The sequence below is a fragment of the Marmota monax genome, unplaced genomic scaffold (assembly GCF_021218885.2).
Source record: "Marmota monax isolate L192 unplaced genomic scaffold, Marmota_monax_Labrador192_F-V1.1 WCK01_AAM20220418_F8-fsc00125, whole genome shotgun sequence".
NCBI lineage: Eukaryota > Metazoa > Chordata > Mammalia > Rodentia > Sciuridae > Marmota > Marmota monax.
Genome location: NW_026695235.1, coordinates 4,414,260 through 4,540,976, shown reverse-complemented (window position 1 = coordinate 4,540,976; position 126,717 = coordinate 4,414,260). Strand labels below are relative to the sequence as shown.

General features: G+C 46.4%; 1 protein-coding gene and 1 long non-coding RNA gene across 3 annotated transcripts; one reads left to right on the top strand and one right to left on the bottom strand.

Moving 5' to 3' along the window:
* Positions 1–30,962: 30,962 nt before the first annotated feature.
* LOC124088988 (uncharacterized) lies at positions 30,963–32,397 on the bottom strand. Its single transcript, XR_006850553.2, has 3 exons — positions 31,860–32,397; positions 31,607–31,771; positions 30,963–31,089 (listed from the first exon to the last, which is right to left on the bottom strand). It is a non-coding gene; the product is annotated as an uncharacterized LOC124088988 (long non-coding RNA).
* A 419-nt stretch (positions 32,398–32,816) lies between these two features.
* Positions 32,817–116,202, top strand: Rcan1 (regulator of calcineurin 1). 2 transcript variants are annotated; one of them, XM_046439131.1, is made up of 4 exons: positions 32,817–33,074; positions 110,835–111,008; positions 111,646–111,805; positions 114,458–116,202. In XM_046439131.1, exons 1-4 carry the CDS (start codon positions 32,832–32,834, stop codon positions 114,628–114,630), a joined length of 750 nt encoding a protein of 249 aa, XP_046295087.1. In that variant the 5' UTR covers positions 32,817–32,831; the 3' UTR covers positions 114,631–116,202. The 2 variants fall into 2 exon arrangements, with proteins under 2 accessions (XP_046295087.1, XP_046295088.1); XM_046439132.2 differs by lacking the exon at positions 32,817–33,074 and adding an exon at positions 108,140–108,390.
* Positions 116,203–126,717: the final 10,515 nt, after the last annotated feature.

Genomic DNA, 126,717 nt, shown 5'->3' with positions numbered 1-126,717 from the left:
GTGGGAGAAAATGTAATGAAGGCATATTGTGACCATATGGATTTTTATAGTGAGGATGTGACTAAGGCACCTATAAGATCCAAATGCAATTGAAGTATGCGGTAGGAAATGGGAAGGTTGTAGATTTTTTTGGAGGAGTGAGAAAATTGGTGAAGACATAAACTTTAAAAGAACCGTATTTGGTGACAATCTGGGTATTTGGGACATATTTATTTCTCCTTGTAAATGTAAGTGGTTTTTAAGGGATTGTTGCTCTGCATGATCTCCGGTGCACTTATATTCATTATAGCTGAAAAGAATCCTGTTGGGTGAGTCCAGAAACATTTGATATAGGTAAAGCTCGAAAGCTGTTGTGTAAGCCTGTCTTCAAACCAGGAAGCTGAATTTTCCCAGAATCAAATGGGATCACGTTTCAATAGAAACTCGGGGCTCACAAAATCACAGTTGTGTTTTTCTACCCTCAGTGAAACTCTTCTTGCTTTTCGCCTTTTTCATTTTTGCTTTCAGCGCATGTACACGGCTGTGAACTCAGAGAGCAAGTCTCCGTAGGATGAAGTTAAATGTTTCACCCGCTTGAGAACTTTGGGGGCTTTGTTCAAATTCTCTTTCATCAGATTCAAAGGCATAATTGTTAGACTGTTTTAAGCTGAGCAGTCAACAAAGGCACAGAAATAACTAGGGATTATGTACCTCCTTCAAACAGGTCGGTCATGCACAGACGTGAGTCAACAGAAAAGGGCCCAGGTTCCATCCCTGGGGTACACACAGAAATTAGCAGAAAGGAGTCACAATCCCTTTTTAAGGTTGCAGCAACAAAATGAGCTGGATCTCTAAATCTTACAAGGCGTCACAACCCAAATCCCCAAGACACATAGGTAGAATGCTTCTTCCCCAGGTAACAGGGAAAAAAAAAACATGCTTTTATATTCATGAATCTCAAACTAAAATTTAGCATCTCCTTCCATTATGAATATAGAGAATAGATGATAACATCATAATTGTACCTGTAACTCAATAAAAATCATTGATATTTTTATATCTCATTACACATGGAAGCATCTCAAATGTTATTTACACTCATCACTTGGAAATTTCAGTAGTTACTAAACTTACCTCCTGATTTTGTTTAACAAGACCACAAAGAAACAAATATATATTACCGAATCACACATTTCTTTTTAATATCTGATAACTATATTTCAATCTCATTGGCTTGCTTTGACATTCTATGCAGTAAAAACATTATCAGAGTAGCAAAGACCCATAGCTGAAAAAAACCCTAACATTCCTTGAACTTGAATCTGTTTCTTAGTAATATTTTAAATGTGTTTTTTGAGAGGGGTGTGGGTACACAGATATGTTGATTTATCCAAACAATGCAATTAATGAAAACAACCTAAATGTTCAAATGCAATTAATGAAAACAACCTAAATGTTCAAAGACTAGGGAATGGATAAACAAACTGTGGAGTACCCATGACACCATTCTTGGGAGTCCCATTCCCCCAACCTGGGAAATGATGAGGCAGGTGCAGAAAAGAAGTTTTATTTAAAGGATAGAACAGAGACCGAGTTCTCCCCAGGGAGGAGGGGGCCCAGAGCAGTGTCTGCGGGAGGTCCTCTTAGAGTTTCCAGGTTTCTTTCTTCTCAAACCCCACCCCCATGCAGCCAAAAGGTGGGAAGGGAGCGTTCAGGGATACTTCTCCCTATTTTCCATTGTCTGCCCAAAAAGGCAGGGAGGGAGCCACCCAGGGGGGACGCACTGACCACTCTGGGCTGAGGAACAATTCCCTGCAGGCAGGTAACTTGGCCACAGGTGAGGAGGAGCGGAAGTGTCCTTGAGGTATTAGCGTTCCTTTTCTTTTGAATCAGCTTCCATTTCCTGCCCCATGCCTGTGACAAGAGCTGCCTGTCCTTTGTTCTCACTTCATCCACATAAAGGAACATTTCTCAACAACAACAGCAACATGGAAATGATAAATAAGCTGCAATATGTTCAATAACATGGATAAATCTAAAGTCATTATGAAAAATTGGAAGAAGCCAGATGAAAAAGTTTCCGTGTGTATGGCATTGCTATAGTTTGACTATGGAATATTCCCCCAAAGACCGGTGTATTAAAATCTGGTCCCCAATTTGGCACTATTAGAAGGTGGCAGCCATTTTAAGAGGTGGGGCCTAGTGGGAGGTCTTCAGGTCATTGAAGGTGTGGTCTCAGAGGGGACTCTGGGACCTCGGTCTCTTCCACTCTCTCTTCACTTCCTGGTCTGAAGGGAACAACTCCCCTTTGGTTCCAACATGCACTTCGGCCCAGACATGATGGTCACTGCAGGCCCAAGGCAGCAGGGCCAATCAATCATGGTCTGGAACCTCCCAAAGTGTGAACTAAAGCGTGTCTTTTCTCCTTATAAGTTTATCTATCAAGGGCATTTGTTTTAGTAACAGAAAGCGGATTAACACAGGTCAAAACCAGCATTGGTTGGTTGAGGGGAGGGAGTAGGGGACAAGATTGTTGACAGAGGCACAGGGGATAGGGGCAATGGATGGAATTTTTGGATTTTAATAGCTATCAATTTTACCTAAAAATGCTACAAATATAATCCATATGCTGATTGCTTGAATATTCCCCATCTTCCAGCTCTCCCTAACCATGTGATCCAGGTTGCAAGTCCTGTGCTGAGAGCAGAGGGCAGCCCAGCATCTCTCCCATGGCCTCTGCTCTGACCACCTAGGTCTGCCCCACTCGAGCCCCATCCTTGCTGCTACTCTCTTCTGCCCTCCTCATCTCAGCCTGTTATGCTCGAATTTGGGACCCCCAAAAGACCACCAGAGACCAAGATCGATGTAAGCAGCAAAGAGGTGTTTATTGCGAGCTAGCTCGGTCCTCCGCGCACACACACAGCAACTGGTGACGCTGAGAGGCCCCGAGCCCAGGGTTTGCAGCAGTTTTATACATTCTTTGGGGAAGGCAGGGACTTCACATACATCATAGCATCTCTTAGCAAATCATCACATACCACACTGCAGGAAAATCATAAAACAACTCTAAAACATGATGAGCACATTCACTGGCGGGAACAAGTTGGATAAGGGTGATTGGTTAGTACAAGAGGGGGATTAGTTTGAACTGATTGGTTTAAGCCAAGAGGGGAGTACATGCTGAACTACAAGGTTTCCCAACACGTTATCAACCACCACAAACTACTGGGAGGGTCATCTGGCATCCCAGGTGTTTCCCTGTCTCATGCTGATTGTTGGTTGCTAGGGGGTTGCTATGGATCCTCACCTAGCCTGACTGAGTCAGGGACACCTGGCGCAGCAGATCTCTCCTGTTATTTGTAGACAAACAACTCAGCAGGGTGGGAATGTGTCTAGGAGTGCTCTGTGGGTCTTTCCAAGGACAAGGGTCACGCCCCCTTTCTTGGACAGGCTTTGCTCTGAGGTAGAGGCTGGTTTCTCAAGCCCAAGTGAACTCAGCCTCATCTCCATGGTTTTTCAAGCATAACCACGTTGCACCAGGCAGTTGGGCATAGTTAGGACATAAACTATAGCCAGACCCAGACATTAGGCTGGGGCTACAGGTGTAAACCAGATGGCCCAGGCCAGCTAGGACATGGCCACACAGCAAGGGAGGTGTGTAGGGCTAATGAGGGGCAGTGGGTTCCATCATGGGACCCATCAGAGCCATGAAGGCTGGGGATGCCTTCAAGTTGAATATTAGACCTATTGATTCTTAAGGGCTTCTGGCCATTCCTGCCCCAAGGAATTTTTACCGATTATACCTCTGCTTGGGAGAGGCCTCCTGTCCTCCCTCTCCACCTCGTCCAGAATCCTCCCACTTGGCTTGCTCACACTCAACCCCCAAATCCCTATTTCTTTATTAGGCAAAGCAACTCAGCACCCCTGTCTCCCTGACAGTCATCAACCCATCTGACTATTATTCCAAAACCAAAATGTCCATCCAGGACTTTGGCTAACGGATTCTTTTCTCTGGTATGATGCTGCCATCTGCTCATGAACTCCAAAACAGACAGCAATAGCTAACACATAGTGAGTATTGACTAGTCAGAGCTCTATGTGTGGTTTATTTTATCCCAGCCTTTCAGACTTTATGGAATAACTAAAGTCGCTCTCCCTGCTGGATAGATGAAAAGACTGAGGTTCAGGGCTACCAAATAACTCTGGAAAGTGTCAGAGCCAGGAGTCCAACGCAGGTGTCCTGGACAACAGGTGACTTACAGAACCTCACATCAGGCCAATATTGCCCTTGCCTCGTCTGGGACACCGAAGTACAAGTGTCAGCGGGTGTTTGCCGTCGCCTGTCTACCAGCCAGCATGACTGAATTGTTTAAACAACCAAATGAACACAATGGCTGCCAAGTGACCGGACGGCTTCCCTTGCATTTGTACCTGTGTGGGCTCAAACCATCAGGGATGAGATATCGGCCAGAGGCTGGAGAACCGGGAGAACGTTCCTCTTCTGGGTTTCTCCTTCACCCAAGATAAACTTGTTCAGAAGTATGAAGTCATTTCCCCTCTAAATGAAAGCCCTGACCTGAGGCCACAGCAGGTGATCCCACTTTGGCTCTGTGAGTGCAAACCAGAAATGTCGATAATGGAGTCGGTTCTCATCTGATGGGCCTCTGTTGCATGTGGAGAGTTAGAAATGCTTTCGGCAGAGTTAGAGTTCCATTTCATCTGAACACCTAAAAATGAAATGAAATCACCCTGTTGTATAAAACAGTCAGACCTCACCTTTCTAAAGGATTTTGTCACCAAATTCAAGGGTTGAACTAGAAGCATACAATCAGGTGAGATGGTAAATAAATGCTCAGGACATTCACTCCTGAGAGTCCTGGGTAGGTAGAGAGGGCCACAGAGGAAAGGAAGGTTAAGAGGGTTTCATTCTCCTTCCTTAGATCCCCAATTAATAATCTACCAAAACTCTATAAAATGGGTGAGTCTCTGGAATAGTCAGGCTGAGGCCTCCTCTCTAAGGGCTGATGTTATCCCAGGCTTTCTCTTATCTTGCAAGAACACTCTCTTCCTTCTCTGTCTGCCTCTCCTCCACCATCCCAGTGGCCTACCATCCCTCCCCGAATCAAAACTCTTGTCCTTTCACTGAGGGTAAGTTCTATTCAGCGTTTGAAAGGATACTGGCAAGCTCTTATGGAGGGCTAACTATGAGTCGGGCACTGGATCAGGCCTGTAACGTATATCAACTCATCATTTCTATACTAATCCTTGATGTGAATACTGTTAGCACCACCCCAACAGTAAAGAGAAGGTGGTGGGCTAGAAAGGGTGAGCACCACCAGCTGGAAAGCTGCAGAGCCCAGCAGCGTCCCCAGACAGCCTGGCTCCCGAGACTGTGACCTTCACCCTGTGAGCGGAACCCTTCTTGACCCTTGGGGAACATGTCCTTCTTGCAGGCACTGTGTTGTGTGTGCATATATTTAGCAGATAAGAACAGAAACCTGCTGGTCACTAGGCTGGGACGAGGGACACAGGCGGGACAAAGCCCTATAGCTTATGTCCTCGTGAAGCCCCATTCCTGGGGGCTTCAGACAATTAGACAAGCAATTACCACACAGAGGAAGTAAATGATCTGCGTACCTAGGACCCAGCAGTGACCTGGAGCAGGTGTGTGGGGAGAAGCTTGCTCAGTCCCAGGTACACTGAAGGATGAAGAGAAGGTTACCTGAGCAGAGAGGTAGAGGTTACTGTTCTGGGCAGAAGAAAGAGCTTGGGGAAAATCCAGATCAGGAAGTGCACTAGGCAAAGAAAAGTCAGGGAGCAGAGTGGGGTGTCTGAGGCACAGCTAGGTAGGCCGGAAGCACGGGAGAGACCAGCAAGGACTGGACTCTGAAGGGGCCCATGGGGCCCAGCAGCAGGTTTGAGCAATGAGGCAACCAAAGGGTTGTCTGCTGTGGGGCTGTACCACACAGAGGAGTTGGGAGGAGACAGCCCTGGTCCCTCGTCACCTGCCACTCTCCGCAAATCTAATGCAACTGCTTCCTGAAAACTAGAGGGCTCCGGCTTGGAAATCTAGGGCCCCAGTGGCTGCGCAGGCCTCTTATCCCAGCGACTTCGGAGGCTGAGGCAGGAGGATGCATGTTCACAGCCAGCCTCAGCAACTTAGATAGGTCCCAAGCAATTTAGTGAGACCTGGCCTCAAAATCAAAAATAAAAGGGGTTGGGGATGTGGCCCAGTGGTTAAGTGCCCCTGGGTTCACTCACCAGTACCAAAACCAAACAATATATAATGGGAGGGCAGTGTCTGGGCTGGGACCACCCAACAGTCCGAGGCTTTGATTTCCCACCATTATTTCTCAACCAGGGGCAATTTTTCAATGTGGAGAGAGATTTGCGTTATGACTGGCTGGGGCAGTGCTACCAGTACCTAGTGGTAGAAGCTAGGGATGCTGCCCAACATCCTGCAACACACCAAAACGGCCCAGCCCCAACCACCAAGAATGTGCATGCTGAGAACCTCTGCCCTCAGCAGATGCCCTAAAGAAAGCAACTTGTAAGCAATACTGAGCAAACTTCCTATGAACAAAGGAAGAGGAATGTGGCCCTCAGAAGTCACCAAACTCAACAAGTAAAACACGACTTAAAAAAAAAAAATCCCAAACAGAAAAAATAAACAAAATAAAACAGCATGCCACTGGGCTGGTCTCCAGGCCCCGCTGCTAGCTCCCAGACTCACCAGAGCAAGTCAGCAATGAGGGTCATACCCGGCTCCAGCCCCGGGGTCTTCATGAAAGGTCACCCACGTTAGAGACTCACAATAAGTGAGATGATGCTCTAGTGCAGAATACCATGCTCGGACAATAGGTCTGACCCACTGTGAATGCCCCTTCCCTCTCCTAGAAGGCTACCTGAAAAGAAAAGGATCCCAGGCCACCAAGAAGCCCACCTCCAGGATCAAGGGGGCCTGTGAGGGGATGGGTGCCCATTCCTCAGAGGGAGAGAACATGCAAGTAAACCTGAGCTCATATTGAGCCATCTTTGCTGTAGACCTCTCTGTCTCAATACACATTTGTGTTTTATAGGGTCCCTGCTCTAAGAGTATGGTAACATTCTCTACTAATATATAAAACACGAAAAATATACACATTTATATATGAAAATGTGTGAAGATCTATTAATATATTTACAATATATTGGGATATTGGGGGTAGATGCTAACATTTTTACCTCTATCAGAGATGCTACATAAAAGCTATTGGTTCTGGGGGTGTTGCTCACTGACAGAGCACATGCTTAGCTTGCACGAGACCCTGGGTTTGGATAGGAAAACAAGGAAGTTGGTTCTGGAATGCGGTGGCTTGGGGAGGACTGGATCGGAGGATGTTATTCTACTTATTTTATTCCAGTGCTTTAAAAAATGTTTAGACCAAAGGATTCTACCATCAGACTTGGAAACAAAGTCTTCCCTCCTTTCCTTAAAGAACTGCTTTTGCCCAGGCACAGTGGCGCAAGCCTGTAATCTCAGCAGCTCGGGAGGCTGAGGCAGGAGGATTACGAGTTCAAAGCCAGCCTCAGCAACGTAGCCAGGCTCTAAGCAACTCAGTGAGACCCTGTCTCTAAATAAAATTTTAAAAAGGGCTGGGGATGTGCCCCAGTGATTAAGCGCCTCTGGGTTCAATCCCCAGTACCAAAAGAAAAGAAAAGAAAAAAACCTGCTTTGGGCTTCTGTTGAAGGGAAGGTAGAAGAAGCCTTGCAGGTGATTAGATCCTCAGCAATCCCCGGGTGATTCTAGCACACAGCATCTGCCTTCTGCCCCTCGAAGGGGAAGCTCCTACCACTTTGAGGGCCACATCCGCCTGAAGATGGCCCGCAGCCTGCGGACTCTGGCCAAGGCTTGGCTCCACAAACCTTTGTCTTCTTTTCTTTCCCACGTTCCCAGGAAACCTGCGGGCCCTGCTTGCCAGGCCCGGCTGGCATTCAACGCGGAAAACAAGAATGAAGAATTGCTTATACTTACCTAAAGAACCACTTGAAGAAAACAAGATATTAACTAAGATGGTAAGTCGGGGAGGGCGTGGGGTCCTCTGGGGGTGCCCTTCTAGCATGGTTTCGACTCTTGGATCTTGTATGCTTACCAGCAATAAAAATAATATTCAAGTTTTTTAGAAAGAGGTTAGTAATTCAGACTTTGGAACTTGTATAACCTCTGAACCTTATTTGTCAACTCTGGGTTTTTCTAATGGCCACTCTTCTAGATGAATGTGTGACATCTTTATCAAAACCTCACACTGGCTGTTTTAGACTGCTTGTATTTCATATTAGTCTTGCGGATTTCCTGTAAAATTCACATAACTGATGTGCACCCCATTTATTTGAAAGGGTCCAATCTCCCCTTAAACTTTCCTGCACCCAGCAGTGGCCTGGTTTCAGTGAACACTTTTCTGTTCCAGAGCTTACCTGCGAGAGCATTTATTCCCCACCCCACCCCAGCCCCAGGCTTCTCAAGGAATCAGTCACCTGATCCCTCGCTGGTGTCCAGAGGCTCTGGCAAGTTCCTGTTTTCTGCCACTGCCAGGTCCCTTCAGGAGCCTCCTGTGCTGGGCTGGCTTCTTAGAGTGAGGATCAGATATCCAAGGTGTGTAAAGCCCCCCTTTCAGGAGAGTTCACCTGGGAAGGGGTTTTTGGCAGGTGATTGGCCTGTAGGAATTTGAAGCCTGGACTTGCTACCAAAAGCCCTAGATCATGGGGCCCAAACTCCCCCATGGGAGGGGGGGATTAGCCTTTGGAATTTATGACGCACCTAACTGTATCAGGCAGTTTCCACTGACATGCTTCTGCTATGCCCAGATAACTACCATCAAAACCCTCCTTGAGCTTGCAAGGGTTGGCCTTGTGCCATCTCTTTGGAGGTGATGTGAGGCATACAGGAGCCCAAGTCTTGGCAGTGACCAAAGAGGAGAGACTTCATGCAAAAGGAAATTCAACGTCCTGTGGAGGAGAGAGTTTTCCTTTCCTCTAGGATTTGAGGAACATGCTATGCTAATCCAAGACACTTTGGCTCCAGGATTTATCACCACCACCACCAGGACAGCATGATTTTTTTTTTTAAACTGAAATAATTTCAGAATCCAATAGTCTCAATGATGCTGAAATGACCAGCCATGAACACTGGAAATATGGTGTTAAGGCACATTATAATTTAGTAACCAAATAGGCCATTTTTCGTGCACTGGTAAACACTTCATTCCACAGACACATTGAATAAAACCTGTAAAGTGAACTGATATCATCCAACTCTCAACACAAATTTCTCGTGAATGGGACCTCTGCTAATAAGTTAAATACAAAACCTCCAGTTAAACAGTGTTAAAAAAAAAAGACAAACAAAGCTATGAAACAACTAGGATAATATCTCAGGGGGATTTGACATGGTCCAGCAAAATAACTTAAGGATTTTCCATTTGACCCAGCAACCCTTTCCTAGGGATCTATTTCAAAGATTAAGGGCAAGAATGCAAAGGGGACATAGGCACAAAGCTACTCTCAGGACACTGCTTGTTTTAACAACAAAAGGCAGGAAACAGCCCAGATGTCCCTCAGTAGGGAATCCTTGAGTAAGTTAAAATGTGGCTGGATAACTCGGGGCTCACGTGCACAATGGGTTAGTGAGGAACAGCGCCCCCTGCCCCTGTGAATGGTTTCTAGGAGGCAGAGTTAGTGAAAGGGCAAGAGCAAGGTCAGGGTGGAGGGGAGGGGAGCATTGCCTACATGCACAGGTTGTGGTGGGACACACAAAACCAAGATTCATAAACAAGACTAGAGTAAAGGAAAGTGCAATTGGGGTGCAGAACGGGCTGAGTTAGAGCCAGGCAAGTGCTCCATTGAGGTCCAGCAGGACGGAGCTTTCCAGAATCAAAGGAGCTTTCTTTGGGGGGGGGGGTGAGAAGCAGGATAGAGGTGAACTAATTCAGATGAGGGTGGTTGTACCTTTTGTAAGTCTCTGGGAATGTTCAGGTCAGGAGGCAAACTGGCCAACCTTGTATTTCTCGAACATTGGAATGTATTATTGGATTCCAGGAAACAGTCAATCAATTCTTTAAATGAAGTGTGAGTGGCAACTTACCCTGCCAGAAAAATCTCTAAGGCTTAGGCAAGGTTTTTTTTTTTTTCTTTTTTCCATTCTGCAGCCATTTGAGTTTTTATGTTATCAAAAGGAATGATTGGAACCCCATAGCTCCAGTCACCAAAGGTCCAGGGTAAGCAGCAGGGTCCCTGAGCAGAATCCAGAGTTCCTGTTCTTCCTTTCCTGTGCTAGTCCTAAACCCTGAGTTCTTCAGTGGTGGTCTTCTCTGTCCTCTGTAGGTTTTGACTCCTAAGACCACCATGGTGGTTTATAGCATGGTGGCCGGAATCTTTCTTTCCAGAGTCATTAGACCACCCTGAGCTATTCACCAGGCTTGTTTGCTGGGGCCATTTTATGAGGTCCTAAATGATAACGGGAAATCAGGACTTGCTGAGTGAAATAAATGAAAACAGGGACAATTATTTTGTTATAACTTTTGCAATCTCAAATTAAGCTGCACCCTGTAATTTGCATCTGGAGAGAAAGTCCAACGCTCTCACCGACATCTCAGTTCATCCACAGAGGTGACAGCCACTCCTATGGTCTTTGTGGTTCTTGCACAGCACTCCCTGTGATGAAGACTGGCCTCTGCTCTCAGGTGCAGTGCTGTCCATCTAAGCTGCTCATGGTGACCCTGTGCTTTCTCCACCCCTCAGGGCTGTATTGGAGAAGTCAATCCCGAGTCAATCAGCAGGTGGCGCTCTTTCGGTCAAAGATTAGTTTATGGGAGATGGAGCTGGAGTCCCTGTTGGATTTAGTCAACTCTGAAGCCTGACCCACGTGTAGATGTATAGTTGTGAGTCAATAAATAAGCCGCCTGGAGCCTGTCCAAGTTGGGATTTCTGTTCCATATGGCCAGAAGCATCTTGATCCAGGGATCTCTGCTTTGTACTCTCTACCCTTGAAGTCTTAGATATGTTCAGTCTTACCATGGATGACCCTTCTTGGGTGACACCCGCAGGAGGCATGGGACATACCACCAACATATTTTACCCTGATCAAGTGAGTGTGCCCCGAAAGCTTGGCCAGTGCAGCCATTTTGAAATTCCAGCTACAAAAAACGTCTGAAAGGAAGGTCCTCACTTTTTTTTCTGGGAAGTCATCTACTGCCACCATGTTGCCCAGCCACCCTTCCCTTCTCTGTGTGATCAGAACAGTGGTCACCGAGGATGTGGTGACTGTGCAGACAGGTGGCTGAGGAGCTAGGGCCTCCTTAGGGAGCTCTGTTGACTGTGCACAGGGACCAGGGTTTGCTGCAAGCCCTGCGCCTGCTCTCAACCCTGCAGAGTGCCTTTTACCTCTAATAATCACCTCAGCTGTGGGCTTTTGACAGATCCTGGGGCCTTCTGGGCTACCCTCCAAGACGCTGCTTGTCTGCCATCCAGGAACTTGGGAAGCTGATTAGTAGTCAGCAGGTTGCTTGGTGAACATGAACTCAGCTCAGAGACTCATTTATCCTGGATGGGGAGAGAGGTCTGAAGACATGGCGTCTGCCTCGACAGCCCTGGCGCAGAGACTCTCCCGTCTGCTCACCTTCTCCCTGTTTCTCTGGACTCTGTGCTAGTCACATTACCTTTCTTCAGCCGTTTTACACGTAACCAGTTAAGCCAGAACCTTCTCTTACGTTCAGTGGGTCACCTGAGAATGCCTCAGAAGCCCAGAGTTTACGCTGCTGCGGAGAAGGAAGCCACAGACTCCCCATAGAGACCTCTAGGTAGCACACCTCCTCTTCTATGTGGTGACGTTATTCGCGTGGGCTTCCCGGATGCATTATCACCTCCAGCCTCGGGTTACCTGCAGGAATTAGTGTGCTCAGAGGGAGTGAATGAGGAGGAAAACTATTTTCAAGGAAGAATTGGCAAAGCAGAGGGATTGGTTGGCTGTGAAGGTCAGGAAGAAGGACGAATTGAAAGCGATGGAGAAGGTGAGTTGCTACACCCCTGAAGGTTGGTGATCTCCATTCACAGACACCGTGAGAGACTGATCTTGTTCTGAACTGAGGGAAATTTACTGGAATGGGAAAAGGGTCAGGGACGCCAATTATTTACTGATAACTGAAAACCCAAAAGTTTCTCCAGTGAACTCAGAGACAGGAAGACGAATGTGAATGTGGCAGGTTCAGCTGCTGCCGCCATCTCACATGGAGCCAAGCAAGACAGGCAAGTGGAGACAGAGATGAGCGATGAGAGAGCAGGTGCCTCAGCAGCTTTAGGTGAGCCCCTGAAGTAATTGCTTCATCTCAAAGTTCTTTGTTTCATGAACCCTCTTTTTGCTTCAAAAAGGAAAAGAGAATTTAAAACGGTGCTACTACTATTGAGAACAGTTTGGTGGTTCCTTAAAAAATAAGCACTGAATTATGTTATGACCCAGCAATTATTTTTTTTAGTGTAGATCCCAAAGAATTGAAATCAATGACTCAAACAAATATTTTTTTCACCAGTTTTCACTGCAACGTTATTCACAATAGTGAAAAGGTGAAAGCAGCTCAAGACTCCACTGATAGTTGAATGAATTAATAAAATGCAGTATGTAATATATAATAGAATGTTATTTAGCCAGCTAGAGGAACAAAGTTCTGATATCTGCCACAATGCAGGTGGACCGTGAAAACATCGTTACATGAAATAAGTCAAACACAGAAGGGTGAATATTGCATGATTCCTCTTTATATGAGGCAACTAGAATAGTGAAATTCATAGAGGCTGAAAGTAGGAGAGTGGCCACTAGAGCTAGGAGGAGGTGAAGAGAAAGAGTTATAGGTTTATGGCCACAGTCTAGGTTGAGGATATTGAAAAGGTTTTGCGTATAGATAATAATGATGACTATGCAATATTGCAAATGCATTTAATACCATTGGATCGTAGTGCACAAATATTTAAAATGATACCCTATTACATATATTTTACCACAAATTTAAATGACAGAAATTTATTTTTCCATAGTTCCAGAAGCTAGAAGTCCAAATTGAAAGTGTTGGGAGAAAATAGAAAAGAGTGTTGTGGAGGTCACCTTCACCAGTCACTGGGAGAGCAATCACTGTACTCTGATAAACCAAAGACCTTAAATCCCACGGGAACACAAATACAAAAGGGCTGGGGTGTGGCTCAGTGGTAGAGCGCTTGCCTAGCATGTGTGAGGCCCGGGGTTCCATCCCCAGCACCCCCCCCCACACACACACACACGGAAGAACAATATATACCTATTATATGGATGTAGTTACTCCAAGATCCCTGGTAGCGGAAGATGTGCTATTCGTTGTTCCTTCAAGCTGTGGACAGATGTGTGGCTGTAAGAACTGCGCCTCTGCCCCACCCAGCAGGCCCCCTGGAGACTCTGGAGGGGACATCAGTCAGCCTGTTCCTTTCTTTGCTCCCTCCTCCTCCAACAGGCACCACAAATACAGCAGGTCAGTTCCATCTCTGCTCCCTCCCCAGAGACCACCTCGATTATTGCCCAGGTCCCACACAAAGGATGGAATCGGGGTCCCTCTGCCTGCTTTGGGCTGACGGGGAGAAAACCTCACAGACATGGAAGTGATTTTTTCACAAAGGTGGGGGGACAGCTCTGTGACCTCATGGGTCCTCTTCCATGCTAGAAGGCAAGAGAGCTAGTTCACCCAGAATCGCTTCATTTATAGGGAAGAGACCACCGAGGACTTTCAGTAGAATATTCCACACCACATGAGGCAGGGGATAAGGTTTCAAAGGGGTTTGCCCGGTCCTGCTGGGTCACACTCAAGTCCAGGGCTGAAGCAAACATCTTTGCCTAGCCAAGGTGAAGGCCACTTTGCTTCGCTCAGTGCATGGTGTGCGATGCCAGTCCGACACCCCCTTTACTCGAGGCTGAGAGGGGATGCTTAGCTCACGGTCAGGGCGGCCTCCCACACTCGAAGACGCTTTGAGGCATGAAGAACATCTCGGGACCATATTAAGAGATCTGGCATCAGGTGATTCCGATGACGGGAAGGTCTAAGTCGAGCGACTTCAGGTCTCAGTGTGCCACTTCTGTAAGTGCATATTTCTGGGTGCCATGCCTAGAAATTTCAGGTTGGTGAATCTAGGAACCTGGGTTCAGGAGTCTGAATGTTGAACAGGTGTCTCCATAATCACAGGTACATGGTCACTGTATCCAATTCAGTAAATCCTGCCTGGAGGGAAGCAACCTTTGTCAAAAGCTCTTGCTTCAGTATTTCAAGGCTGTATCCAGACAGGTTGGTCAGATGGACACTATGATCCCTGTTGTGCTGTGACTCTCAGGGTGGCCTCAGTGACCCTGGCTAATGGCCCTCACAGTGTTGTCGAGGTCACCTTCACCAGTCACTGGTACACCGTAACCATGCCCTCCCTCTTCCTTCCTCTACTCAGGACATCTGAGCCCTGTTGCAAATACCACCCATGTTTGTACTATCTGGCCTGGGATCATCGGAGGGTGACAAAACTCCTGGTCTTCGTCAGAGGAGCAATGAAGTCCACTACCTCTGGGTGGACTACAACAGCTCTGGGTTGGTGCTGATGGGCTTTGAATTTTCCACTTCAGAGTCCATTCTCTATGTCCTTGACCCTGCATGCAGAGCAGGTGAATTCTGAGTCTGGGGAGGGATGGGTGCTATAGGCCTCTGGGAACTTCCAGTGCCGCTGTCACCTCTGGTGCCTTGAGTAATGGTTCACCTTCTCAAGGGCACATTGTATAATGGATTTGATAGTTCTCTCTGTTTCAGACAACTCCCCTTGCCATTACAGGAACCGGCCTATTTTAAGCAGAAGTGGATTTAATAGAGGAGTTATGTACTTATATTCAGAAGATGAAGAGAAACAGACTACAGAAGAGGCCTCCAGGAAAGACTCCTAAAATAACACCCCATGTCTCAGTCCATCTTCTGTTGCTACAACAGAATACCTGAGGCTGGAAAACTTATAAAGAACAAAGACTTGTTTTGGCTCCTGGTTCAGGAGGTTTGGAGGTCCAAGAGCATGGAATCAGCATCTGCTTGGCTTCTGGTAAGGGTCTTATGGCAGAAAAACAAATGGGCAAGCAGGTGCATGGGAGATAGACAAAACCCAAGGTGTGGGCTCACTTTATAACAAACCACCCTCACCGTAACTAGTCTGCTAGAAATGGCTCGCTTGCCCAGGAGAGAGGCACCAGTGCCTCTTAAGGATCTAAGCACCTCGGTGGGCCCCACCTCCCACCGCCACCTCAGTGGCCCCCACCTCCCACCGCCACCTCAGTGGCCATCCTGTCAACACAAACTTCAGAGGAGCCAGCCATGTTCAAGCCATAGCAGCCCAGAAGTAACCCACCAGGGAAGCTGCTTGTTCTAACTCAAGCAGAAATTTCCAGAATCGGGTAGTAGCACAGCCCTGGAACCTCCGAATTGAAGTAACACCTCGACTGTGATGGGGGTCGGGGGCTGCCAGGCAGCACTTGCCCCCTCCACACTGGCTAGATCTGCACAAGCAATGGCCGACACCGCCTGTCCCGCCTCCCTTCACGCTTAGTTCAGTTCCAGCTCAGCGGTCCCCTGGCTGCGGTGCCCTGTTTCAAAGGCAGCCTGGGAGATGCTGCTTTGGTGTCTAAACTAGAGGGAAAAGGCACGAACGGGTGGGTGAGCTCCGTCCTGCTTGCTGTGAGGGTTGCAGCCAGACTCCTCCTCCCCCTCTCCCCCCTGCCCCTGGTCTCCACTCAGTACTGCCACTTACTGCACCGGGAGTTCAGTGATGTGGCACGGTCCCCTTCCCCCTTAGGGGGTTTCTGGACTGCTCACTGGACTGAATTGTCGCCCCCCCTCATCCAAATTTGTACAGAAAAGTCCTAAACCTCACTGCAACTGGATTTAGAGATGTGGGTTTTAGGAGGTTATTTAAGTTAAATGAGGTCATAGGGCAGGATCCTAAAGTGATAGGACTGGTGACCTTATCAGAAGAAAAACAGACACCAGAGCTCTCAGTCTCTGCACAGGCACAGGGGAAAGACCCTGTGAGATGCCTCAAGAAGGCAGCCATCCGCATGCTAAGACGAAGGTGCTCACCAGGCACCAAATGAAGCTCGATTTTGGTCTCCAGCCTCTGGAACTAAGCCGGAATCCATTTCTGCTGTTTAAACCTCCCTGACCGTGGTGCTTTGTTATGACAGACTCGGTCCACCAGGGGTCAGGCAAGAGCACAGGCAGCTCTAACAGGGCCACGGGGGCAAGCCTGGTGGGCTTTGAGAGCCCAAGAGGGGGACAGCTTCATAAGTGTGGGGGCCAAAGAAGGCGTCTCAGGACCTGAGGGAACAATACTTTCCAAGATCTAGAGGGGAAAGAGACCTTGGCATGTTCTGATCACAGCAAGCAAGTCAACAAGACTAGAGATATCCTATTTCTAGGGCATTTGCAGAGGGAGAGGTGAGTGGTTGGCTAGAGCAATGACCCTTTATGGGACTGAATTATTGGAAGTACTCTTAGGCTCTCCACAGGAGTCCTCACACAGGGCTTTAATGAACACAGGATTCAGCCCCGCAGGAAAAAGGAATTGGAGGCCAGCTTCTGGATGGGAAACTCCCAGACACAGACCCTGCTGTCCTTTCTCATTTGCATGCAGGGCACCTGGTCTTCAGATTGCGCAACCCTCAAGGTGTGTGTGCATGATCTGGATTGTGAGGGAGCCCTGGCAAGGTGTCAGCTGGGTTTCTCATAGCCAGAGCAGGCTGCGTAACTATTTAAAGCAGATGGATCTACGCATGCCTCAAACTAGCCCCTGAAGCCCGGGAGAGGGGCCAACTTTAGGTAGCACCTAATAAACCACTCACTAGCTCATCTCATTTTTGTCCTGTTAAAGAGTTGGCTCCAGATGGGGTGGCCAACCCTCCCAGATTTCCCAGGCTTGGGAGGCATTTTCCAGACGCCAGAACTTTCCATGTAAATCCAGGAAAGCTGCAGAAACGGTTTTATCTGTCACACTACTTTAGTGTATTTGGATCTACTGGGCACTGGGAGCTGCAGGTAGAGGTTCTGTAGCTGCACTCTCAGGCCATGGAGGTCTCTCTGCAAGCACCTTTCACTAGCCCCAGCATGGGGACAGGCTGCAGGTGCTGCACAATGGTCCTCATGGGGAGTCAGAGGGTGTGCACCCTGAGTCCTCACCCTTTGTGTGTGTGTGTGTGTTTCATGCATCTTCAGTCTCCCACGGGGCTCTCTTGCTCCTGGATGCATCCTGCACTGGCTGCTTCCCCACCTCCTCATCCCTCCCCTCCCAACATTTCCAGAAACACTTTCCTGCACTAACTTCAGGACTGTTGTGGGGGAACCCAGGCAAAGCCATGGTGCTGAGGATGCTGGACTCTATATGACGTCAGTGAAGGAAAATAAGTTGGGAAGTGACATCGTATGTTTGAATTTTATTGAGCAAATAATAAAGCTTGCGTTTTAGGTAGGATGGCATGGTGGGCAGTGTCGCGACCCCTCGCCGGCAAGGGAAAACACGACACAGGATTCTTCTTTCAGCAGTTTATTCAGGCCTTGATTCAAGTATCATCTTCTAGCGACCCCCCCGCCGAGCGCCCAAGCACAGCCTAATAAAGCCTCCCACATACCAATCCCAAGCTGCCACGTGGATCTCTCTCATAGGGTGGTAAGGGATTGCTCGCCAACTCTCCAAAAAAGGAGTTGTTTATCACAGGCCACAGTGGAAGCAGGCGCCATCTTCTAATGGCGGCCACGGTCTATAAGAATGGCTTACCACAGGGCAGGATAATGGTCCCCCAACACGTTCACATCCTAATTCCTAGAATATGGGAATACACACAAGAGCAAGGGGAATTCAGGTTGTTCGTAAAACTACAGGTGCCCATCATCTGACTGTAAAATGAGGAGACTTATCCTGAACCACCCAGACAGGGTCAGTGTATGCATAAGTGCCCTTAAAAGATGAGAGAAGGAGGCAGAAGAGTTTTCAGTGGGAGAAAGAGACAAAAACAGATGTTGGAGTGATGTGGCTGCAGGCTTTGAAGCTGTCAGGGAAGCCAGCCAGAGAACATGGCTGGGTTCCCTCCTCGGCTGGAAAATGGATTCTGCTTCTGGGAAGACCCTGCAGGTACCTTGATTTTAGTGAGACCCAGTTTATTCACCCATTTTCTGTTGCTGTTAACACAATCCCAGGGACAAAGTTTTAAAGAAAAGAGGTTTATTTGAACTCAATCTGGCTACAGCTTCAGGGATGATATAACTGATCTTGTCGCAATCTTTGCAGCTTTTCTTTCTGGAACGTCCTGTAGTTGGAATTGTATGTAGCCTTGTCAGATTGGCGTCTTTTATTGGGTTCCCTTCATGGTAGGATTTCTCCTGTTGGGGCAAAGTGACCTGGAAGCAGCCCCTCCCCACCAGCTACCGTCCACCTGAGGCTGATGAGTCTGTTGTCCTGCAGGCCTGAGGCCAAGTCAAGGCACAGTTAGCTGCTGTTTTCACCACTTTCTGCTTTCGCCCTGTGTACCTCTTGTTCCCTTGATGGTGATGTCCCTTAAACATTCCTCTTAGCCAGGAGCCCTGGGTCCCCTCCCCTAGCTCCACAGTTGCCTTCCACATTTTTCCCCTTTAATATCTTTCAGGACCCAAGGACACACCTCACACTCAGGAAGGAGAGCTGGGAGACTGCAGGTATCTACAGATGCCACAGGCAGGCTTCCAGAGGTAGACATCACCCTGAGTGCCTCAGGACAGCCTGGCCCAGAATGTTCCCTCACTAGAGACCCGCTGAATGAGCATGTCTGCATTTCTACCAGTTGCATACTTTGGGCCTTCACAACACACCATGCAGAACGTATAGGCAAAACTAGGAGGCAGAGGTGTTTCTGTGCAAGCATCAGAACTCACTAGAGCTCCCATCAGTCACCTGATGGAACTTGTCAGGGACCAGATTACTTGGGCAGCCAAGCCCTTTTCTACTTACCACTTATCTCTCTTTCCTTCCCTCATCCTCGGCTTCCCAGATTTTAAAAAGGATGTGGGGAGGTACCCAGTGTTAAAGATAAGTACTTGTGCAAAGCAGTAAGCCATGTTTTTGCAATTCTGTCTTCTACCGCTAGGTGGGAGTGTTTCCACAGCTTGCTCTCCTTCAATTTGCTATGTGCAGGGTGAGGCCCCAAAGGGGAAATGAATTTTACTCTCCAACTATGTAAGCAGAGAAGTGTGCACACACACAATTAGCTACTCTAAAATTAAAATTATTATTCTAGCAGTTTTACTTTATTGTATTGCTTTAAATCAGGCGTATACAGTGGGTATATTTTTAGACAACCTTTTTTAAGTTAATAGGCTATGTTTTAGAGCAGATTTAGATGTACAGAAAATTTGAATAGAAAACACAGTGATTTTTCCAAATACCCCATTCCCCCACTCCCCTCCACCATTTCCCCTGATCTTAACATTTTTGCATTCATGGATTATATTTGTTATAATCCACAAACCAATATTTATACACTATTATTAACTAAAGTTTTATTTACATTAGGGTTCACTCTTTGTGTTCTCCAACCTATGAGCTTTGACAAATGTATGATGACATTGTCCACCATTATACTATCATACAGCATAGTTCCACTGCCCTAAAAATTACCCCTGCCCACTAGTCATCCCTTCCACTCTCTCCCTATCCCCTTGATCAGAGGTCACTGATCTTGTTACTACCTTTGAAATTCAGCCTTTTCCAGACTGTCATATATGTGAAAGTATACAGTATGTTGTCTTTTCAGATTGACTTCTTTTATGATAGACATTTAATATTTCTCTTTAAAAAAAAGATTCCTCCTTGTCTTTTTATGACTGGAGACAGCTCTTTTTTAAAAAATCACCAAACAGTATTGCATTGCATTGTATAGATGTAACACTTTGCTTATCCATTCACCTACTGGAGGATACTTGGGTTGCTTCCAATTTTTGATAATTTTGAGTAATCTTCTGGAAACATTTTCCAACTCATTTGGGTAAATGCCAGGGAATGCACTTGCTAGATCCAGGGTAAGACTATGTTTTATTGGACGATTTTTAGCACAAGGCTTGGCTAATGGACAGGAGTACTTAAAACAGTCTCATCACAACACTGGCTGCAACATTGGGGCTCTAGCTATTTTCTAGGAAAATGTGAACTGTTTCTGAAATAGAAGTGAGGTGCCATCGGAGCCCTGGGAAGGGACCTTCCGATGTAGCAGAGGAGGACTGCCGCTCTGCTCCCATGATTGACAAGGGACTGGGTCTGCCTTCTGCAAGCTACATGAAGAGTAGAAAATAACCTTCAACTCTGTTGACCAAAGCTGATAAGAACTCAGTTGCTTTGTTTAGTAGAAAGAGAAACTTTTCTGTTTATAAAATAACAGCAGAGGTGCTTCCACACTCACAGAGGGTGGCCTTGGTCTCACAGGTGACTCAGAGCACCCAGACAAGCCCTGGGAGAATTTGTGTGGAGAGGCAGGAAGTCCTCTGCATAGCCTGCATGAGGATTCAACTGAGTCCCACCCAACTTACTGAAGACCAGAAACCCAAACAGCTATGCAGCTGGTGAAGGCCCCAGGGTCAGAATTAGCAGAGACTTAGGGTAGAAATGCAGACTGCTTGAAATCTGTAGAGAGAACAGCCTATTCAGGTGTCCCAGTTAATGCACATGTGTTTGTACGTGTACACACATACACATAAATACATAGGTAAACACAGGCACTGGTGCAGGTGCATACACATATTCACACAGAGACTTATGTTCATGCATATGCACATGCTATAATATAAACATATATTACATGCATGCATACCTACTTGTGTGTACCTATGTACACACGCCACATACATACAAACATATGCACTATACATGTACACATATACATATGGCATGTGCATACAGCACACTGAATGCAGCTATACCCTGATGGCTTTTCCAATAAGTGGAGAAAACCCTGTGGAGGAAGGTAAGACTATGCTAAGTACTGCTGGCATAAATCAAAGCCCTTTCCCTTCCATCATTTTGGGGTCCAAAGTCTGAGATCTGGCGCTCTTCCTGTAACACTGCAGCCAACGGTGACTTCACTCGGCACCCCCTGCCTCCTGGCAGAAAGCTCCCACTCACTGTGGGGAAACTGCCTCACTTAACTGCAGAGGAAGCTCGAGGTGGCTGCGAGTCCTCCCTTCTGAGGGAAATCCAGACGCAGCTGCCTTAGGGGAAAAGTGCGCTGCAGAGGAAGCCCATCAGACCCCAAGACAGCCTAAATCAATTAAAACCCGAGAGAGAGCTAAGATGGTGAGGAAGGAGAGATCTGTGGGAAGGAGAGAGAGGATGCGGAAGCTCCTAAGGATTAAATACAGACTTGCTGGACTCAGGATGGTGCCGGGAAGCTGAGCGGTGGCAGCCTGGGGAGGGAAGAGCAGGGGGGCTTTTGGGGGATGGATATGTCCTGTCTCGATTATGGTGAGGGTCTCACCACGTCAGAGCTTACCAGGTTGTACCATTCAAATATATTTAATTCAGTGAATGTCAGTTACACATCAACAAAGTGTTTTTTTGTTTTTTAATATTCTTGTTCCACAGAAAGCCATGTAAGCACTGGAAAATAAGCAAATTTGGGGAAAATGGTTAGAAAATAAAGCAGAGATTTCATTCTCTTTTATTGCTGAGTAATATTCCATTGTGTATATATGCCACATTTTTTTTATCTGTTCTCCTATTGAATTGCAGGTAAATAGATGGAGTTAGAGAAGATAATACTAAGTGAAGTTAGCCAATCCCAAATAACCAAATACTGAATGTTTTCTTTGATATCAGGAGGCTGATTCACAGTGGGGTAGGAAGAGGGAGCATGGGAGGAATAGAGGAACTCTAGATAGGGCAGAGGAGTTGGAGGTGAAGGGAGGGGGCAGGGGTTATAAATGATGGTGGAATGTGATGGTCATTATTATCCAAAGTAATGTATGAAGACACTAATTGGTGTAAATATACTTTGTATACAACCAGAGATATGAAAAATTGTACTCTATATGTGTAATAAAAATTGTAATGCATTATGCTGTCATATGTAAATAAAAACACACACAAAAAAGAAAAGAAAGTGGAGAGTGTGACTTTAAAGTCTCTAGTTATCCCCTGAGGAGGAGGAGAGGTGGACATCTCATTGGCAAACTCAACACTCAGGAAAGGTTGCCTAAAATACATAACAGTGCAACTGTTCTTATAAACTAGTTTATTCTACAGGATACACAAATTTATTCCTGAATCAGGCCAGATCGGGACCTGCGTTGCCTGCCTCCCTGTAGAATGGTGTTAGAGCAATGAACGGTACTTGGGTTAACGTCCCCTGGCTTGTACGGGTGGAAATGGAAACAGAGATGCAGCTTTGTAAAATTAGCTCCTCTGTTCATTGAAGGATGTTGTCAATCATCCATTTATTTCTTCATTCATCCATCTTTCCTTTAGCATCACTTATCAAGTCCTGGAGGCTGAGGATGCACATAGTCATGTGCTGCATGGTGACAGTTCTGCTGATGACAGACTGCATGAATGAGGATGGTCCCAGAAGATTATAACAGGGCTGAAGAAGTCCTCTAGCCCAGTGACGTCATAGCTGTCATAACATCATAGCACAATGCATGGCTCACATGTTCATGGGGTTGGCAGACATATAAAACACACACAATTCTCTACAGTGCGTGATGTTTACGATAACGAACAACCAGGTTGCTGACTAGTACCCTGGCACAGCCTTGGTATCTCACATTACTGCATCTTTTGATTAGATCAAGAGTCCACATCATGCGACTGACCTACACCTTCTAGGTTTATGTAAGGGCACCCTGAAGTTCACACAATGACAAGATCGCATAATGACACGCTCTCAGAACACGTCCCTGTCATTAAGTGGTGCACGACTGTGTAATTACAGGAGAGTGCCTGCGCTCAGGTGATGCGCAGACCCAAATATCAGATGCCAGCTGAGAGCCTGATCACTCTGGGTGCAGGAGAGCCCACAGCCCCTGTTCCCAGGAGGCCCACAGACAATGAAGTGTGAGCATCAGGTCTGGTGAGAGTCATAAAGAGGGCGCCACAGAGTGGACCACAGACTTTATTAGGGAGTTTGGTGATCCCCATGTGACACCTGGTCCTTGGAAACGTTCTGGTGATTCTTGGGTAGGGTTGAAGCAGCTGTAATCCTGAGCTCCGCTCCCCAGGAGCTTCCTGGGAGAGACCCCTGGAGGGACTGAGGCACACGGTCTTATTATGTAGAGAGGCAGGGTCCAGGGGAGAGCTGGAGCAAGGACTCAGCCGTGAAGCAGGACAGGTGGTCCCCATGAGAAATGATGTGATCCTGAGCTAGGGGACAGGGAGGGAAGGGACAGTAGGCACGAAGACTCACCAGGTAAGTGGTAGGAACTGGCAACCCTCAGTCCAGAATGGGCGGATCCCGGGTTTCCTCCCTAGTTTCTGAGTAGGCAGCAGGGACATTTTAAAGCAGAACAGGTTTGGTGGGAAACATGATGGCCTTCCTTTGGCCTTTGAATTTGGAGTGTTTGGGGGAATAAGCCCCAGTTTCTGACTTGTAAAACCCAGGAACTCCCCACTGCCAGGAGCCGCAGTCTGGGATCAGAGGGAGACAGTTTGGGTGGAAACAGCTGTCTTTGGAACAGTCTTACCTGTTTATTTGCCCTATTGTCAAGGTCCCCATGAGAGGCTATGACATCACTCACAGGGATGAGTGACAAACATTACACCTTCTATTGACCTTGGGCTTTGTCTTTTAAAGAAAGAAGTTGTGTTCTGCTGCTGTGTCATGTGAGCTGAGCCTGGCGCCCACTCTTGCTTCAGGAGCCAGACAGACAGGTGTCATGGAGGGTGCAGAAAGCCCCCTGAGGGGACATCTGGAGCTCCAGGTGGCATGGGCTGACACAGCTCCACACACCTGCTCTGCTTCCGGAATTCTTCTGTTCTTGCAGATTCCAAATTCCCATGAAAAGGGTTTGTGGATTATTCCATCTAGTTTTGAACCAAGCCCATTCTTACAGAAATGGGCAAGAGCTTTATCGATGCCTGCTGAGATGCCGTATGAAGTCGTTTCTAACAAAGCAAGCAGGGACAGGTGACAGGGACAGGTGACAGAGAGACGGAGCCAGCACCTCTTCACTGTGAGGATGAGCATCTGCCTGCCAGGTTGGGAGCATTGGGACTTGGTGATAGCTTAAAACAAATAAGTGAACTTAACCTGCCCCTCAAGGTCAAGGTGACATTTAGCAATGAGTGAGGAAGTAACAACTTTCTGCCAGGAAACTGTACTACATGGTAAGAACATTTCAAAAACAGAAGTTTGGAAAGGTTTCTGTCATTAAGCGATTTTATTGCCAAAAAAACAATGTGTGACATCTATAAAAGCTCTTATATCTTGCACTTCAGAACTTGGAAACACAATTTTCTAAGCTGTTAAAAAGCTTCCAAGGGGTTCTATGGGTTTTAAAACCTACTTGTGAAACTTATAAAAAGGAATAACTTGCAATTCATCTGCTAGAACAGTGCGTCCACACCCAGAAGTGTGAAATTCACCAACGGCTCAACAATAGCAATGATAACCCTCGGCATGCTTGGTGGGTGGGACTAAAAAATCATTATTGTGATTTAGGAAGTATAGCATGTCACAGTTTTCCAAAAGGACAAAGTGTGTTTAACCCCAGCACATACTTACACATCACCAAGAAGTAACTGAAAGAGACTCAAGGCTTTCGAGAAAATGAATCAGTTTGGTTCTTGATACATAAAGCATATTTTTCATTAGTTCATTTAATACATATTTTTGAGGTCCTCCTGATGCCCAGAACATTGTAGGCTGGGCAGAGAGCGGCCAGGATAAAGATCCTGCCTTTGTGGAGCTTCCATTCTAGAGAAGAAGGGGAAAAAAACACAAGAAACATTTCAGTTTGTGTTGATTTCCCTTCTCTTCTGACTTTAAAATTCTTAAGTCAGTGCATGTGTTATAATAGGCATTGCATTTATTATTAATAGAGTGGAGAGACAGTAATTCATAATACAGATGGTTTCAATTATATATCATTTAATGTATGCAATTCAGTGATGTTATCACATGTTATAAATTTTAAGAGTATGCTACTATGTTGTATTGTTATATTACACACATTAAATACTTGTTTGTGTTACCAATGCATCCATACACTTAACTGTGTGCATGCGGTCAGGTCACCTACCATATGCATATCTTTACATGTTAGGCATATATACTTACATGTCATATACTCCTACCACACGGGTGTGCCTGGAGAGACCTGGCCTTCCTTCTCCCTCCTGAGTCCTGCTTCTTCCTCCTGTTGTCCAGTATCTGCTCCTCTCTGTAGCACAACCTAGAAGAGGTGCTTAAATTCATTTTTTCTGATTCTCTTTCTCCCAGTTGAGCTTTATTATTATTTTTTTAATGTTCTATTTCTTTCTTTTTAATACGTTGTTAGTTGTTGATGGACCTTTATTTATTTATATGTGGTGCTGAGGATCAAACCCAGTGCCTCACACATGCCAGGCAAGCGCTCTGCCACTGAGCCACACCCCAGACCCCCCGAGTGGGGCTTTTACCCCCAATTATTTCTCCAGCATCTCCCTTGTCAAGGTCAATCATGATTTCCAAACCTGGAAGCCCAAACTCAGTTCCCACCTCCTCAAAGCTGGCTCTGCAGCCGGGGGCATGGAGGAGCGTCTTTCTCCTGGAAACCCGTTGTGGCCTTGGCTCCCAGGACCCCCAGTCAGCCTGGAGGTGGGGGGTGACCAATGGCACTGACTGCTGACTGCTGGCTGTTCCCCACCCCAGGCGTGGCTCTTGTCCTCCATAGCCACACTCACTCCCAAGGGCACCTCTCTGGCCCCAAGCTGAACCCCTGGAATGCCCAACTCCAGCTTCTGCCTGAACTTCAGACGCCAGGCGCCCGGCTCCTGGTCGACTTCACTTTCAGGCCTAAGGGCTTCTCAAGACTAAAATGCCCCAAAGTGGGCTCCGGATATCAGCTGCTGCCCCGGCCCCCACACAACCCGCCCCCTTGCAGCCACCTTGTCCAGGTGAGGCCATTCCTTCCCCGAAGCTGCTCAGGCCAAAGCCCTGGACTACACAGACCTCGTGGACCCAGACCGTGTGGGTTTCGTTTCTCTTCTCCTCCTCCCCAGGCAGCAAAGAAGGTGACATTTCTTATCTTCCAACCAGATCAATCACGCTAATAATATCAGCTTATTTTGTAACTCTTTTTTGAGGGCTATTGGAGATTGAACTCAGGGCCCCCATCCACTGAGCCACATCCCCAGCCCTATTCTGTATTTTATTTAGAGATAGGGGCTCACTGAGTTGCTCAGTGCCTTGCTTTTGCTGAGGCTGGCTTTGAACTCGAGATCCTTCTGCCTCAGCCTCCAGAGCCACTGGGATTATAGGCATGTGCCACCGTACCCAGCTGTAACTCTTAATTAATGGGTGTACACACACACACACACAGGTGCTAGTACTGCAGATTCTTAGAACTGAGGCTCAGTGAGTCAAATGACCCTCCCTCAGCAAACAGGCAGCAAAAGGCACAGGCTCTCGTTCCCACCCACAATGCCTCTACTCTTTAGTTCTACAGCAAAGAGAAAAGTAGGAAGGAGCCGGAGAAACACCGCAAAAGGTAGAGAAGAGGGACAATAAAGTGGTGGGGGAATGTCTGCTCAAACCCTTCACTGGTTTCCTGTTTCAATGAGGATGAAACCCACAGTCCTCCTGTGCCCTACAGAGCCTAGCTGCTCTGCTCTGTCACCTCCCTGACTTTGACAGTGCACACCCCCTGACCACTTGCCTCAGCCCCAGGAGGAATCCACTGCAGCCTTTGTACTCTGCCTTTAATAGATTGTGTCACTGCTGCCTCAGGGCCTTTGCACTCGCTCCTCTGTCTGGAATGTTCCTTTCCAGAAGTAGACATGGCACTTTCTCCCTTTCTTGTCATCTTCTCTGGTTTTATCAGTTGAAATCACCCCCACCCCCTGCCCCAATTTCCAAGCCCTCTTCCTTGCTTTATTGTTTGCTCCTTGGCACTTATAACCACATGCAACATCTATCTGCATGTTATATTTACTTTTTAAAATTTATTGTCCATTTCTCCCCACTTCTGCCATCACCAGTAGAAAGTACACTTCATGAAGGCAGGGATTTTTGCCTCTTTTGTGTATGTTATACAGGATGACCTAGAACAATGCCCTGCACGTCTGATGAGCCTCCGTCAAGTCAGGGTGGCTTAGTGTTGTGCATGTATGAGCATGAGGTCATCATCAACACACCAGGCATTGTTAGGTGTAATCACAACTCAGACTTCTTCCCTAGTGGGCAGAGTTAAAGAAGGAACCCATCCCCACAGTGATCCTGAGGAAAGGGACCAGGAGGGGCACCAAAGGCACCCTGGTTTCCTTAAAAAGACATCCCTCCCTCCTGTTGGAATAGTGACATTGATGCTGGCTAGACCTCAGGACACGAGCGCCTAACATACACAGTGGCTTCCAAGGGCAGGCAGTCAATAGGCTGGGCGTGGAGTGGGGCGGATCACTCTTGGACCATCCGACTCACTGTAGAGGAAGAACTCAGAGCAAGCCAAAGGCTAATTGGTCCGGACCCAGACCTGCCTTGCTACTGACTCCCTAGAAGCTGGATGAAGGCAAAGGTCTATTTATCATGTTGTTGAAAGACAGTGGGAGAGAAGGGAGCCTCCAAACGGAAGGTGAGAATTCTAACCCTGCCATTCTGAGGTCCTTCTCTGCGCCAGGCACTGGCCAGACACCATGGTGAGCCTCTATGATACCTCTGCTGGGAGGCCACACATGTCATCTCCTCATACCAGAGACACCGAGAGCTCACGTGACTCCCCAGAGCTGCAGAGAGAGTAAGGGACAGAACTGGAGGACAGGCCAGTGCAGGTCTGGCCTGGCTTCTGGAGGCACCCGGGAGATGTATGGCGCTGCTGCAGGAGGAGAGGAGGGCACTTGGGACAAGGAGGGCTCGTGGAAATGCCTGCTGCCCACTTCAGCCGACCCCATGTGCCCAGCAGCCCATCTCTTACTTCTGGTGGTCTCAAACAGCCCCCAGAGATGGCTTGGCTCTGAACAGCACCGAGGTCCAGCTTCTAGACCATTGGAAGCCTGGCCACGCTCCGGCACTTGGTCTCCATAAGATGCCCTACATCCTTGATTTAAATTCCTTCCTGTTTAAACTGGCTTCAGAGGTTCTTACTCTCACAGCCAAAGAATCCTAACTCACATAAAAATCAGGAGTGTCAACACATTTAAAAGAGAATTTAGAGAAATGTAAAAGTCAGTGAATTTCCTTTCCAAACTTGGAAAGGCAAAATAACCAAATTCTAGTACTTTTCCCAAACATGAATTTATAATAGGTTTTTCGAATTAAAAGAAAAAAAAGCATCAGGAGACCATCAAATGTAACAAGGTATTTTGTTTTTGTTTTTTTAAAGAGCAGGTTTTAAGAATGAATTTTGAGTTGGGCACAGTGGTACGCACCTATAATCCCAGCGGTTTGGGAGGCTGAGACGGGAGGATTGCAAGTTCAAAACCGGCCTCAGCAATTTAGTGAGGCCCTAAGCAATTAAATGAGAGCCTGTCTCAAAAAAAAGAAAAGAAAAAGGAGGAGGAGGGCTGTGGATATGGCTTAGTGGTTAAGCAACCTTGGGTTCAATCCCTGATACCAAAAAAAAAAAAAAAAAGAATGTTTTGAGGAGGAGAAAGAAGTTCCTTTCTCTAAAATAAAACAAATCAAAACAAGAACAACAGGCAAATAGCATGATACTTTATTCATTTTCTAGATAGTAACAGAAGAGAAACTTCTGATTGAGTTAGTTAAAGGGTCTATTTGTTTGAAAAGTCTTTGGAACAGTTCATTCCAAAGTAAAAGCAGACACTCAAAGTCAGTAATTTAACTTCTACTTTAAATAAAAATTTGAAATGCCTATAATTTCTTGGAATGTGCAGAAATGCCTTTGGTTCATTTAATAGGCATTCAGCAAATGCCTACTGCACATGGCTCCCTTCAATTTCCAGAACAAATAGGAAGCAATTGAAAGTAGAGCAAAACTTTCCCACCTGGCCAATGAATAGGCTGGTTTGTCCCTCCTAGGCACGATTGCATAACTGGGCTGTAATAGATGTAAGAGGCAGGTGCTAAGCACAAAAATAACCAAACAGGGCTTTCTGAGTGACTCCTCTCCTTTCTATTCGGTAATTGCAATGGCTGACATGAAGGAAGTATAAGGAGAGGAAATGAATGGCGGGGATAGGATGATGCATTAATTAAAATTTGTGTGCCTCCCCCATTTAAAAAAAATGAGAGCCATTCATTACCGCTTTGGGCTCCTTTCTTTTTTGGGTATCTAAAGATCTACACTAAATCTGCTGCTTTAAGCCAATGTCCAGTTAGATGGTGAAGCAGGGATATAGCTTAGCTTCCATGGCTGCAGCTGGTGCCTGAGGAATTTGCACGTGGTTTATGGAGGCACAGCCTTTTAAAAGATCACCCCAGGTTCCATGGATCTCACCTTTAGAAACCTCTGTGATTGTATTAAGGAGCAAGTTTTGCTTGGATTCCACCCTTGCAGGTGAGAGAGAGCCAGATTCTCTATGGTCTCCTCCACTGATTGTTGGAGTTAATGGTTACTGTCAGTGAAACCACAGGTACAGTCTTTCTTGCTGAAGACAATTATTATACAATTTTATTTTCTATGTGGAAAGAGAAATAGGAGATTTGATTTCTAAAACACCCACTTCCACAGGGTACTCAGATGTGGAAGGCATGATGGTAACTCTGTTGATGGAGAGCTTTCTATTACTTGGCCCTGATATTTTGAGAGTTCTCTATTTACCAAGTGTCACGCTAGCACGGCCCTGTATCTCAGGGTGTTCCCCGCAGGGCAGCCCATGCTGGGGGAGGCTCAGTTCTTCTGCCTTAGGATCATCAGCCCTGGTCCCCACTTTGAATGTCAAACATCTCTTACCTTCTGCTCTCAATCCCCCTACCTCTCTTTCCTCTGCCTCTTCTCTACTTTTTGCCAAGTTTCTCTGGCTCCTTCTTACTTTTCTCTTTGCTGTAGAACTAAAGGGGAGAGGCATCGTGGGAACGAGAGCCTTTGCCTTTTGCTGCCTGTTTGCTAGGGGAAGGTCATTCGATCTCACTGAGCCTCAGTTCTGAGAATCTGCAGTATTAGCACCTGCGTGTGTGTATGTGGGTGGGGGGGTGGCCGTGTGGGTGGGCATGTGCCATCTGAGCTAGGTTATGTGTACACCCATTAATTAAGAACTACAAAAGAAGCTGGCATTATTATTGGATAATAATATATAGATATATTAATATGGGTCTAGTTGGAGAGATAGAAATGTCACACCCTTTGCTGCCTGGGGAGGATGAAAGGAGAGAAATGGAAACCCACTTGGTCTGTATGCCAGCAATGACCTGCTGCATTCCAAAGTCAATTACATATGTGCAGTCTGTGCCACTTGCCTGAGGTAGTAGTTGCTGGCTCTGTCTCCATGCACTGGAGAGCCATCTGTGATGGTTTGCTTGGCTACCTTTGGCTTTCTGCTTTGCTGGGGCTTTCCTTCCCCTCACACGCTTGGCCCACTGTGTGCCCTAAGAGGCTTACAGTAAGCCAGCAAGGAGAAAGTGTACTGTCCTGAGGACAAAAACAACACAGACCCACCCAGCAACCGCTTGGCTGGGCCGAGTTTTTCCAAAACTGGCGCCTCATCCCCTTTGTTACCCTTTCAGAATGTCTGGCTAGAGTTTACAGAGAGTTTTCAACTCTGCAATGTCATCCACCCTAATCCCGTGTGGCATTTATCACATTCCCTTAAAAAAAAAATAACAGCTTTATTGAGAAATAATTCACTTGGCATAAAAATACAATTCAGTGATTTTTCGTATATCCAAGGAGTTGTGCAAACGTCACTACAGTCGATTTTGGAAGATTTTCAACATTCTGAAAAAAAAAAAAAAACGCCATTTGCAGACATTCTCTTTCCCTCCCTCCAGCCCCTGGTGACTGCTAATCTACATTTGTCTTAGTATTTGCTTATCCTGGATTCTGCATATAAATAGAGTAGCATGTGACCTTTTGTGACTGGTTTCTTTCCCTTAGCATGTTTCCAAAGCCCATTCATGTGATGACAAGCATGGGTACTTCACCCCTTTATATGGCTGAATAATATTTCATTGTAGGACTATAGTCCTGGTGGATCTCTTCATCAGCGGAAGAACACTTGGGCTGTTAGGAATAATGATGCTATAACTTCTGTGCACAGGTTTTTGAATGGATATATGGTTTTACTCCTTAGTATATACCTAGAACAGGAAGTACTGGGTCATGTGGTCTCCACATTTAACTTTTTTTGGGATCTGCCAAATTGTTTACCAAAGTGGCTGCATAGTTTTACATTCTCACCAGCAATATACAATGGTTCCAATTTCTCCATATCCTCACATCTCACTCTACTTACCAGTTCTCTCTGCATGAGTCCAACTACTCCTCTTAGACTTAAGTTCCAAGATATCACACTGGCAGATACAGAACTTCAACCATGATGCGTTCTGAGTAAGTCTCTGCTGTTAGTTGGGTGCACTTTTAATTATAACCAGTTGAACTTCCTAACTAGAGGATATACCTACATCAGGAGAAAATACAGATCTAATATTACATCCTCCAAAAGAACCTACCACACAAATACAGCTGCCATTCATTTGAGCACTTACTGGATTCTTCTTACATATGGCCTCATTTTTTTTTTTTTTCCTGAGCAAGTGAACTGATTGTCCAAGTAATCAACAGCATAGCTGAAATTCACACCCAAGTTTTCTTTGAATCACATTGTCCTTTAATGTGAAGGAATTCTCTTGAGCTTCTCCGTTTTCACTTTATAAAAATCACCAAAAGCAAGGATCAATGTTGAGCATAGTACATAAAAGTAATTAAAAATAGAATTCCTTCTAATTATATTAATTTTGGAGACTGATAAAATGACTAACAAATCGAAATATAAAAGTAAGGTTGGTTTCACGGTCTAGCCCCTTATTTGCAACTGCATCTGGTAATACAAGGTTAAGCATGTGTAACTGCTTAAGATTTTCCTGAATTCCCTCAAATGTTGGCCCTTGTGTTTCCAAACACCACCGCACGGCAACCTGAGCGCTGCCAGCTCAGCCATCAGCCTAAGGGCCCAAGGGCCTAAGGGCTAAGACCCTGCCTGGCATCCTCCAGTAAGCACCAATAGCCTCCAGAAAAGAACCAGCTACAGGCCTTTGCCCCTGACAAATATGGTCGCGGTTAGGCTTCAGGCTAGGGGCGGTGAATGAGGATCACCTGATGAGAATCCCGTTCTTTTATTGGTCTTCTCTCCGGGAAGGGCCGGACACGGTAACCCAGCTGGGGCCGGCTTAAAGGGACCGCCGCAGAACCCGCTGGAGCTCCGCCTTCTGGGCTGGGCAGGCGGGGCGCCGCGCGGGCTTTCTGCCCCTCCCGCGCTGGACGGAGGCGGGCGGGGCGGGCGCTTGGAGGCCGCGTCTCCGGGAACCGTGGTGACAGCCGGCGGCCGGCAGCCCCGCGATCCCGAGGGGGTTAACCGGGAGCCAGCGGCCGCGGCGCGGAGGAGAGAGCGCTAGGCTCCGGCGCGCGAGCCCGGCGCAGCCGGCGGGGGCGCACAGGGGCGCGCGGGCGCGAGCGCGGGGATGGAGGACGGCGTGGCCGGGCCCCGGCTTGGGGCGGCAGCGGAGGCGGCCGAGGCGCGGGCGCGGCCCGGGGTGACGCTGCGGCCCTTCGCGCCCTTCTCCGGGGCGGCCGAGGCCGACGAGGGCGGCGGCGACTGGAGCTTCATCGACTGCGAGATGGAGGAGGTGGACCTGCAGGACCTGCCCAGCGCCACTATCGCCTGCCACCTAGACCCGCGCGTGTTCGTGGACGGCCTGTGCCGGGTGAGGGCTGGGCCGGGCGGGCCGTCGGGGCGGAGGGCGGACACTTGTTGCCCCTAGGAAGCGGGTCGCAGCGCCGAGGTACGCCGCGGATGGCAACCCCGGGACGCCCGGACGCGGGCCCTTGCCCCCGGGGTGGCGCTCCGCGGGTCCCCAGTCCCCGAGCGCCTGCCGGCCGCGCGCAGCTCTGGAAGCGGGTCTTCAGCGGCTCCGCTCCGCTCGGCCGGGGCTTGCCATTGCTTCCCAGCGACGCCTCTGCGCCCGGTGGGTTTTCGGGTGGGGACGAATTAGGACCCGAGCGGCCGCCCAGCTCCTGTCGCCCCCCTGGGGCGTTAGCCACAGCCCTGCATTTACTCGACAGGGGAGGGGGGTCACCTCATTCATAGGGAGGAGGAAACAGACGTTGAGCGGCGACGTGACTCACTGTTCATAAATACGACGACGTCTCTGCATTCTCAATCTGCACTATTGGAAGAAAAGCCAGTGTTTGGGTGAGGATCCGTGGTTGCTCATTATCCTGCGGTTCGTTGGCCAGTTTTGGTCGAATGGTGTTAGGGGGAAGGGGACCATTTTCAAAACCTTTCGGATATTTAGCCAGGAAGCTAGCTCCCTTGAAGGAGTGACATGCCACCACCAGGGACACTCAGTACCTTGGGAATTGATCCCCCTCCCCCAAATCCGCACATTTTTAGACACTTTGGAGGGTGAGAGAGCAAGTATGAGTAATCAATGATGGCGGTGGGGAGGAGGAATTTATTCCAATCTTCAGTTATTGTGGAGGAATAAAATTTGGACAGTGTAGGCGTTGCAGAATGAAACCTGCCTTTGATAGCTGCCCCGTTAAGAGAGCAGCTGTCAAAAAAGCAATGCTTTCAGGCTTGGCTCTGGGTCCACAGGCACTGTCAATGAACTGTAGTTGAAGCTGCTGCCAAGAGGAACACTAGTGTGGAAAGGGAACGGTGTGCCTTGGTCTCATTTATTTATAACTTATTTGCCCATTTACTTTCAGAAAGGTTTTTATAATGGCCACATCAACTTCTGGGCATGCTTTCTAGAGCAATAACTGTCACCAACACAGGGTCTTCCTCATCTTACTCCCAAACCTGTTCTTCTCAGGCAGCAGTGGCTAATGCTTGGCTTCTCCTCCCAGCCACTGGGGAACCCATGTCAGGAGAATTGCAAGTTCAAAGCCAGCCTCAGCAACTTAGAGAGACCCTGTCTCCAAATTATATTTTTATTATTTATTTATTTATTTACTTATTGAATAAAATAAAATAAAATAAAAAATAAAGGACTGGGGATTTAGTTCAGTGGTAAAGTGCCCTGGATTCAATCCCCAGTACCAAATAATAGATAGATAAATAAAACAAAAAATAAAGCTGCTTCTTCTCTGGGTAGGATAAGCACCTTTCTTAGGGGGTCCTAGGCTATTCCCTGGAGTAAGATCAAGTCATGTAAAACTGCATTGGGTGTCCAGTGCAGTTGCTGGATGAATTTCTGGGTGTCAGGTGAGTTGCTGGGTGTCCAGCAATTCATAGTTTTCATTTTCTTCCCAGTGTCAGGAACAGGCCCCAGACTGCTTCATTTAAAGATTGGCCCACTTTGCCAACTCTTCATTTTAATCTTTATTGGGATTCTGCTGTAGGCCAGGAACTGTTCTAGGAGCCGAGGCTACATCACTGACTACATTAGCATTTTCGTTTTGAGAACTGACATCTTTGTTGGAGGAAGCAGATAATAAACAAATGTCAAATATATCAGAAGATGACGGTGCCATAGGGAAAAACAGACTTGGGGCTGGACGTTTGGGAGGGATGGAGGTGGTGGCTTTCCATCAGCTGATTGGGGAAGGCCTCACCCATGGGCAGTGCTTTGAGTGGACACACTGGGCTAGCTTGTGTCCCATTTGTGCATTCTCTGTGTTGACTGGTGCCCTGTTCCAGGCATGGTTTTGGCCTGAGGACAGTGGTGAACTTGCCAGGCTCCCCGCTTTTATGAGCTTGGGCTCTAGTGACTGGGGAAGAGGTGGACCCTAAAAAAGCAAGTAAACAAGGCACTTGTAGATACAGTTAGTTGTCTCTTGGTATACATGGCGATTTTTGGTTCTAGGAAACCCCTTAGTACTAAAAGTCCATGTTATGTGCTTAAGTCATGGCATTTGCTATAACCTAAGTACATCTTATACTTTAAATTATCTCTAGTTACTTTTTTTCTTTTTCTTTCATTTTTTTGTGGGGGGTACCAGGGATTGAACTGAGGGGCACTCGACCACTGAGCCACATCCCTAGCCCTATATTATTTAGAGACAGGGTCTCACTGAGTTGTTTAGCGCCTCACTTTTGCTGAGGGTGACTTCAGACTCACAATCCTCTTGCCTCGGCCTCCTGAGCCACTGGGATTACAGGTGTGCACCATCATGCCTAGCATCTCTAGTTACTTTTTTTAAAAAAAATATTTTTTGATGTTGATGGACCTTTATTTTATTCATTTATTTATATTCAATGCTGAGAATTGAACCCGGTGCCTCACATATGCTAGGCAAGTACTCTGTCACTGAACCACAATCCCAGCCCCTCTAGTTACTTTTAATACCTAACACAACTTGATCTGTAAATAGTTGGTATGCATACTTTTTTCAGGAGTAATGATAAGGAAGAAAGTCTTTACCTATTCAGTGCTGATAAATTAATTTTGATTCATGACTGGTAGACTCTGCAGATGTGGTGCCTGAGCGGATGAAGGGCTGATGGTAGTGACAGACACAGCGGCAAACATGGCTGTTAATGAAAGTGGGCTAGAGAGTGACAGGGTGGGGGGCTGGGTCCTAGTGGTCAGGTCCTAGCAGACAAGAGGTCTTACTGAAGAACTGGTTTGCTGGGGTGACCCTGAGGGAATCCCTAAGAGATGTCAGGAAGCAGTGTGGCTGGAACCTAGGGGAGGAGCTACCTGGCAGGAGCCCTAGACTTAAAAGTTGCCCATTTGAGGTGTTGAGGCCCAGTCGGGAAGGGAAGCACCCATGTCTCCAACCTCAGTAGCCCTGAGTGAGCAGCCAGGAGACCAGAGAGCCCAAGCTGTAGAGTCCATAGATAGAGTCAGCCTTCCAGAGCCCAGAGAAGGGCAGAGAGTGGCTCTGGGGACCGTGTGGGTAGAAGGACACACAGAAGCCTCAGTCTGGAGCCTCTTTAGATTGAGTGGCCCAAGAAGGCCTCTGTGCAGCTCGAACTGGGTTGATAGGGTGATTTTTGTGTGGCTGGCTCCAGGCAGAGGGAATAGCAAATGCTGGAGTTCAGTGCAGGGATGAACTACGGGTAAGGCGAGAAGGAGTCCCAGGTGTGTTGAATTGGAGGTGGGGAGGTGGTGGCTGAGGTCAGGGGGCAGCCAGGGAAGGTTCCTTGGAGGGCGATGGGGTTATGGTACAGTTCAGATGTCATCTTAACTGCAAGGCCAGGTGGGGAAGAAAGATGAGTGGGCAGGAGAGAAGTGGAGAGGCAGGCTGGGGGCTGCTGCCATGGCTGGGGAGCTTGGAGGGTGATTGCTGTAGGTTCCGTGTAGGTAATGGGAAGTGGAGAGAGCCTCCATTCAGGCCCCCTTCTTCTTCTGAAGCTTGTGAGGAGCTTCCTGCCCTGGTTGCCCCTTTGCAAAGTCCTGTAAAATTTACAACAGTAGGGGAAGACAAGAACCCACTGGGCTAAGGGGTCTCAGTCCCCCAGAGGCAAATAGCTTTGGGCAGTAAGGCAATCCAGGAGCCAGAGCCACATCTTGGGATGTCATTGGTAAGCCTTCTAGAGAGTGGGTCCTTTCTCGTTTAGCTAAAACCAGCCCTCTGGGAAGATGTGGCTTCTGAACTTCAACCTGAAGCTTCCTTCAGAGTAGCGTGTCACCGTTGGGTGGTATAAGGGACATGTGGGTGTGCTTTAGAGTAGTAGTGTTCACCTTGGGTAGACAGATGATGAACTGCAAATGCCTGTGGGCTGGCATCCCCTGTCCACAGCCAGTCTGCTGGGGGCAACTGTGGAGAGAAATAGCCTGCAGAAAAAGACTCTCTCAAGCTTGTTTGCGTATAGCTTCCTATGATTCTGTAATCTGAGTCTCAAAAGCAAACAGAAATTGCCCTGACCTACTGATTCCTTTGAGAGTTTACAGAAGCTGTTCTGTAATTATTAATGTCTGGTCTGAATAGTGAGATCATCTTTATTAGCTGGATCATCATCAATAATGTAAATAATTTATAATGACTCAGTTTTTACCTAACAATAATTGGAACTATATTATTAGATTAATATCATTGTAAATTAATGAAAACTTTTATAAATGTAAGATTATTTTCTTTGTCTGTAACTACTACTTTTGTGAACCATTGTTCTGCTTCAGAAAGAAAAGCAGTGCTTTGAACCAGTAACTGCATATGCATATGCTTTGCACTGTGGGCAGTGGCTAGTTATTGGTTCTCTAGGGTAAGAGTTTACTCCACCATCATCAAGGTGACCAGGAATTTCAGAGTTCTCAAATAGTATTCTATTAGAAGCAGTGAGTAGAGTTCCACATAGCAGTGGAAACACATACCATTTTTTGGTTGTCTGAAACATGAATATTTATTTGACTGATAGAGTGTTGCTTGAAGGCTAAGTTAGAAAAATCACAAAAATCTATTCTAGTGAATATACTTTTACATACTTTAAAAAAATGCTTACCAAAGATTTGTGGTAGCTACTTCCCTTGATTCTTCTAATAAAATAATGTTCTGATTGGTAAAGAGGGAGTTTCAATGATATCCTTGAATTCTTCCATCAGGAGGCCTGCGCAGGTTGGTTCTATCACTCTAAGTGTACCTTAGAGTCTCCAGGACCTTGTGACATTCCCATTCCCTTGGCAGGCTCTGGGTGATTTTGTCGGTCACAGTCGAGGAAGGGTCACTACCCCAGCTAGAAGGGTCTGGCCTGACCCTAGGCATGACTGTATCTTGAAGGTAACCGAATACTTGATGACCAGGTTCCTCCTCTAGCCAGATGACAGCCCGTCTGTACCTTGATTTCTTTGAGTCTCTGATGGGAGCCCGGCTCTTGGACTGGAGGATGCCTTCTCCTGGAGTGCTGTTTGACCTTGAAGCCTGAAAGCAGGATTACTGGTGGTCAGCAGGAGGGCTTAAGCCCATTTTACCCAGGGATGGGCTACCTCCCTTAAGCCTTTATATGCTGCACCCTAGCGCAAATCACAGACTCCGCCTCCCAAAGCTGACTTTGGTAATAAGACATCCTTTAGTGGCACTCTGCTGACTGAGGTGTTTTGAGGATGGAAGGTGGCACAGCTGTGGGCACAGCCTCTGCCTGAGGTTGTCTTTCTGCCCATTCCTGTCAGTCAGTGAGCGCAGCACATGGTAAAATGTGACATCCTAGCAGGAGAGTGACAGTGGGAAATCAGGCAGTTTTAGGCATTTTCACTTTTTGTCCTAGTAGGAGGGTGAGACGTGTGGTTTCTCAGACTTAAATTATGGATAAAGTCTTTCCTTAAGTGATCTGATATCCAATATGGTCTGGTTCAGTTTATTTGGTTGTGTTTTTAAAAGTTCACACATTACATAGATGCAAGGTATGTTTTAGAACTTACCCACGATTTCCCTAATTTTAGAATTTCTGACTCTTAATAAATCAGTGCCTGCTACACCCACAGGTATTTTCTTAATTCCTCCCCTCCACCTCTCCACTAACAAGAGTGTGGTCCACACCCTCCCTTGCTCAGAGCCTTTTTACTTCAGTAGCAATGGCTTTAAATGTTACAGTCTGCAACTACAGACTGACTTTTCAAGGCTTGGGACAATTACATAAGGGAAGGAAAAATAGGCTTTGTGATAGAGTAGAATAGAGAGAGCCGGCTGCTGGTTCCTGTGCTTATAGTTCAGGCTCTTGCCTTTGTCTCTTTGTTATTCTTTCCTTTTAAAAAACGCCATCAGATGACACAATCACCGTTTCCCCTCATGCCACCGAGGGCCTGGTGGTGTGCAGGTCTGTGAGTGCGTGAAGCGTGGGTAGCCTGGTGGTGGTGGGCACGCACTGTGCACAGTCATGAGGGTTCGCCTCAAGGGCTGTGGGAGCCGGCCAGTCACTTGAAATGCAGTTCAGTTGTGAGAGAGCGTCCCCTTTGTAGATACTGACCTCCCTCAGGACTGCGAGTGCATCAGTCTCCCAATTTTGATGGTGGGAAAGGGGGCTTTGTGTTGTCTACAGCTCACTCATCATAGAAATCCTGGGTGAAGGTCACCCATGAGGAGACCTGCAGTGTCCTGGTTGACAGCAGGGGTCTTCTTGCCACTTAGGCAGGGTGACTCTGGGAATTGTTACCCTGACCTGGGCCTTAGTTTCTCTGCCTATGAAACGGGGATGCTAGTGGTACTCACGTCTTTTGCTGGGTGTAAAATGCTTGTCATGGAGACTGGGACATTGGGCCCTTGCACATTGGGTCATTGTATCTGTTGTCTACTGCCATGTCACTAACCAACCCAGCACTGAGTGGCTTACACCAATAAATGAGTGTTACCTCTCAGCGTTTGTGGTCAGGGACCTGGGGATGGCTAAGCTTGAGCTACTGCCTTAGGCTCTCACCAGGCTGCACTAAAGCCTCAGTGCCGGTGTCTCCCTGAGGCCGGCAGCATGGTGTTCCTTGGAGACTCTTGGCTGGAGGTCCCCTCAGTTCCTTGCCCCTTGGGCCTCTCCAGGGCAGCTCATGGCATGGCAGCGGGTTCCCTCAGAGCGAGTGGGAGAGGGCATGCTGGATGGAGTGGGACCCGTTGCAGGTCATTTGAAGCGAGAATGACATGGGCATGAACACCAGGAGGTGGCTCACAGGGCCAGCCCCCCCACCTCCCCACTGCAGTGAGATGCTGGTCCATTCATTTTTTTCTTTATAAACTTTCCGATGTGTGTGGAGCAGTTAATGTCGTTCAGAAATGAGACTGAGAGCTTGGGGATGTAACTCAGTATAGGGCACTTGCCCAGGACGCATGAGACCCCGGTTCAACCCCAGCAGGGGGGAAAAATTTATTAAGGTTTCTTCTAATCTGATTTTTTCTTTTTAGATTCAACAGTGTAAAAGAATACACTTCTAGCCTCCACAACTTAATATACAATACCTGATTGGTGGGGTGATAGCTAGATTTTTAAGTTCCTGATTCACCAAAAGCTGTTATCTACCTTATTTCTTTTTTTTTTTTTTAATATTTATTTATTTTAGTTCTCGGCGGACACAACATCTTTGTTTGTATGTGGTGCTGAGGATCGAACCCGGGCCTCACACATGCCAGGCGAGCGCGCTACTGCTTGAGCCACATCCCCAGCCCCTACCTTATTTCTGAACCCTTGGTTTAGATAAGCTGGAAGGTCCAGTACTTTTCCTCTTGTTGCTAATTTTGGTGGATGCCGTATGAAATTCCCACGAGCAATCGTAATTAGCACCGTAGAGAGAGGTATTTGAGGTTGGCCTGAATTTAGAATTAGAAGACAAAAATGTTATTTAATTCAGAGAGCTAATTTTGGATTTTTCCTCCCGAATATAACAATAGATTGTCTTATTTTATTACCGTATTAGTTGGCTTGGGCTGCCATCACAAAACACCAAAGATTAGGGGGCTTAAACAATGACATTCACTTTCTCCTAGTTCTGAAGGTCAGAAGCCTGAGGTCAGGGTGCCAGCACGGCTGGGTTCTGGGTCTGCTCTTTCCCTTCTCACTGTGTCCTCACATAGTCTTTCCTCTGTGTGCGCCGAGACAGAAAACCCTGTTGCCTCTTCTTGTAAGGACACTAATCCTGTTGGAGCTTTAACACATGAATTTGGAGTTGAGATACAAATGTTGTCTATAATAATTGTCCTTGTATTTTTTATGTTAATCTTTGTGGGTTTTTTTTTTAAGACAATAAAGGTTTCCATTCATTAGTATGAAGTGCTTTATTTTGTACCATCAGTATGTAAGTATACATGTGGCCAGGCATCGGCCAAGAGACCCGTTCCAGGTCACACGGCTGGGAGGTATGGGTCCTGTGGCTCACACCTAGCTTTAGCTAACTCTGGAGCTGTGCCCCTTGTTGTCTCAGTGAGACGGTAATGCACATGGGTTTTCGTATGCCTCTTATGGGTTTTTCGTTTGCATCTTCTTTAAGTCTTAGGACAGCTCTATGAAGAATGTATTTTTATCCACAGGAAACAGGTTCATGCAGTTACACCTCCATTATTCCTTTGGCCCTGTGTTTTTACTTAGTGGCTATCTCGAGTGCTCATTGTGCACCAGGCACAGTGGCAGCCTTGAACATGTTGTGTTCAAGCAGAAGCAAAGCTGGGCTGCTAGAGCCGGGCAAAGCTGCGTCCCCACTCATTCTGATCATTCACTCAACAAATACGCCTTAAGTACCAGCAGTATGCTGGCTGATGACCCAGCTGCAGGACCCCAGGCAAACCAGCTGACCCCCGAGGCCCCAGCCTCCTGTGTTGCCCCGCAGACTAGGAGGTCAGCATGAGGAGGGCACGGCTGCAGACAGACACGTTTCTCCCTTCCTGGAATTCACAGGCTAGCAGGAAGACCAAACTTAATTCTGTTGATATCATGCATGTCATGTAAATCTAACTAAAAGCTTTATAGATCACTGTTGCCCTTGGGCACCTTATTTGGCCTCCCCAGGCCTCCGGTGTTTCATCTGTCAGTCAAGCAGCTGAATTAGATAATCCCTGAGGTCCTTTCTGGCTCCTCAGACTGAATGGCTCAGCTCTCTTCTACCCTGGGACACTGTCCGTGGGCCCCAGGGGCCACACCCGCTCTGCTTCAGTCAGGCCTTTCCAAGTAGGAATTTGCTCAAAAAGAGAGTTCATTCATTGTGGTTCTAGTTCTTTTCCTTTCAGCGTCTCCATTCTCCCACCCACACCCCTGCTGTGCTTGCCTCGAACTCGCAGTCCTCCTGCCTCAGCCTCCTGAGCACTGTCTGCTGGTTTGTGGCTAAAGAGAAAGTACATTTCAGTCATTCCAGCTTCGTGTGTTTAGATCTTGGGGATTCGTGTAAGACTGATCCATAATGCCCCCGTGTCAGAGGGTTCAAATGAGCCAGCAGCAATTCTGTTGAGTTACCATTTGAAGGTTTGCCAGAGATGACTTTCAGTGCCAGAACATTGAAGTGAAATGCTTTTAAAAACATTTAAAAATCTGACAATTACTGGAGACTTTTCCAAATGTCACGGTAGCTTTACCTTATTAATAGAATGATAATATGTCAGGGTTTGGCTATCTTGGTTTCTGCCTGTTGTCCTGGAATGAATTTATTTATTTATCTATTTATTTACTTATTGAGATGGGGTTTTGCTATGTTACCCAGGCTGTCTTTGAACTCCCGGGCTCAAGTGATCCTCTTGCCTTGTCCTCCTAAGTAGCTGAGACTGTGAGTTTGTGCCACTGTGCTTAGCGGGGAAATTCTTGGTAGCACCTATTTCTACTCTTACGTGTAGAAATTATATAATTAGCAGTTATATAATTAATTATAAATACTGTACTTAACATTTACTAATTGTGCTAAATATCTTTTGTACATTGTCTCATTTAATACTTCATACAACTTCCTTTTGGGGGAAGTGGGTTACTGGGGATTGAACCCAGAGGTGCTTTATCACTGAGCTACATCCCCAGCCCTTTTTAAATTTTTTATTTAGAGGCCCTCACTGAGTTGCTTAGGGCCTCGACAAGTTACTTAGGCTGGCCTTGAACTTGGCATTCGTCCTGCCTCAGCCTCCTGAGTTGCTGGGATCACAGGTAGGCACCCCACACTCAGTAATCCTTCCTAAAATTTCTAAAATTGATGCTATTATTTACTTTTTTTTAAATATATAGGTAAAGGAGACTACTTCTCCCTTTACAAAGTAATAAGCATCATAGAGTTCCATGGTTCCTAGTCTCCTGACTCTGGGGTTCTGAGTCCCATGGCAGGAAGGGCCTTCTATTTCTCCCATGAGTGGCTCAGGCTCAGAGGGGCAATGACATGGCCTCAGGAGTGCTCAGTGGAATGGGCAGAACCAGAACTGAAGCTGGGTCTCCTTTCCACTGGTTTTAAACAGCTCACTTAATTCTGTGTCAAACAATGTCTTCCCTTTCCCACCCAACACAAAGGAACTTGGAGCCCACAAATTACAGACAATGTCTAGAGTCCAAGCCAGCCAGAAATTGGATAACTGGCAACACGTGGGAAAGGCCTGTCCCCAGGACACAACTAGGGGGCTGTCAAAGGGCAGGGTGTCCCTGCACATGGAGGGAACATTATCGCTTTGTACTGATGGTGTTCAAAAGACCAGTGGTCACCAGCAGGGGGAAGCAACTTCCTGTGTGTTCTGCCCTGGGTCCTGCTGTTGGCTTAGACTATTTCAGGCATCAGAGACAGAAAGTGTTTTCAGAAGGAAAGGAGAAGTCATTTCTTATGGCACAAAGAAGTAAGTTGTCATTTAAACTTAAAAAAGGAGAGCTCCCATCTCCCATTTAGAAAACCACACAAGCGAGAAGCCATTTCCTGATGGTGGCTTTTCCCTACTGCGGGTGAAGATGTCTCTCTGGGGGGAATCTGAAGTCAGGGAGCTGTGTTCACCTAAAGGGGAGATGTTTTAAAGGAATGATTCCCACCCACCAGCTCATGTACTCTGATTTGGTGCAGCTTGTTTGAAACACCACTCAAAATGATCAGCCTGAGCAAATGCAGAGAGGGTCGCCGGTGCAGCTCAGTGGTACAGCACTTGCCTGGCATGCGCCAGGCACTGGGTTCCCTCCCAGCACCATGCAAAAAGAGAAAGAAAAAGGGGAAAAAATGCAAAGAAAGAACTGACTCCTGAAAACGCACGATTTCAGAGATACTGGGGATTTGTGAGCAGACTTCCAGTATTAGGTTCCAATTAAATTACTTTGAAAGGAGAAGCTCTTGCTGGGAGGTAGATCACCAGACGGATGTGGTGGGAGTTGCTCTCTTGAATGGGATGATTCCAGAATGACCCCTGCTCAGGCCATGTAGTGATGGGAGCCTGGACTGGAGCTGAGAGTCCAGGGAATTGGATCGATCTCAACTCCACTTTTGCATCCTCGCCCGAGGATCTCAGGTGGTCTGGCTCGACTACCTGTAAAACTGCTTTGCAGGCCTGGAAAACAGGCCACCCATCAGAAAGATTCACTGGGCTGCCATACACCAATGGGCCTGCAGATACTCGCACAGGTTGGAAAGTGACTCAGGACTCATTCAGTATCTCTAGAAAGCTGAATCCAAGATGGAGCTTTTCCAACCGAGGTGAGGTTGGCTGGGGATAACAGGCTGTGTGTTGAGTCGACGACTTCCTGCAGTTATACAGAGGAGTGCAGGGCACATTGTGTCCTGTGTTCAAGGCTTGACATGGAGGAGCCACCTAGAGGGCTGTGCTTGGGACTTCGAGCAGCTTCACCTTCATAAAGTTGAAATGCTTGGAACTTTGTGTTTCAGATTTGGAGGTTTTTGGATTTGGGGATATTTGCATAGTCTTTTGGACTTTGGATTTTTGGATCAGGGATGCTTGACCCACAGTGTACAGAGAGGTCTAGATGGTGCCTCTGCCACTAGGATGCTGTGGCAGTGTTCATGATGGCATCTGAAGACAGAAGATGCTCAGAAAATAGTCTTTAATGTCAGTGAGTATATGGTTCAGGGTCTTATATTAGGTCCCCACTTAATTCTTGTTTGCTTGTTCAGTTGTTACATCCTTCATTCTCTCTCTGTGAGCACAGGGGTTGCATGGCAGGGCCACCCACTTGCAGCTTTTCATGCCGCTAGTTTTAGTCTTACTAGATTTCAGGCTCTGCTAAGAGTGGAGGCGTGGGTGAGGTGTGTGCACACACACCCTGCATGCCCACCTTCCTAATGGACCACTACCGCCCTCAGTTCAGAGTTGTCCCCGTTAGGAGGCTATGCCATTATGGAAATTAGGAGGCTGTGCCCAAGAGCCCAGTCAGCCTGGATTCAGATCCCAGCTCCGCCAGCCACTGGCTCTTTCTTCTTGGGCAAGTAACTTCTCTGCTGTTTGTGGAGCACTGAAAGTGAAATAACCATAAAAATGAAAATATTGTTACTGTTAGTATGCTAACCAGGAAGACTTATTTTCCCAGGAGTAACTTAATCACCTTTAGAAGTTGCATCAATTATTTCAGACCAAGTGTTTGAGGCTTTAAATCATTACAGTGGTGTGTGTGTGTGTGTGTGTGTGTGTGTGAAATAAACAAACTTAGGTGTTTTCAAATATTGAGAATACTATAGTAAAATATACAATACCATCAGATTAGCATGACTCATTATCACTTGTAAATGCTTAGAATAAACTGTAATTTCACCATAATATATTGGGACCTTATTAAAAGATTGCTTAATGTGAAATGAGCTTTCCTACAGAGTTGAAAATATTTGAAGAACTTAAATACTTTAAAAAAATCAATATCAAATTAATTGAATTTTCAGAAACTATAAAGTAAAAATCATTATTGTAGGTGAGAGGAAATCCTAGACTTCCTAGCCCAATTTAACAAAATCCTATAATTGAAAAATAAACGTCCATGTGCGGTGGTGAGGGTCTCCCTCTCTCCTTCCCTCCCCTTTTTCTCGTTGTGCTTTGAATGTCCTCTAGGGCACAGACAGGCCTTTTCAGAAGTACATTATCATCTGCGACATCTGCACCTCCTGCACCAGCCAGCCGCTAGCACCTGATGACAGGTGTCTGGGTCCTGTCCATATCGGGTCCTAAGCGGGCCAGATCACCTTGCTGTCCTTCTTACCTCTGAGTGCTGTCCTGGTTTCCATCAGACTGTGCCAGGGAAGATGACTTCCCATGGCAAAAGGCAGGCTGTCTGCTGGCGGCCCAGCGCCCCACTGTGCTTTTAATTAAACCAACTAGTCTTCAAAACGAGATTCTTACCCCTGCAGTGGCATGTCACCCAACAGTCAGTCTGTCCCCAGTCAGTACTGCTAGATAATGGTGTCATAGAGAGGTGTGGGGTTGGGGTAAGGGGCTGAAGATTGAAAGGAGGGGCTTTGGCATAGTGTGATCCTGGAGCCAGTTCAGAATGACCCACATCTTGTCCACCCTCGTTGCCGGCTGCACAGCCATTCCAGGCTGACTTCAGCAAGCAGTTAGCACCAGTCGAATTAGGTCTGCCTGTGTTGCCATAAGGCTCTTGAGGGACACCGGGTAGTGACTAGTGCCAACTCATAAGTACGATTTGCTGAGCACCAACTATAAGTTATTATACTTGCTTACATTGCTCTGTGATTTTAAAAAATAGTTCACTATAAAAGCAATGGTTGGCCACAAGAAATAAGAAGACAAGCATTTCCTGAAGTCCTCCATTGTCTTCTTTCAGCCTGTTCCTCAGAGGTCACCTCTGTGGAGTTTTACATAGAAACATGTATGGTGTATATAGAGATAAACACATTTGAATAAGTGCCAAGTGTATGTGTTTACAGTATTACATAGTACTGTGTTGAATATTATTATTTTGCTACCTGCCTTTTTACCATATTGTGGTTGTCTTTCCAATGAGCTCTGCATTTCCTTTGACTGATGGATGTTTCGTTATAAGAACATAACCCAGTTAAACTAGTTTTTTCTATTGATGAACATTTAGGTCATTTCAGTTTTTTTTTTTTTTTCCCTATTATAAACCATGTTCCAAGCAGCATTCTTGCATATACATCTTATTTTGCTTATGTGAGTATATTATGAGATGCATTTCTCCAGTGGAATTTCTCAGTCAGAGGATATGGTTATTTTACATTTTTATAGATATTGTCAGTTTGCTTTCCAGAATGTTTATATTGATTTGTATCATCACCAGCATAGCATAAGAAATCCTCTTTCCCCACATTCTTGCCAGAATTGTAAGTCAGTTCGAATCACTGCCAGGATCTTTGATACATGCAAAATAGTATCTCCTTGTTTTAATTTGCTTTTAATTACCTTATTAGGTACAGGGTTAACCATTTATTATGCTCATTGGTCATTTGTTGCTTTTTTTTTCTCTGTAAATTGATTGCTTATAATTTACTACCTTTTGAGTGAATTTTTCCTGTACTTAAGAATCTTAATTCATTTTTTTTGTTTATTAAGGAAATCAGTTCTTTATCACACATATTACAGATATTTTCTCCAGGTGACCACTTGATTTTGTGATATTTTTAACCCACAGAAATTTTATTTTTTTATTTGTGGTTTAAGTGCAAGAAATGTCACTTCCTGACTTCTGAGTTTGTCACATATCTAGGCCCAAATGTATAGGAGTATGTTTTCTTCCAGTATTTTTACATTTTTGTATTTGTTGTTTGCCTTTAATTCATTGCTATTGTGGCATAAGAAGAGTGTTCAGGCTTCTGGTTTTCTTCTTTATAGTTACCTGTTTGGTTTATAGAGTTAATTGACATATTTACATATTATATTCCTATAATGTTCTACCTACTTAAGCCACCTTTCAGTATAGGTTTGAAGTTTTCTCTGTATAGATCCTATTGGTTTTAGTTTGTATTTATGTTTTAGATCCTCCAGTGTAAATATTTTTATGTAAACTTAAGAAATGTATTAAAATGAGATCTTTTTTCCCTTACCTTTGTGGTGTTTTCACATAAAGGAAATGAAATGTGTTTCTAAGTATTAGCTTTGTAACCAGCTGCACCCCACACTTAGCCTTTTTTGCTGTTTCTAATACAGGTTGCATGTCTCTTAGCACCGGCCCAGAGGAGTCTGGATTTTAGAATATTTGTTCATATTTGGTGAGATTTCTTGGGGATAGGATCCAATATTAAATGCAGAATTCATTTATGCTTCATGTTCATATGTTGTATGTAATACATAGAAGAACCCAAGGGCAGTTTTATATGTTTAGTGCTTCTGTGTTTTGACTACAATGCATCTTGTGAAATTTGCTGAGGTGTCATGTTGGCACTCAAAAAGTTTTGGATTTTGGACCTGATTTGAATTTTTGATTAGTTCCGTACAACTTATTGTTCAATCTTTTGCATTATCCAAGTATATAATTAAATAATGATGATCTTGCCATCCATCATCTTTACAAACTTACATGTGTATTGTTTTCTTGTACAAATGATACTTCAGCATTGAATCATGGAAGCAGCAGATGAACACTCTGTCTTAGGGAAACGCTGGTGCTTCACCTTTGGTTGTAACCTTGGGAGGGCGTGCGCTAGTTAACTCACCTTCATGCATCTTTGATGAGTATTTTCCCGTTTTAGACTGGTTATATACAAGAACAAACCTGGCTGTCTTTGTTACTTTTATATAGGTTCTAACCTAGCACACAATTCTTTAAAGTGGCTGCAAGAATGTTCCACACATCTCCATCTGCAGGCCAGAGTCTGCCCAGTGGAACTCTGAACCCAGATGGAAATATTCCATGTGGCAACCACTAGCTACATGTGGCCACTGAGCATTGAAGTGTGGCATATGTGACTGTGGAATCTAACTTATAATTTTATTATATTTTAATTAATTTTAATTGCCACATGCTACTGAGCACTTAAAATATAGCTAGTTCTACTGAGGAACTGAATTTTTAATTTGATGTCTAGCCAATTTTAATGGAAATAGCCACATACGGCTGGTAGCTGCTGATGGGGAGCATGTTCCTCATTTATACCATGGGAGTGTGTGCTGTTGGTGCTAGAAGGACCTGGTGGCCACTCAGTGTGCCCAGAGAGGTTGAGGCCCCTTATTTTGTTTCTGACTCCAGCTCTGCTCCTCACACTCCACTTCTCCTCTGTACATAAAAGCCAGGGTCCCGGCGTGTGCAGACCAGTAACAGCAGCAGCACACGTGCCCGAGCTGCACCGACTCCCTCCAAGCCCGGCTGGCCTGAGCGCGTTCAGTGACCATGTCTGGCTGAGTCACTTCCCTCAGCACTGCAGAGGCTCTCCCGAGGTAGGGACTGGGAGGGGGAGGCCCTGGCTGTGTGTCAGGTCTTGTGTCTGCCTCTCTGGAGGGGAACTGAGAGCACCCCAAGGTGCAGGCCTTGGGCTCCAGCATCCTCAGGGGGCCCTAGTGCCCTTGAGGTTCCTGTGTGGAAGCAGTTTCCCTCTGTCCCTGTGCCTGCCTCACAAGAACGTGGGTCTTTGTGAGCCGGAGAATTAGAGAGGAGAAGGAAGAATGGACCTTCTGGGAGGACCCCACGAGGCTGCTCAGGGACTTAGGATCCTCAGGAACTGGGAAGCCTTGGCCTTGCCTGTGAGGACCTTGGAGTTCTTCTATTCAGCCAACGCTTTCTCGTTCCCAGGGAGTCCCGTGCCAGTCAGCTGGAACCCTGCTCTCTTGGCTGGCCTTCCAGTCAGCCCTGGGAGGAGGCAGGAGTGAGCTCTCCTAGGAGGGAGCCTTGGCCTTCTGGTGGGGGGAAGGCCTGGCCTCTTCTCTGCAGATCAGGGCTGAGAGGCCTGAGCGCTGCCTCCTGGGCCTCATCGAAGCTCAGCTGCTCCCTGGCAGTAGGGCTGTGGGGCCTCTGCTGGCCACCGCAGGTAAGGGTCACGACAGTAGCACCTTATGGGGCTTAGTGAGGTCACTTGACCCACAGGTGGACCATGCTCAGAGAGGACTTGGTTTACCAGCACCTCCACAGATGTCAGCCCTGACACATACTGAGGTGGTGCTGCTGTCCGTGCCTGGAGGGTGTCCCTGTCTTGGAGGTCTCTAGGCTGGGTCTTCTCTGTCTCTAGTGAGAACCCTGATGCAGGTATATTGGGGGGGACATTGTGTGCAGACGGACTGTGCTGGGGTCACTGAGAGAGAGCTCCTTTCATGCTAGAGCACAGTGTGTCCTGACTGTACAGTGGTGGCAGGTTCCTTGGCCACTGCAGGTCCTGGGCTCCTTGGCAGAGCCTTGAGTACTGGGGCCTCCACTGGAGCCCTTCCGACAGTGGTTTGTGGGTGCTGGGGAGCAGTGTCGCTCCTCCCTGCAGTCAGCCAAGGCCACGTACATACCCGGATCTGTTTGCCAGTTAAGAAGTCAGCCTCTGGTGGGTCAAGGACCCTGCCTCCTGGGGGCCTGAGCAAACCCCTCATTTTTTTCTCTCAGCCCAGATTAGATTAGATAACAGCAACCACCTGCAGTGCCCAGGCTCCCACGCCGAGATTGGTGGCAAATAGATGGGCTGTGTGTACTCTTAGCCGAGTTTGTGATTTGCTGAAAGGTCACCCACAGCTGGAGCCAGACACAAAAGCACCAGGCCTCTATTCTCCTGGCGGGTGCTGTTCCATTTTGTTTCCATGGTCAGGGAAAAGCCTTGAGGCATTTTTTTAGAACTTAAAAATTAGGTAATTTCTCCTCCCTCTCTGCTGGCCCTCGGTTCCTGCCTCCAGTGCACCTCAAAAGGGAAATGGCGACAGTGGATTTATTTAGGACCTGCTAGGTGCCAGCCAGGGTAGAAGGGGCTTCTGAGTTCATCGCCATTCTTTGGGTGGAGAAGCTGAGGACTGTGGAGGTCAAGTCACTTGCTCCGCATTGCCCAGCCTAGTGGGGGAGGGCGGGAGATGAACCATGGCGGTCTTGGTCCAGTCCCTGTCCTCAGCCCTGACCCCTTGCTGCCTGTCCTCCTGGTCCCTCACTGTCCACAATGCCCAGGATCCCTGCGTGGTGTGTTCTTGTTATGACTTGTGTTTTATAGGGAGGACACCCAGACCTGGGGAGTTTGTCCCCAGGCCAGTGCCTGCTAGACAAACACCTGTGGTCTGACTGTAAGCCCTGTTCTTCCCCCAGCACCACCTGCCCTTCTCTCACTGTCCTGCCAAGCACCTGGCCTGTCTCATCCCATGCTTCCCACATTACTCCAGGCTTCCAGAGAGGGGCGCCCCACTCCTCTTCCACCGGACAGTCTCACTTTTTTCAGTCTCTGACTCAGGATCGCTCTCTTTTCCCACGTGCTCACTAGCTGGTTCCGTTTCCTCTGTGGACTGGGGGTTCACATCCTCTGCTCGTTCAGCCGTTGGACTGTTTCTTTTACGAGGTCCACATTTTGATGTAAGGGTCAGGAAAGACACTCTTCTGATACCATCTATCAGTTGTGAACATCTGCGTTCCCTGTTTTGCAAAACTGTAAAATAATCACTTGCCCACGATGAGAAGGGTAGGAACGTAGTCGCGCCCCCAGCCCTCCTGCCCCAGAATGAAAGGAGAAGTGGAGCTGTTTCTCCCTGATGGTCACGGAGTTCTAGGTCCTCCTGGGACAGTGGCTGCCCTGGGGCGCTTCTCTAGACTGGGCACTCGTTCCTCGAGGGCAGAGGTGGTCTGGTTCAGCCTTCCAGACAGTTTCCAGTTGCGTATTTACTAAGCTGATTTCCTGGAAGTGGTGGGTATCCTCCCTCCACACAGCACTGGGCTCAGCGGCAGAGCCCCTGGCCCATCCGTGTGGAAGCCTGCCCCCTCGGTGGCAGGCCATCTGTCCTCTGCAGGCAGGACTCTTGTTCAGTCCACGCTGCCCCTGCCCGCTCTGGGGAAAGGCAGCAGATGTGTAGACCTTGCTTGGCAGGAAGCTGTGACCTGGGTGGCACCTCAGCCCGTAGCACACCCACGTCTTGTTCACGAAGATTCCATTTCTTGATGATTGTGACAGCGTATTGAGAGGGCTGGACGAGGGTGATTCGTACCTGGGGAGAACAGTCACAGGTGTCCTGGCAGTGCCAGTCACCCTAAGCATGTGGCGGTTGGGTGAGGGCTGGTTAGTGTCATGTCAAAACACATGAAATTGCCAATATTTGAGCATTTTTGACCCCAAACTGTATGCTTCACTGCTATGCCTCCATCTGACCAGTTTTCTCATGAGATCATCTCACAATGATGTCTTCCTAACTAGCAAGTTTGAGGACATCATCTGATGTCCTAGTTTGTATAAACTAGGTGTCAAGTTTCATTAGAAGACGGAGCTCCTTTCAGAGTGAAGGCGGGAAGTTCTCCCTGGAGCCCTGCAGCTGATGTGCAGGACTGCGCTCTGAGGCTCCAGTGCTCCGAGCCTCAGGTACCCGACCCCGTTCCCATCCCAGGCCTCCCTCCCGTATCCACGAAGGGCCAGCACCACAGTGCTTTCCCACGTCCTCTGGCACTCCAATTCAGTCAAGCCATTGAGGTTTTCCGGTAATTGTAGATTGATGTCTCCAAATTGATCACTAGAAAGCAGACGTTGCATAGGAAAATCTGGTCAGGAACGAGACGGCCTCGGCCAAGAAAAGGTTTTTCCTTGGAATCAGAAGACACAAGTCACAGATGGCTGGGTTCTGTTGACTTCTGAAGGCAACGTCAATCAATGTGGGTTTGTCAGTAAGCGATTCTCTTGCAGACCTGGAGTCCTGGTGTGGAGTAGCGGTGAGCCCTGGGCCCAGGAAGGTGGCTCTGGTGAGGAGGGAGCCCAGGGCTTGTGCGGCTCGCGATGCTGCAGATGGTCCCACTTCAGGACTGCCTTGCATCTCATCCTGGTGCTGGGAAGGTGGGGCTTTGTCCCCTCAGCGTGGACCTGGGTCCCCTTCTGACCAGGGTTTATATTCAGAACTGTAGCCCTACTGATCCTGGGGTTTATCAGACCTTTTTTTAGCCGAGTCACTCAGAGGACAGGGCCACAGGAGTGTGGGTGTGTGGCTGGGCACCATCACCAGGAGCTAATGTGGGAACGTGCCAGGCCTGGCGGGAGGGCTGTGTGCCCTGCTGCCCAAGTGCCTGGCAAGGCTGGGAGCCACGCTCCCCCACCTGTAAACTAAACTTCTCCCCAGAAAGGAAGTTGAGACCTGGGCAAATTGGGGTGGTGTCCTCAGGTTTGCTCACCACTCATCTTTTTTCTTTCATCTATTTAAACTCAGTGGAGGGTTTGCTGAAGATAGATCTGAGATTCTGGCAGGGTGTGGGGGGCACTTCTTCAATACACTGGACGGCACCCCTCCAGCCGAGTTGTGATTGACTGCTTAGATCATGTAATTCAAGGTGCATGTTCTGTGGTTTGGCACACGTGGACACTGAGCACCGTGGTGGAGCTGGCGAACACTCGGCTAGTTTTGCAGCCTGAATGCTGTCGTACTGTGGCTTGCTGTTACTCCCGCCCCTTGTGATTCAGGTGGGGAGAGGATGAGTGACATTGGGTGGTATTTAAGTTCAGTGGACCTGGATAAAATAGTGGTCTTTTGGGTGTTAACACAACCGCAGCAGGATCCACCGCATGAGGGTCCCAAAGCCCCTCTTCTCCATAGATGGATGGATGAGACTTAGAATTCAGTGGCAGTTTAAAGGACTTGAGGCGTTGACTCTTAAAAGTCATGCTTGAAGCTCAGCTGAAACTTCCCTCCACTTTGCTCTGACCCGCCGTGGTTCTCCACGTCCTGCGTGCTGGGCAGTGTCTGTGCTCACGGGGTAGCTGCTGGGTCCCGCACCATTGCCTCCATGTTGTTCTCTGAGTACACTGTGTCCCATGTCCTGTGCTGGCTCTTCCCTCCTTGCGGGTAGTCCCCACCCTCCCAACCTCCTTCAGGTCCTGTCACCTTTGCAGGGAGCCCTCTCAGCCAGCCGGTTTCATTTGTACCCTCTCTGCACCCTCTGTCCCTGCCCTACTTTCTTTTTCCCTGTGCTACCTTTTACTCTTTGCTGTTCATCTCTTTCCACTAGGGTGTGAACAGCTTGCAGACACGAGTTTCATTCCATTTCGCTCTCTGCTCCTTCCCGCTCCTAGACTGGCCTGGTACAAGTAGGTGCTTAAGTATGTATTGAGCATCACTGGGTAATACTCAGGAATTGAGGACTGGCTCTGGGTCTGTCTTGATTCCCTGCTTTTCCTAAGGAAAACCGCTTTGTATGTCCTGGTGAGTTTCTCCTGACGCCGGGTGGGCATCACCGCACGCAGGTCCCTGAGGGTTTTTAGTCAACAAACAAACCCTGATCCCGACCTCCCAGATCAAGTCATGAAATATTACCATGGCCAGAAGTTTCTAGGCTATCAAATCCAGTCATTCTTATGACTCTAGTATACAACCGGCTAGCTACGCTTTATGTTTATGATGTATTTTACCTGCCCACAAAAACCCACGCTTCTCAGGTAAGTGGAGCCTCTGTGTTTGGGAGTTCTGCACCCCTGGGTCCCAACAACCACAGATGGAAAGTATTCTGGGAAAAAGAATCCCATCTGTAATGAACACGTACAGACTTTGTACCTGTCATCATTTCTAAGCAGTGCAGTGTGACTGCTATGCCCAGGGCACTGGCTCTGTGTCATGTCCTGCAGGTCCTCTGGAGCTGGCTTAAAGCAACAAGAGGATATGCATAGGTTCTATGCAAACAAGCTGCCGTTTTATGTAGGGGCGTGAGTACTTGGGGATTTGGGTATCCTGGGGAGACCTGGAACCATCCTTGGAAATGCACCTTCTAGTCTTGTGACTTTCCTTCAGTTATCTACACTCAGGGACCATCAAGACGTGGCCGATCATCTCCTTGCACATGCTCCAGGAGGAGGAAGTGCTGGCTACAAGCTCAGCACCCCAGCCTGTGGGAGCCCAGGAAGGGGACTGGTGCTCAGTGCTGGGATGGGAATAGGTTGTCAACCGAAAATATGTGTGTGAGGATAATGTGGAAAAAACTGTCACTTAAAGAGATGCACTTGGAAAGGGAGCTCAGCACCGTTATTCCCTCTGGATCAGGGCGCTGGGAAGCTTTTTCACGATTCGTCATTCATTTATTTGTTCATTCAAATAAGCATTTTTTGACTTATTCTGGCAGTGTACCGAGACCTAGGGGAAAGCAGCCATGCCTTTGCCCTGGTGGAGTGTACATTTTCATGGGAGACGGATATTATTTTAAAATACATTAGTTATACATTGTGGTTACTGCTACAAATGAGCTGTGGTGGCAGTAACAGGAGGCCCTCGGGGCCCTGGAAGGTCTCTGCAGAGGGGACTTTTAAACAGGTCTGAAGGATATAAAGAGCTAGGTGAGGTCCAAGCAGAGGGAGCACAGGGCACAACGGCCTCTGGTGGATAGGGCACAGTGTGTGGGGGTGTCACGGTGCAAGCCAGGTGAGCAGCGGGCAGTTGGGTTCTCCAGAAAACCAGGCCCGTGGGATAGATGGAGTGCAGAGATCCAGAGAGATGCTCTGTGAGGGCCCGGAAGCCCACAGTCTGCCAGCCAAGAGCCGGAGTCCCTGGAGCCGTGGCGTCGAAGGCCTGAGAGCCCGGGGTGGGGGTGTCGTGCTGACAGTCCCAGTTCAAGGGCAGGAGAAGGCGAGATGAGAAGCCCAGCACCAGCAGTGAGGCAGGGAGGAGGGGCAGCTGCCCTCCTCTGTCTTCTGTCCTGTCCGGGCCCTTGGCAGACTGGGTGGTGCCCTCCCTCCCTGGGGAGGGCAGTCTGCTTTACCAGGTCCTTACCAGGTCCGCGGGTTAAAGTGCCGGTCTTGTCCTGGGACACTCTCACAGACACCCCCAGAAATGATGTTTAGGTGGGTACCCCGTGTGGTCCAGTCACGTTGGTGTGGACAGTGGACTATCACGTCTTCTGTACTGGGCTGTCACTTCTGATTTTCTGATGATCTTATCCTTTCCAGGAAAACTAGTATCATCTACATAATGCTGCCCCTTAAAACTTTAGTTATCAATCCCGTGAAGATCGCAGACAAGGTGAAAGAGCCTTCCAGTCTGAGTACTTTACCTTCTACAAAGCCCTTTTCATGACCAGGCCCTCATAAAGTGTCGTGAGGCACCCCAATTAACTCCCACAAGTAAGTGTGTCCCTCTCTGTGTTCTCCAAAGCATCTATCTTTATTCTGCTTTTTCCTTAATAAGCTTTTAAATCAGAGTAAAATTCACATAACTGAGAATTTACTGTCTTAGCCATTTTTAGGTCGCAGTTCAAAAGTGTGTGTTTACGTTGTTGTGCAGCCAGTTCCAGAAGACTTTGCATATTGCAGAACTGAAACTCTGTACCCACAAATATCAGCTTCTCATTGTCCCTCCTCCTGCCCCTGATAATTATCAGAATTCTACCTTCTATCTCTGTGAGTTTGACTACTCTAGGTACCTTATGTAAGTGGAATAATAAAGTGTTGACTTTAGTGGGCTATTTCACGTAGCATAGTCTCCTCAAGTTTCTGCATTGTGGCATTTGCCAGAATTTGCTTCCTTTTTAAGGCTATAAAGTATTCCATTGTGTGACTATTCCACATTTTGTTGATCCATATTTCTGTGGACAGACACTTGGGTGGTCGCCATCTTGGCTGTTGGAAATGCTGCAGTGAACCTGGTGTACAGATACCTGGTTCAGGACATTGCTTTCAGTTCTTTTGGTGTGTACCCAAAAGGGTATGGACTGTATGGTAATTCTATTTGTGACTTTTTGAGTGACCACCACACTGGTTTCCACAGTGGTCAAACCATTTTACATTCCTGTCAATAGTGTGGGGTTCTCGTTTCTCCACATTCCTGCCCACATTTGTTCTATTTGTGAGTTCTCCTTCCTCCCCGTTCTTTCCCTTCCTCTCCACCCCTTTCCCCTGCCTGCCTTTAGGTGTGCTGTTCACTTTCCCTGGCTGCGGGAGTGCGCTCTTACACTCTGGTTCATTTTGCTGTCCTTTTTTGTACGTTTGTCCTACCAGCTGAGCTACATCCCCAGCGCTTGCTGCCGTTTTCAATTGGGGGGTGGGGGGTTATCTTCATGTCCATGAGAGACACAGGCCAACGGGTTTTCTTTCTTGTAATACTCTTGCCAGGTTCTGGGATCAAGGTTGTGCTAAAATAGAGCAAGTGGGAAGGGGCCCCTTTTTGTGTTTTCAACTGGAAGAGTTTGTGTAAGATTGATATTATTTCTTAAATGTTTAGAAGATTTCATTAATGAAAATATCTGGGTCTGGATTTTTTTTTCCAAGAAGGTTTGAAATTAGAGATTCTGGAATTTTCTTATAAGTATAAAACCAACTGATTTTTTTCTCTTCTGTCATTTTTGTAAATTACATTTTTCTTGGAATGTGATGATTTTATTTAAAATTTAAAATATATTGGCATAATATTTTTATAGGCTTTTTAAAAACTACAGGGCCTACAGTTTCGTCCCCCCCTTTGAATCCTGATTTTGGTAATTATTTTTTTCTTCATCAATCCTGTCAGAGTTTTATTAAATTTTTCATTATTATTTTAGAAGAGCCATCACATGTTTATTTTATCTATCAATATTTGCTCTTTTTCTCTTTCTAATTTCTTTGAGTTTAATTGCTGTTCTGTTTTTTTCCTTTTGCAGTCAATATGTAAAATGTTGATTTTCATCTTGTTTTCAACATATTCATATAAGGCTATGAATCTCCTTCTATATGTGGCTTTTGCTGCATCTTACAAGTGTTAATATGTCATGTCCTCATGATATTTCACTTTAAGATTTTTTTTTTAAGTTTTACTATGATTTTTTTCTTTGATCTCTGGATTATGTAGAAGCATGTTGCCTACATTACCAACATTTGGGGATAGTTCTAATTATGTCGTATATTACCAACTGGCACAGCTCAACTATGATCAAGAACCACTCTGCTTTAGTCCTTTGACTTTTTTTCAGACTTGCTTTATAGCTCAACATTAAGTCAATTTGTTGTTTCATGTGCACTTGAAAAGAAGGTACAACTGTAGTTAGGTGCAGTCGCTTAATAGATATTAAATAGGGTCAAACTTGTTATCATTATTGTTCATATTACTGAAGTTTGTTCTGTCAGTTGCTGAGAGAAGCATGCTAAAATTTCCTGTTGTGATTTGAATTTGCTTATGTTCTTTTTTGCTAACTTTTGCTTTTGAAGATATATTATTAAGTACATAAAAATTTAGAATAGTTGTATTTCCCTGATGAATTGACCCACTCTTCATTTAAATGATTCTCTGGTAGTCAGCTTTCTATTACTATAACAAATACCAGAGGTAACCAACTTACAAAGCAAAATATTTATTTTCTTTCCTGGTTTTAGAAGTTCTAGTTCTTTCATTTTTTTTTTGGGGGGGGGGAGGTGCTGGTGTTTGAACCCAGGGCCCTGTCTGTGCATGCAAGGCAACACTCTTCCAACTGAGCTATATCCCCAGCCTAGAAGTTCCTGTTCTTGACCAGCTGGACCCATTACTTTCAGTCCTGTGGTGGGAGTGCTGAATGGCAGTGGCAGGAGGCATGTGGAAGAGCCAGAGCACCCAGCTGATAGCAGAAAACAATGGAGAGGAAGAGAAAGGGGCCAGGGCCCCCAAGTCCCCTCTTTCTAAAGGTTCCACCATCTCCCAGTAGTCTCATCTGACTAGTCATTTTCTATGTGTTCTATGTATTCTGTAGCCCATTATTTACTTTCCTGCTTTCTTTTGAATTAAGTATTTAAAAAACTTATTCCATTGTCCCTTACACTAACTTGGCTGTTAGACATTGCTCTCCTTTTAGTGGTTATTATAGAGATTACAGTATGTATTCTTGACTTATTAAAGTCTAGTATAAATTAAATGGGTGCTACTTAATGGGTGCTACTTCTGTAACTAATGCATTGCTCTGGGAATACCTGTACATTGGCTTCTTTCTTGTGTATCAGTGGAATCCCCAAAGATCTCTTAGAAGTGCTATTACAAATAATCATCAAAGTGAGTTGAAAGGTTGAAACTTAGATATCTTTACAAATCATTCAACTTCTAAAAAATTCTATAACTAATTTTCCTAGGAAAAAAAAATTTTGCTGGGTGTGGTGGCGCATGCCTGTAATCCCAGGCTTGGGAGGCTGAAACAGGACGATTGCAAGTTCAATGCCAGCCTCAGCAAAAGTGAGGCTCTAAGCAACTCAGTGAGACCCGGTCTCTAAATAAAATACAAATTAGGCCTGGGAAGTGACTCAGTGATCAAGTGCCCTGAGTTCAATCCCTGGTAACCATCCCCCACCCCCCACCCCCCCAAAAAAATAAAAATAATGTATAATCTATTTTAAAAAGAAAGTGTACAGTTTGTATAAAGTTACTGCTTTGGCCTTTCAGCACACAGAGGTGGTGTGTGCCAGATGCATTTCAAAACACGATCCTCAGATAATTCTTGATTTTGGTTCCTGAGGCCACACATCGACACGCAGCTGTTGGGAACTAGTGGTTGGTGTGTATTTAATTTTGTTATTTGGCTTCAGGATGCTCCAACTAATCTCTGGTGAGAGTCAGACTGAGACTGGAAAGCATGTGGGTGCAGGGCTCTTTTCACCAGGGCTGTCACCGTCACCAGGCAGGCAGGTACCTGCTTCTGTACTGGCTTGAAAAAACCTGACCTGTGAGCTCTTTTTTAATTTGTAGCACATGACCCCAAATTACAAGGACTTGAAGGTCTGACCGTGTTTGACGCCTTTGGACGGATGTCCCCCACATCCCTTCTCATTTCCCCAGCTCTCCCTAATTGCACCTTCTCACCCAGCAATTTGATGAGAACCTTAACAGGCCTCAATATCAACAGGATCAGACTCCAGAGTGGAATGCACTTTTCCATTGCGGTCAGCAGAGGCAGAAGAGTGATTCGGCAGGAGGAGACCTTTTGCAGGAAGGATGTGTTTGAGGCATTACTCACGAGATCACTATAATTATGAAGTATTATTTTACAAGGCACATTTTTTTTGACCATGATAATGTCTGTCTTCTTGGATTAGGTAGAAACATTCAGAAAGAAATGTTCTGGTGCGAGGAGGTTTATTTCTCATCATCATTGTGCTTTAAAGTTGTTTGGTAAGTTCATTCTGAATGAGTTGTTTTGGATATTTCTAGCATAACGGAGTTTCTAGTCCCTTTGGATTCTTAACTTCTTCTGGGGGCCAGGAAGGGATATTAACAGAGATTACTGGAAGTAAGGTGTGAGATTTTTATGCCTCTAGAATATGGGCAAAAGGTTTAAAGTCAACAAATGGTTGCATGGTGACAGTGACAGTCACAAGCCTGGGGCTGTCCAGATGGCTCTTACAAGCTGCCTTTGGCCAGCCTTGGCCTCAGGATCTAGACAGTAGCCATGGCCTTTAATAGGAGGGCCTCCAGAAAGTTGTCCCAAGGTAACTGGGAGTAAATATTGCTAACTTTGTTGTTATGATCATTATGAACCATCAACCCTGTGCGTGTGTGTGAAGTGAGAGGGAATAGTTTGGTGTTTTCATGGTCAACCTTCAGGTCTCTTCAGCGGCTACTCTGGTCATGTAGTCTCTGTGAATCATGGTCAAATTTATCAACCTATATAGATTTAAAGCGAAATAGGCTGTTTGTGTTACCCATAGAGACTAGGTGTCTCCAGCAGTGAAAGTTTCATTTTCTCACAATCCTGGAGGCTGGAAGTCTGAGCTAAAGGTACCAGCAGGAGGGTTTCCCCTTCTTCTTGGCCTTCAGATGGCCGCCTTCTCCCTGTGTCCTTACTGGTCGTCCCTCTCTGCATGCCCATGTCTGGTGTCCTTTGTGTGCCCCAGGTTTGTCCTCTGATGGAGACACCAGTCAGTGTGAATTAGGACTCAGTCACCTCCTTACAGACTGTCTGCCTGTATGGTCACTTCTGCAGTCCTGGAAGGTAGGGAGGCCTCAACACATGGATGTGAAGGGCAAGGGAACATCAACACAGTCTAGAGCGCTGTTAGAGTGGTCTGAGTTCTCCATTCTAGTGGGAGTATCTGCAGGAATTTATGAGCAAGTGCTGATTCTGAAACCTAGTGGGTAGATCTCTCTGATCCCCTTGGAAATGGCTCTGGGCTGCCCACAGCCATCATCAGTGCTCTTCCCCAGGCCTCACGTCCAGCCCCACAAGTCCTGGAACTCGTCAGAAGAGTTCCAAGTCCAGCTGCTTCTCAGCTCACCTCTTGTCCCGGTCCAAGCCAGTGCCCTCCACTGCCTAGGCCCCTGTGGTGGACTTCTGATTGTCACCTCCCTCCCGCCATTCTAGAACTCTGACTCCACAGCAGCTGGTGGTGTTTTTAAAATACGAATCAGAACAGGCTGCTCTCAGAATTCTCCAGCAGCATCCTGCCACCTTTAAGGGGGGCTCTGAGTGCCTACCTGGGCCCATAAAGCCATCTGTGAACTGCCCCCCCCCACCCCACCCCTGCAGACTCCCGGCATGGCAAGAGCTACTCCAGCCTTGTGCTGTGTCCCAGCATAAAAAGTGTGATCCTTCTTCCAAGGCCTGGAATTTCTGGAATATTCTGCCCCCCCCCCCCCCGAGCTTCACCACTTCTGGGTCTGTGCCACTTTCTTGGAGAGTTCTTCTCAAGGCCCCAGCTAAGCCAGCACTGTCCTCCCCCTTGCTGTCTCTTCTCTTAGCTGTCTTTGTGGCAGTGGTCGCTTCTTGGCAGTAGGGAACTTAATTACTTATTATCTTTTCTTTGCTAGAATGTCAGCTTTATAAAGGCAGCTGCCTCGTTAGCCACCAAGTACCCAGCACCTAGGACAGCACCTTCCATGCATATGTGTCGCACTGGTGCATGACCTTGTGGCTTGAATGGGCATGTGGTGTCCAAGGCTATGGTGGGCACGCTGCCTTTGTAAGGAGCACAGACCCCCTGGAGCACAGCAGTTCTGGGGAGAAACCTGCACCATTTCCTACCTGGTACCCAGAATCGCCTTACCTGGGAGGATGTGTCGAGGATGGCTGTGGGGGACATGGAGGCTGGCTTGACAGAGATCAGCCCTGATGGAGTCTCTATACAGACTCAGAGCTGGAAAGTCACTGACGAGACTGGTCTCTGACTCTTCAACCTAAACGGAAAGGCTCTTGCTTTGTAAAAGTAAAATACCCCGCCGGAGGTTCCCTTCCCACTGCCTCTCATCTCCATTTGGGCCACTTCCTGATCTAATTTAATTAATTAATTTTAGATCCTTCCCATTAATCCTGTGTGAAATGCAAGCTATCCTGATGTCTTTAACATTCTGGGGGCCTTATGCAATAGAGACTTTTCCTTTTGTGTTTTTTAAAAAATTTAATGGCATTAACCTCTGGGAATGACTGCTATCTTTCTTTGGGGCTTGCTAGACTTCCTGCCAGGGTTTGGCAGATAGAGAGGAAAGAGTGGGGTTTGGGGATATGAATATCATCTTCCGTCATCATCTGCTCCTCCTCACCCTCGTCCTCATCCTGTTCTCCTTCCCCGTATTGCTCTTCTTCAATTTGAAAAAACCTTTCAAGTGCAAAGAAAGAGGGAGTATGAATAATTCTTTCTCAGGTGGAAAAAATGGTTCAGGGTAATACCAAGTCATTTTTCAAATCCCCGAGGTCTCATTTTTGTTTTGTTTTGGTTCGGTTTTGAGTAAACTTGGCTTTTAGTTTTCCTGTTCTCCCAGTCCTGGAACTCCCATCTTGACTTACTTGGGATTTTGGAACGGGTGTCCTTAGGAAAGGCAGCAGAACACATCAGACACTAGTATGGCAATATGTAAAACAGTGGATGTGTAACCGATGTGATTCTGCAATCTGTATACGGGGTAAAAATGGGAGTTTATAACCCACTTGAATCAAATGTATGAAATATGATATGTCAAGTACTATGTAATGTGTTGAACAACCAATAATAAAAATTAAAAAAAAAAAAAGATGCTTTAGAAACACCAAACAGTTGCAAGAGAGGCTCACACAGGGACTCCTTCCCAGGGAGACAAAGGCATCCCTGGGGCCATACTGGGTCCACTGGGAAGGGCCTGGGACTCTAACCTGCTCCTCAGTGCTGTATTTTCCCCCCAGTGGTCTTTTGCCTGGTGCTTGTCTAAAGGACATTTCAAAGTTTGGGCCTAAAATTCTTCTCTTCTTCCTCTTACCCATCGCTTTTCACAGATCGCTCTATGACGCCTACCTGTCTGTGCTTTTCTGGGTTTCTGGTGTGAGTGTGCACAGGTGAGACAGGCGGTGCGGTGGAAGTTTGCAGGTCTCCAGGTGTTAAGACTTGCAGGCCCTGGGATTTTCCTGCTTTGTGCAACCTCAAGCCAGTCATTTGATCCCCCAGGGCTGATTCCCTCCCCTGCAGAGAGGAGCAAAGACCACACCCTCTTAAGATGGAGGGGAGCTGTGCAACAAGGTGAGAAGCCAAGGGAAAATAGGAAAAGCATACTTCATCTGCCTCGGGGCACCTTGAGGTGTTCCCGCAGGGGACGCCACACCCAACTCTGCCCACTGCAGTTCCTGGAGCCCATCCCATGCTTGTGTTTGCACACAGCTGCATCATTCCTGTAGCCTGGAGGAGGAGGGACTGGACCGGGTAACAGCCGGTCAAGTGAGTGGCAGTGATATTTCAGCACAGGCCCTGATCTGATTATTCCTCAGTAGTCCTAGGCAAGAGTGGCCTCATACTTTCCATCACGGCCTGCGCCAGCCGGTTTCCATATCAGCCAGGCCTCAGGAAGGTGGAAGGACACATTGTCATTCTTTCCATTCTCGCTGACCCTGCTTGCTGTCAGTCCCAAACACCAGCCAGTCTGGCTACAGGAAGTTGCAGCTGCTGATCAGGCTGTGCAGAGCTGCGTCTTCCAGCACATGTGCGCAAAGCCTGACTTGCCTTTCTCTTGAGAGCAGAACACACAGCCCACCTCCTTGGGAGTCCTTGGTCAGGTTCTATCTTATTTTGAGCTGTTGAGGTAATTATGGTACAGACACTCTGTCTGATTCTGACAGTGATGCGGCATGACTCTTACCGCTCTGGACCCTGACATCTGGTGTTAGCAGGAGACAGAGTGATAGCCAATTTCATGTGAATTCTTAGCAGCCCTAGGAGGCAGGTTGGTGGTGGCTATTTCTGTTTGGCAGAGTGGAAGGACAATCTGAAAGAAGAAGCTGAAAAATTCTTTTTCTTGGGGTCATAGTGGTAAACCAGGGGCCCCAGTGGAAGTAGCGCTCATGGCCCTGGACCTGCCAACAGGTTGCCTCTTCTTCTGAGCTCAGGGATGTGGTTGACACGTTTTAGTTTTTGAAAATTCACTGCAGGGAAATGAAGACAGAGGGTCTATTTTAGGACCCCTGACTAATTCGTTTTCTTCTGTGTTTTGTCAAGTAAGAGTTATTAACAGCAAGCACAAGTAATGTCTGAGTAACTACACTATGTTAGGTTCCAGGGTGTGGCTACTGACTTGGTCATGAGCATTTGTTAAATATATGCAGAGAGTCACAGCTCAAGGGAGCTTTAGTAATCATTTAATCCAGTGGTCCCTAATCTGCTTGTTTATCAGACTCACTTCCAGCCTTATTCAAGATTCAGATGCCTGCTCCTACCCCAGATTCAAGGTTAAAGGTCTGGACTCTGTATCTTGGTTTTATTTTTTGTTTTTCTGAGTAGGGTACTGGGGATTGAACCCAGGGATGCTTAATCGCTGAGCCACATCCCCAGCCATTTTTATTTTGAGACAATGTCTCAATAAATTGCTAAGGGCCTTGCTGATTTGCCGAGCCTAGCCTTGATCCTCCTGCCTCAGCCTCCTGAGTCACTGGGATCGTAAGCATACATCCCTGCACCTGGCTGGACTCAGGTTTCTTTTACACCGCATTTTAACAAACCCCCCCATGTGGATCTCAAATAGCCAGCCTAAAATCTCTGAGGGACCTACATTGAGAATCATTAAATACAAACACTTATTTTGTTGTTGTTGTTGGCTTACTATTTTTATTGTTATTCTTCAGCTGTGACCTTGCCTGGGTCATCCAGCTTGTTAGAGTTGGAATTGGGATGGGAAGCCCAGCTCTGTTTCTGTCACGCGTCTGTGTGAACATTAGGATAACCAGAGGATCTTTCTCAAAAGCACAGGATTCAAAGGCATCAGACGACTTCAGTGGCACTTTGTAACATGCCTGGGGTTCCTGGGAAGTTGCTCCAGGCCCAAATAGAAATCTTGTCATCTCAAAATGAGGACCGGTGGATTCAAGAAATTTCTTTCCAACCCTTAGGAAAGGTTCTTTGTGAGGCTGTCTCCAAAGCCTTCTCTCTGGACAGGCCCATCTCCCCGAGGCTCAGAGTGGGGCCACTGAGACCAGAGCAGGCACCAGCACTTGACCCTGGACAGGACCTGTTCTGTCCACTGACCTGCCATCTGGGAACAGCCACATGCCATGTGCCTGGTAGACAGCAGGCCCAATAGAGAGCCGAGTGCTTGTCGTTTGGCCTGTCTCAGATCTCTAAGGTGTCTGGCTGATCACTGCTCACAGCTAGAGACCCATTTCCTCCTACAAGACAATCCTGACATTTTCTTCCATCCCTTCTCTTCCTGAAGGTTCTCACTTTAGTATGCCACCTTAGTTCCCAGTGGGATAGGTGAGTATTTATTTCTCGGATTGTTCCCGTCCTTCACATTTAACATGGAGCCCAGCGTGGTTTCCTCAGTTGCTTATTCAGGTTATTTATTTTTGGGGTGTGGAAAGAGATCATGACCTGTAAGCAGTCAGTGGTGCAGGAAGGTAGTGTGGAGGGTAGAATTTTACATTTCCATAACACATCTCAACCTTTCCCTGACTTGGGGTCCTTGTCCTGTCGGGGAGGATGTCCCTGCCTCTCTGCCGACTCCAGGCATTGCAGGCTGTGTGTCCAAACCCTGCACTTGCTGTGCCTCTTTTGCCCTCTTTCACCCACTGAGTCAGTCATTTGTGCCAGAGGAGATACATGGGCACCTCTTTCTCAGCCCCATGTATTTGGCTAAAATTTGTAGATCTCAAATCTGACCATGATTTCAGTCTATGTTCAAAATCCTTGCCTTAGCAAATAAGGTCTTTCATTCGGCTCTGCTCACGACTCTGTCCTGTTTCTTGACAGAGCTCGTCAAGCAGGGATGCTGGACTTCTTGGGGTCCCCAGATCACAGAGTGCGGAATGATAGAAATATGGGCTCCTCCTGGGCCTCCTCTCTCACCTTCTGCGCAGAGCTGACCCCTCTGGCCTCAGATGGGCCTTTCTCAGTAGAGGTGAACTCTTCTGCTGACCTCTAACCTTCTAGAATGAAGAAGCTACCTTAATATCTCCAGCTGCTACCTCCAGTACAGTTGCTTGCTTGCTATGTTACCAGTTAAGTTTTAGATGAGTGAGTTAGCAAGTCATTTAAAAACCAAGTCATGCAATTGCACCAAAGAAGAAAGCATAATGCATTAGGTGTCTTTGGGGCTTCTCCTATCCATGCATTTGCATCATAATGTTCATTTCACATTGTAGATTTTCTAAATAGTAACTAGATTCCCTGGAAACTCCACCCAAGATAAACTTTAAAACATTCACATCTGTTTACCAAAGTACCCATAGTTCTACCATGCTTTGTGTTATTCTCAAGCTGCTATAATTTTTTTTCTTCTTAATGTAGTACCTCTTGGCTGGTTTTAGTTCCATTTTTACAAAATTTCCCATTCTTCCTTGCACAAGAGGTGACGGTTGAAAGTGAAAGGAGAAGGCATTTAGCCTGGAATGTGCAGCAGACACGTGCCCCGAGTTCACTTGTGGCTGAGTTGGATGGTGTCCCACGGGCTCCTTGTTTCTTATCACAGGCTCCTCTTCATACAGAGGCCTAACCTTGGAGAGGCCCCAACTGTCAGGACTGGAAAGAACAGCTCAAGTAAAAGGCGTGGCCCTGTGTGGGCAGCACCGGTGAGAGCCGAGGAGCTCAGGACTGGGTTATTGCACTTACCCGGGGAAGATAACCTGAACAGAAGGGATTAGGTGGACAGCTGAGAGATCAGAATTCTACCACCGGCAGTACCTTAGGGGTCATTCGAGGTTGAAGGAGTTGCTGAGCTCCAGGACTTGGGTCACAAGTTCCTTGGACTCTCCTACGTGTGGCCTTTCCTCCTCCAGCCTTTGGAATTGGCACAGCAGTTTTGGAGAATTCCAAAACTTCTATGTGAGCTCCTTCCCTCCAAGTGAATGAGAGTTAGCAGCTTGTTCAGCCTGAGCAGGGGGCCCTGGCTCTGGTGCCCACCCTGCCTGGGCTGAGCTGGGCTGCTCCAGGTCTTGGAGTCCATTTCTCAGTGGTGGTTGACAATGTAAAATTAAAATTCTGTGCTCCTCCCACTGCCCACCCCGGGGAGTTGTCCTGAGGATTAAATCTAGTGCTCTGTGTGTTACTTTCTAAGATTTCATGGTGGTCCCCCAGTACACTACTGTCCCATCTACTCTGTGTGGGTCACTTAGAGGATTTGTGGCAGGTACTCTGTCTGTTGGTGGAGGAAGTGCTAGTCACTGATTTTCTATGTTAAATGCTTTTTAAAAAACACTTTCACTTCACCCAGGCTTCCTCCTCAGGCCATAGGTGTGACTCTTAGTGGGCTCACCTTGAGAGCAAGGCCATCTCAGCTCCTGTGCTGGACATGTACCAGGGGCTCAGTAGATAGGAGAAGAGGGAGGGAGGACACCAAGCAGGGACTGCTGTTTCTAGCAAGCTGGGTGCCACAGCTGCAAATGGAGAAGGGGGAGCTATGTCTGGTTTCCTGTGGAGCAACCTGTGCCCTTGGCCCTGAGGTCCAGCTGGGCCTTCTGGGGGACCCAGACTTGGACGTCGGGGGAGGGCCAGGTAGCTCATGTCAAGAGAGGCTATTCTGACCATACGTTCTGAGAAATCCTGCAACCTGATTTGATAAAGAGTGACCAAGAAAGCTTTGTTCAGAAATTCACTGATTTTGCAGATACTCTCAGCTTATGTAACGACTGGTTTCCATCTCCCTTCTCCTCTCATGTCTTCTTGATCCCACATCTGCCTGCCTTATTGTCACATTAAGATGCTAGCATGTTCTATGCTATAACTGCTGACCATGTTTCATTCATAAGTTGATTCTTAACCCTGAAGCCAGCGGTAGGTTTATGCTTGGCGCTATCCCGGTATTCCTCAGGGTGGGGCCAGGCAGTAGCTAGGATTCCCTTCCTTTTGAGTAGGCCCAGCCTCCGACCCAGGAGGCTCTTGCAGATGAACTTGGGAGCAAGTGGACACACCAGTTTTGCACTGAGACAGCTGTTTAAAGTCCCACCACGTCGAGCTGTGCTTCCCTTCACACCAGATCCGACTTTCTTGAACAGCACTTTACTTTCTCTTAGAGTTTCTGTTATCTTTTTTCATTATTGTATGCTTTCTCATTGTCGCTGGCTTGTTGCATCCTCTCAATTATGGCAGACATTCTGTTTTTCACATTGTCCATTGTGGACTGCTCATCTCAAGATCCGAGGCTATGCATCCTCCACCAGAGACTTCCCTTCACCCTGTCCCTGAGTTGACTCTAACATGTCCAGGTTCATCTCTTCTTTGTGGTTTATGCCTTCATATTGATGGACTACATTCACATGAATCCATTCTGCCTCCCCATAAGAGAATGAGGACTGAATTATCCAAGTTCTTGAAAATATATTAGTATATTCGTGTTCTGCCCTTGCTGACTGGACCTTAATCTGAGCCATCCACTGTGGCTGATAAAAGGCTGGAGTCATTGACTGGCACTGTCTTGCAAGGGACTGGTTTTGCTCTCTCTGTGACATTCTAGAATGTGTTATGGATGTGTCCATGTTGGGTCTGGGCTCCTGCTCGTTGCCCTTGCCATCTGTTTCCATCTGCAGGAAGCAGCTTTGGCCCCAAGGACTCTTCGGTTGCATTCCTGAGGCTCATCATTTCCATGTTCTTCTGTTCTTTCTGGGACTCCTGATAGTCACAGGTCTCTTAGATGGCTACTCTCTATCTCTAATCTTGTATTTTCTGTCTTTATGTGTTGTTGAGACACGTAATTTTGACAATTTTCTACTAATTAAAGAAGTGGTGTGCATTGAAACAGCCATCCCGGAGATCGCAAGTGGGAATGATTATAGGATGACATAGGCCCAGGAGAGCAGGAAGAAGCAGACTGAGGGGATGGAAGAAGGCGTTTCCTCTGGGAAGGAGGGTTGCTCCTCATTGACATGGAAGAGATGCAGAAAAAGGGGAGACGTGAACTTGTTATTTGGCCTTGATAGTCATCAAGTAGAAGTTGAGATCCTCTACTTAGACCAAAGACTTGGGGTTTCAAGAAGTATGAAATGTGCTGAGAAGACAAATGTGTAGTGCAGTTTTGACCCAGAGTCTTGAGGACCCATCTGAAGTTGCATAGGGCATATCTGTAGTGGGGCCAAGTGGCCTGGTTTCACAGTGTTCACTAAACTGTCATCAGGAGGAGGATTGAAATTTGGCAAGGTGAGCGTGGTACCAGGACGTCGGCAGGGGAATTCTGTTGAGGCACATTTTCCATCAGTGAGGAGTGCCAGGAGAGACGAGCCGAACAGTGTTCGCCTGTCCAAGTTGGTGACTTCATATTCTTTCTGGGTCCTTCTCGCTCCCCTCCCAGTCACCATTCCCACGCTAAAGTGAGAGAAAAAGGAAGTTGGAAACTTTTGGTCCCCAAATTTGTGGTTCACTGCTAAAAATCTTTCCATTTACATCAAGCCATTTTTCAAACAGCATCCTTGGATCACTGTGGTAAGACCAAAGCCTCACCCGACAGAGTAATTTTGTCTTGCATGCAGAATTTCCAGCTGATATTTGCTGGGGCCTAGGAGCAGAGTGCAGATTAACCTGCGTCCATGGATTTAAAAATGTTGAGGCTGGAAGAAACCTTAGAGACTGTCTAGCTCAGTGGTTATAAAATGCTTTCATTTTTGTTTTTTGTCATTGTTCTGATTAAAATACCTTTTTTAAAAATATTATTTTTAAGTTATTTTATTTATTTATTTAATTTTATGGGGTGCTGAGGATGGAACCCAGCACCTTAAATGTGCTAGGCAAGCGCTGTGCCACTGAGCCACAACCCCAGCCCTGAAATACCTTTGAAAATGAATTATTTCACTGAATTCTGACATTTAAAGTGGAGCTGCCCTACCAGAAGTGGGGGTCAGCCCTGAAGCCTCACAGTGAGCTTCCCGGCAACCCCAGACTTTCTCCACTATCATTTCCCCTTATTCCCAGTTGAGGAGGCAGAACTGGGAGGAGGACATACAGGGTGGACTATTCCAGCCGGCGTGTTCCTTCTGTGGGATATTCTCCCTACTGCTCCTAAGCAGCAGGCCCTGAGGCAGCAGGAATGCAGACCCAGGCCTGGTGTTCCACTGGAGGTTTAATCTGAGGTCATGTCACCCTGGGTCTTGTGAAATCTTCCTGTCTTGGAAGTTGGCTGCTGATGTCTCATGATGCCTCATCCCACAGGTGTCCCATGTCCTCCAGATAAAGTGCAGGTGGACTCTGCTGATGCCCTAACCTACCATGCCAAATGCCTTTGATGCCTCAGAGCAGCTGGTACAGTGGACCTCGGGGCCCACAGCTCCCGCGCCCATGGAGTCCATCATCCCCAAACTGAAAATACTAATAAAAAATTCTGAACCCATGCCAGGCACGGTGGTGCACTCCTGTAATCCCAGTGGCTCAGGAGGCTGACGCAGGAGGATCGCAAGTTCAAAGCCAGCCTCTGCAATTTAGTGAGGAACTAAGCAACTCAGCAAGACCCTGTCTCTACACACACACACACACACACACACACACACAAATTATATATATATATAAAAGGGCTGGGGATGTGGCTCAGTGCTTAAGCACCTCTGGGTTCAATCCCTGGTACCAAAAAAATAAAAAATTAAAAAAATAAAATTCTAAACCTGTTCAGACTTCTTTTTCTTGTTGTTTCTCCCTAAACAATACAACATAATAATGACCTATATAGCCTTGCATTAGGCATTATAAGTAATCTAAAGATGATTGAAAGTCTATGGGAGGATGTCCATAGGTGAAGTGTAAGAGCGAGGCCATTATATAGAGGACACTTGAGCACATGTGGAATTTGGAATTCTCGGGGGCCCTAGAAACATCCCCCGTGGATACCAAGGGGCAACCGTATTGTCTCCCTAGTGATCACAAAGGGCGTTTCTTAAAGTGGGATGATCATTCTCTGCCTTTTCTTGGTCACCAATTATGTTAGTGATGATTAAATCAGGTCTTGGATAGGCGTGTAAGTAAAAGCAGTCTGATGTAATTTATCACATTAAGTAAATTGTCTCAATGATTCATCTGAAAGTCCTTAAAATTTTTCATTTGTATTCTCTGCATAGTTCTAATTTGATGTTATTATGGAAATTTGATTTCTTCAATTAAAATGCAGTCTTGTTTTAATATAATACTTATTTTTAAGAAATAGATGTTATGTTTGATTTTTATAGAATATAAAATATAAAATAGCAATTTTTAAGTGACAATTTTTTTCAGAATAATTTAACAACTATTTCAGAAAACCATACAGTGTTTTGACATATTTCAACCTGTTCCCTTCATTTGTAAATCAACTTCCCTCGGAGATGAGATTATTTTTGTTCTTTATCTTCATGATTAATTTTTGTGAGTCTTTGTTAAAGTTTGCACCGAGTTGTGATTGTGGGAAGGATTTTTGGATGTTTTCGTTGGTGCGCTGTAGTTTTATTTACTGGTGGGGTTCGTTTTGAGACATTCCTCGATGCCCGGAACATCACTGACTCCACTCCACTCCCAGCCCTTCTCCTGCCCTCCCTCGCCCTGTCCCCCGCCTCCACCCCTGTGTTCTCCTCTTTGTTTTCACAAAGGAAAAAGGAGTTTTTTGAGAAGACATTTTATACACTGTCACATCAGGTGCACTGTGCTGAAAAGCGCTGGCCACTCTTTGCAGTTGTGTTTGGAGCAGGTTCACCAGCACAGCGCCAGAGAAGTGCATGTGGGTTTTGAGCGATTCATTTGGGTTTATAACAGTGTTTCTGTGTTCACCCTGGACTCTGCGTATCATATTTTGCCTTCAAATGTTTTAAAAAAAAAACAGTCCAAAATCATCAAAAGACAGAGGTGTGTCGTCAGAAAAATACGTTACAGATGAAGGCAGTGTGCGGCGTGACTCCCAGAAGAGCTTCGAGCAGGGCAGCGTGGAGTGCGTGGGCAGTGTGCTGGCCCAGAGGCCAGCCCTAATCACAAGGCCAGGAGGGGTCTTTTCCATGCTGTCCTTAGGGGGTTATCGCCACATTTCCCAGGCCTCTTCCACCTTTGCCACTTATTTACAGAAGCAAATCACTCTAGTCTTTTGAAGGAGTTTTGTACCAAAAAGCTTTCTTCCTTTTTTTTCCTTTTAATTATTCCCTTACTCAGTAATTTGCTCCTATTTTTTCCAGATCATATTTTACCTGTAACAATTTTGTTTTGACTCTACGTTTTTGGAAAGGAAATGGCCTTTTTCACTGTTTCAGATTTGGTGGATTGACAGGTTTTTAAAAAATTTCTATCAACCCAAATACTACACTTAGGAAAACTCAATTCATATAGGGGCCTGGGGCCTTGGGCTGCCTGTGGACATGGGCGTAGGCCCTCCCCGCCCCACCCTCTGACCCTAACCCTCAGCCTGCAGTGGGCTTCAGCCCAGGCTCCCAGGAGAAGAAGTGGGAGCACACACCCCACCTTCACCCCTGCTTCCTCCAGCCCCGTGGCCTCTACCAAACCCCAGGGGGTCATGCCCTGAGCCTGGTGGGCTTTGTATTCAAAGACTAGCTCTAGGAAGGAACTAATTGGTGGCTTTGGGCAAGGTCTTCATCCTCTTTTTTGAGATTCTTTTCTCTCTGTACAGTGGGAATAGCACCTACCCCAGCCAAGATGAGAACTTTCAGAAGACCGTGTGCGGGGACAGTTGGTGCATAGCTTGTGCCTCACCTGCTAGCTTCCCCCTTCATTTTCTTCCCTTTTCACCCCAGGTGCCCTCCACCCACCTCTCAGTGCTCCGTCCAGAGCTCTACCACGGGGCTTCCCGCCTCAGAGACATCATGACTGAGGGCAAGGGGAGAGGAGAGGCCCCTGCCTCCCCCTGGGCTGGGGAGCTCTTCCATGGCATCAGTCGTAAGTAGGTTTCCAGTCTAGAATGTAGTAGGGTGTAAAGAATCGCCACAAATAGGCATTGGTTATTTAGTAGTATATTAAATTATTTAAAATAATGTAAAGGAAACAATCTGTTTCTTTTCTTTTCTTTTTGTACTGAGGATTGAACTCAGGGGCACTTGCCCACTGAGCCATATCCCCAGCCCTATTTTTTATTTTCTTTAGAGACGGGGTCTCACTGAGTTGCTTAGTGCCTTGCCGTTGCTGAGGCTGGCTTTGAACTCACGATCCTCCTGTTTCAACCTCCCGAGCCACTGGGATTACAGATGTGCGCCACTGTGCCCAGCAACAACCTTTTTCTTGAAGCCCAGTCTTCCTATATGATAGTTGCTTCACAGCGTTACTCCCAACTTCACAAATAAGTTGTATTCTAGAAAGTCTGCAGACCCACCGTCTGATGCTGGGGAGGCATTTCCCCACAGGGACAATGCTGTAGCACTTCTCCCTCCAGACCACAGACACCCGTAATGCGACTAAATCACACCACTGGAGACTGTTGGAAAACAGACACAGGAAGGATCCACAAGAGAGGAGGTACACTGAGGAAAGGGGGATGGATAAAATCAGACTGGAAATGGCTTTGGGCCCTCTTGGAGTCCTGGAAAGGCAGCAGGGATGCACCCTGGGCTGTGGTCCTGCCCCAGGCTTCTGTGAGTGCAGTGGCTCTGAGAGGAAGGGTCCTTTCTGCTCAGAGAGCCCTTTTATAAATGCCTGACCACACTTCCTGCGTCCACTCATCTCAGCAGCTCAGTGGTTGCCGCAGACCTTAGGTGACTAAGGGGGCACCAGCACACCTGGGCCTCCCAGCTTTGATGCCATCTCTCACCAGCAAACACTTCTACACTCGAAGTTAGCCCTTCACTTCATGCGAAGATGGAAAAGAATCTCACAGTTAAAGATGAATTCAACACATTTGAGGTCAAGTTCTAACCGCCCGTCTATTAAACAGCAAGCCCTCTGGTGGCTGTGTGGGGCTGGGGGAGGAACTGCGTCAAGGACAGACTGTCCCCAGTTTACCTTTTTGATATGATCGCACAGAAGTGTAGATCTCAAGGCTGAATGTGATTGCAGGGAGCTGATCGTGCACAGGCCCCGTGTCAGCAGCTGGCTGAGCCCAGTGGCAGGAGGTTTGAAGTGTGCCTATGAACACTTCTGGTGGGACGTGGCGCACTTTCAAAGCTGCAGCTGAGGGTCCTGGTGGAGGCTTGCCGCCCAGCAGAAGCCTCTTGGAGTGCATCACCACCCAGACCTGCCAACTGCCTCCTGAGTCCAGGAGGAGGAATCTGGTCCTGACGACGAGACTGGCAGATCAGATGCATGGGCCATTTCACTGGATTATCTTCAGTCCACGTAGCAGAATGAACTCTGGAATATAAATGGCAGAAGGAGGCAGGTGGCTCCCCTTCCTCTTATGTTACATGAGCAATAAGTAGAAATTCCAGTGAAGTGCATTTTGTTAGAGATTCTTTGGTTGTAGGATATCTTTATAAAGATATCCCTAAGCATTTTAGTCTAGTAGCTAGACTAAATTCTAAGTCTCAGAGTTGACAAGATTATCCTGAACAGCTACAATTGCCTTTTTCTAACTAAGGGTTCCCCTTAGAGATTGTGTTCTCGACCTCCTAAGAGTTGAGTTCAGTTTTAGTGGCAGTTATCTGTTTCTTTTTTGGGTTGTTTGGTTTGTGTCTACACAAGAGTTTCAAATTGCTAAAATACATAGAACCATAGTGAGATTTGGGAGGTTGGTGGGTGGAAGGTAAAGCAATCCCATCTGTCAGATTTTTAGCTTAAAGCCAAAGTCAAGTCAAAGAACACTGGAATAAGACTGCTTAGCGTGGTCTGGCCTCTCCTCCCTGACCCCCGGCAGGTGGGGTTTGAGCATCATTGGTCCCTTGTGCTACTATAGACCAGATCTCGCTCCACGTCTCAGGAGGTAGCAATGTGTGTGTGCGCAGGGAGGGGGAAGAGAAGCAGGGAAGAGAAGGAAGAAGGCCAGAGACTCTGGAAGTCATAGATCCAGAAGCCCTCTTGCACTGGGCTACCTTGCCAGCCTGTGCCATTTGGTTGCCTGGCCACCTCCTCTGTCCCCAGCAGCCCATTCCATCTCTCTATGGCTCTAAAATAGTGCTCCCTTCCCGCTGGCTAGAAATATCTCTGTTTCCCCACAGTGTTATCTAGTACATTCCAGAGAAGTGGCAGGTTTTGAGAGACGGAAAGCATTCCTGTGGCTGTGGCCATCCCTCGCTCTCCAGGAGACAGGAGGTGCAGGCAGAGGCCCCACACTGTCCTGTGCCCCTCAGATGGGAGGGCTAGCACTCTGCCTATGTGGTGCTGAGTATGGGAACACACATGCACTGTGCACAGCCCGGAGAGCCCTGCCCTCGTGGAGCTCCGCCAAATGGTGACCTAGGTGGTCAGTGATGACAAGAGGTCCTGAGTGAATCAACAGGTTCACTTTGTGGCTAGTATTTATTTGTTTTAAGTTGCAAATTTTGCAGAGAGCACATAGAGAGGTCACTGAATTAATCTCAAACTCCCTTTCTAAAATGACAAAAAGCCATGGTTGAGGAAAGGTGTGAGGGCTATCATTGGGACCCTTTCTTCTGTGGGCAGTTTTCTAACCTGGAACAATGTTCTCTTGTTGTGATCTGCACCACGCAGCCCTGTGGAGATCATTACAGAGCACTGCCCAGCCTTGGCTGTAGTCCTGTGTAAGGGGCCTTTCCCAGAGGCTGACCTCTCTTTCCTAATCAAGGTGTCTGTGGAGCTGCAGCCCCACTTGGGGGTGAAGGTCTGACCAGAGACATTGCTGCTGCTGAGCATGAGCTGGAGCAGGTCTCTCTGGACCACCAGCCCTGAGAGGCTGCAGGCCTGTGACGCCCTCCATCCGAGCCTCTCAGACCATCCATAAGGAAGACCAGTTTCCTCTGTCAATTTCCAATCTCTTGCCAGTCGACAAACATAATGTAATATAATAATGAATTACTAGAAGAATTAAAGGGACATATGCCATATAAGACTTTTTTTGGGGGGAGGCGGATACCAGGGATTGAACTCAGGGCCACTCAATCACTGAGCCATATCCCCATCCTGATTTTGTATTTTATTTAGAAACAGGGTCTCACTGAGTTGCTTAGTGCCTCGCTTTTGCTGAGGCTGGCTTTGAACTCGCCATCCTCCTGCTTCAGCCTCCCGAGCCACTGGGATTACAGGACTGTGCCACCACTCCTGGCTGTACAAGCCTTTTTATTTGCCCCAACAGACCAAGCAGTTCTGGTACCTTGCCTTCTGGGTTCTAAACGCTTACTCTCTCTCCTTTCCTGTTCTTCCCTGGTGACAGAATGGCCCTGTCCACAGACTGCACTTTGGGCCGTACTTTCCTAAATGACAAAAAGAAGTCTTCAAACTCAGCATTTTAAATGTAAATATGTGTATTTATAACTGAGATTTTCCTAAGCTTTTTTTAAAAAATTAATGAATGTCATATTCAATTTGCCTTTCTTCGAATTTACTTTGAATTTTCTCTTGTGAACAGGCCGGGGTTTTATAGGGTAGTGACTCTCGACTTTTATATTCTTCTTTGGTATGTTGGCGGCCTTGATGTTCTCCCCTCGCCTGTTTCAAGCCCAGGTCTGTGGGGTGCCCTGAGAGTCTTCCTGCGTCACAGAGCTGCCTCATTTCCTCCAGCCGCTAGCACCTCGATTCTTCCTCCACCCCAGATCTGGCCTTGCTCACCCGTGGGCTTCACCTCTTACTTATTTCCTGCTCTGTGATCCTCTCTGCCCCACCCAGTGCCCTTCCTTCAGCCAAGCTGAGCTCCATGAAGTTCTGGAAGGTTCTGCAAGCCTTTTCGTGCTCCCTGCCGTTGGCACTGGTAAACCAGCCCTCAGTGCTCTGGTGGAAAACAGGCTCTCCATTTGGCTTCATTTCCCCAATACTTTTCTGGCCTCAACAGCATGAATTTAAACATTGTTTGACACTTATCTTTTTTAACGTAAGAATTAATTTCCCTAAATGGAATTAGAGTCTAAGACTATGGGTCCTTTATAAAATATTGTTGCCAAATGGTTTTCCAGAAAGTTTGAGCCACTTTTCAGTGTCAACATTGATAAAACCTGAGTCATTAACTCGAGGTGGCCCCACCTCGAGGATCACACTTCAGCGCATGGTGTGCTCTTCTCTTTCTAGTAGCTGATGGAGGAGAATTGGCTTTCTGCTTTAAATGCCAGTTCTCCAAAGGCAAGGCCTTCACTGTCCAGAGTTGCCCAGCGTTTGTCCTGAAGACAGTGGACACACAGCTACTAATACCTGAGGTGATGTTGATGACATGGCCTGATGTTGAAGCACGGACAAATTGTGATGTGGGAGATCCTCCTTCCTGTGCGTCAGACAAAGGTAGAAATGAAGAATAACAAAAGCGTTCAGCTTTCTAAATTGGCTCTGCCTAGGGTGTGCTGGTGGCAGCAGGGTGACATGGTGTGTGCCATCTATACAGTCTTGGATCACATGGGGTAAGAGTGTCCCACAGAGTGCACTTACTGGGACAGCCTTGGGCACTGTGGGCATTTTATGCTTATTGAATCCTTGTAGCAGCTGCATGAGCTGAGTACCAGGTATTGTCCTATTTCATGGATGAAAAGACCAAGCACATAGAGATTAAATGTCTGGTCCAAGGTGGTACAGAATGAAACCAGAAGTCAATCTTAAGTGGTCATGTCCTCCCATGTACTTAGAACCATCTCTAGATTACTTGAAATACCTAATACAATGTAACGCTATGGAAATAGTTGCTGTACTTTGCTGTTTAGGAAATAATGATAAGAAAAAAGTTTGTACATGTTTAGTACAGATTGTTTTCCAATTATTGTCAACCATGCCTGGTTGAATCATGGAAGCAGAACCCATGGATACAAAGGGGTGGCTATAATTGGATCTCCAGGGTATAAGAACACATCCAAACTGATGTTCCTGTAGAGCAAGTGAGTGTTCCATGAAGTCTTTATTGATTTTTAGCCAAAGTGTAGCTTAAAAAGTGTCCCTGAATATGAAAAATTGTGCTCTATATGTAAATATGGATTGTAAGGCATTATGCTGCCAAATATAACAGATTAGAATAAATAGAATTTATTAAAAAAAGAAAAAGAAATTGTTCCCAAGAGGACTGTAGTAGATGCTCATGTCACATGCCCTCGCCAGAGTTCCCAGAGGGGTCAGTGGCTTCTCTTGAAATGTTTGCTCTGCATGACCTCACAGAAAATGTGAGGCAGCCCTGGGAGTGCCCAGTTCAGTTGGTGCAGTCACGTGAGGGAAGGGGTAGTCAAGGTGGCACTGACGTGATAAATGGCCTGGAATTTTCTGGGTAGTCCCCGAATTGGAAGGATTAGGATCTCGATTTTAAGGATCCCTGAATCCCCAAATCCCGAATGCCAGACACCTACGGGAAAATGCAGCCAGGGGAGCCAGCCCTATGTGCTTTGGGTGTTCTGAAGGGTGGGACAACTGTGGTCCCTTAACAAGGGGCCAGTATTGAGAGGACATTTGGAGTTAAGATCCAAGTTTTATTGGCGTTGTCACTGTGTGGATTCACATTTAGCCTCTCTTCTTTTTAAGAGCCATTGACCAAGGAATTAACTTTTGTATATAATGATCTGAGAAAGTATGAACACTTTCCAAAAAGTGCTAGTTCTCACAGTTTTGCTCTCAGGTGTTCAAGTCGGCTGTGTAAAACTTGCCACATTTCTTAACTCCGGGAGGAAGATGAGACTAATTCAAGTGTTTATGGAGAGAGCGTTAGAGTGGAATTTAACATAAATGGGAGATGCAGGCAGATCACTGTTGCTGGCCTCAAAAACAGTCTGACCGTGGCTTATAAAAACACTTTGGTATCACTTTTCTTTGTTCTAAAAATAAAAGTTTTAAAGTAACCACTTTCGAGGAAAAAAAAGTATCCTGGTGCTGGAGAAAACCACGTAGATTGGCAGGTTATGCCCCATTTACAGCGATTGTGATTTGGGCACGTTGGTTTTGAGCGGCAGAGTGGCGGCTCTCTGGGCTCGGCTCTTTCTTGTTCCGTGATTTGAGCGGGAGTTCATCTGGCTCCCTCTGAACAGATGTGCTGTCCTTGTGTTTGGATAACATCACGTTGATATTTACGATTTTTAACACATTATTTTCTTTTTGGTGTCACTTCAACCAAATTTTCTTCAGTACATTCAAAATTATTATATTAAGTGTTGGAAAGTACTAAAGAATTGCAAAACAGTTTCCATTATGAACCCTGGTTTCATCAGACAGAGTGTTACGACAATTCTCCTTTTGTAAAGATGTTTTCCAGGAAGCCGATGCCCCACAAGTCAGCTCGTCTATGGGTGGCCACTGTTTGTTCTGTCCTTCTTCCATGATTTTTATTCTGATTCTCTTTTACCTCTTTGTTCTAGACGTAAAAGATGGAGCACTGATAAAGGAATACCCTGCTGCTATTTTGGATGTGGTTTGTCCCTGTCAGGATTCATTGAAATTCCATTCACGGTGTCATGCTGTTGGGAGGAGATGGGAGCTTTGAAGAGGTGATTTAGTTGTGAGGAGTTGATGCCTTTTCCTCCAGGATGAGGTTGATCCTTGAAGGACTGGATAGTTGCTAGAAGGAAGAAGAGCGGGTGATAAAGCAAGGCCACCCCTCCTGCTTTGTCCCTTCCTCCTGCACCATCTGCCCTTCCACTTTCCTCCACAGGTGACCGCAGAGCGAGGCCCTTCCTGGTGCCATGCCCTTGGCCTCCAGTAGCCTGATATTTTGCCTTAGCCTCTAGAAACAGAGTAAGAGAATCTCCTGTGTGGAGCAGGTCAGAGCTTTAAAATTAGCCTTTTCACAGAACCCCCCCAGCCCCCGTGTGGGCACTGTCGTGGGCAGCTATGTCTGTGCCAGTGTGAGCCTGGGGCCAGCCGCATCTTCAGACCAACCCAGGATGTTAGGGTGGGGACTTGTGAACTTCTTGAAGGACTAGTACTGGCTTAGCAGATTCTGGGTTTTTCTTGGGGTACTCAGAAATGCCTAGACATTGACTTCTTGGGGGGAAAAGTTTTCTTACTGGTCTGAACCTTTCTCACTTCAGAGCCTGAGACCTGCATTGACTCACTGTTCTCTTTAAGTAATGTTTTCAGGGCAAAATATTTGAGTGCAGCCATCCTGGGTAACAGTCTGAGAAGGTGAACAGGAACGTCAGCTCCACGGGATAAGCTCCACGGCCCTGCGCGAGTAATCTGGGAACCCCCCCACCCCACCCCATTTTTGCCAAGATCAGGACAGGAATGCCTTTCTCATATTCTTCCAAGGATTTGGGGAAACATAATGAGTTAGTACATGTGAAGGGACCTTGTAAACTGCAAAGTGTAGGTTGAACTTCACTTGGAGTCCTTATCAGGCAGAGCCTGTGTAATAAACTGGAAAAAGTGAGCTCCATTCAGAAGAATGTCAGGACCTTCTCTTGGATCCAGTTCCAGATACCTCCACTGACTTAATCCACTGGGAACAAAGGGATACTTCAGAGCCTGGCATTTAAAGCATTAGGCTTCTCAGACATTTATTAGCAGGGAGAGCATTGTGTACCTTACAAAGGAGGTCTTTTCTTTATCTTCTTGCCCCTGAAAGTTAAAGAGCTGCTTTGGTGGCCTCCTAGGAGTTAGGACTCATGGAGATAAGATTCATTGTGGGCTCCTTGCTGGGCTGCACTTGCTTGCTGAACTCACTCCTGAGCATGCTAGCCTTTGCCCACAGCAAGGTGGTTTGATGGGAGCTCTTCTGACAGGAAGAATCCTGAGCTGTGAATCAAACACAGATCATGTGAAACTTCCTGACACTACTTCATTTCTCCCCACCCCCCTGCAAATCCTGGCCTTGTTCTGAATTTTCCAATTATTCCTGGAATAAGCAGACCATATTTATCCATCTTTGCATTCTCACAATTTCCAGTGACCCTAATGGGGAACTTCATGCAGCTGCAATGAACAGCAATTTATGATTTGTATCATTGCTGTGATTGCTGGAAAGCCTATTTTTAGTATTCAGGTGAAACATTTTGATAATGCTCCATTAGCCTTTGATTTCCCACACGTGGTTCAGTTATATAAGCTGAATCACATTGTACACGATTTGATTTTTTTTTTTTCCTGAGTGTTGGAGCCCTTAGCACTGATCCTGCCACAGACAAGACTGAAATGCAGGAAGTGCGGTGTCCTGTCCAGTGCAGCACACAGCCGACAAGGCCACGGGTAGAGACCAGGACTTCACACTCACAGAGCAGTGTCCTTTTGAAGCTGTACAGTTCTTAGGGAACCAGAGTAAAACTTCTCTACTATTCAGAATCCTTAGGAAATGCATCAGGCTGTTTTGGATAGCCAGGTTTTCTAAGCAGATGAAGGGCATATAACCTTAGTCACTAGAAATGTAATGTTTGGCCATTTTGGGATCAGCGTCCTAAAATGTCATCCTGTAGAGATGTAGATGTGGTTCTTGATCATTTCCTTTCTTAATGGTTCTTACGGTGCCTTTTCCTGACTATCCAGCTGGTCCCTCATCGGAATCTAAGCCACAGTGCTTTGCTGCAGGTGGAATTGGTGTGGGTAGAAGGTCCACACACCTGGAGAAGCTGGCTGCCTGGCAGACCTCTCGGTCTTTTCCTCTTTGTAGCACATGTGTTAGTGCAGGGCTGCTGCACTGGGTAATGGGAATGGGCGTCTGAGGCAGCCTTTGCCCTGGGAGTTTCTCACCTCTGGAGTATCTTCCACAGAGAAGCCAAAGGTCTTGTGGGTTGACAGCAGCATTTGTTTCACCAGTAATACATGGGGCCACAGGCACCTCATCGACAGCTTGAACCTGTCCACATGGTTTGTCAAGGGGTTGATGAATCATTCCTCACTATTTTAAGAATTCGTGTTAGGCTGGTTACAGTTTCACTGTAGCTTTGCCTCAAATTCTGATTCCAAGTCAAACATCCAAGAGAATTAAGCAACACATACAGACCTCAATCCTCTTTGTAAAACAGAAACAACACCCGTCTGGTGGTTTGGGTATTCAATAAGAGAATGTACGTGGAGTGCTTGACCCGGTACCTGAGAGGTGATAAGCTGTCAGCTTATGGTAGCGACTTTTCTCCATTGTCTCCGTCGTTGTCATCACTAGTTGCTGCTTAGTCTACCAACATCGTCTTCTGTGAAAAATGAACACTGGCTCTCTTGGGTTTCAACTATGTTAAATGTGAAAGTTGCTCTCATGTTTACTATTTTAAAAAATTACCTCAAAATTAAAAAAGCCACAGCATGATACTTGCTAATGTGCATCCAAGTATGCCATTCAGCCGAGCATCTCCCCAGGCTTGGCAGAAGGTCCTTGGTGACAGTAAAAGCTGCCTGCTGGGATTTTGAAACTTGGGTTGGGCTCTCACTGGCCATCCCCTTGACTCATCCCCCAACTTGAGCAGTCACAGGATCGGCACTCAGGCTGCCACCTCCACACCTCCATAGGTGGCGCTAGGAGTTGTGAGCTAGTGCTTCTGGAACAGGGGGCTGGAGTGAGCCACCCAGGTGTGAGGCAGCCAAGGAGCACACCTGGGCAGGTGGGTGTGTACCTTAGTCAGTGGTTCTGGCATGGTCTTCTCAGCCTAGAGAACCACAAATGCTTCCACATGTCTTCTCAGCAGGCTGTGTGAGCACCCTTCCCAGCACGGCCCGCACACCTTCCAGGTAGCCTGATGGACTTGAGACGTAAGAAACATATCCTAGACCATAGACAAGCAATTCTGGGATCCTTGGTCTTCACCTGAAAGGCACACAAGGTGTTTCCAACTTATGTTTTCCTAGCCTTTTGGAAATTATCCAAAGTATTTCCCCTGCTGATTGAAGTACAATGATTAAAATGATCTGAATATTTTTACTACTGACTATATTACATGATTGTATGAAGAAATTATTCCCAAGAGAATGCTGTTTGCACAATTTTAGACCTTTCTCTTGAAAAAATTGTTAAAAATCAAATTATATATTCCATAGGTTGAATGTAATTTGAATTATACATTTTATTGTGAAAACCAAGTTATATCACTTCTATTTAGAATTAGTATGGATAGTGACCTTATTTTAAGTCCCTTACCACATCTTTGTTCCTTTTTTTTTTTTTTTTGCCATTCTGTTTTTAAATAACCTTATTATGGAGGTTTCTGTATGCACACAGGCAGGGAGGACATTCTCCTGAACCCCAGGTGCTTAGCTCATCATCCAGTCTCAACGATCACCCACGCAGACCCTGCCACCCTCACACCGCAGGGTTGTTGTAAGCATGCTCCATGCATCACTAAGAGGTATGGATTCTTAATAAAAATAAAATAAGTGGAAGTGCTTTCTTAAAAGCACATCAGATATCCTTCTGTGTTCCTGTTTCCCCAGTGGGCTCATGGGTATCTTTTTTTGTTTGTTTTTTGATATTTTTTAGATGTAATGGACCTTTATTTATTCATTTACTTATATGCAGTGCTGAGAATCGAACCCAGTGCCTCACACATGCTAGGCAAGTGCTCCAGCACTGAGCCTCAACCCCAGTCCTCAAGGGAATCTTTTTAGTGAGCATGTGTGAGTTAGCATCCAGATAAGATCACCCATGGCCTTGAGTTAATCTCTTTCTTCTGCCTCTTCATGTTTGCGGTCTTCATCCTCAGTCATTTGCATATGAATCCACCCATCTCATTTGTCTATGGAAGGGCCCCACTGTCTGGAAACAGCAGTCACACCCTTGGCATTGTTTAGCACCTTCTTCTGTCCCCTCTGTTCATTGTCAAGTCATAGTTAGAATGAGCATTTCTTGTTCGTTTCATTTTAGTTTGGACAAGGCTGCTTCTCCCGCGATGTCTTGTAATGGCCATTGCTGTGCATCAGGAGGACAGAATGATGGCTGTCTCTCCTTTGGTGATGTTAAGATGGAGCCATCCCCGGTTGGTGTGGTCAGTCTGGTCCAGCTTGTAAAGTTCCCCTCAGCCTTTCCCCTGCTTGGCTTTAGCAGCCATCACTGACCCTTGCCCCACAGTTCGCTAAGGCACGAGTGTTTGGGCACCTGAAACCTAACTTTCAGCACCTGCACATAACTGTTTGAAAAAAAGATTTCTAGAAAATATTCATTAGCAGGTATGTAAAAACTCTGAGTGAGTCTAATAAAATAATGATTTTTAGGTGAACATGATGGCCCAATCAAAATGTTTTTGACATTTTTATATAAGAACACATACTTTTCATAATGGTAAGTAGAAAAAAAATTATTAGTCTCAAAAAAAGAAGAATGTGAAAAGTAACTGGGAAGAAGGTCGCTTATTCACTGTCTTCCTGTAAGCTCCAGCTAAAAAATTGTGCATTGTTTCTTAGAAATTTTTTAGAAAGAAATCACAAGTAATTTAAAACATTTATCTTCTTTAGAGCACAAACAAATGGAGTACTTCATGTTCCTTTTGGTAATAATGTTAAAAAATCAGTGACGACTATTGAAATATCCCGTTAACTAGAGCAGATGCCCAGCCGTCTCACGGAGCCGGGGAGCGGGCGCGGGGCAGCCTCCCCTTTGCATTTGAAGCACCATCTCCCATTGTGCTTCTCCATTCCAGACCTTTTTGGTATGAAAAGATTCCTGCTTTCCACTCATTTGTTATAAGCCGAGGAGACTCGGAGGTGTTGACCATGAGCCCAGCACCATGTCTCACAGGCTGGTGGCCTGGAAGGTGTGAGTCCTTCAGAACCCAGGAGAGTCGATTCAGCTCATGAATTTATGGCCAAGTGTTTATTTGGGACTTAGAGTTAAGATTTAAAAATTGTATGTACTCTAGGGAGGGGAGGGGAGGGGAGGGGGGATAGTAGAGGATAGGAAAGGCAGCAGAATACAACAGACACTAGTATGGCAATATGTAAATCAATGGATGTGTAACTGATGTGATTCTGCAATCTGTATATGGGGTAAAAATGGGAGCTCATAACCCACTTGAATCAAAGTGTGAAGTATGATATATCAAGAACTATGTAATGTTTTGAACAGCCAACAATAAAAAATTAAAAAAAAAAAAGATTTAAAAATTGTACCTAGTTTCTGGGTTTTATATATCATTCCCTTTTTTATGTGGAATAACCTTCATCAGAATCATTTCAGGAAATGAGAAAAGTAGGATAGAATTGTGAGTCAGCCATGGAAAGCTACAGCATGGAATGAATTAGTCAGAAGAAAGTGCTTCGGTGGCCAGCCGGAGCTGCATGCTATCAGGAAGTGGCGTGACTTTCCATGATTTTATGGGCTATAAATCATGTGGCATCATGCTCCAGACACTGAGAGTCATCTTCTTCCCTTTTACCCCTTAGTTCTAACTTTTGAGAGAAAATTGACAAGTGTCAGTGGGGCAGAGACCACCGAAGCCCTTTCTGTGGTTGCTCCCCACTCCCATCAGGGTCCACTCTCAGTCCGCTGGGGACAGGGTCATTCATCTGAGGCTGCTAGGTGTAGTTTGAGAACCCGTTGGCCATGACAGAGTTGCTGCTGCTACAAAGGTGTCATCTGTTCCTTGTGCTTCTAATAATTTTTTTCACACTCCTGTTCTGCCTGCTTTCAGAGCTGTATCGAGTCTGATCTGGAAGGGAATCTCGTCTCCCTGTGTTCTGTTTTAGGAAGGTGGTCTGAAGTTCAGAATAAGGCAGTTGTGTTGCAATCTTCTCTCAGAAAATCCTTCTCTCAAAAAAATCTCAGGGAAAAAAAAAAACTCGTGGAAATGGGGTGGATTAAAATTGAAGTCATGTGAAATCCGTAAAATTCATCTCTAGAGGAAAATGCTGGAAATACAGTCAGCCACTAAAATTGCTCATGGGGGGAAATAAGTTTATTGCTTTATTGGTAATGTAAGTCAGTTAAAATATAATCAAGTCATCCTCTTCACTTTTATGATGGATAGGTGTATTCAGCCTTCAATAATTACAGCCGGGTGTGTGTGTAATTTCTTTTCTCTAGCCAGCAATCTAATGGAATAATTCAATCAAGAATGGAGTCTGTATAGGAGTGGTTGCACTCACATTAAACATTGATGAAATTCCAGTTGATTCTGATGCCCTTGGCAACCCGGTAAACATTGGAAGAAATCCTGTAAACCAGGGAGCTGTTTGTGGCATCTGGCAAGCTTCCTAAGGAGAATCGTTGGTCCAGAAGTTAATCCAAGGCATTTCTGTGTTCTTATCACATGGTGTCACTTCACAATCAGATGGTAACAGTTGGCATGTTCTTCCTGCCCTTCTACCCGCCAACAGCTTCTCAGACCTCACTGTGCAAGAGAGCCAGTCACCTGGGGATCCTGTAAAAAGCACATCTACTTCAGTAGATCCCAGGTAGGGCCAATTCTGCCTGTGCTGCTGGCTCGCTCGGGGACCATCCCGGATCCTTGACTGTGTCCAAACCCTAAAGGGTATCATGGCCTAATGCTAACAGAGCCTTTTGTTCCCAAGACCTTGAACATCTTTAGGTGACATTATTGCCACTCTCCCCAGCAGGATTCCCCACCCCCCACTCCAAGATGGAAAGGCACTGGATAGGGACATCCCGTGAGTCCTCACCATGAGAAGGCCACTGCAGCCTGCCTTTTTTATCCTGAACCCCTCTTCGTCTTCCGGGCATGGGCTGTGTGTCCCCAACTCTCTACAGGCTAGTGAGGATGCACTCACCCCTTCCTCTTCCTGTGAACTGCACTCTTTCTAGAAGTGAGGAAGGAGTCCCGAGCTGTCTGTCACCAGAGTCTTTTCATGGGACCCATGAGCCCTCTTCCTAAGTCTTCATTCCACAGTGTTTTATGAAGCCCGCTTGTCTTCATTCTCCAATGTGCAGAGCAAGAGCAAGGGTTCAGCAAGTTCAGAGGCACAAGAAGGATTTCAGCATTGGTGGCGAGAGGGAAGATGCTAGAAGCTTTGTGAGCAAAGGTTTCAAGGTTTAAGAGTTCTTCAACACTGACTGGAAGGAAGAATTGAGAAAGGATGTTCCCCGGGGAGGGCCCAGCATGGCATCTCCCTGCTGCTGGTTCAGAATCACCAGTTGCAGACACGGGTTTCCGACTAGCTGAAGAAATTAAGGCAGAGTGACAGAGCTGCTCCCGCCTCCTCTTGCTCCCCTCGGTTGCTCCAGTGGAAATAGGTTAAATCTTCAGTTGCTTATTTTATTTCCATGGAATTTTCACATAAATTAGCAAATCAGCATCATTATTTGAAAATCTTAGGAAACATGATTCAGGGTTTGTCATTATTTTTTCCAAGGAAGAAACTACTGTGGATATTTTCTGCAAGGATACATGGTGACTTTCCCAGTTGGAAGCCGGCCAGCAGACCTGCATGCGACCATCTAAGAGGAAACCGGGTTCTGCCGTAAGAGTAAACATAGTTACTGCTGGCATACTTTCTGTTCATGATGTTTTCTCTTGGTGTAGTTAAAAAAAAAAAAAAAAGCCTCATTCCTGATGGTTGCCAAAGATGTGGCCTTTGGAAAGGGGAGTTCAATCGTTGTCCTAGAGTTGCTTGCCTTACTTTATCAACATCAGTGCTGGTTTGTGCCTTTGGGTATGTGAATGAGCTGTTGTGGCTTGGTTTGGGATGATGGCAGGATGTGAATTTCGTCAGATGGGTGATGAGGCCTGGTGCACCGATAATCCTCTGAAGCTGGCGGCTGGGCCTAAGTGGGAGGACTGGAGCCTCCACTGCATTTCTGTCTGGTTGTTTTCTTCCAGAGATTTTTCCTTGAAAACCTTAAACTACAGATAGGAAGCAGTGTTTCTGTGAGCCCTGGCCTAAGAAGACGTGTGGTTCAAGATGGACACCTTTTATATTGTGACCTCTTCAGTTGGAGAGTGTTTTAGTTTATTGGGGTGCAGCGACACACACCACAGACTTGGTGTTAACCAACAAAAACTTATTTCCTTCTATGCCTGGTGCCTGGAAGTTCAGGATCAGGGTCCAGGCAGGTTGGTTTCTTCTGAGCCTTCTTTCTTGTAGATGACACCGTATTGTGTCTTCACATGGTCTCTCCTCTGATGTCACTTTGTATGTCCAAATCTTCTCTTCTTGTAATGCTACCAGGCAGATTGATTAGGGTTCACCACAATGGCCTTATTTTATCACCTTTTGAAGGTGAAGACTCCATCACTTTCTGAGGTACTGGGTTTAGAACTTCAACATAGACATTTTGGAGGTGATACCATTCAGTCCACAACAGGGTTCATAGAGACCACCTTGAAATTGCAAAACTGTTTCTCAGACTTGGCTTATGGTTCTTCCTTTTCCTTGTAAGTGTGGTTCTGCCTTCACCTAGTGGGCAGAGGGCAGTTCTGGAATTTCATCATGGAGGTTAGAAGTGGAATGGTGACATAATTCTTTAAACCATATTCTAGGCCATTGGAAGAGGCCTAGAAGATTTCCTGCAAAATACATCCAGGAAGTTATCTGAAGAATAGAGGGGACTTGCCTCTTAGAAGTCTGGGATGTGCTCTTGCATCCTCATGACTGCCCCAGACCTGCCACCACCAGCAGGAACATCAGGGGCTGGGGACCTGGAGGGCCTCAGCAAAACAACTGGGTCTGTGCTCAGTAGATCCTGAGGTCCAGTGGGTGGTGAAGTGTGCCAGGTGGCACCATTGGCTCCTGTAAGAGCCCGGCACAATCATCTCTGAGCCACAGCAGCTGGCTTAGTCAACGCCTGGCCCTTAGTAGATATTCCGTGAGTAACCAAGAGTGGATGACCAAGCGAATGCATCGACGACTTGGCAAACCACTCCCCACCTCCTGCACTCAGAAATTTTTCAGAAGAATGTCAGCTATTGGGGAACCTCCTCTTAGTTGTCTTGATTGTTTTCTGTCATTGTGTCCCCCTACGACATTCACTGTGGACTCCTCCAGGAGAGTTCAGCCCTGCATACATTGGCTTCAAGGCAGGTGTTGGACATCCTGTTTGAACCTGGACTGGAGGGTCACTGGTGCCACACGACTGAGAGACAATGCCAGTGTTCTGAATTCCCCTCCATAATTTGCCATTCGGGAATCTTGGGTACACACCACTAATACAGATTTTGAAGAACCACAGTGAGTCATCTGGTAGATGCATTTTCAAACTCCAGGGCACACTAGATTATCACCTAAACCACCACATTAAAAAAATGAACATTACTATAAAAGAAATAAAAATAATATTATATAGTCACAGCTTAAGTTCTAGATGGTGCTGTTGAGGTTTTTGAACACCAGCTGCCACAACTGTGGCTGCTGCTGACGCTCCTTTTTCCCCATGCCATTGAGGGTCACCGGGGGCATGAGTCAGAACAGGTCAGCACCCAGGCCAGGCGTGCGGAGGCACAGCACCTAGTCCTTGGCCAAGGACTGCCTTGCTTTCATCATAGAGGATGGAGATAATGAAGAGCGTGAGTAACAGGTGGAAAATGAAGAACCTCAGACCGTGGTCTTTGGTCATACCCCAGCACCTGGCAATCAAAATCTGATTTGGATTCCAAGCCCTTGTTCCTTCCCTGGTGTTTGACCACAACAGGCCAGTTCAGCAACTGCAGTTCAGCAAAATCATCAAACCTACACAAAATAAGAAGCAAGCACGTAAATTAAGCCCAAGGAAGAAAAGCACGCGTTGCTTCCCAGGGGCTGGCGTAGTCCTCCGCTGGAATCTGCAGTGTGAACTTAGAAGAAGAGCGTTTTCCTTCCGTGATGCTGAGAGAGCATTCTTCGGCCAGCATGTTTTAAAGATTAGTAGATTTACTGGTAGGTGTAGATTCGATGACACTGTTTGAATTTTCATGAGTAATGTTTTTTAATTAAAACAATGATTATGATGGTAAGCAATTTATCAATTTTATCTCAAAACAAAGACAAAGATTTTAAAAGTGCTACAACAGTATGTACATTATATCTCAATAAAGCTGTTTTAAAAGTACTATGCTTTTATTTCAAAATGTTTAATATTGCAGAGAATTTTGTCTGCCTTAACTTTGTTATTATGTTAACCCTTTGAAAATGTCCACTTTCCCAGTTGAAGAGAACATAAAGGAGCTTTTGCAGAAATCATAGTCATGCCGTTTTAAAAGGAGATCTGTTCTGATTATTGATATGTTAATTTCAAAATTCATATTCATTCAGCTTATATCCAGCCATGCAAAACAAATTTTGTATGTAGCTTTGAAAGCAAAAATGTACTGTCATTAAAATATATTGACTGTCCTAATTCATTGCTTCTCAAAAAGTAGCAACATACTGTTGTGAAGAACTTAGGCCTGGAATCCATAGACTTTGTTCAATATCCTGGTTCCCCAGCTGAGTGATGGTGGTATCTTAGCACCACAGCCTGGGTTGGAACTTAAATAGCAGGCATTTCTCTCCCACAGTTCTGGGGCCTGGAAGTCGGAGCCCAGGGTGTGGCATGGTTGGTTCCTGATGAGGGCTCTCGTCCTGGATGGCAGATGACCAGCTGTTGCTGTGCTCTCAGGGCACACATGCCCAGAGAAAGCAGTTCTCTGGTCTCTGTTTATAAAGACGCTAATCCCAACACAAGACCACCTCCTCACGACCTCTTCTCACACCGATCCCCAGCTCTGTCTACTGCCATCACCTTGGGGGTTGGGACTTCAACATATGATTTTAGGGGGACAGTGTTTAATGGTAGCCCAGTTGCCTGGCTCTACGTGCCAGCTTTCTGGTTTTTCCCACCAGGACTATTTTCTCCAATTTGCACATCTCCGAGGATATGTTTGTGACCCGAAGAAGGTGAGGGAGGGCAAGAGAAAGGAGGGTTTAGAGTGCTGCCGGAAGAGCAGGAGCCTGAGGAGGGTGGCCCACCCTGCTGGGGACAGGGGAGGGTCACTGTGCCTGGCTCGGGCTTCTGTGTCGCCTGTGTGATAGGAGCCCGAACCCCTCTCCAACTCCTGGCAGCTCAGTTCTGGTAGCCACCAGGGCTGCAGCCTCTTGGCCTTTCATGTTCTAAACACAACAACAACAAAACCACCCCTGTCTTGCTCACCGTGTGGACTTTCCATATATATAGTCCTCCAAATGGGGTTGGGGCAGATTCTTTCCTATAGATAGTCATTTTTAATAAATCATGCCTTCATGACTAATAATGTTCTCCACTTTGTTTTCTTGTTTCCCAGATAGGACATAATATTGGGTCAGGCTACTTAGACCTTTCCTGTTTCCGTTTTGGGAAAAACATGCTATCTTTCCACATCTGAGATGGAATTGAACATTTCTTGTAAAATATACATCTCAGGGAAAAACCCATTGCTATTCTAAACCTGCTTCCTCCTATTCTTGACTTCCTGGTATGGTGGATGTTGCTTGTGTCTTCCAGCTTCTACTTTCTGCCTTGGAGAGTTATAATTTTTTGCTTAGTAGTTTGGGAGAATAGAGCAGTTACCTTCAAATGGCAAAGACAGTTTTGCTTTTCATGATTTTTCTTTCCTGTTCATCTTTGTGTGATGCTCTTTGCATCAGCTTCTAAAATAAATGAGAGCTATACACCCACTAACAATACATTAGCATTATTAGGATTTTTCAAATAATTTAAGTGTACCAGTAAATTATTTTCAGTTAGAGCCTATTTAATCTGAAACAAAGAGAATATTTTTTACATTAAAAAAAACTAACAATAAGGATGAAACTGCCAAGCAGTACTATAAAGTCAACATTTTAATGTCATTTCCTCTTGGAACCAGAGTTTAGCCAGTTCTTGGCTTGCAGGCAAGAAGGGTTGGGGGTAGGGAGTTGTTACTAGGCAGGATATTTTTAATGAAAAAAAGGAAAGCTTTGCCTGATGTGACTTCTGGCCATTTTCTAAGTCACCAAAATGTTTGTTCTTATCCATTTTATTTCCATAAATCGCTTTCTTTGAATGTCTTTCAGATGGTCAAATAGCATTGTGTATATCTGAGGAATTTCCTTTTATCCAGGGTGGATGGAAGTCTGTCAACATGTTTTCTGCATCTGTGCTCAGCCCAGCTTTGGAGATCCAGACAATACCAGTATCCCTTTGGACCTGTTTGAAATGACTTGTTTCAGAGGCACTCTGCACTGGAAGAAGTCATTCTTTCCTGTTGAACAAGAAATTGAATAAGTGCGTTTGGTATTCTAGGGCTATTCTTAAGATGTTAAAACACCTGCTTAATTTTAGATCCCAGATTTATATACTCCCCAAGGGTCTACTCCCAGGGGCGTTTGAAAATCCCTGGGAGACTTTGGGGTTGCAGCAACAGATAGGGGAGAGTGGCTGGAGAGTTTGGGGGAAGAGGGAAAAGGGAGCAGTGGAGGGAATTCTGGAGAGCACCGGGAGAACAGTCTCGAAGGCAAGGGACACGGCCACCTAGAGAAAGACCGTTTCATCCAAAACGTCTTCAGTTGAGAAACAGCGAGAGAAATCGCGGGCTGGCAGCACAGGAGAACACAGGCTCTCAGATGCGGTCACCTGCTCCTCCTCCGGAGTACTCGGCGAGCGCGCATGTGTGTGCTCCCTGTGCCTGCGTTCACCCGTGTCCCACATTGCAGCAGGTTTCATCAGAAACCACAAGGAGCCTGCGGACCACTTCCTCATTTCTGAAGTGACCTCCTTTGTCATGGCTCTAGTCAGTTTTCCGTGGGGGCCGACGCTCACATCTGTCCTTGCAGAATCTGTTGTTAGCAGATATCAAGCTGGTGTTCAGAGTGTCCTTAGCTGGGTTGGGGGAATGTGCCAGTGGCCCAACTGCCCACTGTGCAGTGCTATAGTCTCCCCCAAGGGCAAGAAATAAGCTTGAGGAGACACTGAAATGGGGAGGTGGTGGGGTGGGGGGTTGAGCCTGCTTTTGTGGCTTTGCCTTGCCTTTGCCTTTTGGCTTAGTTTCCCCTGAGAAGCATATGAGGGGCCAGAGAGACCCACCCACACCCACGTGCAGGCCCAGGGCCCAGGAGACGTGGTCCCAGCAGCTCCCCACCAACGGGCGCGGGGTGGGAGATGTTATAATAAGTGATAGAGCAAGTTCTGCCACCCAGTCTTCTCCAAGCTTCAGTGCCAGATCCTGACGTCCACATCACACAGCTCCTGCCACTTATCACTGAGTGTCACTCTTCCTGCTGTTCACCAAGACTTAAAGGAGAAACCCATATACAGACATCTCCTCCAGCCGGAGAAGGGAGCTTCCTGAGAGCACGGCTGTTTCATTTACTTTTTCTCTTGGGGATCAATAGGTTCCTTGGACTCGGATAAGACTCAGAAGATGTCCCGTGACAAAAATGCTAATTGACTTGAATCCCAAAGTCAGACTCCCCCTCAGTCATTTAAAAAGGTTGAGGGTGGCTGGGCGTGATGATGGCACACGTCTGTAATCCCAGCCATCCAGGAGGCTGAGGCAGAAGGATCACAAGTTTGAGGCCAGCTTTGGCAATTTAGCAAAACCCTGTCTCAAAAAAATTTAAAAGGGCTGGGATGTAACTCAGTGGCAAAATGCCCCTGGACTTAATTCAGAATGAAATAGATATTGAGGTTTTGTGTATTTGTTTTCCAGTTTTAAAAAATGTGGTCAAATATATGAAACAAAATTGACTGTTTAAACCATTTATAAATGAGTTCAATGGTATATACCAGTTATCTCTTTTTTTCCCCCTAACTTCCTCTTTTTAGGTCAATATTTTGGAGTTTCCACATAGCTTGACCATTAATGCCCTCAGTCATTCAGTCAACAGATGTCCCTGAGTCATCTCCAGAAATTGGCTAGATGGGAAAACAGGCAGTCATTTCGTAGCCCACGGGGAATCTCAGTGGGCAGCCCGGGTGTTACAAAGATAAACCATGGACCCATTACACTTGTCCAGGAAGAAGAAGGAGCTCCAGCAGAGGACCTGCCTACGTCAGGGGTCCAGAGCAAGCTGTCTGGGGAGTGATATTTAAATGCTGTTAAAGTAGGAATGAGCCAGGAGAAGCTGTGGAAGATGCTGCAGGCAGAGGAAGCAACTTGGCTAAAGGTCCCAAGACCTGAGGACAGGCCGGTGGGGCATCAGTGAGCCGGAACAGGATGGCCAGAACTGGGAACCAGTGAGGCAGGACCTGAGCTGAGAGGTGGCAGGGGCAGTGCATGGTCCAAAGCTAGCTTTCCTTCAGAGAGAGCACATGGAAGCCATGGGAGGACTTGCTATGTCCCTCGCTTTCTTTGGGAATGTCCTTGAAGGAAGAGCTTGTTTGTCATTTGCAGAATGCCCAACAATCAACCTGACCTTAATATCTGAAATGGCAACTCTGGAAGATCTTTCTTTTTTGTGCTTTTAAAAACTTTTAAAATACAACAAAGACAGCCTGAAGATCCTGGCAGTATATAATATATACAGCTCTCGGTCCCCCAGCACTGTGCTAGGCAGGCCCATGACCCACCCTGGTGGTGCTCAAACTTGCACATGCATCACAGTCACCTGGAGGCTTGCTAAACACAGAGTAAATGTCTATGTCAGTTTTCTTTTGCTGTGCAATAAATTAATGGCTTACAGCAACACCATTTCTGGCAGGTCTGTAGGTCAGAAGTGCAGGGACTCAAGGCTGGATTTTCTGCCCAAGGTATTACCAGGCTGGGACCAGCTCCTTGGCAGAGCTGCATCCTGACCAGAGGCCCTGCAGGAGATTGTCCCCAGGCACATCAGGTCTCTGTTCCCTTTTTAGGGGCTACTCTTGTTCCTTGAGGGCACTCACATTCCTAGTCACTTGGCCCCTCTGTCTCCAAAGTCAGCAGTGGAGGTGTCTCTCACATTAAATCTCTGACTTCAAGAAAAGTCTGTCCTTTCCAAGGGCTCCCTACATAATCTCCAGTGCAACATAATCTAAACATGGAAGTAGAATCCACCAGAGTCAGTATCTCAGGGCAATGGAGAGAATGGACATGAGGGGCAAGGTCTTGGGGGCCACTTTAGGATTCTGCCTACCACAGTGAGGCAAGAATTTGCATTTCCAACAAGTTCCCAGCTAATACAGATGCCACTGCCCTGGGAACCACAGTGTGGAAGCGCCTGTCTCTGCTAATTCTACAACAACCTTTGACTTAGGTTGTCCCTACTCTACTGAGGCAGAAACTGAAGTCTAGAGGTAATGTTCAAGTCCAGAGGTAATATTTCAAAATATATAGCAACTAGTACGTCCTGGGCTCTGGCCAAAATGGATATCAAGCCCATCAGGACAGATTCTGGCTGTACATGCCATTGTGGCCATCCTGCAAGCACCAGTTGTTCAGGGACCCCCAGTAAGAGCTGTAGCCTGTGTTCATGTTCAGGCCAACCTGAGCCCAGCTTTGGCCATTCTACATGCTAACATCAAAAGGGAAATATCATCCCCTCTGCCCCAGGCTAAGACGAGAGGAAATAAAGAGGACAGTAGTTTATTGATTACAAAATATGTCTTTTGAGCATTCTGTCTGCTCAGTGTTGTACAAAGCTACTTTTCTCAAGGTTAAAGTCTGAATCGTTTCCTGTTGCCAGTGTAACAGATTACCAGGACAATTTTAATGGCTGAAAATAATACAGTTTTATTACCCTGCAATTCTAGAGTCCCATAAGCCCCTTTAAGGGGACACCCTCAGTAACCTAAGAACCTCCCACTCGGCCCCAGCCCTTAAAGGTTCTACCACCTCCCAGGAGCACCAACCTGGGGACCAAGCCTTTAACACATGGCTCTTGGGAACATTCAAGATCTGAACTATAGCAGACCCTACTCTTCTGGTCTGGTCTCTAGGTGGAAAACAGCTCATCACGTTGACCCTCCTTGCTTGTTTTCCATGTCTAATTATCACAAGGCTTGCCCCTTCTGCCCATCTCTGAAACGTTGTTCCAGTTACTATTACTGCAAACCTGCCACCCGGCCACCGGGAACTTGGCAGCTTAAAGCAGCGACCATCTGTTTTGCTTGTGCATCTCAGTTTCTGCAGCGTGGTTCTTTTGTCCTTCAAGTGCTGTCTGCTGGGTTTGCTGGGCTGGGTCTAAGCTTCTGCTCAAGATGTCACACTAACATAGCTGGCAAGCTGTGCTGGCAGTCAGCTATGGGCACAGCTGGGGCTTTGGAATGGAGGCCTTGGTTCCTTTCCATGTGGGCCTCTTCGTGGGCTGCTTTGGCTTCCTGACCACACGGTAACTGTTCTAGAAGGAAGCATCCTGAGAGAACAGGTAGATGTCTGTGGCTTTTTGTGACTTTGCCTTGGAAGTGACACGGTGTCTTTTCCACCACATGGTTTTGGTTGAGGCCCTCACAAAGGCCCTCTGTGTTCAAGGGCAGGAGACATACATTCTCCCTCTTGACGGGGAATGGCCAGGTTCTACAGGACCATGTGGGATGGGAGACAGTGTTGGAGCCATCTTTGGAAAGCTCAGTCTGCCAGAATTGTCTTTATCACAGTTGCATGTAGCATCCCGTCCCAGTACACCACGCCCAGCATCCTCCCACCTCGTCCCATTCTGTATACCTGTTCTCCAAGCCCAAATTGGGGTATATGGTCTATCAGAAGACTTTATCTAAGACACTAATTTACTTATTTTTATGCTCTTACCAAACTATAAGAAATGAACCTCATATATTGCATAGATTGTTTTTATTTTAAAATAGACAAAGGTAGAATTTCCAAGAAATTCAGAACATAACAGATATTAGCACTTAACTGAATTCATCCAAAACTTAGGTGATAGATCAAAGGAATTCCTTGAAAATGAATAAAGTGGATATGTCTTTTAATAAAAGTAGCTCCTTATTTGATTCTGCATGAAAATTAACATGCCTAATATATATGTTTTAGGCAGTAATGACAAAACTTATTTTTTTTCCCTATTTATTTCCGATCTTTCCTATTATCAAGTCCTTAGTCCACAGGACTTTCTATAACTGGACCCGTTCAATATCAAGATGGGATCATGACCTACTGGACTAGCCTTTCAGATCACCACCCTCAATATCCTGAGCTCTGAGCCTCTGCATCACACAAGAGAGATCATTTTTGTTATCTTGTCACCATAGTTGCAGTCCTGTCTCCCAAGCTGCTCTGTTAAACCCCTGTAGGAGCAAAACTTGTGTCTTAGGCTTTCAGAGCTCCCAGTAGAGTGCTGATACTGTACTGAGCCCTGGCAGTGGCTTAGGGTTTCTTGACTGATTTGTCTGTGAGCTTTCTGAAGGAGTGCCCACCCTTCCCTCCTCCTATCTCCAGTCAAGAGTCAGGTACTTGGCCACATGTTTTGTTCTGCACATGTTTATGAAGGACTTTAACTGTTCTACGGTCTGTGGCTTGATCTACTCTTAGTTTAGTAGAGGAAACCAATTAAAATGCGGTGAATGTAAGAACTAGAGGTCCCTTGTGTTATTACACTGTGTAATAGGGGTAATTAATTCAACCCTTGTGTTCAGCCTTGGGTTCAGGTTGGCACAGATCCTTAATAAATGGTGGTTGGATGAATGGACAGACTCATGATTTTCCTTTAGACTTGGAAGTCTGTTCCGTGTAGGTGCTTGCCCAGGTAGGCAACTTCTAGCCCCAGAAGAGCCCACCTGTCTATTTGCCCTGTAACTGACTTGCTGCCTGGAATTTTCCCCTCAGCAATGCATTCCTTTGGGTTTGGGACTTTGATCTCCAGAATGTGCTGATTAAATACAAATTCTCTTGCAGTGCCTTATACATTAAACAGCTGTCGTCATTAACACCAAAATGGGAAATAGTTTATTGCTTAACATTCCAGTCTTGTTAGAAGAGGAGGCTCCAGGGAGGGGACCTTGCAGGGAGAAAGGAAAAGACCAGGATGTGCTTCCTGAGCATTAAGAAGAATGGAAACTAATGCAGATGAGAAGGGAGTACATGAAGGTCATGGCTTCCACAAGAAAGAATTGCATAGTTTCACTCAGAGAAGGTATGCTGGCTGGCTGGAGGTCATTTGCATTGCCCAGATGGCAGATTTTCCAAAGAATGTGGGATATCCTCTGCTGGCCACTCTCTGGAGTCTGCAGAAAGCACTTTATGACTTCTGTTCACGCATCTGCAGAGCTTGGTCAGCCACCTGTGGTGCATCGAAGTGACCGTTCCTGGCATGTGCAGAGCCCTGACTCATGGGAATGGCTCAGCCAGCACAATTGATTAATTGGGTATTTCACAAGGTAAAGAGGGTTGGCAGGAGAGGTTAGCAAAAGAAAGCAAAATGGATGTTTTCTAGTGAAATCCCTGTCTTTAAAAGTGTTCAGGTAAGAAATGGGAATTTTTCAACAATTGGCAGAGTCCAGAAACACCAGGTTTAGGGGATTATGCATATGGTAAACAGTACAAATAAATTAAAAGCCATGATACCAAATTAAAGCTCAAAAGGGAGGGGGGGGACGTAGATTTTCCTCTCTGATTACCTTTAACCTTACATTGTGTATCTGTTAACCACAGTTATCTTGGCCATTGAAATACAGCATCTAGTTGGGGGTGGGGAGGAATCCTTTATTACAAAAGTAATCAGTGTTCACTGTGAAAATTCTATTAAACCAATTGAATCTTATTTTTTAATGTTTTTTTTCTTTGCTTCTTTCTCTGTAGTTTCTCTTTGCTTTATTATTTTTGCAATCTTCTTTACTATAATTCTTCCCCTTTTTCACCAAAACAATCACAGCACTAAACATAATTTGAAACCTTTTTTGGTACTAGGGATTGAACCCAAAGATGCTTTACCACTGACCTCCACCCCCCAGCCCTTTTTAATTTTTATATTTTGAGACAGAGTCTTGCTAAGTTGCTTAGGGTCTTGCTAAATTGCTGAGGCTGACCTCCAACTTGCTATTCTCCTGCATCAGTCTCCCGAGTCACAGGGATTACAGGCATGCGCCACCACACCTGGTGCCTTAACGGCAAGTCTTGAACATCTTTTTTGCCATTAAGTAGTCTTCACTTCCTTACTGTGAGTAGCTCCATAGTCTGTTGAATGGGTTTAGCATATTTATTGTCTGGTCACTGATTAGATATTGCAGTTGCATAAATAGACATATAGGGATATGTTTGCATCTAAATCTTTGCCCATGGCCCTGAGAATTTCCTTAGAATGAATTCACAGGAGTGACATTTTTGGGTCCCTATTCCGGTTCTAGTTGATGTGGTTTGAACTGAGAGTGAGTAAACTATAGAGTTCACTACTTTTTTACCCACATTTTCCTTTCTTTTTTTTTTAAATTCATTTATTTATATGTGGTGCTGAGGATTGAACCCCATGCCTCACACATGCTAGGCCAGTGCTCTACCACTGAGCCACCACCCCAGCCCTCCCACATTCCTTTTGAAGTTCTTCCCAGCGATAGATGAGCTAATGGTTATATTTGTCAGAGATCTCAGATGCTTGACATTGGGTACAAATCTTTGGAGCCTTCTAATTTCTTCAGCTTGTTTCTGGTTGGTTGGTTGGTGAAGTGGACACTGTGATATACCCAAAAATAGAGATTTGTCTCTGTGTCCTCTTGGCTGTTGCCCACTTTGGGGATTACTTCATCCTGAAACAAGCCACCCCACCCAATTTCCACCCCTTCACCAGGGTAGCCCCTGTCCCACTGCTGATCAGTGTAGGTATGTCTCTTGCTCCATCAAGGGTCATCCTTCCCCCAGAACTCCCCAGAGAGTCAGCAGGCCATCATATTGTTACTCCACCTTCCCTCTGCCAGCCCTGCTTTCTCCCCTCGCTTTCCCCCAGTAAATCTCCTGCACAAGGACCTCTGTCTCAGAGTCTAGAAGGCAGCAGCAGTTGGTTAGTTGGTTGGCTGGCCAGCTGGCTGGTTGTTTGGGTAGCTGGTTGTGTTGTTGGTTTGACTGGCTGGTTGGTTGGTTGGCTGCCTTGTTGACTGGTTGGTTGGTTAGTTGGCTGGCTGGCTGGCTGGTTGGTTGGTTGGCTGCCATGTTGACTGGTTGGTTGGTTGGTTAGTTGGCTGATTGGCTAGTTGGCTGGTTGGTTGATTGGGTTGACTAGTTGATTATTGTATAGGCCAAAGTATTTTCCCTCTACTGAGCGGAGTAGTGATTGTGACCTTTGTGACCTTTCTTAGAATGGAAGAGCCCAAAGTGGACTAGACTAATGGAAGGGTTTCTAAAAAAGATGAAGTTAGGCATAATCTTCCCAAGTTATTGTCAATATTAGATGATTGATCAAAATGTCTCCTAGAGTTTTTACAAGAGCAGTTTGAAATGCTGTCTTCTCAACCTGGTCTTTTAAAACTATCTCAAAACCTCACTCTGAAAATATGTTCAGATTGTCTTTCTGTGTCTTCTAATGCCAATCACATTAAAAATCTTTCTGCCTCCCTTAATCGTAAGCTAGTTCTATAGAGATCTAGAGATGAATCAGGGTTCCGGTTCTTAGCCATATTGTTCACTTCCCTCTTATGGCCCAATCATTTTTTTTACTAAAAATTGCTTTAAGAAATCAACTCTGGTTTCTATGTATTTGAGGAGTCAAGGTCATCCCTATAACCAGGTCTCTCAGTATTTACAGTGTGATTTAAGGAGAGGGAGAGAACATTCCCAAGATGCGCAGGGAGTCACCAGGGGAATTCGTTGTGCCTGTGAATGGGCCACACAACACACACACAGAGCTGCCGTGAGGAGAGGAGAGACGCGCTTTCCACAGCAGAATTTGGTGCAGATCATTTGACAGAGGACAGAGTGAGCCCTAGCCAGGATGGCTAAGCTGCTCTGCCTGTGCCTACAGCCACCACACCCAGTGCCTGGCTCTAGGGGTTGACTGATCTGTTTTGATGAATTACTAAATTAAGCCAAAGCTGAAAATTTAAATGCCTTTGGGGGTCAGTCATTGGTGGAGGGGCAGGTGTGAGACCACAGGAGTGGTGGGGACCCTGGTACTGGAGATCCCTGGTTTCCACTAAAGGCACCTGCTTAGCCAAAAACACATGGTATTCAGGGCTACAGTGCCACATCCTCCTTTCCCTTTACCCCCCCAAAATGTAGGAACACAGTTTCTATGTGAAAGCCCCCAATTTTTCAATATTGAGACTTATTTCTTTTTAAGTGTTGGAGGCTACCAGTTCCCAAGGAGTAAACTGACGGGGCCATCTTGGCCTGAGAGAGGAAGGGCCAGCTCTTATGCCTCAGGCCCTCTGGTGCAAAGACATGAACCCAAGTCTTGGGCTCTTGACATGAACACACAGATTTTCCTGATGAGTGAAGTCAGCACATCCATTCTCTTTTGTGGTGGTGAGTGTGGGATCTTATTAGTTGTGTATTTGGGCTTATCTTTCCTTAAGAACATTTCCAGGATTGCATTGCTTCATGAGGATGGCAGGGTACAGGTCTCTTCATGTGACTTACTATCTGACTTTTAAGTAGTCAGCAAAGAATGCAATATAAGAAAGCACATGCAATAGCCCTGCCGGGATTTCTCACTACAGACATGGAAACAGGGTGTGTGGATGGAATGGAAATAGTAGGTAAGAGCACACATACATTGAAAACTATCTCTGAGCGGACTCCTCCTTAGTTTTAAGACTGGGTGTGGAGACAAGCCCTGCTCAGCAGAGTTGTTGAGATTGTGTTTCTTTCTGGTGTTGACGATTTCCAGATTCCCATCTTGCTGGCTCTTTTCCTTTTCCTCCATGAACTTCTTGCCTTTTGATCTATTTAGTTCAGCCAGTCACTCACCAGGTATTGGTGTGGTGTTCCTACGTCCCCAGCACTTGGCCAGGCTGCCTGCGAGAAGCTTCCAGAACAAGTCCTGGCCAGGGCATAGTAGTCTCAGTCCTTCCCACTTAAGTAGGAAATCCTGCTGGGGAGGAGCAAGGTTCATCCATGGACATCAACATTAGAAAGTAGAGCTCATCCTTTTAAGGTGAAAGAATGGATTCTAGGGAAAGAATTGAGCCTAAGGTGGTGAGAGCCATTTCGCACTAGAATAAATACAGCCAGGCATCAGGGAGTGATGCTGGTCATGGTGGACGTTCAGCGCCCACTCCTGGGCAGCCATTCTTGCCCAGGTTTTGTTCACTGCAGATTGTGCCCCTGGCTGAGAATGGCATCAAAGCAGAAGTCAAAATCAGTAATCAAAGCAAGGTGAGTCTGGAAAGGAACAGACTAAGAAACAAAAGAAGAAATGATTAATTAGGGTGGCTTTAGGCCCTAGTAATCTCTAAATAAATGTTACCTCCCTTAATCCTCATCTGCTGGTCTCCAAGTCATTAAGTCTAGTTTTGATTTGCCTGTGGCTATTTCTTCATCTTAACATGGCACAGTGTTTTTCCAAGAAGTTGCAGAGGGGTGGTTAATCTTTATGTGCTAAGGAAAGGTTGAGGTAATAAGGAAGCAAGAGTTAATGGGAGTCAGAGCACACACGGAATTCAACAAACCAGATGGAATCTGCTGAGAATTGTGACCTCTGTCTTCAGGAATAAATCTCGACACACTCCTCCTCCCAACCTTAGATGGGTGATTTCCTTTTCTTTCTTTCTCTATTTCTTTCCATGATGATGATTTTTCTTTATATCCATTATGAACTTGAACTGACCTTGGTAGGTTCACTGAAGTGTGCTTAGCATTTCACCTTTAGCAGAAGGAACCCAGAGTACGTTTGCACCCATCACCTTTGACACTGACATAAGTAAGCCATTCATATAAGTTTTGTATTATTCAAACTATTTGCACACTTTCTTGTACTAACTTGTACAAAGTATAAAATGTTATTCCAGACTTCTCTGTTCTTTTCAAAGTGTCAGCGATGTGTGCCAGCAGGCTGACATTTATTATCACTTCTTCAGTTTTCCTACAGAAGATGAAACCTGTCACACTTAAAAAGAAATTTTCTTATTTCAGATTTAGAGTTTGGTTCTCATTCATCCTCAGGGATGGAGAACTTCCCTGTTTTCTTCGGCACATTCTTTAGTAGTCAGAGCCCTCAGAGCCCATCCCAAAGGAAAAGTTATCTGCTCTACTTTGCATTTTCTTTGAAACGCTGTCACTTTGCTTTCCATTTTCTTTTAAATGGTGACCCTTCCTTATGGCAAGCACATTTTCCCAGAATTAAAGCAACACTAAGAGCCAGAATCCCTCAGTCCACATCTGGCCTCCCCTGAGCCATTCCCTGATTACCTCTGAGAGTGGCTAAAGATAGAAATTCCTTTATAGCTATCAAAAAGAAGAATGCTCTTCCTACTTTCTTTCTTCACACTCGCTGGTTATGAAAAGGCCTAAAGAAAACAGGGAATTGAATCGCACCACTGCTTAGACAAATGGTGTCCAAATGTTCTTGATCGTGAGCCTCATTCTTTGAGTACCTCTGCCAGCCGAGCAGTTTATTTGTAAATTCTGTATAAGCTCTGCTTTACATGGCACACCTTATAAAACATGCCATAAAAGAAGGCAAGGTGAGCGTGTATTAAGTTGGACATGTTCTTCCCTCACGCAGAGGGTCGTGCCCTGCTGCGTGGGCTCAGAAGCAGGGCAGTGGCACCCGAGGGGCATGGAGGTGGAAGGACAGTGCTGCTTTGGCAGGGAAGGGCTACAGACATTAATTACCAGCAAGTCTTCCCCAAACAAGAATACAAGGTCTGCCGTCGTCCCAGGAGCTAAACACCAGGGTAAAGGGGATTTTTATTAGCCTGGCATCCATTTAGTAGGTTGCCATTTTTCCCAAAAAGACCTTTGTAAATTGCTTCCCTCTTCTCTGTGCGTTGGTCGACCTCCCAGTCAAGCCTCAGTTTCCCTCCCTGGTCGCTTGGTTTTGTCCCTGGCTTCCTGTGTGGCCTGCTGCCAGGGCCGTTGTCAGCTCTGTGGGGTTTATAATGGGTGTTCTGAGGTCATCCTAGCTGCGCTGTAGGAATGCTGTGATGGGAATGATGGAATTCAGCATAAACCTCAATTTTCCCTCACCCAAAATAGAAACTTCTTAATGCAAATACCCTCTAACTGCTTGGAGCCAGAGGAGGCAAATGCAGGTTAAAGAGATTCATTTATGGCTTTTATGGTGTGGGTGGAAGAAATGCAAAACATCTAAAGCTTTGAATTGACTAAAGCATTTCATTTCTTTGTTAGCTTCTAGTTTCGTTTTACTGTTTTGAGTGCAACGTTTAGTATGCTTTTCAAGAGTTCTAATGAGACTTTGCTGTGGGCACTGCTGCCTCCAAATCAATCACATTTGACTATCAAACAAGAATCAAGAATGTACTTGTCTCCCAAACCACAAGCAATGGACAAGTAACAGAGTCCCCCCCTGCCCCCCCCACGCCTTTTTGTTTGATTTACTTTGAATATCTGTGTATTTTTTATTAGTGCATTACAGGTATACATAATTGTGGGGTTCATTTTGACATATTCATAAATGTATATGTCGGACTTCACTGTATTTCAGTCCCCACAACCACCGTCTCCCCAGCTCTCCTTCCTCTCCCTGATCCTCTTCCCCTACTCTATGGTTCTTCCTCGAGGTTTCTAATCGTGCATTATAGTTACACATAAAAGTGGGATTCCTGTGATATATCATACATGCACATGGGGTGGTTCAGTGAATTTCATTCCAGTTCCTCCCCTTCCCCTCTCTGCCTCCCTCCCCTAGGTGCCCCTCCTATGCTCCATTGTTCTCCTTCTGTTTTCATGTGATCTCTCTTTTCTTTTAATTCCTTATTTCTAACTTCCATAAATGAAAGAAAACATTTGACCCTTGACAGAAATTTCTGAGTCTGGCTTATTTCACTTAGCATAACAACAAATGACACAATTTCATTCTTACTTATGGCTGAGTAAATTTCCATTGTGTATATATATATATATATATATCACATTTTCTGTATCCATTCACCTTCTGAAGGACACTTGGACTAGTTCTATAACTTGACTATTGTGAATTATACTGCTTCAAACATTGGTATGTACATGTTGCCATAGTATGCTGATTTTAATTCCTTGGGATAAATATCAAGAAGTGGGATAGCTGGGTCATATGGTGGTTCCATTCTTGTTCTTTTGAGAAATCTCTATACTGCTTTTCAGAGAATACTAATTAGTATTAGCAGAACCACCAACAATGCATGAATGTGCCTGACCTCCACTCCACATATTCTCCAGCACTTATTGTTATTTGCATTGTTGATGATTGCCATTCTAACTGCAGAGAGATCTCAGTGAAGTTCTGATTTGCATTTCCCTGATTGCTAAGGGTGTTGAACATTTTTTCATATATGTGTTGGTCATTTGCATTTTTTTTGAGAAATGTCTGTTTATTTGCCCAGTTGATTTTCTTTTTGTGTGTTACTTGTTTCTGAAGGTTTTTTGTTTGTTTGCTTTGCTTTGTTTTTTGCTTGTTTATTTTTGGTGCTAAGTTTTTTGAGTTCTTTGTGTATGCTGGATATTAATCCTCTGTCAAGAGAGTAGCTGGCAAAGATTTTCTCCCATTCTGCAGTTTCTACATGCTCTTGCTTCCTTTGCTGTGCAGAAGCTTTTAATTTGATGCCATCCTACTTATTCATTTTTGGTTTTATTTCTTGAGCTTTATGGGTTTTATTAAGGAAGTTGGTGCCTACTCCAACATGTTGGAGTGTTGACTCTGTTTTCTTTTAGCAGTTGCAGTGTTTCTGGTCTAATCCCTAGGTCTTTGATCCACTTTCAGTTGATTTTTGTGCAGGGTGAGAGACAGAAATCTCGTTTCCTTCTTCTACATCTGGATATCCAGTTTTCCTAGCACCATTTGTTAAAAAGCCTGTCTTTTCTCCAGCATGTGTTTTTGGCATCTCTGTCAAGGATCAGATAAAGATCCGATGGCTATGTCTGGTGGGTTTCCTCTGTCTTCTGCTCTGTTCCATTGCTCGTCACGTCTGCTTAATTGTCAGTACCTGCTGTTTTTGTTACTGTAGCTCTGTAGTGTAGTTTGAGGTCAGGTATTGTGATACTACCTGCATCACTCTTATTAAATCTGCCCATGCTTCTCTCCTTGCAGCCAAGGAGACCTCAGGTGGCAGATCCTAGGGGTCTCTCTCTTCTAGTCTAGGGCCCTGACATGTTTTGTGACCTAATTATTTTATTTTTGCCAGAAACTTCCATTCCAGCCTCCTTACAAAATGGCAGGTATCATCTTGACCTGCTCCTATTCTGATCTAAAAATGGACGTGCTCAGGTTTGATTTCATGGAGCTGATCAGTCCAAAGGCAGGTACAGAATTATGTTTTGCTAGGCTTTGGGGGCAGCCTAGTGGAAGGCCTATCATTTCTGTGAGCAAAAACAGTTGAACGACCTTTACATACCTCACTTCTTTTTGTTCCTCATTCATATGAAATTAAAACAGTAAATCCCAGTGCGCCAGTACTGTTGTTTCAGATGGACAGAAGTGTTCCAGTTTTGCCCACAAACCAAATTTGTGTCATGGTTTTTTAAAGAAAAGAGGAGGACAACGAAATGAGTGTTCTCCTGCTCCTCTGTTCACCTTTTAATGCTCTTTACCAAATGGACTCCAGGAGAGAGAAAAGAAGGCAGAGTGGGACCACAGGGAGGGCACTTCTCTGAGCTCTGGAGCAGTGCTGTGTCCTCTGTCTCCATCCCTTTCCCTCAGTCCCCCCACATACACCACCACTCACCACACGCACACCACAACCCTGATTCCAGGCAGATGCCTCCAGGTCGCCCAGGCAGGTCCCCTCCGTCACACAGCGCCGTCACAGCGCCATCCTGGCTGAGCACTTCCTCCTTGGTGTTGACGCACACTACTGTTCAGTGTTCCAGGCTTTTTAGAATAAATGTATTTGGGTATTTTCAGGTTGGGAGCTATGGGTAATTTGGCAACCAAACACCGTAACTGGTTTCTTATGTAACCCTGCGGTTGGCAGCGAGGTTCAGTGCATTGAAATGAAGCAACACTCACTCATCCAAAGGTGACTTTTCCTTTTTCAGGAGAGATAAATGTGCTGCTTTGTTTCTTCCTGTTGCATACATTGTTTTTAATTATTGGCTGACTTTAATGATACTTGCTTTAATTTTTAAATATGAATGGGAAGGTCTATTTAACTTTTGGAAGTTGAAGTTAGGTGTCCCTAACCTAGAGAACGCTTAAATAACTTGAATGCTTTCAGGTGGTAATGAAACTGGAGAGAGGAGGAGGGACCCAGGACCAGACAGCATAGGAATCCAAACTGGTAAAGTGCCTAGAAGTTAGAGTTGCGACCTTTTGAAAAAACTGGAATCAGCCTTCCATCCCAAGGTGCTCCAGACTGGGCATCTCATGAACAAGAGGCCCCCTATACTAGCTTTTCAATTATAGTGTATATTCTTTCCATTTTTTCTTTCTTTCCTAAATAAATTTAAAAAAAATAGTCTGAGTCTCTAAACAGACCTCCTTATTTATTTTATTTTATTTTTTCTCAGTTTCAGAGGCTAGATTCTCTAAAATATTTTGGGTTTTGTTTTTCATGGCACTGGGAATGGGACCCGGGACCTGAGGCAGCTCTCTACTACTGAGCCCCACCCTCTGAAATGTTTTTGTATCTTTGCCTGAATTCAGTAGCCATTAGAAAATGGGCCAAGTGTTGTATCCCCTATTTCTCAGACTACAATAATAAAGTTTTCAAATGAAAACTCTAAGATTGCTTTAGTATCTCTTCCCACCATATTCCTGTAGAACACAAGTGGGAATTGGGACATTCATCCAATAAAGTTCAATTGGAAAAAACAAAGGGAAACACTACATTTCAAAATAAATCCCACTTTTTTCTTTAAAAGCAGAGTTCATTGACCAAGACATTTCAAAATGTTTTCTCTAAGGCCCCAGCTGAAACACTGATTGAGGCTGTCAGGAAATTACAGGGATCAAGCAACTCATCAAGACTTGGGTTTCGAGGTCTCCCAAAGCCTCGAAGTGGCCTTGGAGGCTAATTGCTGTTTACTGCAGTGGACCTTCGTCCTTGTTCTTCTGTAACATTTTCCATCTTAAGAAGGGCCGTCCCATTCAGCCTCGGAGCATGCCGTCTGAGTGGCTGAATGGAATTACTACCAGTGGAAACTATGCTGCGAGAGGGTGGACAGGGCAGCTGGGAAGCAACCTCAGCTGGTTTTCCATCCTCCCGAGCAGAGTTAATTAGCATAGGGAAAATGACTAAGGTGTTGACGTCACCTCTTTCCAGTAGAAACTTACACTTTGTCCCTGTCTGCCTGCGAGCATGCAGGACTTGACTCAGGAATTTGCTGTCCAAACAGGATGCTCTGGACGCTGGGCTTTTTTTTTTTCTTTCCCAGGGGCCTGGCCCTCCCCCTCCGTGCTTTATAAGCGCTGGCTCAAGAAGGGACCTACAGTCTCTTGGAAAAGAAGCTGGCTGCGCGGGCCTCTAGTGCTCTCCCTGTAAGAAAGCAGGATGCATTTTAGAAACTTTAACTACAGTTTTAGCTCCCTGATTGCCTGTGTGGCAAACAGTGAGATCTTCAGCGAAAGTGAAACCAGGGTAAGGCTTCTAATGTAATGTGATTTTTCGAGAGTTTTCAAAGCATTATGCTAATTAGGACTATTAACTGAAATACGTGTGGGTGTGTGGCTCTCTTGTGGGTTTGGGGGTTTTGAAATAAGTCCATAATATTTTGAGTCTTGAAAATCAAAAGCTGTTGCTTTAGGAATTAAGATGAGGGAATTTTTAGAGGTCTCAGAATTTGAAAGCATCTAGGTTACTGGACCAGCTTCCTATCGAGGCAGAGTTTGGAAATTGCATGGTTTTCATTCCGAAGGTGTGGGTGGACCTTTCCAGGGAGGCCTCTTCTCACCGTGAATAGAACCACCTTTTTACAGCTAGAGTTCAGAATAATTTGATTTCGTCTTAGGGAATAAATATTCTCAACTTATTGCATGTTTATAGTAATTATAAGGGTCTGCTTCTAGCTTCCAGATTAGACCAGCTAGAGAAAATGCGCCTTAGCAAATCATCACACTGGGATAAATAATTTAAATGTGGGATTAATGTGCCTCCTGGGCAGCAGATCTCATTGAGGTAATTACTAATTAATATAATTAGTAATTTTAATCTCTATACTTTTCTTCTTTGTTTGGTTAAAATGTCAGATATTTTGTTGATAGCTACCCAGCTATCTGAGTTTTTAATAATATACATAAATGAATATTGTGTATGTTCTGTTTGAGGGATGATGTTTGTGTTATATGCTTTATACCCAAAACCATATGGGAACACGCAAAGGTTTTTTTCTTCTTCTTTTTAAAATCAAATTTAACTTCGTAATTGTGTACTAGGATTGTGATCTGGGACCATAGTTTGCTTTTTTCTTTTTTAACTAGATCGTACAGCATATTCTAATGCTATTGAACCACTATAATAACTAGATTAAAACAAATAAGAGAATGTTATGGTAGGAATGGGGATTTAGCAGAGAATGTGGATTTCTCTGTTCTGATCCTGAGCCCTGAGTTATATTCTAAAATTATTCATCAAAGTCATCTCTCCCAAATTCTGAATCATAACTTCAGAACTACACAGTTGGTCACAGTGCCTACTGATGAGGTCATGTGAAATTCCCCATCTAGCGAGACACCCTGGCAGCTCGGCCACCGGAGAGAGGTGGGGAATAGTAGCCTGCGGCCAGCTGAAATCGCTGTCAGGCGCGTCCTTTCACACGTGCCTCTGCAGAGCCCCTGGTGGGAAAGTCACAGAAACGTTGGGGCTCAAGAGCAGCTCAGGCTTGTGCGAAAACGAGGCTGGGAGCTGCTGCCCCTCCCGCGACCACCTGCCCCGGGGCGCCGCGCCGCTTTCCTGCCGCAGCCGCGGGGGAGCGCTCCGGGGACCAGGCCCTCCCTTACCAGCCGCGAATATTCCTGCAGAGGGTCCGCGCGGTGCATGAGCTATTTCCTGCTCGCCTGCGCGTTAGAGGGCGCGGTGCTCGGGATCCGGGCGCTCTGCCGCCTTGCACACGGGTTCCTACAACCTGTCCCAAGGGTTTAGTTTGGAAAAAGACTCCAACAGCGTCTAAAAGCCCGTGCAGTCTTCCTTGAAGTCCCCATTGCCCACCACCCGCTGCCCCACTCCACCCCTGGTAGGTCTCTCCCCAGAGCTTCTCCCAGAGGCTGGTGGGCCGGTTGCTGAATCAGAGCTGGTAATCCCACAGCTGGGCGTTTCGTTCTAGGAGCTCGGGATGTTTCCTACTTTTCACTCTCTCTCATGACGTGTGCCTATCTGTATTCAAGCCAGTGCAGAAATGGGTCCATTTGCAATACATTAATTTTAAACCAGTATCATTTTAGAGAGTTAAAAAAAAGTAACAGACTAAGATTTTTAAAAAAACAGTGGGAATTTTTAAACTACTTCCTTTAAGAAATGCAAGACTTTTAAAAGTTCATTGTTCAATTTAAAAAAGTTTCCCAAATTAGCTGCACTTAGCACTTTAAGCCCTAAAGAAATATTTGACATATGTAAAATCATCCTTAGCTAAATGGCAGGATTGGAGTGGGCCAGGATAAGGAAGTTCATAGGAATATCAGGCCTAGGAATAAGGAATTGCCAAACTAAACCTTCTAGGAAAATGCTCATTCTGCTTTAAAAATATTTTTTTCTCTTATCATAAGAAGTATTTAATTATTGGTATTGTTCTGCTCATTAAGTGAGTTTAGTAAGTCATCTTCTTACCTTCTTATAAAATCACCTGTAATTGTAATTGGCCTAAATAAGGGGCTGTGTTGGCTAAGGATGTTGCTCAGAAGTAGAGTGTGTGCCTAGAATATGCACTAAAAATACGTAAAGAAATGGCAGCATCTCCTTAAAAAGGAAGTGAGGAATTCTTCAAGTGGTTGGTAACTCATTTCTTTACTAAGCAATGTAATGATGTCCTTTAGTCAAAGGTCACATACAGATAAATTTCAACTCCTTTTATTTTTATTGTGATTTTTCAGGCCAAATTTGAATCCCTCTTTAGGACATATGACAAGGACATCACCTTTCAGTATTTTAAGAGCTTCAAACGTGTCCGAATAAACTTCAGCAACCCTTTGTCTGCAGCTGATGCCAGACTGCAGCTGCATAAGACTGAGTTCCTTGGGAAGGAAATGAAGTTGTATTTTGCTCAGGTGAGTCAGGAGTCAGGTGCATTGGCTATGCATGCATCTCTCTTCCCATCCTTTTTTTTTTTGATGGTACTATGAATTGAACCCACACCCCTTTTTTTATTTGGAGATATTTGGAAACAGTGTCTTGCTAAGTTGTTGAGACTGGCCTCAAACATGCTATCCTCCTGCCTCAGCCTCCTGAATCATTGGTGCTACAGGTGTGTGCCACTGTGCTCTGCTCCTCCTCCCATCCTTTTTTTTAAGACCATCTATACACTGATGATGTTATATATGGAAAACCCAAGAATTCATCTCAAGAAAGGAAAAATTAATGCTCTGAATTCTCGGTCTTGTACTTATTTTAAGAAGGCAGTGAGTTTGAGAACAACCTCAGAAATGACACTTGGCCTTCTGGAGTTGAGTAGCAAGAGAGGAAGCACAACCACCCCCACCCCCACCCCCACCCCCCTTCTTCTAGCGAGCTTGCAGGTGTGCTGTCAGGGCCAGGGCCATTTCCCAGCTCTTCCTGGAATCACACCTGCTCCACCTGGCACTTGGCCTGTCCTTTCACATCTGCCTTCCAGAAGCTGTGGCAGGTGCTGTTGACACTGTAGTTCTTCACTGCAGGGCAGTGACCAGTGTTGACTTCTCTCCTCAGACTTTACACATAGGAAGCTCACACCTGGCTCCGCCCAATCCAGACAAGCAGTTCCTGATCTCGCCTCCTGCCTCTCCGCCGGTTGGTTGGAAACAAGTGGAAGATGCTACTCCAGTCATAAATTATGATCTTTTATATGCTATCTCCAAGCTTGGGCCAGGTAAGCAGTGCCCTGCAGGCAGGAGCAGGGGTGGAGAGGGAGAGTCTGCTAAAGACCTGCTGCTCACAGGTCAGGGAGGATCCCCATGGGCCCTTTAGCTCCCTCATGAGCCAGTGCAAGTGTGCCCTCCCTTTGTGTTCTTCCACATCAGTGCCACTTGTGCTATGAGTGTGCATTCCTTGGGAAGGTGTGCAAGAGCCACCATAACTGCTCATTAGTCCTGCCCTCGATGGGCACCCTCACCCGTGAATCCATCTCCTCGCCCAGGGGCACAGCCTGCATGGCTCATGACCAGGTCTCTCTAGGTGCCATTGAGCAGTGGAGTCTCGAAAAGGGAAAACCGATTATCCTTGTAGAAATTTCAGTTTTAGTCAAGGTAATTTCTCCCTTGATTTCGTTGATCTGATTCTCACCTGGCCTTTTTAATGGGTAGGAAGAAGAGAACCAGGGATCATAGAGAAGAAAGAACCTCAGGCTCTTTGTCCATAAAATGGGTCTTACCCAGTGGAGTTGAGGTCATCATCCAACAAAAGACACTTCACAGTACCTGACCTCAAGTCGGTACTCAATCCTTGGTCTTTGGAAACAGTCAAGTGTGGTGGGTTCCTGTCCTATGTGCTAGGATTTGGCTGAGTATGCAGAGAGGAGAGGGGGTCTTGGAGTAAAGAGGTGTGAGCCCCTTCTGCCCCACCCTTGGAGCAAACTGGATACATGCTGAGACTGTCAGCTCCTCATTTCTCCTTGACCAGCAATCTGATGTTCCTTTGGGTTTTATTTTCGTGGACCATCAGCAATTTCATATTGAAAAGATTACATTTCTGAAAACATTGCCCAAATGGAAATTTCCCCTGTGGTATAAAGCAAGAATCACATTACCCACTGCTAATCGTGGCTTGAAGGTCAAGGTCAAAAATGGTCAGTTGGAGGAAGTGTGTGGCCCTCCACAGCAGCTCTTGGTGAGAGGCATTAACAAAGCTGAGAGCTGCATCTACTGGTGTCCTAGAGACGGGAGCAAATGGGATCCCCCACCTGGGGAGAGGTGCCCTCCTGCTCTGGAGGTCAGAAGTGCCATGAAGGAAAATTCCTCAGCCTCCAGAATCTACCATGTCTTTACAGAAGACCATGGAGAAGGCTTTTGAAAACAGACATCATGAAACCAGTTTGCCCTTGGTTTACTTAGCGATGGGCTGAATAGTATTTCATATTTTGGCTGTACTTTTCAGGATTGCAGATTTTGCAATGATAGCCCTAAGTCCCAAGCATTCTGGATTTTGTGGTAGATAGTAAGGATTTGTAAAGAGGCCAGCACCTCCAGTGACCCGTCTGACATCCCAGACTGAATGCTCTGAGGGAGCTGAGGCTTCTTCAGATGTAATTACACTGGCATCCAGTCTCCAAGAGACAAGGCAGCCCCCTCCTGTGTGAGGGACAGTGCCTTCCTTGAGGAGAGGAGCATGCAGGGAGGCAGGAGGCTGGGAGCCTGCCGCTGCTCCTTCAGCTGGAAATGAGCCTCTGAGGAGCACACAGTGGTGGGTGAGGAGCCTCCTCACTTGCATGGAGCTTCAGAGAAAGTCTGCACGAAGCCTTAGAAGAAAGCTCACCCGAGCCACCCCAAGGTGGGCGAGCTGAATCCTTAGCATTTCCACACCTCCTAGCTAGGGGTTGACCACAGGGTCTGTGTGTGCTGGCAAAAGCTTTACCACAGAGCTACATCCCCAGCCACCTCCATTTTTAAACATAATTCTAGGTAAAATTGCCAGGCATGCACATCGTGAACCAGGTACTACGGGCTCTGTGGACATTCACTCATGCCACTAGCTCTGTGAGGTTGATGCCTTTGTTGTACCATTTTATAGAGGAAGAGAGAGGTACACAGCAGAGTGAGACAACATACCCTGGAGCCCTGGTACTACAGGCTCGCAGCCCACGTGGTGGCCACACGGTCACACTGCCTCCCATCAGCACCCAGTGGTCAGACTCTCCATAGCCAGGAGCCCTGAAGGGATGCCCAGCTCCTCCATTCGTGGCCAGGTTCCTCAGTTACAGAAGGCTCTTCCCATCCGTGCTGGACCTGAGTGGTCTGACCTTGAGCCTGGTCAAAGTCAGGCTGGCACAGAACAGCAGAGCATGCTTGGCTCCAGGAGGCCAGCAGTTTTGTAAGAAAGGGATGCCGTGGTCATGAAGGCGAAAGGAGCACCTACCTGCGTCTGCACACTCGGCCTCCACAGGTGTCCCTGTCCTGGGTCTGCTCTGCCCTCGGAGGAGGCTCAGGATATCAGTTACCAAATGTGTTTATCCTTCAGCATCTTGTTCCTGAACTGATGTTCCTCACACCACACTTGGGGACTCGCTGGCAGACAGGGAGCCTCTGGGTAGTTAGTGTAGGGTGCCTGGTGACATGAGAAGCGTCAACTAAAAATACACATTCCATTTATTCCTGTCACATGCCGGACTCGGAGTCAGACACACTGGAAATGAGTCCTTTTTTTAACGTAGCATCAAAGAAACGTAAATGTAAAATGTGTCTTGTCTGTCTCAGCCCGTTGAGCGTAGGCAGGAGGCGGCTGGGCAGACCTAAGTGTGACTCCATTTGTTCCTGTCGTGGCACCCTCCAGGTCTCATCTGAGTTATCTGCCATTATTTCTTCCCCAGGAGAGAAGTACGAGCTGCACGCAGCGACCGACACCACCCCCAGTGTGGTGGTCCACGTCTGTGAGAGCGATCAAGAGAACGAGGAAGAGGAGGAGATGGAGAGGATGAAGAGACCCAAACCAAAAATCATCCAGACAAGAAGGCCAGAGTACACACCTATCCACCTGAGCTGAACTGGCGCCGGGCGAAGAAGCATTCTCAGTCATACTCACGGGAGGAATCTTTTACTGTGGAAGTGGCCGGTCACAACTTGGGAGGTGGCAGCCGTGACCGCTATGGCAGAAATCCAGTTCATGTTGCTCAGAAGAGAATCAAGGCTTCGTCTCCTTGTTCTGATGCTGCACCTCAGTCCACGTCCATGGCACCCAGGAATGTCTTGGGCCAATCACTGAGTTTGTTGTGATCGCACAAGGACATTTGGGGACATCTTGAGAAAACCAATAATGATAGTGTCTTGTACTTGTTCTTTTCTGGTAGGTTCTGTTTTCGCCTAGGGCAGGTTGATCAGTGGGTCCAGGGAGCGCTTTCCGCTTCTAGCCAGTGTACAGGGTACAATCCCAACTGGTAGGAGGAGGCCTCACGCAAAGCCACCAAGCGTCTAGTGCAGAAAGGTTGTGAAAACAACCGCAACGCCATGTGGAATTGTAGCGTCTCATTTCTTCCCTCATGTTCGAATGTCTGTGCATGTTTATTACTGATTTTCAAGACTAACCTTTGTTTGTGTATGAAGTTACGCATTGTTGTTTCACATCCTTTGGGAAGTAGGAAAGCATTGGGAAACTGTCACCTTCCAGATCTTCAGCTCTTTGCATCCACATGTGGAAGTGCACCTGGAAGACCGTCTCTCGGCATCCTGTCCAGTGTAGCACGTGACTTGTGCTCCTGCAAAAGACGCTGATCTGAATTCCTACGTAGAGTAGCTTATACAATTCAGAGAATAGCAGTTTCACTGCCAATTTTTAGCAGGTGAGAAATTTTAGTTTAGGTGTTTGGGTTGGATATCAGTCTCCATTGTTTCTTTATGTAATGGTTTCTAGACAAGAATCATAACCAAAGGTCGCTTTGGGAACTATTGGTTGAGATAGTTGGTTTTTCACCCCACTGAAACATCCAGATAAACGTGTAAATAGAGCTGACAGCATATATCCATACCTGTTGTACTCTTGGGTGAAGAAACGTGACAGTGGAAGGATAGTGTAAGCTGTATTAACCTACCTGTGAATCGTATGTTGTAGAAAAGCCGTCCACGTGTTTAATGGGATGAACTCAAAGCATGTAAAGTGAGTAGTAGATGTGTGTTGATATGAGAGGGATGCAGTGCCTTTCCCCATAATTCCTGATGGAATTGTTACACTAGGTGAACATTTGTAATTTTTTTCTAGTTGTAATGTGTATGTCTGGTAAATAGGTATTATATTTTGGCCTTACAATACCATAACAGTCTGTCATTCTGAAATACCTAATGCCAAGTAACAGTGCATGCTTTGGAAATTTGGAAGATGGTTTTCTTTGGGAAGCAAATAGGTTTGCATTAACTTCTTGGATTGTTCATAACAAGAAATCGATTGAATGTTCTCAAAACCCTGTTTACAGTGCTTGGTAGGAGGGCACCGGTTAGGGAGAGACCATTGCATAGCTGTTCAAGTGTTTCTAGTTAAGTGCTTTTAAACTGGAGAGGCTAACCTCAAAATATTTTTTTTAACTGCATTCTATAATAAATCGGCACAATATGCTCTTTCCGGAAAGTTACTTGTTTGTCGTTTGATTTCTAGGATTAATCTGTGAACCCTTTCAGTTCTGCAGCCTCAGAGGACACATTCCTTTGTCACTTTGAACTGAAAAGCTTCTAATTCTGTGCTGTGGTTCAGAGTATCCACTGTACTGCAGTCCATCACTTAGAAAAGGGCAAATTGGATTAAATAAAAAGCAAAATTCTGAGCATTTTCTTGATACAGAAAATATTGTTTATTAGCCCCGCTTCAAGCAGTAACTTGTTTTTTTTCTTTTGCGATGTTGGGGATAGAAACCTAGGGCCTCAGGCATGCTAGGCAAGTACTCCTCCTGAGCTACGTTCCAGCCACCAGTAATGTTTTTAAGCATTAGTTTGATGAGTTTTCTGTTCAGAAGAATGTCCACAGAAGAGCTAACTTATGAAGGCCAATTATGTCCAGAAGATTCGTCTGCAAGTCTCTGTTTGAAAGAGTTGTGGCCACCTCTTCCCAGAGCTCTTTCCAGAGGGTGGCGAGCTTCCTGGCCAGTCCTCAGAGCCCTCAATAACCCCGTGTGTGATGGAATCTTTAAAAATGACATTGATCTTGATCCAGATTAACATTAGGTAATTGCACTATGAAAATTCACATGCCACTTTGGTTTTCTTTTATAAAATACACCATCCTGTCCTTTTCCAAGAGCATTTGCATATTTGAAAGCCATTATGTTCAAAGCTGCTTTCAATGTGCTGAGAGACCCACGTTATCAATTCAGTCAGTCTGATCTGATTATTGGACAGATTCACTTACTAATCACCTAGGGACAGGAGGGGAGTATTTCCAAATAGAAATACTAGAAATATGGGGTGAGGCTATTATTTATCATCATTTTGAACAACTAGGAGCCTGTTACAAGAAGCGAAAGGTGATCTGTTTGCTGGCCCAGGACCTGAGTTCTTGAACAGCCCTGGAAGGAAGTTGGAATGTGTCATTAGTTCCCTCGGATTCCAAGTGGGTCCCCTTACATAAATGGGGCAAACACTGGTGACCCCACTGCTGGTGAAACTGACAGACCCTGTGAACATCCTTGGCGTGGACACAATCTCCTGAGAGGATAGGGCATGTGAGTGTGGCAACCCCAGCTGGGGTTTTGTACTCAAGAGTACACTAGGTCATTGGCTCCCAGGCTGCTGGCTCTCAAAGGCCCCCACATTAGAGCACACCCAAGGCCCACCAATTTCCTTTTCTGAGAAGGGCTTCGTAAAATGCAGAATGACGCACATAAAACAGGCAGAACCATGCACAACACACTCTGCCATTGATTGAACACATTTCTTAAAGAGGTTTTGATAGATCATACTACGGAGCTGGTGGGAAGTAACTTAGGTCCATATGAAGAAAGCCCCTGAAAATATGTGCAAGAGTGGATCATGGCCATTCATGTAGCTATTGATACTGGGGCCTAAACATTGATTTTCAGTCAGCAAGCATTTAGTATCTTACATTTCCAGAATGTCATGTGAGCTCATGCCCACAGGAGATTTGGGCCACCAGAGAGCTTTAATTTTAGGTAAAATGTGCAGAACTCACCAAGAAGTAAATCGATTGTATAGCATATTAAGTTGCGGAGGATTAAACACACCACGTGGGCACGTCACGGGAACACTGAAGGCACAGCTGGAGTTTTTCCTGCTTCCCAGTGTCTGCAGAACTCCGTGGAGTGCATCCCAGGAACATTCACCTAAAGGTCAGCAATTCAGAGGGAAGCCCACCAGAAATTGACATGAACATTACTCAGGACGAAGGCTGGCCATGGGTGACATTCGTTGCGGTTCCCTGGACTTGTGCCTCTACAGTAGGACATGGAGGGATTTTTTCCCCAAGTACACTGCTGCACTTGGCAGTCTGTCCTTCGCCCTCATGGTCTCGCCTGCCCCATTTGCTTCAGCTGGCCCTCCCTGCTGTTCGTGAAAGGTCATTTAATCATGGCCATGTGTAGGAAAGACAGGGACATTATTTGCAGGTGTTTGAGATATGAGGCCTACAGCCAGCGTTTCTTTTCCTTTCAAGATTCTGATTAGGACTTTGATGACTGTTCTACACAGCGCGTAAGTGCCTAGCAGGGGATGGAGCCGCGGCTCACAGCTCCCCCTTCCCTGGCCACCAGGACCCCCTCCTGCCAACATTCATGCTCCAGACACCCCAAAAATTCAGTGTCTCTGACTCAGCAGAATTTCTCTTCCCTGTGCCTAGAAATGACCCCACTGCCCAGCCTCCCCACTGCCTCTGCCCTGAGTGCAGGCTCCTGTGTGCCCTGCCCACCTCTGCCGGAATCAGGAGCAGTTTTCCCTGTGCCTGGTGCATGGCCCTCAGTAAATATGACCAAAATAATGAACCAACCCCATATTTGTCCTGCAAATCTCTACGTGAATGTCTCTTCCCCCGAGACTCACTGCCAGCCACTCCTGCAGGCTGTCCCCTCATGCCCATCCTTCTCTACCGTGATGTGTACATCCTTTTCAGGACCACCTGTGAAGAAGAACGTACCCACCACGCTGTGAACACCACGGTAAGCTTGGGATGGCGGGGGGCTTATGAAACAAGAAAGGGACAAGAGAAGGGCAGCACAGGCCCTTCTCCAAGGGGCACCCTTCATCCTCAGCCAGCCCCATGGGCAGGGCCTCACGGGCAGGTGCCAGGCTGACCTTGTTCCCACCCTGGCCAGGTAAGACCTCATCCACGCCTCTGTCACCTACCTGGAGCAGATCCCAAAGCCCTGCAGACAAGCAGGGCTGGGAGAGAGAGAAAGGAGACTTCAGGCAGAGCGGGGCCGCTCCACCCAGTGCCAGGCTCCTCCAGTCTGGACAGAACTGGTCATCAAGGAAGGTGCTACAGGCCTGAGAACTAGTGTCCACTCCCTGGCTGCCCCCAGCCCAGGGCAGCAGCGCCCCCTCCTGCCTGTGCTAAGGCCATCTCCTGGACCTGAGGAGGGAAACGCAGTGGGGGAAGGAGAGGGGAAGTAGGTGTTGCAGAAGCTTGCGGTTCTGTGGAGAGCTGCAGAGGACACTGCACCAGAGAAGGAGATTTTTGAGTGAGGCCTGAAAGAGAGGAGGGAGAAACCCTGGAGGACTGTGGGCGTCTAGGAGAGGGCATCCCAGGCAGAGGGGAACCCAGGAAGCCATCAGGCAGGGAGGGCGGTGCCTGGCACGGTCCCACTAGGAGCTCAGGCTGGCAGGTGCAGGAGGGCAGGGAAGTGAAGCCTGGAGGTGACCAGCTGGCATGTGGGTGTATGGGAGAAGGCAAGGGGCCCACTGGTGACCTGAAGAGCGTTCAGGCCTTCCCGGGCTCTGCAGGACTGCTGCTGGATCACCTGAGTCGGAGGGGACAAGATTGGTGGGAAAGATGTGAGTTTAGGTTCTGGGGTTGTGATGGACACAATGCTAAGTGGCCCCTAAGATTCCCACCCTCCATCCCTGGGGTGGACAGCCCCTGTGTAACCTGCCTCTGAGTGTGTACAGAACCTCTAACTGCAGTGCAGGTGACAGCACTCAGCATTGTGTCCTTTCTATGGCAAAAGGGACTTTGGAGATGTGATTAAGATCTGGAACCAGTAGACTTTGAGTTCATCAGAGGGAAGTTTGCATCGGGTGGGCCTGGCCTAATCAGGCACACTGTGAAAGAGGACCACAGCAGCAGCAGGCATCCTCTGCTCACTGAAAAGAAGCAGTCACAGGGATAATGGAGGGGCCCTGTGGCAAGCAAGAAAGGGCCTGAGGATGACCTCTAGGAACTAAGAACAGTCCAGCCAGCAGGCACCGAGCACCTCAGTCCTACAACCACAAGAAATGAATTCCAACAACTATGTGAGTTTGAAAAAGGAACTTAAACCTCGGTCTAGACTGCAGGTCTGGCTGCTCCCTTGATTTCAGTCTGATGAGACCCTGAACAGAGGAACCATCCAACCCACAGGAACTGAAATGGTAAATCTGAAAACTAATAGAAAGTCTGCTGTAACAATAGAAAACTAATATAGAACATCATCTCAAAAGGGCAGTGTGGCCTCTCATCCAGGCCAGGCTCACAGGGACACAAGGCCAGCCCAAGACCTACACCCCTGAAGCAGACTGTGTGTCCTGGTGAGCCCTGAGCCCTCAGCTCTAATGGACCTGAGCTCTCAAGTGATTCCCGTGCGTTCTGCTCCAGGTCATATTGATCAGACACTGATTTCTTGTCTCCTTTTTAATGAATGACTTATGAATATATTTTAGAATTTATAACAGTTTCTTTTCTAAGTAACTTTGCAAAAAGACACAGCTGTGAATTTATTTTTTGAAAATGGCAGGACACGCCTGGTAAAGCATGCAACAGGAGTCGTTATGATTTTAAACATCAAGCTTCCCATAGTTACTTGACCTAGAAAAGAGGGGGAGCACAGATAATATCACACAGACTATTGCAATATTTCAGTATTTCACTCAATACTCATTCAGCAAGTATCCCTTGAGCACCCAGATGTGCCAGGCACCAACCCCAGAGTTGGAAATAGGGCTCTATAGAGAGTCAACTCAGGAGGTCCCAAGTCTAAAACCAAGGGGTCGGCAGGGCTGCGTTCCTTCTGTAAGCTCAAGGGCAGAATCGGCTCCCCTGCCCTTTTCAGCATCTAGAGGACACCACCGTCTTGGGCTCTGGCCTTGCATTAGCCCAACCCTCACTTCAGGTGTCTATTTTATAATCACCCTCTAGTCACCCTGTTGGGAATGGAGGAACCCCTGCCCTGTGATTCTGGGAAGCTGAACAGATAACAAGCAACTCTGGTGAGATCAGCAGCAGTTGATTAGCCACATAGACTCCCGGCCTGAGGGATGACCCAGAGGAAGAACACCACACACCACGTAGGGCCACATGGGTGTGGTCCCCCAGGCAGACTGGACCAGCAGAGACTTTGAGAATCAGGCTATCCTAGTCCATTCCTGCTGCTATAACAAAATAGCCGAGACTGAGTAGTTTATTAAGAAGTGGAATTTATTTTCTCAGAGAACCAGGAAGTGGAAGGACAAAGCACCAGCAGGCGTGGTGTCTGCTGAGGGCTGCTTTCTGCTTCCACCATGGCACCTCTTGCTTGTCTTTCATGGGGGGAGGAGCACCACGTCCTCACGTGGCAGATGGCCAGGAGTCTGAACGCTGGCTGATGCCTGTTGTAAGGACCTTAACCCCATCCAGGCAGGGAGCCCTCATGACCTGATCACCTCTTAAAGGCACACCCCTCTTAATGCATCACATTAGTTTCAACATCTGAATTTGGATACATGCAAACCATACCAGCTCCTCCTCCTAAAGCCATCCCACTGGGCCCCAGTTTCCGACATGTGAGTTGTGGGGGACACATGTGTTCAAATCACAGCACAGTTTCATAGTTTTGAGGAGGGGGATGACCTTTGGCTCTGGAGAGAATGTGATTGACAAGTGAAAAATTCCGTGCTCTGGGAGGGAACTGAAACATACTGCTCAGGAATGAGCAGGAACGGATCCTGTCTGTTGGTTGAGGGGCGTTGTTCAGCTGAAGGACCTTATTCACAGGAGCAAGCGGTGAGGGGGACTTGCAGTCAGGCCATCAGAGACTCTTACAATTTTACCCATGCCCAGGCAGCACACGATACTGAGTCTTATGTCTTAAACCACTCTCACATCTCCTACCGGTGTTAATCTTCCCACTTGTCTCTCATAAGGACACTTAATGAACACTGAGCCCACCCAGATAACCCAAGATAATCTCCTCATCCCCCGATCCTGAACTTAAAGCCCCTTTCACTATGTAAAGTCACACATTCACAGGTTCCTAGGATTAGGACATGATTATCTTTGGAGGGACCTTATTGAGCCCACCACACAGGTTGATGGGACGGTGCGTGACTTTAGATGGCACTCAGGGAAGGTCTCTGAGGGAGTGACTGTAGAGTTCAGCTATTTGAAAACACCAACAAGCCTCTTAGAAGAAACAGCTATGCATACTCCTGGGGAGGGAAGAAAGCTTGGCGTGCTTGCAGAACAGGAAGGAAGTGGTACCAGCTGAGCTTACCATGAGAGAAGCAGGCAAGGCCGACACAGGTGCCCAGGCCAGGGGGAGGCGGGGTGTTACCCCCCTCTGCATGGGAAGGTAGGGGAGGGTCTTAAGCTTAGGAAGAGTGTGGCCCAATTCATGTTTTTATGACCATTCTCACTGCCATATGGGCACTGGGCACAGGAGGACAAGACTGGATCCCAGGAAGACAGTTTGGAGAACCTTGCTGAAGCCCAGGGAGGGGTGATAGGCTAAGAGAGATGGAGACGGTGAAAAGTCTGAGTCGGGCAGGTCTGAGAGGATGGTTAATTATCTCGGATCATCTGGGTGGGCTCAATGTGATCTTTATATGTTGGGCTGGTTGTGTATATATTGGGGTTGGGGGAAGGTTGTCATAGCTAAAAAAATAAAAGGCTGTGCATCAAAAATGACTACTTAGTATTTGACTTAAACACAGAATGAGTGATAACATCATTGACCCAAATGCAGAAGACTGACAAATTATCCCAGAATTCAGTGACTTAAAACAATCTATATTTCTTATCTCATGGTGTCTGGGAGTCAAGAATTTGGCATAGTTTACTTGAAAGTCTCTTGTGTGACTGCAATCAAGGTACAGGCCTTGGGGTCTCTCACAGGCTGGACTGATAGTAGTGACCAGGGCGATGGTCATTGCAGGGTTGTGATGGTTAATTTGAATTGTCAGCTTGATTGGATTAAGAGATGCCAAGGATTAAGAGGCTTATGGGTGTGTCATGAGGGTGTGTCTAGGAATGATTGGCATGTGGGATAGCCAACTGAAATGGAGATCCTCCCTAAGCATGAGCAGCACCATCCAATAGGATTATGGCTTGGATGGAATAAAGTTGGAAGAACAAGGAAGCAGCCGCAGATGCAAGCTGGATTCTTCTTGAACGTGTTCTTGATTGCTGCTGCAATCATCTGAGGATATCAGACTTGACAGTGATTTTCCAGAGGTCTTCGGTCTCACACTAGGGTAGCACCATTGATCCCTCTGGGGCTTCAACCTCTTGGACTGTGCAGCTACTGGTTCTTCCAGCTCTCCAGCCAGCAGATGGCCACTGTGGACTATCCAACTTCCAGTTGGATAAACCAACCTAAAAAGTCCCCTTTTTATAATTCTACTTCCTGTGAATTCTGTTCCTCTAGAGAACCCTGACTGATACAAAGGTCCAAGTGAGGCAGGATCCCTCTGGTAGGTGGAGGGTACCCTCTGTTCCTTGTCTGATGGCCATCTTCAGAAGGACTAGAGAATACTAGCAAGGTGTAAGTCACAATTTTTGGTAACCAAATTATAGAAGCAACATCTATCACTTGTTCTGCCAACACCTTCTCTTCATTCACAGCAACTTACAGGTGCACACTCCAGGGGAGGGAGTTGTGTCTGTGTGCCTGGTATACACAAAGGCATGGATATCAGAAGTCCAGGGTCACTGGGCCCATGGCAGGAGCTGATGATCATAGAGGGGCCTGACTTGGACCATGCAAAGTTAGAGATGCCTCTTGTCACAGTGGACAGAAGGACATATTTGTCTGAAGTTCCAAAGAGATCTGAGCTGGAGAAATAAATCTAGGGGTCACCAACATGCAGGTGGAGTCAACACTACATGACTGGAATGTCCCACACTCCAAGCACAGGGCTCTCAGGGGGCCAAGCTGAACTCTGGGCCAAGCCCTAACCCTCCCAGGCCCCACTTACTTGGTCTCTGCAACAGAGCTGGGAAGCAGAGGAGCTCCAGGAGGGAAAGCTACACTGAGCCAATCCCTCTGCTCCAGGCTGGAGAGGGTTTCCCTCCACTTATGATGACAAGGATGCCCTCACCTCTCAGTGAGAACTGAGGGACTTTTAATGATTTCATTAATTTCTTTCACAGCCTGGAGAGTCAGTAACTTGTGGAAAATGTCACCAGCAGCTGCATTTTGGAAAAACGCTGTATGAGTTGCATAAAGTGCCTTTGAAACAGATAAACTTAAAAGACTTCTTTCTTCCTTGAGGCTTCTTTCTACGTTTTCTCACACAGGAGCTGGTGCCTGGTGAGCGGGTGGCTGCAAGAGCGCTCTAGCACAAAGGTACAGCTTGCCTTTACGATGCCAGGCACTTGGCTAAAACTGTCCTGTAGCTTCATGTCCCATTTAATCTGCGTACCAACTCCATCAGATAGTGTTCTCCCCCACAATTTCACCTTTGGGAAAAAATGAGGCATGGGATTAAAGTAACTTGCTGCAGGTTGCAGAGCCAGGAAGTGACAGAGATAAAATTTCAGACCACATTAATCTGACTCCAGGGCTCTTACTCCCATCACACCCTGCAGCCTCTCTAGCACTGATGGTTGTGGCTGTCACTGTGCAAAGATGGTGCTCAAAGAGCCATACCTGCCAGCATTCATGCTCTGGTGAGCCCACTGCCACGGTGAGTCTGAGTTGGCTCTGAGCCTCCACTTACCCAGCAGATGGTTGTAGAAGTGACAGTCCCATTCTGGGCCTGAGAAGGCCTGGTGGGCTCTGTTTCTGAAGTTCTGCATCCAGCTGTAAGAAGTCCGGCCATGTTGCCTTGGGTGTTACGTTTTCCACACATGAATTTGGGGAGACTCATTTGAACCCTGATATCATCCATATTTCCTGGCCTCAGTGATAAGCACCCCATCCACCCGGTGACTCCAGCTACAGTCATGAAGGTATCCTGTCCCCCACTCAGTTACTTACCCATACTGGTCTGTGGGGAACAGTGACTTGGCTCAGGACCTCTGACTTCTTACAGCAGGAGCCTGCACTGGGAACTTCCTGTGGAAAGGTGCAGCTCAAGATTGCCCAGTTGCTATGGTGACACCTTGCTTAAAGAGGTTCTGTGCAAGGCACAGGGGACTATCAGTCTTGACCCTGAGGTCAGACGCCAGCTTCCAGAGAATTATGAGCTCAAAAAGATAATCATAATTGGCTGCCAGTACTCCACCCTTCAGCCTGCCTGCTTTGCAGAAACTTTCTCACAAAAAACTCTTTTGATGATAAAAACCTATATAATAAATGTGCTGAGCTAGCTCTGGGTCATTGTTCCTCCACCAGAGGACTGTGTCCCACTGGTCCCCGCTTTGTCTATGTTTGTTTGTTTGTCTTTTCTAATCCCCCATCACCCCTCAATGGTTTCTGAATTAAAGGTGCAGGTGGCGGCACTGATCATTCTCTCTTCTGTCTTTAGGACACGCCCGCTATGCTCCACCCCCAGAGCTACTTCATGAATTCAGCCCCTCATCATTTCCCACCTTCTTATAAGCGAAACCTCTCCATCGTCCTCCAGTGGGCCCTCTGAAGTGTCGAGTGTATGTATGTCTGATCATACTCAGTGGCCAAGGCTGATCTCCTAACGTGCACCCATGACCCAGAGGAGCCGCTTCTTGCCTCCCAGGGAGACGGCAGGCACAAGGGGCCATCTGCACTTCTCTGGGGACGCCCTGCTTCCCTGGCTCATGTCTTCTCCTGCAACGCCTTCCTCTGATTTTTTAACTTCTAGTCATCCTTCAGGTCCTTCTTGTCCTTTGGGGACCTTTGTTGGACCCCTGCCAGTCCCTTCTCCACGTCCCTCTCTGGGTTCCAGTGAAGCCATTGCCCCCTCACCCTCTCACCTGAACTTCACTACAACAGCTCCCCTGCACCGCTCTCCACCCTTGGCCCAGGTGTTCACCTTACTGGACTCCGATTGCTCATCCCCTAGAAGAATGCTGGGAATGGAAGAGCAGCTCAATGAATAACTGTGGGACGAATCCTTCCACTCAACTTGTTCCTTTTCTTTAACTCTTTATAAACACAGATCTCCCCAAACACCACTGGGCGGCACTGGGTCTGTGTGGGTGGTGGGACCTAAGGCAAAGCAGGTGAGACACATAAATATTTTATAGGGGTTGTTTTCTCAGTGGTGGCGATGAGCCCAAACATGGAAACCCAAGCCTGGCTTTCCCCCAGTGCTGCCAGGACCAGCTGCTTCTCATCCTCTGGGCCCCCCCGGCTCTGTTCACGGTGCCATCTGCCCAATCTAGAGGGTCCGTGGGGTTGAGCTAAAGCAGGAAATCTAAGTGGCGAGAAAACATCTGAAAGAGATGATAAATATAGAAACTTTGCAAATCTAGGTTTCTAGAAAAATCTAAAACCTAGCAATTTTAGGAAAGGTTGTTCCTTGAGATCTGTAGGTCCCAGTTGGAAGAGCAGGGACAGAGGGAACATTCATGAGTACTGACCTGCTATACAGAACCTCTGTGGCCACATAATCCTGAATGCACAAAGGCAATTCATTCCTCAAAGATTTCCTGTAGGGACCCAAGAACAAAATAATCCCCCAACAGAGCATTCGACATACAAACACTTCTACCAACTACCTGGAAAAGGTTTATATGCTGAAATCACTTCTAGATAATATTCTATAAAATAGACTGCTGTTAAAAAACCTTGTGTTGGGCTGGGGATGTGGCACAAGTGGTAACGTG

Bases quoted from the DNA above. Each gene is read 5' to 3' on its own strand.
- Rcan1 (XM_046439131.1), top strand. From the start codon at position 32,832: ATGGAGGACGGCGTGGCCGGGCCCCGGCTTGGGGCGGCAGCGGAGGCG. The intron at 33,075-110,834 runs GTGAGGGCTGGG...GTGATTTTTCAG, and splicing joins TCGTGGACGGCCTGTGCCGG to GCCAAATTTGAATCCCTCTT. The intron at 111,806-114,457 runs GTAAGCAGTGCC...TTTCTTCCCCAG, and splicing joins TATCTCCAAGCTTGGGCCAG to GAGAGAAGTACGAGCTGCAC.